General features: G+C 46.5%; 2 protein-coding genes and 1 long non-coding RNA gene across 16 annotated transcripts; 2 read left to right on the top strand and 1 right to left on the bottom strand.

Annotated features, from left to right (window-relative positions):
• The first annotated feature begins 13224 nt into the window (after positions 1-13224).
• On the top strand, positions 13225-14947 carry LOC120410937 (GTP-binding protein Rhes-like). Its single transcript, XM_039562008.1, has one exon. It carries the CDS (start codon positions 13747-13749, stop codon positions 14371-14373), a length of 627 nt encoding a protein of 208 aa, XP_039417942.1. The 5' UTR covers positions 13225-13746; the 3' UTR covers positions 14374-14947.
• Positions 14948-26900: 11953 nt separating this feature from the next.
• TNRC6C (trinucleotide repeat containing adaptor 6C) lies at positions 26901-104081 on the bottom strand. 13 transcript variants are annotated; one of them, XM_039562084.1, is made up of 23 exons: positions 104068-104081; positions 103198-103219; positions 80436-80777; positions 61228-63819; positions 53974-54183; positions 52608-52774; positions 51860-51964; positions 51337-51417; positions 50642-50711; positions 50301-50446; positions 44889-45062; positions 43501-43647; positions 42941-43063; positions 41607-41690; positions 41061-41292; positions 39216-39383; positions 37951-38142; positions 37667-37810; positions 34838-34954; positions 32365-32559; positions 30988-31058; positions 30105-30244; positions 26901-28895 (listed from the first exon to the last, which is right to left on the bottom strand). In XM_039562084.1, exons 4-23 carry the CDS (start codon positions 63599-63601, stop codon positions 28535-28537), a joined length of 5301 nt encoding a protein of 1766 aa, XP_039418018.1. In that variant the 5' UTR covers positions 63602-63819; positions 80436-80777; positions 103198-103219; positions 104068-104081; the 3' UTR covers positions 26901-28534. The 13 variants fall into 13 exon arrangements, with proteins under 13 accessions (XP_039418018.1, XP_039418019.1, XP_039418020.1 ...); XM_039562085.1 differs by lacking the exon at positions 51860-51964 and having other exon boundaries at positions 50654-50711; XM_039562086.1 differs by lacking the exons at positions 34838-34954; positions 51860-51964 and having other exon boundaries at positions 50654-50711.
• On the top strand, positions 66852-77411 carry LOC104694343. Of its 2 annotated transcripts, none has more exons than XR_752719.4 (3): positions 66852-67118; positions 68458-68615; positions 73185-77411. It is a non-coding gene; the product is annotated as an uncharacterized LOC104694343 (long non-coding RNA). The 2 variants fall into 2 exon arrangements; XR_005603299.1 differs by lacking the exon at positions 73185-77411 and adding an exon at positions 69509-69580.
• Positions 104082-144179: the final 40098 nt, after the last annotated feature.

The raw sequence follows: 144179 nt of genomic DNA, 5'->3' as shown, positions 1-144179 counted from the left end.
CGGCTGCTCTGGCCACATTCCTGCAGAGCCCTCACTGGGCTGTGCTTGCTCCAGCGGGTTTCCCTGGCGTCCCTCGCCCGGCACTGACGGATGTTCCGTAACAGCTCCCAGAGACTTCTCCCACCACGGTTTGTGCCACCAGAGCCTTGCCGGGCTCACCACACCCCAGCTGTGTGTGCAGCCCCTGCCTGGCTCCAAAGCTCGCTGTCCCCAAGGGTCAGGCCTGCCCAGGGACCTGCCAGGACAAGGTTGCCAGGACAAGGTTGCCAGGACAAGGTTGCCAGGCCAGGTGTGGCGATGTCACTCGCCCACTGGCATCAGCCCAATGCCATGTGCCCGCCCCGGGCTCAGCCCCACCCCCAGAGCTGGCACATCTAGGGGTGGGGGGCCCTGCAGGACCCCAGCACCCATTGTCACCCAGAGCGGCCTGAAGATTTTTCCTGCTGGGCTTCAGTCACTTGGGGGATGAAGGCTCCCAGGGCAGCTCTGACCCCACAGAGGAGCCAGCTGCAGATGGAGGCTGCCCTCCACATGGTTTCCCCTAAAAAACCCTATTTCCCGAGCAAGGGAAGGGTGCATCTCTCCATGACCCATCCCGGCAGCCCCTCTGCAGCAGCCCTGCCTGCATCTCTCCCCCAGGAGCAGCTGGCACACACTGGCATGGTGACACTGATGGCCTGAGCCAGCCTTGGGCAGCCACGGAGCCGGGTGTTTATTCATCCTTCACAAGAACTCAACAAGAAAGGAAGCAGGGAAGGATCATGTGAGCTCCCCGCGAGGAGGGCTGGTGCTGGCCAGCACTGGCAGGGACATCACCCAGGGCAAGGTCACTGGGCCCCTCCAGTCCACCCAGTAACTCTCCCCTGCTTACCCTGATGGAGCTGCAGCTCCTGGGGCCCCACAGGACTGGCAGCATCTGAGGGGTGCAGCTGCCTGAGCAATTCTCTTTGAAGATATTTGATGCTCTGCTGTGCCTCAGAGAGGAGGAGCCGGTTGTCCACCGGCTCTGCTGGGCCCTGGATGCTGCTGAGAGGAGCTGCAATGAACTGAGGAGGAGGAGGAATGGCAAATCCCTCTTCTGGGACAAAGAGACCTCTCCAGATGCAAGCAGCAGCTTTCCCCCCCTGGGATGAGGCCGGACCTTGGCAGGCATTGTCTGGTGCTGCTGCCCAGGACTCAGCAGGAGGTTGGAGCATCCTAACCTCCAGGCAGAGCCCCGGTGGTGGCCCTGTGGCAGGCACCACCAGAGCCATCCCTCACTGGGGCCAGCGGGGCACTGGTGTGAGGGCAGACGCTCCAGACTGGCCCAGCCACCCCTCCTGGCACCGTGGTGGTTGTCCTGCAGGACTTGGCAGTCACATTTCCGGGCCCTTCCCTTGGGGACACGGAGCAGTGACACTGAGCTGTGCGAGCAGATGCCCCAAACCCCACTGAACCCTGTGCCATCCCCCATGGGACACGGGGGAGAGCTGGGGAGGGATCCCAGAGTGTGCCATGGATCCCAGAGCGTGAGCATCACTGTGCTGGGGCTTTGCCTCCTAAAACAGAAGAACAAACCTGTTCAGGCTCAAGGGCTGTGCTGTTGTTCCAGGTTTGTTTTGCTTCGTCCTCTGTGGGGCAGAGAGGCGCCTGTGGGTGTGAATTAGAGCTGTGGATCCGGAATAGCATCCCTGGGAATGGTGCTGGGCCCCCCCTGGAGGAGCAGGGCTCTGCCCTGGGGGCCAGGGAAGGACTGCTGGGACTTGCACAGAGCCTGGCACAGGACCTGATGTGGAGCTGCTGGATAACGAGGAGGGGAGGGGTGTTAATTAGTGAGGGAGAGTGGGAAGGAGGGAAGTCAGGGGAAAACACACGGCACCTGGTTCTTGGAAAGCTGCTTTTGGAGGAGTTTGTGTCGTGTTGGGGGAGCTGGTGGTGCCTGCAGCCACCCCGGGGCTCTCAGTGGAGACACCATCACCCCCTCCTCCAGCCCTGCCCAATAGCAGCACTAACCCACCCCCAAGGATGAAGAGCCCGAATAAGAAACCAAGGAGCCACTGGGGATGAAGAGAAAGGCCGTGGGGACCTGGGGTGACATCTGGCACACCCAGACCAACCTCCCCCAGGAGGGCCAGGAGAGCGTGGGCATCCCAGGGCGGGCAGGGCCGCATGGGGACGGAGCAGGCAGGGCCTCGGGGCTCTGAGTCAGGCCAGGGCCGTCATGGGCTGCTGGATCCTGCAGTGCTGGCAGCACCAGAGAGCCCTCACGGCAGCCCGGAGGTGCTGCTGGGTCAGTGATCCCTGGGAGGGGCTGAGGGAAAGCTGCTGGCAAGGACCTGCAGAGCGCAGACCTAGCGAGTGAAGGCAGAGAGAAGGGGAAAGCTGCTGCCTTCATCCCACAGGGTTTGGTCTCCTGGTTCAGGGAGGGGGCAAAGTCATAAATTTCAGCTGTCTGTGGTGTGCAGCTCCGTGGGAAGTGCTTCCCAAAGAAAGTGTTTTCAGCTCGGAGATGAGGGCAGAGGGCAGTGCCAGGCTGCAGCAGGATTGATTGGGGTAAATTTAACCCCTCGGCAATGTGAGTGCTTTTCCTGCCCCTCTTTATAAGGGGGGGAAAGGAGTTTTGCAAGGACTTAATGCCTTCTAAAGTGCAGGCTCCCAGGGGCTCGGGCAGTGAGTTCCTGTCACCAGCACCCCTCCCTGGGCACAGCGTCCCCCCCAGCCCTGCAGCCTTCCCTGTGCTGGGTGGGGCAGGACAGCAGCCGTGTCTCAGACACGAGCTTTACACAGTTCCTGTATCTGCCCTGTGCATAAAAACACATTTATAGGGGAAAATGGGGAAGTGGCTTTAAACAAGGCAGCACGGAGCAGGCGGCAGTGAGAAGTGGCTGGAAGCTTGCTGGGGGACATCCCTGCAGCCCAGCCTCAGCAGGGTGCCCTGTCCTGCCCCGTGGCTTTGCCATCACGGTTTTATTTTGCAAACCCCGTGCACAAACACCCCCAGTGTGTGCAAACACCACCCCTCGCTCACAGGTGCGCACAGCCCCCAAACACCCCTTTATCCCAGTGCTGGAGGCAGAAGCAGGTGCCAGCCCTTGTCTGAGGCTTACCCCGCACCCGTGCCCCCCTCCCCGGCACCGGGGCACACATTCTGGGCCATCTGGAGCGTGACACGGCGGCAGCAAGTCCAATTTGTGAGCCGGAGGACTGCCAAGCACATCTGGCTGTGTCAGGTCACCCCGCACCGCTGGCGCTGTCACACGGATCCAGGACAAAGCCTCGCCTTTGTTTGCTCCTGTTCGGGCATCACGAGCGTCCTGGGCACCGGGGGGTGGCAGCTCGGGAGCATGAGCTCACCGTAGGCTTGGTTTGTCTTCATGCTAAACCCTTCCTGGAGATGTCAGCTGCCAGAACGTGTCATTTACGCTTCACGGCGCTGCCTCAGCGCCGCACGGATGTGACAGAGTGACAAACAGCAGCATCCTTGAAGGAACGGCTCAGTCTGGGTGATTCTTCTCTAACAAACAAGCGTGAGCTGAGCTGGGCTGGGCTGGGCTGAGCCAGTCACTCACGGTGACTCTGCAGGTGCCGGGCTGCCCGTGGAGGTGGCCGTGGTGGTGGGGACCTGCTGTGAGCTTTCCTGACACAGCCTCGGTCACTGGAAGGTGCTCCCGAATCCAAAAGCAAGGCTCGGGCTGTCACAGCTCGGCGTCAGACCCGGCAAGTGCGGCTGGATGCTGCCCTGCCCACCTCTACATCCCGGGATGCTGCCTGCCCACCTCGACATCCCGGGATGCTGCCTGCCCACATCCCGGGCTCCAGTGACTCACAGCACATCGCCCTGGGAAATAGGATGATACTGGAGGGAACTGGGTTGCTCCTCTCCGTGCAGTGGGCTGGCTGGAATGGCAGAGTCAGCCCTGGGAAATGAAATCCTGCGGGTTTCTGCCTGTTGTAGCTGTGTTTGTTGTGCTCATGGGGCTCCTTCTCCCCATCCGTACCAGGAAAGTGCTTCAGCAGTGTGAGCCCACCCCCAGAGCCGCCACCACAGCCCTTGTTTCTGGAATCACAGGCTGGTTTGGGTGGGAAGGAACCTCAAAGCTCACCTAGTTCCAACCCTCTGCCAAGGACGGGGACGCCTTCCACAGACCAGGTTACTCAGAGGTTACTCCTGGAATTTGCCTCTCTGATCCTCCCCAAGCTGGAGCAGGTTTCCCAGAGGTGCTGCTGCCGAGTGTGGATCGGACCAGGGGACCAGTACAGAGCTGGTCCAGCAGGTCACCCCCACTCCCCCCAGCAGGTCAAGGCACTGAGGAGGGTTGGGGGGCAGTGGGGAGCATTGAGGGGCAGTGGGGGCCATTGTTGGGGGGCAGTGAGGTCCAGCCCAAGCTGGCAGCCCCTGGGGACATCTGTGCACTGCAGCCCAGTGGACAGCTGGCATTTTGCAGCTTTGCACTTTGGTGTTCACCTTCAGACAAGCTGCTCCAGGAGGGGGGAGCACAGCAGTGCTTCACCCTCCTTGCCTCAGTTTACCTTGTGAAAACAAATCTCAGCTCTCCGCCCTTGCAGCAGGTCCCGCAGAGGTTTTTAGCAGCTCCCAGCCCAGCCTGCAGCGCTCCGACAGAGGGATGGAGGTGAGGAACTGGAGCTGGGGATTGGAGGCTGGGACTTTTCCCTTCCCACATCCCTGCTATGAGGCCAGAGGAACTTGGCCAGCACCAGCACAAGGAGCCACATCCATCAGCGCCGGGTAAATAGAGCTGATTGTTCCCAGCGCTGCAGGAGGGGAGAGGAGGGGAGCACAGCAGCACCCACACGGATCACTGCACAAGGAAAATGCAGGCAGGGGGCTTGAGAGGGCCTGGCTGACCCACGGCCCAGCTTGGGACATGGGAAGAGGTATCCAGGTCCCGGTGTTAGAGCAGCATCCCCTCCCCTCATGGTGCCACTGGAGCCACGCTGGCCTTGACAGAAATGAGACCCGAATTTGAGCATAAAGCAGCTGCACACGGGAGATCACCCCTGCCAGCTCCTCTCTGCTTTACACCAGTGCTGGAGAAAGCTGATGGAAGTGAACATCATTGCCCATCTTCAGAGCCAGGGAAGAGCCACAGAGCTGTGCTCAGGCCCTTGGGAACAGTTCTGATGCCAGGAGCCACCACAGCTCAGCCATTCCCTCCAGCCCTGAAGGGAGGGGGCACCGAGCCCCCCTTTCCTGTAATGTCCCCAGCTTGGCAATGTCCCCTGCCCTCCAATCCCTGCAAATGTGACTTTGGGTTCTTCATTTTGTAGTCCCAGAACATCACCTGAACACCCATATCTGGTGGGTGGCCAGGGCAGGAGGTTGAAACGAGATGATCTGTGAGGTTCTTACCAACCCAACCCGTTCTGTGACCCCATGGTTCTATGATTCCATGGTTCTGTGACTCTGGGGTCACTCCTCCTGGCTCAGCTGGCAGCCTGTCCTGCTGGGGACAACGTCTCTGCTCACAGAGGGACACCCTTGCTCAGTTACCCATCCCAGGAGGGGACTGGAGCAAGTTTAGAGGTGACTGGAGTGTCCTGCAAAGCTGAGACATGGCACAGCTCATCCTTTGGGGCAGGGAGAGCCCCACCACAGCAGACTCCAACCATAGGCAGCCAGGGCAAGGTGCCGCTCATGGCTCACCAACACCACTTGGATTCCTTCCAAGTAAAAACCTGGGGAAACCAAAAGCTCAAGAGCTGTGGGGACGCCAGAAGTCGTGAGCCAGCTTGGAGCCAGGCGTGTGGGGCTCAGCAGGGTGGTGCCCCTGGGCACGGCCAGGGCTGGCTGCTGCTGATGCTCCCTGACAGAAAATCTGTCACAAACATGCCATGTCCTGACAGGCGGCGGCTGCGCCGGAGCCCCCGCAGAGGCTGTGGAGCCGCCACGGCGCTGCCCGAGTGGGGCTGTCAGGAGCTCTTAGGGTGACAGTGGCATCGGGGAGTGGGGGTGGGCAGAGGTTTCCTCCTCCGAACCCAAGAGAGGAGAGGTTTTGGGGGCAGCCAGACCAAAATGCTGAGACTCCACAGCTGAAGGATCAGTCAAGGAGCTGCCGGCCCATCCCCTGGCTCGCAGGTCATGCAGCCCATGCTGTGGGGCCTGGGGCACTCTTAGGGAACACCAAACTCCCCTGTGAATGGATGCAAACCTCATTTTATTTGAACCTTGCTTTTGGCTGGATCCGTCCTTTGCTCCCGCCCTGAAAAGGAAGGAGCAGTTTGACCATAAAAGCGTCTAGGGCAATAATCAGCTCAGATCCAGGACAGCACTGAGGTCACTTCTGCCCCATCATGTGAAGTTTATTCAGATATTTAAGGACAAGAAGTCACTGGGGAAAGAGTTGGGAACTGTGGCATGAAAGCCCAGGGAGTCAAGGCCAAGCAGAGAGCGGGGAAGGGCCCCCGTGGGCAGCGACAGGCGGCGCCGGGCAGGCAGAGCACTGGGGGATGTTTACAAAATGACATTTTCATACACTCTGGAAAGGAAAAAATAAAGCAGTTTCTTTTCAGGGTGAGAGCATCTCGTCTGCCTGGCTTTGCATGGCATGGAGCACTGCTCCCAGCAGGACATGGGGCAGGGGAGGCTTGGCTGCCAGCGCTGCTCCGGGTGGGAGCACAGCCCGGCTGTGGGAGCTGAGCTGAGCTGTGGTGATGGGAGCAGTGTCCCTTGACAGCCTCGGTGAGAGCCTGGCAGGGAGGGATCCTGGCTCAGTCCAGGCTGCAGGAGCACCTTGGATGGGTGAAGACTCCCTTCTGTGCTCCTGTCTCCAAATCTGGGGTCTTGGGCATCTCCTGCCAGCACCAGACCCCGCTGCAGCCTGTGTTAATGCCATGGATCTGCTGAAGATCCCTTCTTCTCCCGACACTGCCATGAGAAGCCACATACCCGCTCCTGGCTCCCCAAATCCCTGCAGCCATCCCCCGAGGGTACCAGGCTTTCTCCAAGCTTTGGAGTAGCTCCTCTCTTCACATTTGAATTTCCTGGACAAGAGCAGGACCCTATGGTGTATTTCAGGGTTGTTCTTACCTAATTTGCCATTTTTCTCCCGGAAATCCCTTGCCTTTAGGACTAGTAACAGTCACCCAGAGATGCAGGGCCAAATGCACCCTGCAATCCTGCCCTGGTGAATGCTATTACACTTTGTACCCTTTTTTTGCATCCCTCTTTCACATTCAGCCCCACTGATCTGTCAGCATCCCTGTTCCGCTGTCTGCTCCTGGCTCCCCACTGAAGCCAGGACAGCTTGATTTGGGGTTTTCATGCCTGCAGTAGCATCAGCCAGACAGCCCAGAGCCTCCTGTCTCTGCCTGCACTGATTTAAACTCAGTGGCCAAGGGTGAATGGAGGGATGGGCACAGCATCCTGCTCATCCCCAGCCTGTGCACCACTGCTCTGGGCTGAAACCCCATGAGCAGGAGGCTCAGGGTTCAATCCCACATGGAGGAGATTCAATCCCACATGGAGAAGGCTCAGGGTTCAATCCCACATGGAGGAGATTTAGGGTTCGATCCCACGTGGAGGAGGCTCAGTCCCGCTCGGAGCAGCGTGCAGAAAATTGGCTAAAACTGTCTGCCCCTGTACCTGCTAACACCCCACCAGTCTTTACTGGCTTTACCAGCCCTCCAAGTGGATCAGCACTAATATTTAGCCTTATCTTGTGTCTGGAGAGGTTAAGGCACGTGCCAGCTCTGAGCTTCCCTCCCACTGCAGTGGGCAAAGCCAGGCACTGGGACCACTGCAGCCACACTGGGACCTGCCTGCTGCAGAATGGGGTGGGCTGGGACTCTGCTCCCCCTCGGCACCTCAGGGCTGCAGGAGACCTCGGCATCACACATTTCATCTCCTGGTGACCTGAGAGCTCTGCCGTGTCACCCCATCTCACCCAAGGAAAAGCCATGAAGAGTGGTGAGCTCTTTGCTCCAGCCAGTAATCCAGCCAGAGCAAGATAAGAGATGTTATAGAAACTCCTCTGAGCCCGAGAACAGCTACACTAAATCCCTTTAGTCCTCGGCGAGGTATTTGTTTACCGGGAGAGTGGATTTTGTTACCCGAGGTGGTTCAGTACAGGCTGTCCGTGGCTCCCTGCCCTCCCCGGGGGGAACAGGGGCTGTGACAGGACACGGGCCTGGGGTCAGGGCGGGGTTTCAAACCCCAGGTGGCCTCTTTGGCATGGAAGAGGTCATCTGCAGGAGGGGAGAGCACCCATGCCAGGGCCAGCTCCCAGTGCCCCTATGCCTAAAACTGGGTGCCACAGCCGTGACCCCGGGGCTGAGCTTCCTTGCTGGTGGCAGCACAGGTGACATCGGCTTCCACGAGCCTGGCTGTGAGCTGGATCAGCAGGACGTGCCACTTAAGCTCCCCTGAAGTGATGCCAGCAGGGATCTCCTCCCATACCTCCTTCAGTGGCACTGGAGGATCCCAAAGCCAGCCCCCCTCTCCTCCCTGCCCACCGGCACCCACCGGGGCTATGGGCAAACCCCAGCGCTCCCCTCTCGCAACCAGCTCCTGCCTCTGAGCCCAGCTGGCCCTGGGGGTCACCAGGCAGGAGTTTGTGTGACCCCCAGGCACCCCCCAAGCGGGGCTGTCGCCCCTCGGAGCGGCAGGGGCCCCGCGGTGGCCCCAGGGTGCCGGGAACAGGATCCGTGCGGCGCCAGGCTGTTCCAGACAGCAGCACCACGTATGGCTGATCCATCTATGCATCCTGCGGCCCCCTCCGGACTGCGGGTTGGAGATGTAGGGTTCGGATTTCTCCTCTCACCTGTCGCTACATCAAAGGCCATTTGGATTTAATCTCCGGGAGAGGCAGGTTTAACCCTCTCGGGTGCAGCTTGTCCCCACGCCGGGGGGAGGACCTGCCTCGCTGACCCTGTCGCTTCCTCTGTCTCACACAGCCCAGGCTGGCCCTTTGCTCTGCCCACAGCAGGCAGCAGCTTCTCCTCCCCTCTCCTGTTTTCACCTGCTGTCCCATCCAGGGCTCATTCCAGGTGGCAGAAGTGACGATGCACCCCACGAGGCTGTTGCCCGGCCACTGCCCGAGGTGAGGGCCAGCAGCTGGGGACACCCGGCAGTGCAGATGGAGTCACTGGGGTTCCTCATGGCTGCCCACTTCCTTCTCAGCACCTCGGCTGGGGACACCGGGAAACCCAGCTGGAAACGCAGCCAGCCTCGTGTCCCCCATGAATTCATCCATGGGCAGAAACAGAGGCAGGGGCACGAGCGAGTGGTGTGGGGCGGAATCACCCCCCAGGCTGTGCTCCCTGCCCCTGTGTGCTGTGGTGGGGTGCAAAGGCGCAGGGTGCTGAGGCACTGGGTGCCCATCGCAGGGCTCAGCGCTGCAGCAGCTCCCAGAAGCTGGCTCGGGCTCCCGGGAAGGCGTCACGGTGCTGCAGACTGCTCACCACCACCACATTCACAGCGATGCTTCACTGCCTGTGAGCAATGGGCCAGGCCCAGGGCTCTGTCACCCCACTCGTGACCAGCGGTGCTGATCTGGGACGCCGTGTCCGGGACTGGAGCAGTGCCCAGCACCAGCAGCTCCAGAGCTGAGAACATCGGAGCTGCCGTTCCCTCGGAGCCGTGGCAGCCGAGCACTGGGACAGGAGCTCCCCAAAGCACATCCAGGCACAGCACAGGCTGTTCCTGAAGGTGCAAATTGTCCTTCTCCCATCTGGGAGCAGCAGCAGAGCTGGAGAGCGCTTGGTCAGTGGGAAGGGGTCCTGTGTTCTTTTGGCTTCCCCCTCACTCAACCACTTTCAGGCAGCAAACATAAGCTTAAAAGCAAAATAAAAATGAATGTTTGTAAAAGACGTTGCAAACCTTGTCAGGACATCAGGATGTTTCTAAGGGGAGCTTCACGCACGCCCCTCCAGCAGTGGAGCTCTGTGGGCTGGTTCAGAGACAGAAGAGGCACCACAGGGTCCCACACACCCGGCTGCAAACAGCCCTGTGAGGGGAGCAGATCCCAGGGTTTCTCCTGTACTGAGGGCTGTTGGCTTTTCCCAGGAGCAGGGCTCCAGCCCCCTCCTCTGCCCTTGCCCCTGTGCTCCCTGTCCCTGCCCCAGCTCTCCCCCAGCAGCACATGGTGGAAGCAGCAGCCCACACATCATTTTCCAGCATTTTGACCCAAGCTGCCCTCTCTTGACTGCCAAAGGCTGCCCTGCCCGTGGGGGCTTCGCTCAGGCAGTGACCATGCAGCATTCCAGGCTTGGCTGATGGCTCTGCCTGAGCCCTACACTGACTGGGACCCTGGGGACCATCCCTCACCTCCCCAGGGTGCCCCACTGCTCCACGGCTGTTGGCTCTGCAGAGGGTTGGCTGTGGGGTAAGGATGACCACAAACATCTCCAAGCACCCCTGGCTCCAGACCAGCCTGTGAACGTTGGGTGTGTGACTCCACCTGCGCCAAACCCTCCCCACAACTCGCTCCTGTTCCATCCCAGCCCCAAACCCTCCCCACAACTCACTCCTGTTCCATCCCAGACCCAAACCCTCCCCACAACTCGCTCCTGTTCCATCCCAGCCCCAAACCCTCCCCACAACTCACTCCTGCTCCATCCCAGACCCAAACCCTCCCCACAACTCACTCCTGTTCCATCCCAGCCCCAAACCCTCCCCACAACTCGCTCCTGCTCCATCCCAGCCCCAAACCCTCCCCACAACTCACTCCTGTTCCATCCCAGCTGCTGCCCAACACTGCTGTTGTCCCTTCATCCTTCTCCCACTGCCTGCCCTCCTCCCTGCCCTGCTCAGGGCTCTTTTCCCTCCCTGCTCCCTTGCAGGCAGGTCGCTGCCTCCCTCCCTCATTCCCTCTGTCCCTGGGGCATCACGGTCCCCTCTCCTGTGGGGACAGCACAGGCCACACTCTGGTTCAGCACTGGCAGACGCTTTGCCCCTGTCATGCTCCAGTTCCTGTGGGTGCAGGATCCAAACTCCACCTGGATTATGAAATCCCACAGGATCCTGGTCACTCCCACGAGCCATCTCAGCTCTACTCACCACCCCAGTGGGTCCCTGCAGATGGATGCTCAGTTCATGGGATGCAGGGCTTTTCTGTAGGGCTCATCCACCACTGTCCCCATCTCCAAGTGCCCATAAAGGCCCTGTGAGTCTTTCCCTCAGGGAAACACAGACTGAAGTAATTTTTTTATAATACCTGACTCAAGCTGGCCAGCCTTGAAAAATTCAGTATTTAGGGATATTACTCTGAGCACAAAGGGCTGCAGTGGAAAACAAGTCACTGTGTTCATCCTCCCGTCTCTTCCCTTCCCTGCTCAGTCCCCCTGTGCTTTGCTTTGCCGCTGTCAGGGGCCATAAGCTCCTAGGGAACGAGCTATCCATGCAAAAGGCCTTTGGAAATATTCATTGCTCATCTCCTAACAAGATTACCCTGAAATCCTCCATTGCTCTGAGGGAGATTTAAAACCTTTCAGGCTCTCGGTAACCATAGCAGCACAGATGTGAGAACCGAGGGGAGACAAGTGATGTGAAAAATCATTGGGGATGCAGAGCCTGGCTGTGTGTGATGTGTGTGATGTGTGTGCCCACAGTGCCACAGCTCTTTGTCTCCCAGCCCAGGCTGCCCCTTCACCCTGCCCACACCAGGCAGGACACTTCCACCTCTGCAGAAACGACCCAGACCGAGGACAGCGGCCGTGATGTGACCCAGTCCTGGCTCCCACAGCACCAGGATCCCTTCCCAAGCACAGCTTTGGGATGGCATTGCTGCTTGGCATTTGCCAGCAGGTCCATGCTGGCTCCTTCCCTGGGTGCCAGCAATAAAGGGGATGGTTTAGATCCAGGATGGGGTGCTTGGAGCCTGGGGTTCCCATTCCCTCCTGCCATGGGCTCCTCCTTCACCCTGGGCATCACTTCTGCACCTGTGAGAGAGACGCTGGGTGTTGTGAGGTTGAACAGATCCATGTTTTGAGGCCCTTTGGAATGAAATGCTGGGAAAACGAGCAGCAGCAGGGGCATCACAGTCCCCCAGCACATCCTGAGAGCCTGCAGAGTTTTGCTGTAGCAGCTGGGAGGGACTGTGGGAAAACCTTTTCATCTCTTGAAAAACCAAACACAAAGAAGAATGAACCAAATTCTTTCCCACTAAAAAATAGGGGGCTGGCTTTAAACATCTTCCAAAGGCTGGCTGGAGGTTACTTGTCCTGCCCTGCTGCCTCGCTCTCTTCAGCTCCTCATCTCCACTGGTGCTGATGTCACACCAGGCACCAAAACCCCGTCACTGCTTCCTTCACGCGCCCTCTGCTCATCCCCCCCTTCTCCTGGTTTTCAGCCTGTCAAGGTCCTACAGCTCTGCCATCAAATCTTCTGCATCCCCAGCTCCTTCCAGCTCCCACAGCTCAGTCCTTGGCATTGCCTTTGGGATCTCCTCATGTCTCAGGAAGTGTCCCCAGAAAGAGCTTCATGCTGGTGAGTGAAGGTGCATCACCAGGTGATGCTGTGGGTCACTGGACACCAATCCCACTGTCAGTCCTGCTGTAGACCCAACCTTTCCCTTCTCCCAGGGCAGGCTGACACCAGGACAGGACTCTGCTCATCCTGATATAATCTCTTGGCTCTCCTGATAACGAGATTAGCTGGGAAAGCTCCTAACATGGCTAAAATGTAACAATAACTGGAGAATTAAAAGGCAGGAATAATTCCAGTGAAAAGGGTTTTGGAATCAACAGAACAAATTCATCCAGAACTAATGCTGGAAGTGGTACTTGGCTATGGAAAGAAAACCAACTGCATTAAAGCTCCAGAAAACCCAGATCCACAAATTTAGGATAGAAACTTATTTGAACTTCTGAGCAAGTTCCCTTTGTATTTGCACTTGGCATAAATCAGCTTCTCAGACAGCTCCAGCATGGCATGGAAGGTGAGTGCTGAGCAAACACACCTGGACAGGGCAGCCTGCACCTCTAGAGCAACCTCACTGCTGGGTCACAGCCGGTTCCTCCCCAAGGCTCCCGGCATCTGCTCCGGAGAGCGCCGTGCATCGTCTGCATGGAGATTTTATTTCCCCCTCTGGTTAAATATTTCACAAGAATCACCGGATAACTGACAGCTGAATGAGGAGATTATGACAGACAGGAGAGCTTATTCTCCCCCTCCAGCCAAATATTTCATCGCTTCACTGAAGACTTGGGCACATTCGCAGCAACCCCGTCTGCAAGCGAGTCCCCAGCCCCGGGTACGCGCAGGGAATGCCGCAGGTGCCGCTCTCCAGCCGCTGGCCACGAGCCACCCCATGGGTGGGGATCGTCACTGAGTGTCCCCGCTGCCAGCGAGCCCACGCCAAGCAGCTCCCGGTAATCCGTGAGGAGCTGGCGGTGCTGGGCAGCCCCGGTGCCGCCGGCTCCCCGCGCTACCGGCAGCGATGCAGCGCTGCTGCGCTCCAGGGCTGGAGTGGCTTTCCAGTGCTGAACTCTGCGGATTGGCCCGGAGCACCCCGCTCTCCTCCCTCCCTGCCCCCCCTCCTCCAGCACCCACAACCCACGGAGATTGGACAGCTTGGTGCCACATGGCAGACAGGGACCAGGATAAAAAAATGAGCTGGACTTGGGGATTGTAGAGTCCGCGGCAAAGCAGGAGGGAGAAGTTTGCGGAGCGGTGGCATCAACATTCCTGGGCTGCGCTGAGTCAGTGCGGGGAGGACGGACAGACGGACACACCGGGGCTGCAGCCACCCAGGGACACCTGTGGGGTGAGCACCAGCTGCGGAGCATCCTGTCCCCTCTGTGCCAGTCATGTCCCTGGTGGTGAAGGAGAAGAACCACGTCCGGTTGGTCTTCCTGGGAGCCGCCGGCGTGGGCAAGACATCGCTCATCCGCCGCTTCCTGATGGACACCTTCGAGCCCAAGCACCGGCGCACGGTGGAGGAGCTGCACAGCAAGGAGTACGAGGTGTGTGGGGCCACGGTCAAGGTGGAAATCCTGGACACCAGCGGCAGCTACTCCTTCCCGGCCATGAGGAAGCTCTCGATCCAGAACAGCGACGCCTTCGCCCTGGTCTACGCCGTGGATGACGCCGAGTCCTTCGAGAGCGTCAAGAGCCTGCGGGAGGAGATCCTGGAGGTGAAGGAGGACAAGTTCCCTCCCATCGTGGTGGTCGGCAACAAGGCGGAGAGCGGCGGCGAGCGGCAGGTGCCGGTGGAGGACGCGCTGTCGCTGGTGGAGCTGGACTGGAACAGCCGCTTCGTGGAGACGTCGGCCAAGGACAACGAGAACGTCCTGGAGGTGTTCAGGGAGCTGCTGCAGCAGCTGAACCTGCCCAGCAGGCTCAGCCCCGCGCTCTACAAGAGGAGGGAGACGCTGCCCAAGGAGCAGGCGCTCAGGCCGCCCATGAACAAGACCAACAGCTGCTCCATGTGCTGAGCCGGCCGCCCGGGCCCCAGGGAAGGCACCGGCTGGAAACTCAGGTGGGCTGGGTGGGGACAGGCGCTGCCTCAGCCAAAACTACCCCTGCTACCTCCCAGCCCTTCCCTCCTCTTCCCCACCCAGCCCACGGGCGCAGAGAGGGTTGGAGGTGACAAGGAGGAGGGAGCTGGAAGGGATGCTGGTTGCTGGAAGGGTGTGGGGAGAGGGGGAATTCCCAAAAAAGTAGGAGGCTTACCTGGGGAACAGCCGTGGGTCAGCCAGGGCGCTGTGTGGGGGCTGGCAGGCACGGGGGACAAATGCCAGGGCTCTGGCAGATGTGGGCACCCTGCCAGTGCCACTGTCCTGGGGCACATTCGGGTCCGGTGTCACCTCGTCCTCAGCACCCACAACTTCCCGGCACAGCTCCGGCACCCACGGCACTTCCAGTGTCCGAGCAGTCCTGAGTTTGACCTGGTGTAGAGCATGTGATAGGGTGGTCTGTACATCAGTCTGGTTTTCTCTATTCCCTTTTTGTTTGGTTTTTTTTTAAGCATTCCCAATAAATAAACTGTTGCAAAGCGGAGCTGGAAAATGTCTCGGTTTCTTTCTCCTGCGTTTCAGGTGCTGCAGTGCCCGATATCAGTGTTTTATGCTCTTATCACTGCATTTTGCTTTCCCTCTGCCATGCTCCAGCCTTATGTGGAATGTCCTGGCACTGAGGGAGCCTCCCCAGCTCTCCAGCCTCCCCTGGCAGTGTCAGGACATTCAGAGTTATGATTTTTCTAGTAATTTAACCGCACTGAAGTTTTTACCAAGCAGCAGAGACCAACAATAAAACACCCTCTTACCTCTGAGTGCAGGAAATAACAAGCAGCCATTAAAAGACAGCTGATCCACTGAAATAAAAACACAAACATGTTAAAAGGGGTAATAAACGGCACGGGGGGAGGCACAGAAGGGCTGTGTTTGCTGTGCTGAGCGTGCCCTGTACTGATTTACTCTCTCCTCACACAGCCCATCCTGGCTGTAATGAGCACTTAACCTTCTCAGCAGCCACACACACACACACACACAAAGAGATATTAAAGCCTGATGGATTAAAGAGTCACCCCCCAGATCCAGACCCAAAGGAGATGGGCAATTTGGGGTCTGCAGCTTTCAGAAGCCCAGCCCTACAGGATGGTGGGCCCCTGATCCGCTGGGGAGGCACCTGGGGGTTCCAGCCCCTTCCCAGAGGAGCAGGTGCCAGCAGGGAGAGCTCAGCCTTGCCATGGGCATCACTTGCTGGGGCACCCTGCTGCCACCTCTCCCGTGGGCACTGGAGCCACAACAGCGACCTCCAGGCAGGGAAAATCCTCCTCCTGGAGTCTGGTGTGGGATAAGGCTGGGGACAGGCAGTGGAGGGGGGGACAGGCAGCAGAGGGGACAGGCAGGTGCCACCAGGACCTGCTGTGGTGGCCCAGGTTGCCCTCACCTCTGTCTCACAGCCGTGTACCTCGTGCTGCCACCACGACGCTCTGCCAGGGTGTGTGGCTGTCCCTTGCCAGCGCCTCGGGGACACACAGAGCTGCTCAGGATGGAGCCCTGCCTGGGGAAAAAGGGAAGAAAACAGGTGAAATGGCTTTTCCTTCCCTCCTGCCTGCAGGGAATGGAATATGAACAGCTCACTTTGGGCAGCAGCGGGGCTGGGTGTGATGGGTGCAGCCACAGGGATGTGCCCACCAGGCTGGCTGTGCCTGCCAGCCCTGCCCACACTCAGCCCTGGCCAGGGTAGCCCCAGCCATGCAGTGCCTCCATGACCCCACCTCTCACTGACCAGCTGGCCCTGCAGAGCCCCACACCGTCCAGGGAGGGTTTGTGTTCGGTTTGGGTGATGCAGGATCAGGAGCACCAGGCCCTTTGGTTCACAGCCTTGTGCTGAAAGCAGAAGGAAATCCCTCTGCAGGGTAGAAGGAGGAAGCTGGGATGGGCAAGACTGGCTGCCAGCCCCCTCCTGTGAGACCCCTGGTAGGGCCTGGAAACAGCCCCTGCTGAGGGGTCCCAGCGGCCTCCCCAGGCTCAGGCTGGCAGAGCCCCACGAGCTTCCACGGGGAGAGGCTCCCCTGTGTCCCATCTCTGCCTTCCCTGGGCAGAGCAGGAACCCTCGGGGGCTCCAGGACCCCAACTCCCAGCCAGCCCCAGCCCAAGACCTGCGGGGTACAGCAGCCACTGCTCTGTGGATGAGATGCTGACCGAGATGCTGCAGATGCAGAGACCGAGATGCTGGAGGCGCAGGAGCTGCAGAGGGAGGTGCGGGAGCTGCGGGAGCTGCGGGAGCTTCGGACACAGGTCCTGGACCCTCTCCCCGGGCTCACCTCCTGCCCCGGCAGCGCCGGGCTCCAGCAAAGAACAGAGCCATTGGCGGAGCTCTCCAGCACCAATTGCCCCTCGCCCAATGCCTGCCAGCCTTGTACAGCCCCTCCCGCCTGCTCCCGGCCCCCCCGGGGCCGCCCCCAGCCCCGCTTCCCCCGGCCAGGCGGGGCAGGGGCTCGGGGCAGCGGACGGGGTGGTGTAAGGATGCAGGGCAGGGATGCTGTGGGAATGGGGTGCAGCGGACGGGGGTGGTGTAAGGATGCAGGGCAGGGATGCTGTGGGAAGGGGGTGCAGCGCTCCCCAGCCCTTCAGCCCCCACCTGCACAGCCCTCTCTGGGCATTGGGGATTTGGGGGGTTTGCGTCGCTCCCATGAAACGCTGTGGCAGGGGCGGCTCTGCTGGGGTTGCGGTCACCTCGCTCAGACCTTGGGGTCAGGCAGCTCTGGCCGTGCAGGGCCGTGGTGTGGGGCTGGGGTTGGCCGTGCAGGGGCTGTGGCAGGACAAGAGGTATGGGATGCCACCGTGCTGGGCTGCAGGGGGGTTGGAGAGCAGCTCCAATGTCTCAATGCACCCAAAGCAGTGCCCGGGGCCTGTCCCACAGGATCTGTGCCAGGCACAGCGAGTGTGAGCCCTGTCCCAGCCTCTGCCTGTGCCCATCGCCGTGCTGGGCCTCCAGCAGTGCTTCTCTTGGCCAGAGCTGGGAAAGATTCTGCTGAGTGGGGTTAAAAATAGGCAGGTCTGATGTCTCCTGGCCTGAGGGGTCTGTGTGGGACCTGTGCTCAGGCTCAGCTTTAGAAGGAAAGTGCAGATCAGGGAGGGTCAAGCCCCTCTGGGGTCTGGAGCCAGCTGTGCCTCTGTGTGCACCTGCAGCTCCTTTTCTTTCAACAAATGGCAACAGGTGAAGTGGCTTTTCCTGCCCAGCACAGAGCACAGGTACAGAACCCAGCACAGTGCAGCCCAGGCCAAGGCATGGAGGGGTAGCTGAGCCTGTGCTCACAGCTGCTACAGCGGTCCCTGCAGACATCACACAGCCACAGGCCTAGGAGAGGAGCAACATTTGCCCTTCTGCTTGCCCTGCCAGGAGGAGAGGGCAGCTGGGGTTTCAGGGGAAAGCCTGGGCAGAGCAGGATCCATTCAAACATCCCCCAGACTCCCCCTGGCTCAGCCCTGAAGCACTCGGTTGTGCAGAGGAATTATCTGTAACCCTGGGCACTTACAGCTCCTGTGGGTCGGGGGAGCAGTAGGTGGAGGAGCTCTGGCAGCCTCCAGAGCAGCTGCTTGAGGCCTCTGGCACACAGGAGATGCAGCGTGTGGAGGGGAGCACTCCATGGATATGGCCTGGGGCAGTCGGCTGCTGGGGGCTGCTGCAATGTCCAGGGGCACAGGATCCAGGGAAAACCTGTCTCCAGTGAGCCACGCACGGGCACTGCCTGGCTGTCCTGGCACGGCAGCCCAGGGAGCAGTGGCTGCTGTCCCGCTCCCACCTCTGGGGCTGGAGGGGTTTCTCTGCCTGGGCTCTCGGTGATCAGCTGAGGTTGGAGCTGCTTTTCCGTAGGTGGGCTGCTGTTATGTCCATGTGTGGAGAGAGGGGCCTGGTACCTGGGATGGGAAATGTTCTGCAGGGGGATAAAGGCACAGTGGGACAAAAGCTCTGCCTCTGCAGGGTGACCGTGGGTGTTGTTCTCCCTGCACAGGGATGCTCTGGAAATCCCAGCCCCACGGAAAGCAGTGAGGGCTGGGCCGGGACACACCCGGCTCCCAGTGCTGCTCTGGCTGGCGCTGAGGTCCCTGGTGCTGTTTTCTCTACAAAAAACATCGCAGCGAACTCTCAGAACCGAGGGCTGCTCCTCCCATTCTCAAAACACCAGAAAGATCTGGAACATCTTCCCATCGTAAATCTTCTTCCCCTTCCCCCAGCTGCACCGCTTCGCTCCAGACTCGCCTCCAGCGCCGACGCCAGCGCTGTCCCCACGCTCACCCCGGGAGAAGAGCTCCGTGTGATCCCCCCTGTTCTGTTCCACATCATGTAGCACATCCCATCAGACCGCCGCGAGATGCTCGCGCTTAATTTGTGTGCACAAACAATCGGGGGAACCGGGCTGGCGGCCGGGAGCCGCACCAGGGCCAGCGGCGGGCAGGGAGCAGCTGCCGCCCGGGCTGCCCCTAATTGGAGCTGCAGTTTGCTCAGGCCCTGATTGATGCGCGGCCGCGGCACGAACACCCACGCCAAGGACACTCGGCGGGAGAGCAAAAAAAAACGTTTTGAACCCAAAAGCGGCACTTACTCGTTGAGGGGGTAATTAAGGGTGTTTGTCTTTAGGAGCTTTGGCCGAGCGAGGCGCAGCGCCGGGGAAACGCTGAGTGCTCTGGAGAGAGCAAACCGCATCACATGAGCCCCATTAGGGCTCTCCCGGCGGGCTGGGATTCGGAGAATCGTGGAGCTGTTTAGGTTGGAAAAGACCAGGAAGGTCGCCGAGTTCCCCGCGCTGGGGAGGGCAGCGGGAGCATCCTCAGGGCTGCACCCTGGACATGCAGCTCCCACCCGGCTTCAGGCTGAGAAATGCCGCAGTGGAGGCTGGAGCCGGGGGGAATCGGCCTCTTCTCCCAGGTAACAAGTGACAGAACGAGAGGGAACAGCCTCAAGTTGCTCCAAGGGAAGTTTAGATGGGATATTGGGGAAAATTTCTTCTCCAAAAGGTTTGTCCAGCCCTGGCACAGCTGCCCAGGGCAGTGGTGGAGTCACCATCGCTGGGGGGATTTAAAAGACGCGTGGCTGTGGCACTTGGGGACATGGGTTAGTGGTGGGCTTGGCAGTGCTGGGTCAATGGTTGGACTCCATGGCCTTAGGGGTCTTTCCCTGCCTTGGTGATTCCATGACTGAGTCCACGCACAGGCCCTGGTCCCGGCTTGCCCCACTCTCCTGCAGCTCAGCCACGGAGCCAGCCCCGTGCAGCGCGGCCCCAGCACCCCCTGCTCTGCACCCCTGCGGCAGAGCCGCCGCCAGCACACGGAACTCCTCCGACACCAGCCCGGGACGCAAAATCCGCCTGGAATTGTGGCCAAGCAAAGAATTGGGCGCAGGAGCAGCCCGGGGCTCGGAGCGGCTCCCTGGCGCCACCCTGTGGGGACACCGCGAACTGCAGCGGGGACAGGGGCGGGGACGGGGCTGCGCGCGGGGCTCGGTGACCACTGACCGCCGTGACCACTGACCGCCGTGACCACTGACCCCCGTGACCACCGGCCCCTCTGACCACCGGCCCCTCTCACCAACGACCCCTGCCACCACTGACCATGGGACCATCAGTCCCTTGCCAACACCGACCCGTGTGACCACCGGCCCCTCTGACCACCGACCCCTGAGGCCACCGACCCCTGTGACCGCCGACCCCTGTGGCCACTGTTCCCTGTGACCACTGATCCCTGCAAACACCAGCCCCTCTGACTGACCCCTGTGACTGCCAGCCCCTCTGACCACCAACCCCTCTGGCCACCAGCCGCTGGTGACCGCTGACCCCTGTGACCGCCAGCCCACACTGCTGCAGGCACGGGGCCACCGCAGATTTCTTCCCCGGACAGAACAGATTGCAGGAGCTCAGGAAACCACCCACTGCAGGGCTCGAAGCGTTTGCAAAGAGGATTTACAGTCCTTTGCCTTTTAATTGACAGCTCAAAGCTCTGCGTGCTGAGCTTTGCTTGATAAAAAGGCTTTTCAAAATCCAGAGGCTCCAGTGAGGAGCCCCAGCTGCTCTGTAAACACCTGAGTTCGTGCCCTGCATCCTTCGGAGCTGAGGCTCCAGGCAGCCCTCAGGAAAGCTGTGACCCCGTAGGCTCATGGTCGTGCTTTCACAGAACAGGGGTGCTGCAGAGGAAGAGAGGAAAAGCGGGGTTTGTTCCCCTCACACAAAGCTGTGCCTCGAGCCGTGGAAGGGCAGTGCCTCCCCTGAGCCTCGCAGGGCAGACTGGGGCCAAAGGAGCCAGGCAACGCCTCCAAAACCGCAGGAATCTCCACTCTGAGCAGTGACTTCCCAGCTTTTCACTACAGAGCTGATCATCCCCATTCTGGCTCTGGCATTAATCCCAGGGCAGCAGAATCCAGCGTTGTTTGTGCTGTAGAAACCCCGATGTCCCTTATGCTGCAGTCTTGTAACCTACGGGGAGATGCCAAGGTGCTGGTAACCATTTCTTGTTTTGCAGACCATGAACTTTCAGAGGTTTCTGTGATAAATATGTAAAAGAAAAAAAAGGTAAAAGACTTGATAAATCCTCTGATTTGGTATTTCTGCTCTCAGGTCCCACAGCAGCTGGACACAAGACTGATCCCTCTGTGGTCCCACTGACAGTGAAACCAGCAGAGCACTTTTAAGAACGCATCGATTCTTGCTATGCCAAGGGAATTCTGCACTTTAAATGTCTTGTATTGACAAGAACTCTAAGAATAAACCCCTTTGAAAAATGTGATATTTAACCTCCTAACTTTGTTAAAGGTTCAAGTAGAAAAGGAGACTTCAACCAATTCCCTTTAAACTCACTTCAGAAAGTTTCCCTTTCTCATCTAAAGACGGTGCCCGCTGTGGGTTCCAATGTCCTAGAATACCTGGATTCTCTAAAAGAGATCAAAAAATCAGTGTTTGAGCTGTAAGGGCATAAAGATCACTGTCTCTACTGTGAGATGTCTGTACTAGATAACACAATCTCCCACCTTGTACTGGGTCCTGTTATTTTTTGATACTTTGCTTTTCCTTCTGTTCCCCCCAATTAAGGACAGAGGCAGAAATTACCGACATTGTCTCTTAAATTTCATATTATGAGGGTTTAGCGTTTTGTGCTTAACTTCCACTAAATAACAAACAAATAGTTTTGTGCTGCTGACAGAGTTTTAAAGCTTTATTCTCCATCAAGCCCAGTTGGAGTCTCTGAATGTCTGTGCTCAAAAGCAGCACCAAGGGGTGTCCAAAGACTTGTCCTAGGCTGGAGTCACGGGGTTCCTTTGCTGGTCCCAAGTGCCCAATTCATGTCTTGTGTTTCTGAAAAGCCCCCAGAAAAAGGATTTTTCCAAGAAAGGTGCTGAAGCACCCTGGGGAAATGAGTTTGAAACTACTTCCAGCTGTGCTCCCAGCCAGGCTGCTGTGGAACCTTTAGCTCCCAAACCAAGAGCAGAGAAAGCTGATGAGCAGGAAACAAAGGATATGAGTCCAACACTGAGTTGGACACAGCTCCAGAACCAGCTCACTGCATGCTCATATTTACACAGTGATGCTGTAGAGAAATGCATCACTGAGCCAGCAGGGAAACCAAGTTTTTGTTGTTGTGGGTTTTGTTTTGTTTTTTTTATTTGAGCCATTTTTAGCTCTTTCAGAAATGAGACTCCCCTACAAATCACACAGATCCCTGTGCAATTCCTTCCAGCCCTGTCCCTGGGCTCTCCACCCTCCTCCTTCCATGCTGCAGGCTCAGGCAGCTGGGGAAGTGTGCTGGGAAACACCATCCCAGCAGTTTTTGGGAAAACACTCAGCAATTAAGGCATCACAGGGTAATCAGAGCTATTTGCAGCCTTTTCCTTCGGGAATTTGTGGTTATCCCAGCAAAGAGGCAAGGGCTGCTTAGCTGTGGGGACTGATGTGCATCCCCTCCTATGTCTTTCAGGTGTTTTATGCTTCTGCTCAATGTCCCACTGGGATTACAGTTCTAATTAGGCAGTTTACAGACTTCACAAATGGAGAAGCTGCCATTCTTTACCTGCGGAAAAATCACCTCCTCTGCCTTAATCAGAAGTTCCCTGTCATCTGTAGGGAGGGAAGAGATGGGAAGGAGAGAGACAAGTGACAGGAAAAGGCAGAAAAAGTGGGTCCTGCTTGAAATCGTACAAAATGATGAAAAAATGCGAGTTTTTCCCAGTCCAGTGAGGTACTCCTGTGAGTAAAATGTAATTGTAAAGCCTGAATATTGCAACCCAAACAAGGAGGCCTACTGCAGAAATGGAAAGAGAATCTGGTGCTTTCCAACACTATCAGTCACACAAGTCTGCAGCCTGCAGTATAAACGAGGAAAAACTTCAGATAAATTAAGAAGTGGGTGAAGGATCCAGGAGGTGGAACAACAGAAAAATTATGGAGGAATCTGCCACAGTTGTGAATATTATCAAGACCATCCCTTGAACAGAATGAACATTTAAAATCATGAAATATTAACTCGGGACAGACAGATGGGGGACACACACACCTCTCCCAGCAGTCAGCAGCCCCACAGGCGGGTCAAGGCCAACCCCCTTTACCAACAACCACATTTATTGAAAGCAAAGCAATGTCCCAGCTCATCGTGTTTTACAACATTTTAATAACCCTGAAATCATGACTGCACCGGGACCACGTTTTCATCAGAGTAAAATTTACAAGCGACTCATTTGCAATGCATCGGACAGTAAAAAACAAACACGGGGGGCACACACAGGACAAAAAAGTGTCATCTCCATGTCAATGGAACGTCCTCCTGGGACAGCAGGGGCGGTGGGGACAGTGGTGACCGCGGGACTGTCCGTGCAGGGCCGGCCGGCGCTGCGGATGGAGCTGGCAGAGTAACCTGAGCGATCGGGTGCAGACGCCGGGAGCCCACTAGAACATGGGCGTGAGTCCGTCCTCCCTGGGAAAGCTACGGTGGGGTGAGTGCTGGGGGGCCTCTCCCGAGTTCCAGGGCACACGGAGGGTGCTCCTGGCAGAGGCGGCCCGGGAAGGAGGGGAGCTGAGGGCACAGCACGGCCGGCTGCCCCGCAGTTAAGGTTTCACGGGTGCGCTGCCGCCGCCGAGGCGACACAAGGACGTGGGTGAGACAGTCCCGGGACCCGCAGGGACCTCCCGATCCCGCTGGAGCCGAGGGCACTTCCAGCCCTGCCGGAGCCGCGATTCCCCCCGGGCAGGGCACGCCAGGCATCCGTGCGGGTGGCACCGAGAGTTCCTTGAGCTCCGTGTCCCGTTCTCCAGCGCTCCCCCGGCCGGGAGCGGCTCGGCGGGACGCGGGGTTGTACATTCAGAGCAGCAGTTCGGGTGCGACATCAGGGGATGCTCAGCTCACCTCGGGTCCGCTGGCACAGGAGAGCTCCACGCTGTAGCTGCCCACAACCCAAATCCTAAAGGGTTTTCCAATTCCATTTCCAGACTCTTCCAACTCCAGTAATTCTTAACACATACAGATAGCCATATACAATTTTTTTTGTTTTTAATTAAAAAGCTCCTTCACATACACAATCATATATTGAATTAGCAAGAACAATAATATATTTCTCGGAGAATAGCAAAACATCTGCTCTGCCAGTGCCACCCACAAACTAGACAAAGAACTAAGAAATTTGACAATTTCAGACCACTTGGGAAAGAGAAATTCTCTTGGCCTAAAGGCAGGGAGCCATGCAGTGAAGGTGCCATGGAGGGTACAGCAAACGCAATATACAGAAAAACACAAAGTGTTAAAAATGTTTTCTTGTAAAGATTCTGCAGCCAGAGGGTGAATCCTGATCATCAGGAGTTTTCTTTACAATTTAAGAAATACTGGATAGCATCGAAGCAGAAGAATGACACTGAAAAAAATAAAGAGCTACAAAAATGCTAAAAGATTGGTTTTGGCCAAAAGCTGAAATTTCCTTTAATATATTGGGGGGGGGGGGGGGGTGTGTTTCTAAATTTTAAGAGTGGATCTGATTTACAAAAAGTCATTGCTGCCAACCTCATGGAAGAATAAAACACCTGACCCCGTAAGGGGCCTCAATGTCTTGGCAACAAAACCCAGAGACACCAAAACTGAAAGCCCTCCTTGCCAAGGACAAAATGCCCAACAAAACACAAACCAAAGAAAGAATCACAGAAGGAAAAGGCAACTCTCTTTTAAGTTCCACGACAAACTCTTGGAAGAGAAAAATATACAGGAGGTGGGAGGGGAGGCAGCTTCCAGTAAAAACCAGCTGTGTGACTTTGGGGCCAGATCAATAAAATTGGCAGAACAGGCTTCAGATTGGGGATTTTTGCTGTTTCCATAACAGAAGTTATCCCAAAGCTGGATTTGAGTATTTTGAACTGTATCATATCTGCCAACACAACTCAGACCCCCCTGCCCCACTGGGTCTTTCTTCTGGAATTGTGGCTCATGGACAATCCCAGTGAGAGCGTGGGTGGTGGCTCAGGGCTGGGAACACTCTCGATAAACCAGCTGCTCATGGCAATGTTTTCCTTCCCAAAAGGATTGGGGGAATGAGCTCCACTGGACAAACTCAGACCCCTGAGACCTGGGGCCAGCCCTGCTGAGCATCACACCCAGCACCAGTGGCCCCAGTGCCAGTGAGGGGCCAGGGACTGGTTTGGGGGAGGCAGGAGAAGAACACCCAGTCGTGTTCAGCCAGGGAAGGGAGCAAGGCTGGGGTCTCGCCATGAACCCTCAGCCCTGCATCTCCTGTGCCTCAGGTTGGCATCTTTGGGTAAGAGAACCTTCAGGTGGTTAACATCTTCCTAAACTCAAACCCTGCAAGGCCAAACATGAAAATATTTTGCTGTTTCTCCCCCTTTTTAGGGGCTATTTGCTCACCTCCAAAACATCAGTGGAACTGGCACTTTATATATAGAGACATCCAGCCCAGAAACTGGGGTGGAGCCAGGGGAGCCCCCAGCCTGGCTGGAGGGGGCTACAAACTCACCTACTGTGGTACTAAAGACATGGATAAATGAGAAGAACAGAACTGGAACACAAAAATGGGTACTGCTGCTCTTGGATGAGACGTGCAAAGCGTTGATGGAAAAGCTCATGAGTGTCACCAGCAGAGAGCAGAGGGGTGAGCACACGCACAGGAGGGGTTTGTCTGGCTGTACACTGCATTCTCATTCAAAATTAAACTTCTTCCTTGAAATACCTTCACAGATTTAACAATATATATATATATATTTAGTATCCCCTGCATAAAAGAAAAATACACGTTATTTCAACAGCCAAGAAAAAACTGCAATTTATTAAGTTTCAAAGAATCTTCGTACTCTTGAAAGCAACTTTCGGTGCATGTTCTTTTAACAATCACATTCTATGAGGAGAATAAACATTAAAAGCCACAATTGTTGGTTTTCTTTTTAATCTCAGAGTTACAGACATCTTTAATTCAAAAGGAAAGGCAAAAAAAAAAAAAAAAAAAAAAAAGCCCCCCCAAGAAACAAAACCCACCCAGCTCCCCCCTCCCCAACCCCTCCAACAGAAATTTTCATTCCCAATTTGAAAATATCAGGAGTTTTTCTACAACTCAATGCTAAACTTCAGCATGGAAAAATTGTATGTAAACACGCACATACACACATACATATTTTATATAAGTGTGTGTGTGTATATATATATAAAATATATATGTAGGAGGCGTGTAATGGCAATGAGATGCAATTACTCTGAGGAAAGGTTATTCAGCTAAATACACTACTAAAACTTGAGGAACAAAAAAAAAAAAAAAACAAAACAAGTCTTGAACCCAGTTTGTGCATAGTTCATGATCCTCTATAAAACCAGCTTTTGTTAATTTGCAATCTTGCAGGACCCTTTAAATCTGATAAAACCATTAAAAAGCTAATCTTCCAAAAAAAAAAAAAAATGTAATGCACAAGTTTCCTGATCCAAGCAGGCAGGGAGCACAATGTTCATATAATTTTTAAAACATACTTGAAGTGTATGTTATTCCATTGTCTTTCTTCCTTTCAAAACAATCAAAAACATTGATCTTTTTTTAAACATAAAGCGATTTTTTAATATATAAAGCACTCTTCAAACATCTATTTCTTTTGAGTCCATTATTTGGTAAATATGTAACTGCTACACATTAGATTAGGTATTTTCTTCTTTCTTACTGTCTTTTTTTTTTATTTTATTTTGTTTTTTAATAATATCTTCAGTGCTAGGAGTTGGGTTTTAAAAATACATGAAATGGTGTGGAGTTGCTCCTCGGGAAACCCGGCTTTCCTGAGACATCTTCCACCATGTGCAAGATAGTGATCACAAAGTTTTCGCCACTTTGACGAAGAGGAGGAAAACAACAACAAAAATAGTACACAGCAATGGCCAAAGAAAAGGATAATACAACAACACTGTTCAATCCCAGAGCTCTGAAGTAGCATATCTTCATTCTGAAAATAGTTTTCTTTACGATGGAAGTCTTTTTTTTTGTTTTTGTTTTTTTTTCTCTCTTTTTTTTTTTTTTTTTAAATTCCTTTTTTTATTTTAAAGTTTGAAGGAGAAAAAAAGGTCTGTAAACAGGTGGGAGCCAAAACTCCTGGCTCCTCCAAAAGCAGTCAAAACTTATGTCCAAGTGCTTGTTTCTGTTCCTGCTTGCAAGGGAACTATCAACTCTTTACAATTATCTATGGCCACAGTTCAACAAGAGTATTTTTTCTTTTTTTTAAACTTTATATTCCGAATGGAAAAATGGTGCAATACTCCGGTAATAATTTTCTTGCATTAGTCCACAATAAAAAGCCGCTAAAGGTAGATATACATATTATTCTCCAGAGATACACACTGTAATTTTTAAAATGCAGTAAGAGTCCTTGAGTAAACATTTACACGTGAATTGTCGCCGGCCCCTTCTATCAGTTTCTTTCCTTTTTTTTTTTTTTTTTTCCTTTTTTTTTCTTTTTTTTTTGGTTTTTTTTTTTGTGTGTTTTTACCATTACAGGATTAGCTACAAGAAGGGCTGCGGACACTCAGTGCAAAGTTAGAAGCTAATAACAATTAAACATTTGACCAATGAGCAAATAAAAAGCATATACTGAACCAAAGGAGAAAACTTCACACGTTGAGTTAAACCACACGTGGGCACACGCACACACACACACACACACACACACTCACATCTGTCCCAACAAAAACATAGAGTCTGAACTTTAAACAAAAAAAAAAATTCTTAGAGCCTGTTTTTTGTGTACTGATGCTGACCTGGAAGTGTAATAATTCAACTCAGAAAGCGTTCACATTTTGTTATTGGCCTGCTGGATTCAAGTATTTGCATGTTGATATGGTTTGTTGCTTTTTTTTTTAAAATTTTTTTTTTTGTTTCTTTGTTGATTTTTTTTTATTCTTTTTTTACTTTTTATATTTTTTGGGATTTAAAAAAATGACATGAAAAAGTAATGAAACAAGGGTAATGTGCATAGGCAGATCCATGGGAGTAGTGGACACAGAGATACCCCAACCCTGCCCTCCCTCCCCCCCCTTCAACCTGTACAGTCCAGAGTTGCCACTCGGATTCATCACTTTTCTGTACCAATGGTAAATATCACACTTCACCCTTTCTGATTATTGGGTCCGCCTCTGTAATGTGCATAATAGTCACAGGCTCATTTAAATAGGCTTTCATTTCCCCCTTCCCAACCCCCCCCCAGCTGATAAAATAACCCTTTCCAGCCCAAATTCTGAAAAGTGCCCTTCATGATAGACCTATTCTAAGCAGCTTTTATACTTGGTTTTGAAAAATCACCATACAAACATAAAAAGACGACGTAAAACAAAAAAAAGCCATGAAAAAAAAATAAAACCTGTCATTAGCATGTGACACTGACCAAAGGAGCCCATACTGTTTCAGGAACAGTTCACAAGGACTTCTGCAGTTTCGGATTCGATATTGGACAGAGGTACTAAGGAGGGCTGCCAGTCTCATGGGTTAAAGCTGGATTCTTCATCAAGCCCGGGACTGGAAAGGGTTACCTTTCTCTCTTTTTTTTTTTTTTTTTTTAATCTTTTTTTTTATTTTTTTTTTTTTTAATTTTTTTTGTTTTCCTTTAGTGCTGATGATTGTTATTTCCATTTTGTTTTCTCTCCTCTCCTAGATGGATTCCCCGCTGAGCAGATCCCCCGGCAGGAGGGTGTTGAGGGGCGTGGGGCTCCCGATGACTCTGCCGTCGTCGGCGCTGGGGGGGCCCCAAAGGCTGCTGGAGTACTGGGGCACCCCTCCCCAGAGCAGGTCGCTGCTGCCCTTGCCCCCCAGGCACGGGGGGTTCCAGTGGCCGGCGTCGGGGCGCACCAGCCCGTGGGAGCTGCCCGAGGAGCCCAGGCGGCTCGGGGTGGATCCAGTGTTGGACTGCCAGCTGGAGGTGGGCGGCAGCGCCTGCCCCTGCGCCAGGAAACGGTTCACTTCTTCCTCACCAGCAAACTCCGCCAGGATGGTAGTGTTGCCCAGGACACACCTGAGGGCACGAGCAAGATGTGAGGTGTGGGGTGGCAAAGAGTGCTTTTGGTGGATATTCTGTCGGGAAAGGCTGTGAGAATTGGGATTGTTCAGCCTGACCTAACTGCTTGAAGGAGCTTACAGGGGAATGTGGAGAGAGGCTATGGACAAGGGGGAATGGCTTCAGACTGACAGAGAGTAGGGTTAGATGGGATATTGGGAAAATACTCTCCACTGTGAGGGTGGTAAAGCCCTGGCACCTGGAAGTGTCCCAAGGCCAGGTTGGATGGGGCTGGAGAAACCTCGGACAGTGGAAGGTGTCCCTGCCCGTGGCAAGGGGTGGGACTGGATAAACTTTAATGTCCCTCCCAACCCAAGCAATTCTGTGATTCTGTGATAGGGATCCATCTTCCCCCAAGCTGAAATCGAGGTGAAGATTTCCACCACATCCACTCACTTTGAGCAATCCCTGTGTCTTTGACAAAGCCTTCTCTGTCCTGTTTTCTATCCACCTTTCTACACCCATCGACACCCAAATCCACACATGTGGAGACCACCTCCTCTAACTGACACATCCTGGAGCCTCAATTCTCTTCAGGAGTAAGGACAGAAGCTCACCAGCCAAGTGATGCTCCCACTACCTCAGTGCTTTCATTATGCTCAAGCTATAACCTGCTGATAAAGGGAATTGCTTTCCAACCCTAAACACCCAAATATTCTTTTCAAACATCACTCTCTGTATTCTTTATCCTCCCAAATGGCACGGATTTTGTCACTCCAATTCTCCAGCCCTTATGCCAATTAGTCCCATGGATTTTAGAACTCCTAAAAAGCACATTTTGTTGTCATACCCTTCTCTCATAACTCCTTTTAAAAAAGGTGACCATCATGAACACATTCCTTATTTAGCATTTTTTTACCCTCTCTGTTTCTCTCTAAAGCTAAAACCGTGTTCCTGTGCTCTCCCTGAGCTTCCTTGGGAATCCTTATCACGTCTTACAAATTCTTTGTGGCCTTACAGGTGACAAGTCCTAACTGAGGATATTATAAATAAAGTTTCGTAATGTCCTCTTATTCAGCACCACATGAGTATCTACCCCCAGTTAACTTTTCTGTTTCTCTCATTAGGTAATCTTGAAAATCAAGATTAAAGTAACTAGTAACTAGGAAAATATTTTCTGAGCTAGAACTGACTTTGCAACAGAAGAAAGAGGGAGCAGAAACATACATGTGCAGAGACTTCTGGGCCTTGGCTGCTTCCTCCTTGGAACTGTATCGGACCACAGCATTCCCTTGGGTCAGGTTCAAGTGGAATGTGATGAGAGGGCCGTGCTGCAAACACAGTGTCCGCAGTGTGGAACCATCGATCTGGGAAGAGAGGCAAGGGCAGGAAAGGTTACCTGTGGTATTGTGATCTTACCTTAAATGCTTGTTAAACAAGTGTTTAAAAGCTAAAGAGTGAGTTCAAGTGAAAGGAAAAAAGAAGTACTTAATTACACACTTATTGCTCTCTGCATTGAGGGAGACATCCTGTCTTTTTAAATATTCCCTACAGTCCAGGGCACAAATTTTCCCACTTTAGGTTATACAAATTGTCTTTATCATTAGAAGTCCATAGAAATCCAGAAGTAAGTCGAAGGAAAAACACACTTCATAAATGTAATTAAATTTTCCCCAAGATTAATTTGGATGTCTGCATCCAAGGCTTTGTGGCTTATGTTCTTCCTTTGGAATGACACTGTGAAGGACAAGTAGAGGATTTGACAGACATATGAGAAAAACCCAAAAAACCCATAGGAAAAGCAGATTTTACATCTCTCTATGTGCTTTACATCATCATTCACCTCCAAACTTACACAGCAATGGTGCCCACTGAATGACTGAATTACAGGCTAGAAAGTTCATACTTGATTTGACAGCACTTTGAAAACTTAACAAATTCCCTGTACAAGACAGATACTTGTAATAAATGCAGAATAATTATTCTTCTTTCAAATAAATCAAATAGCCAAGGCTGCTAAATGTTGTTCTCATCATCTCTTAAATGTTGTTCTCATCATCTCTTAAACCCAAGTGTCTTTTCCTGCCCAGCCCTGTACAATTCCAGTTACCTGGGGGGTGAGGTTCCTAAGAACCAGCCAGCTGCTTGTTCTCCCTGAGCTGTCAGTACTCCATGCAGAACCTGCAACACAAATTCCACAACAAAACATTTGATCACGGTCTCTGGAGAGCATCTCACAGGCAAATTTATCTGGAATCACAACACACTAACAAGCCTCAGTGCTGCTGAAAATAAATCCTACAGCAGTTGCCTCACACCTTGATTTACTGTCTCCCTTGGAATGAAAGGTTGCTGAATGAAAAGCTGCTCTTGTTACATTTCAAAGATCTGTGGCATTTTTCATACTCCCACAGTAACTATTAGGGAGCTAACAGATGCAGGTATGGCAACAAACTGGATCCTCAGGATGCATTAGAATTAATCTGGAAGACACATTTTAAAAGCAATTCTGATGTCCAAGCTCAGATTGCTGCTGCTAATAAAGATTTTTATGGCACTGCAGCACTCTGCTCTCTTGCCAGTGACAGATTAATGTGTATGACTTATTCAAAACAGGTATTTCTGCACTGACAAAGTCCTGATTGAAGATACAAGGGCATAACCAACAGAACCTCTCTGCCAACCTCAGCCTGGTGCTTTACAGCTTAGCAGTTTACAGTAAGAAGCTGTACAAGCTTGATAGTTATGAGAGGGATTTGAGAATCACAGTGGATCCTGTGGGTGCCCCAGAGAGAATCCTGGCAACAGCTTTATCTGCCCTTCCAGGTGGGGTTTTGGTGAAGAAACATCCAAAAGAAATGGCAGGAAGATGGAAGAATATTTAATTCTCAATTTAGTGTAAGTAGATTATTAAAACAGTCAGCTTTATAAAAAAGGAGTAACACCTGCATATATATCTATTATTTATACAGATAGAGATATCTAAATATAGATATATATACAGCCAGATCCATGGTTTCTCATATTTGTATTAAAGCAAAACAATGGCATCTAAAAAAAAGGGCCTGTATGAAAAAATTCAGGTATTCCCTGAGGGCCCTGCAATGCCATCAGGTCCTAAATGCTTCACATCCATGTGTTCCATATTAAATTCCATGGGCTCCTCTTGAAGCCTTGTGGACAGTCTTACATCACACCACAAGACAGGACACATGTTTAAAAGACATTTTTAGAAATTAACGAACTGGGGGGAAAAAATCCTAGTTGGGAGCTAAATACATTGGGCAGTTCCTATGTAAAATTACCAATATGACCAGCTGAAAGATGCTTCATTTACAATTTATCCAAACTGAAATAAAGAGACAGGACATGCATCCCCAGAACAGACCCACTCTAGCTGTGCTGAAGCTCTGGTTTCTGGAGCCTCACACGCAGAGTGAAAAGCAAACAGTGCCAAAGAAGAGGCAGAAGAGAGAGCTGTGAGTACCAGAGGAGTAAGAGCTGGTCCAGCCCAGGGGACTGGCACCCCACGTGGAGGATGGCTTGGTGTTGGTTAAGCCTGGAGGAGGTCTTGTCGGAGCTGTAGTGTTTCTGGGTACCTTCCAGAGTTCGTGGGACAGAGAGGCTTGGGTGTGAGAGATCGGGCCAGAGGACCACGTGGACTTGATGTCTGACAGTTTACCTGCAATAGAAAACCAATGCATTTGTGTATTCTTCATTCATGGGTATCACGGGCTACATTCTTCCAGCTTCTCAGGAGGAAAAGAACAACTTCTTGTACCATCCAGTACTATAAATCCTGTATTCTTTGAACCTACTTACACCTGTGTTCACAATTTCAAGTACTTTTGTGTTTAGTGAACTTCACACTGTCTGCTACATACACAGCTCCCTTTGGAAAATCTATTGTTTTGCTTTCTATAAAAGATGATACATGGAAAAAAGTTCAGAAAATGGACATAGGTGTTTGAAATCTGATTTCACCAGAATTATAATGAAACACTTCAAGATTGTCTCTCTCAAAGGTTTAACAGGACTTAAACACTTTTTCTTGCACAACTCATTTTATCTAACATTAAGAATTCAGTATGGTCCATATGTTCTTCTGATGCATTATTAAAATTCTTAAGATCAAAGGCCAACAAAAACTTTATTTCTGAATATTTGAAGTGACCTATACTCTTTTTTCCAAGTATCTTTGAGAAAAACTAAGTCTCCAGAAGATCAGACCATATCACAACCTGTCAGTCTTTATAACTTTCTGCTGTTGCTTGTTCTTTCCCTGATCAGTTTTCAAACTCTTACTGCTGTTCCTGCCAAATCAAAGTTTTATAAAATAACACAAACCCAAGAACAGCAAACACAAAAGTATAGCACCCAGAGGGGCAGACAGAATTGGTTTAAATAATGATTAACAAAACAAGTCTTTATTCACCTTTAGACTTACACATCCCTGCCTTTCCTCCTCATACCAACACGTGCTGTGCAATTAGAGCCCAATTTCCTTGTCACAGCACAGTTACCAACACTGGCAGCACATGTAGGGCTGGAATGGACTGAAAGGGACACAGTCCTGCACCTTCTGCCCCAGCAAATGATGCTGTGACTGCGCTGCCCTAATGCTTTAATGCTGATTGCAGAGAATAAGAAAAAACTTGGTCTGACAAAGCCCAAGATGCAAAGATCTTGTGAATTTTTATAAAACTAGAACTGGCAGATATAAGTTTACACTGGATCAGTACTTTAAGGCATCAGGCAGCCACTGAGTAATTTTATGAGTCCTAAAGCCAAATTTACCAGTTGCAAAATCACAGACTCAGTTACATACACACACACTCCCCAAATTGCCTCAATTTATCTAAATCATTTAACTCAATTATTTCATATTGAATCATAACAATTTAAGTGAAAGGGCAACCACTCTCCCATCTTCTGACAAATTGTAGCAGCAAAAATAATTTGACAATGACAATGAGGACATCAATGAGTGTTAAATGGTGGGAGGAGAGGAGCAAGTCTGAGTTTGAGAGCTCAGAGCAGCCCAGCCTGTGATGGGGCACCCGATACAGGCACAGCACCACAGGTCAGATGTTGCTATGTCACTCTTTCTCATGGGGGTAACACAAACATTAGATGACACTGCAAAAACAAAAAGGCAGCAAATAAAGCAGAAATGCATGGCAGATAAAGAAAAGCGAGCCACTCCTTTCTTTTCCTTTCACTGGAGGAAAACATCCCAAACAGGCCCTTTTTGTTTTGCATTCTGCAGCATGACCCAGAGGCTGCACCTTCAGAGAAGTGGAGGGTTTTCAGTGGATCAGCATTTTCTTTTCTAATCCATCTATACAGCCCAACACATTTTTATAATGGGAAAAACTGGATTATTGAGGTAGCTAGCTTGCAAGCAAAATTTCCGTGTTTTGCAAAAAGAAGATCCAGAATTTAGAGCTCATTAAAGAAAATGGGGTAATTAGCTAGCTCACCTATGAGCTCAGCCATATAGGGGTGCATCAGGCTTTGGCTTGACTATTAAAAGACACTGAAGAGCCCCAAACCCAACCCCTCCAGAGCCATGCAAAAAGTACCTCCTGGAGGTACTTCTAAAGCTTTTCCTAAGCTGAAGATGTTTCACTTTTAACAGTGAGTTCAGTAACACAAATTCAACATCAGCTCTTCCTGGAAGGGTCTGTTCCTGCTGAGGCCCTGGGCAGTGTTCCTCCCCCCAAAGATCTCGATGCCGGCATTGAGTGGCACCAAGTGGAATAAATCCATTTCTCCTCAGCACAATTCCAGGCACACCATCCACCAGTCCCCACCTCAGAGCTGACAGGAGAGCTGCCACCTAGCACAGGGCTACAAACACACTTCTGCCTGGGGGAGCGCTCCTGGAAGCACTGGGAGAGCACTCTCTAGGGCCTTTTCCTGGGAATGCAGAAGCTGTGGAAGCAGAAAGGCCGTACCTGCAATGCTAGGTGCAGATGCAATGCTGCTGAAAGAGCTACTGTAGCCGGAGGCACTAAGCGGCCAGGCACTCGATGAAGGCAGCGTGGCATTCTGAGATGATGTTGGGGATGACCCTGCAGAACCAGCAGAGAAGCAACTAAGAAAGATGGGCATAATGATGTTTGGTGTGACATAAGCAAATCTCTTATGTGCAAATACAAACCATGCAAGGCATTCTCTTTCATCAGCCCGGTCTCTGAAGTCTAGGAATGAAATGTTACTGGAAGCGTGATAAAGTGGGGCAGAAGTCTTTAGAAGGAAAGAGAAGAAAGCTGGCACAGGAACAATTGTAGTGCAGAAGGTAAATTCTGCATTTTCTTTAAGATACTCAAAAAATGAGTGTTAAAGTGTTTAGTCTCAAAGGGACAGGCTTCATTTTTAAAGGTCCTCTGCCAGCTGACTTAGGCAATGGCAACTGTAGATGAGCAGAGATGTGTATGATAAACTAACCTCTTACCACGGGTGATCTGTCCTAAATTACTCAAGGTAAACGCTTCCCCTACATCCTAATGCCCACAAATATCTTTAAATTTTTGCAGACTTTCAGTAAAAGCAAGGATATATTTAAGCAATCTCATCTCAAACTGATAACATAATTGAAACAGCACGAAACCACCTCAGTCAATCACTTACAATCTGAGCAGCTATCTAAGCCTATGTACGATTTCCTTACTGGCAGCAAATGAAAAGAAACTGAACATAAAATAAAAAGTCTTCATTGCAAAGACCAGGAGAGCTGGAAGTATTCTCTCTAGCCACCAACAAAATCAAGTGTGTATCCTGGGTGACTTATCATTCCTGACACACAGAGATGGGCTGTGATACTGAAACATCTTTAACTGACTAATAAAAACAGGTGAGCTCTGTAGCAAAGAGCACTGTGTTGAGGTAGAAAGGAGGAATTAAAAGGACAATCTCATCCTTCACAGCTCAATAAAAAACACAGGCTTTGTTTTCAACTGGAACAGCAACCAACCAAACTTTACCTTAACCAGACTCCCTGTGCTCCAAGGGACACCAATACAGGCATCAGTTTCAAGCAACAGAACTCTGTATCAGGCCTTCTCTGGAAATAATCTATTCCCCAGGCAGGAACTATGGAATTTTAGCAGATTCAAAGGCCCACAGAGCTGAAACTGGTCCTGATTCCTCATGGCTACAACTCTCAGCTCATAGGAGCTGACCCTCCAAAGCTTCATTAGCAAACAGGGCAAAGAAAAATCAACGAAAACCCTTAAGTTTTGCCTGTTTTTAGGTGCACAGGGCAAGGACAGCACACCCCACAGCCTGACCCTCTACCTGGGGAGCAGCTCAGTCAGCACAAGCTCTGTTCTTCAGGCTGCACTTATACAAGCATAAAGAAACAGATTCTGCAACTAAAGCTTGTATTAAAATTCTATTATTACCAAGCTAAAAAGCTAATGAGGAAAGGCAGCACATGCTAACCCCCCCCACCCCAGGCACTGCTTTTCAGAAGGTCTGAGCTCTTGAGGGCCTGTTTACTTCTGTAAAGGCCATCTCTGCTGACCCTCTTTAAGAAGAGGAGTTATTTCTTTGTTCCACAGGCAGATTATGCACCAGCAGAGCTCATGTTCCTTCTCAGCAAGACCTGTAGTGGGTATCATCTGATTTACAGGTACAGCTCTGTAGGTTTAGGCTTCTGGCCTGAAGGGTATTTCTTGGGTGCACTGTATCTGAAGTGTCACTGAATTACATCTTTATGCTTTTCTTTTTATAACTTCAAACCTGCCTGCCCCCTTGAAGCACTTTGGAGTCATTAGAAGTTAATTCAACCTTACTCATTACTCAAATACTCCATGTTTCAGCTGAAAGAAAGGCTGCTTCCTGCTAAGAGGCAACTAAAAATCACTGCAGGCAATCAACACTCCGGATTCCCTGCCCTCATGTCTCACATCCCTTGCCTGAGGTAACAAGCCCAGAGCTGGACACCCACTTCAAGGATAGTCCTGATTTACAATCTGTGCTGGTACCACACATGTAACTGGTAGAACAAACCCCACATTTTTAATCCTGACAGGCTCTTCTGGACAGCCTGATGATGCTATTCCTGTGCCTACTGCAGTGCTCTGACAGAGTGCAGATAACCTGGCTATTTTGGCACTCAGATCACAACCAAGCCACCTTTCCCCTGATCAACTTCCAGCACATGTAGCTAACAAGTAGCACAGTCACAATGCTTTATCATTTTAGAGAATTCCCTTTTTATTCTGAACTAAGCACTGCCAGAACAAAAGGAATGGAAATAGCACTGGGAAATACTAGTTTACCACTCAATTCCCTTTTTTTCTTTTACGGCTTTGGAGATAAAACAGTTCTAATTTGTTTTGTTTATTGATCTTCTAACAAAGCTACAATTAATTAGTGTACCAGAAGCCTCCTGCCTCAGCAACAACTGTGGAACTTTTGTATTGTGTCTTCTGAGAATTTCACAAAGTGTATGCAGGAGGGTGGGCAGTGTGGAGAGCAAAATCTTGTTCAAAACCATGTGATACAGGTTAGAAAAACTTCCAGTGACCACAGAAGTTTAAATTACATCTGACAGCCTTTTCCAATATAAAAATATTTACATTCCCATGGAAAACACGAAACTTCTTAATCCCTCCTTTAAAACAATTATTTCTGGATATTCAGTGACAGTTCAGAGCAGAAGCATTATTAGGTTAGGAGCACATGCAAAAATACGCTGTATCTGCACCAAATGAGGTCAACTTTTTGGGAAGGGAAAAGAAAGTATGCACAGATGTGGAAGCAATTTGTGTGTTTACCTCCACTCTTGAGCAGATAGCGATTCACATCCTGTATCGTGGTGTTTATGGTAGGCCCAGTTGGAACACTGCCAGGAGTAACATCGGGGTCATTTTCAGGATCAATATTCTGCAGTCCTTTCCACGGCACTCCTGGGTGAAACTCTGTGTCAAACACAATAAAAAGAGAAGTGTGTGAAGTCGTAATTCTCCAAAGCTCCTGTGCGTCAGAAGGACTCAACAAACCCACCCAGCAACGCGTTTTAGGGACATCAGCTCAACACCAAGGCTTTGGGTTGTGTTACCTGGTGGCCAGTTTATGCTGGAGCCATTGGAAATCTTATCACTATCGGATTTGGCACGTGACCAGCTGTGAGGAACAGCTACAGGTGGGCTGGCAGGAGACTCACTGTTCTGGATCAGATCATAGCGGCCGTAGGAGTCATCGAGGGAGGACTTTCCCGGAGGACCAATACTCAAACCTCCAGGGATAGCACCTGCAAGGAGTGAAATGGGGATTTTGGGTATGGAATTGCATCAGGATACATTTTGTTATTATTTTCTTTCTTTTTTTTTTTTTTCTTTTCTGTATTACAAAGATAAAAAGAAAACTAAAATGCAAACACAGTAAGCCAAGCTTAACAGCATCTGAAGCCTTAGCAGGGATTACAGCTGAGAGACACACTGCTGGTACAATCTAGACACTCAAGTTAAAGAGTTCTGCATTAAATTCCTGCCAACAAGAGACTGAGTAATTCAAACCATCACACTGATGGTAAATAGGAACTTGCTGAGACAGCATACCAAGGAATATCCCTCATCTCATCCTTCCCTAGGCATTCAGCGCTGACAGGATGGATGATTTGAAATGGCTGTTCTCATGTTCCTACAAACTATCAAACAACAATTTGGCATCAGCAGTGCAGCTACTTGCAGAATAAAAAACTGCTGTAAAGAAATAATTTATGCTGCTCATAATAAAATCCAGGATATAATAAAGTTAACAGAGCCCCATGTTCTAACAGAATACATTTGGTACAGGAAATAAAGGAATAACTGGCTCAGGATACTGGAGGCGTTAGGGATAAAGGTGTTCAAACAGATTAGCAATCACTTCTGGAAAAATAAGAAGTTTGTGCCCCTAACTCTAGGCTGGGTAACTATGTAATCCATCATTCCCTTGTGCAGGGAAAGGTTGATGATACTGGAAAAACTGTGGGAGAAAGCCAATGTAAAGTTTTTTTGGATTGAAGGTATGCAGGTCTGGAATAAGGAGAAGACTGTAGGACTTGTTTTGCCAACACTAAAGGCTTGTTTGACTTGAACTCCATGTTCTCAGCAACAAAATGCAACAAATGAAAAAACCATTCCTACATTGTATGCAGGGAGTGACAGCTGCAAGCCCCTCACTGCAGAAACCATCTATAAAATCTCACGGGCTCAAAGGCGCTCGGTACCAACCATTTGTGAGCGCTTACACAAAAAAGGAACATGAGAGAAATAATTCCAACTGCACTGTGGGTGGAATCACCAAAAGCCAGGCTGGCAGGGGGTCCCCAGGGGACATTACCGTGCTTGCTGGAGTTCTGGTCAAGCGAAGAAGCAGCACTAGACAGATTATCCATTGAGTTGGGGTGTGTCCACTGAGGAAGGCGAGACTGGGACTGAGAAGTGTCCTTCACTGACAAACCACCAGTAATGTCCATGTTATTTACATTCATGTTCGGGTTCAGTCCAGCTGGGGGGGAAAGAGATCCTTAGATATCCATAATATAACCGAGGGATTGAAAAGCTGTGTTTGAAAAATCCAGCTGCAGGAATTACTGAACATTGATTTTCAGACAGCTGTATGCATGTGGAGCATTTACAATGCACATTTTCAAGAACTTTTGCTTTTATAGAACACCAATAGAAGTCCCATGAATTCAGAAAATGTTAAAACCTTGCTAAAAAGGGGAGAAAAAACCATGCAGGGATAATATTTTGAAGCTGTAACTGTTTCTACTTGCAGTCTCTTGTCTTGGAAGAATGCACTGGAATTTTGTGTTTAAACCAGTTTGCAGCATTCCATGGCTAAGCCAAAATATTCCTAATGTCTCCCCAAGCACCCCCCCATGATGTCTGCCACTTCATTTTGCTAATAATGTTTTAAAAATCCCCGAAAAAGCAACTAATTAAAGGTCAGACAAAGAGCTGCTGTTCATCAGAGCAGGTTCTGCACTAACCGGGCTTCTATTTTGTATACACAGAGCAAAATCACTCAGACTGTTATTTAGGGAATAATTTTGACATGCTTCTGTGACACGAATCGGGGTCTTTTCTGATATATAATCCTGAATGTTAGCAGATCACAGAAAGCTGAAATATCCTAAGAACCTCTTAGACTTAGGCCTTTAATTCACAAATTCTTTTGCCTTCTGATGCTCCCAGCCATAACAGCTCACCACAGCAGTCAGAATTACCTTCTTAACTGCTCCATGGCAGATAAAGCTTGGCAATACTATTGTACCCAGCATAAAGAGAATCACAAAGAGATTAAATTAATTCCTTTATGTCATAAAGGAAGTCTGTAGCATACATCAAACAATCACACAGCAAACAGGTCTGAAAGGTTGCTCTGTTCACTCTGTCTCCAGGCCCAACAATTTATTTTGACTTCAATCACATTTGACAGATCTATGTCTAACCTACCACAAAATGCTGGGGCAGATTTCAGGAACTTCCCAGATAATTTATACCAGTACTCTACTCTGCTTAAACCATGTGATCCTTACTGTCTAACTAGATCTCCTTCTATGCAACTCAAGTTTATTACCTCTTGCATTAGGAAATGAAAGAAAACTTCTTCCTAGCTCTCCTTCACATTTTTGAAGATTCTTGCACGTCTCTTAAATCTTCTCTTTAGACCAGTCAGCAGAGGATTTCATTTTTTCCTTAACAGTTGTGTTTTCGAATCATTTAATCACCTCCACTAGAATATTTCTGCATTCCTTCACACTGATCCACATACTTCTTGAAATACACTGACTAAAACTGATGCCTCACCAGTGCTGATTACAGCAGAAAGATGACTTTGCACAACTTTCCCAGACGATGCTCCTGTTTATCAATATGACATTTGTGTATTTTACAACATAACGCTGTTAATTTATATTTAGTTCATAAATAGCAACATATGTAAGCAGTTAATTAGGCAAATTTTCTGCTCTGATATTTTGTAGGCAGAACACAAGTGAGCAGATACAGCCCACCTGAACAGCTACCATATAGGTACGGTGTTGTTTCGGCATTTCAGTGCTATTTAATAAACATATATAATACTTATATCTGTATTTGTTACACTGTGGAGCAAACTACTGAGATGTGAATTAAGGAGATGGACCCCTGTGTGGAGCTGCTGCAGGAGGGCACTCACCAAGAGGGTAAGGAGCAAAGGTGTTCGGTGAAGACTGTTGCTCTTTGGTCTGCAGGTCAGGTAGGCCGGGAGCCTGGGGATGGGGTGAAAAGCTATCCATGGCTGATTTGCCTGCAGAGGGGTGCAAAGATAGATGTGGAGGGGGAGGCTGCTGCTTCATAAGCAGGGCCTGGGCCAGCTGGCGCTGGTGCTGCTGGATCTGCTGCTGCATGTTATTGATTGTACGTGCAACCTGCCGAGAGAGAGCCAACAAACAACTGTCAGTTGTCATCCACCAAAACGCAACACATTTCTATGCTTTTCTCTACAGTGAAATAACACACTGGACCTCCTTACAAATAAAAACTGCACTAAGGGGTGAAGAGCTTTCCTCCAGCAAGGCCTGGAGTAGCTTTATCACTCAGCACCTTCCCTGTCCAGCGCTCAAGCCATGCACTGCATTCCTGATTAAAGGATGCTTTAGCTGCTTTGGTAAATGTCACTCAGCCTCTCTAAGCTACTGAAACCAAACTCTAAAGCAGAGATTGAGCTGGCAGGGACACCTACTTGCTGCTCCTGTTGTCTCATGGGTCCGGAAACGTTACGCTGAGCCTGTAACATCTGCTGCTGGATTTGTAAACGTTGGTACGCCTGCGGGGACAGGGACAGGTCAGACACAGCACACACAGCAAGCTCAGCTCCCTTCAGCTGCTCTGCTGCACCACAACACAGAAAAGGCAAACTCTGCAATGTTCTGAAAACACTCCATGAAGCAACAGTAATAATCCTGTCACAAATGTATTTTATAATATGTTTATTTAAGTCCCATGTTCATTTTTTGTGGTTTTAAAAAAAAAAAATTTAGTAAGTCCACATGGCAAAAAGTGGTCATTAAAGATAGGAACCTACCTTTTTTCTGAAAAAACTGTAACACAAGGCAAAAATTAAACAGGATAAATACCAATCATTATTTTTGATTTGGTCATTTTAAGTTCTGACAGCACTTTGGAGTTAAATCACTTGTGCTGCTTTAGTCCTGAAAAAAATCCACAATTTTCAAGTGGTTGGTTTGGCAGCAAATTTTTTTACAAGGTAAGTTTTTCTGAAACACATGAATTCAAAATCCAAACGAATTCTATACAGGTATTTTTCAGGTAGCTGGGTAGTGTTCAATTATTATGAGAATAATGCTGTGCTCCTCAAAACTAGGGAAAATAATCAGAAATGAGTTTGAGTAGCACACTGAGACCAGCACCTGAACTAGTCTGTCATCTGTAATTTTATGTTTAACCCTGGTCAATACTGAGTTCACATTACCTCTTTATAAAATATTCTTAAAATTCAATTAAGTATTTTCATATGCATAAAAAATAGAGATGTAAAATTTGCAAACACACCAAAAGCACACAGAAGTAAGTCGTTCTTATCACATGATGTGTTTAATATACGCTCCATTAATTAAAGGAAATTTACCCTACACTTGCTTTTTTTAGTGAGGCAAGTGGAAAAGTTCTGTAGGTAACTCAGGTGACCAGCACTGCCAAGATTTCTCTCGTTATGTTGTGACACACGTGTCCAGTTTAAACAGTTCTTCCTACTGCCATGTAACACACAGACCAGTGCTGTTTGAGTACACTGTTATTATACCAGTAGGAACACAACTGACTTTTAGTTCCGCTGATCAGCTGTAAAGGATAATTATTCTGCAAATTACTATTTATAAAGCCCAAGGCAAAAAATACAAATTTCTGTCTTTAAAAAGAAACTTCACCGAAGAAATCAGCAGCTGATTGTTTTGAGGATCAGTCATGTCATTTAAAAACTTAGTTAGTCATTCTCCTATTTTATCTTCATGCCTTCAATTCTGATTTAGAGCTTATCTGCCACATCTTTTAACTTACCAGCTGCAGCTGATAGAGCTGGTTCAACATCGTCATATGCTGAGGATTATTAATTGGCGAGGTTAACTGTGCAGGGCTGAGACCAATGTTTTTTGCTGCAAACTGCAAAAGCTGTGCTTGAACCTAAAGAAGAGAAGAGTATTAAACATTGTACATTTACTTTTAACAGTGGCAACTGTGTGAGCCATTAATCAGAGTGACATCAGCTGGAAAATGTTACTATGACCAGAAGTAATACTGTGAACTATCCAAAAATTAACAAGAGGCTCTAATAGAACCTTAATAACCGTGCTCGAGTGCTCATTTATAAAAAAAGAGATGAGAACAAACTCCTCAGAAACACCACTGTGCAAAAAGGAGCATGGGAACGTGCTCTCAGAGGTAATTACAGGACATACATGTGAGAACATCTCAGCCATGCCACATCTCCCTGCCTAGGAAAGAAAGAAATAACACGGACACAGCCAGGCAGCAGTGGCTGCAAAGCCTCAGGAGCATGACAGAGCACCTGGGAAGAGTTCCAGGGATAGGGAAAACATATGAGTGAGGTGTTGTCTGACCTGAGGGGATAGAAACTGAGGCACTTGAGCACGAAGACTAGGCTGGGATGAATTAAGAGGTTGCACTGGCGGTTGCTGCGGCTGTTGCATGGTCCTGGCTTGTGCTGCTCCGCTATTGCCAAACATACCCAGATTGCCACTCGGTATCTGCAGCAGGACAACAGTGACACAGGCACTTAATGACATCACTCAGCACATCACCTGGATGTTACTTGTTTGTGCAGGCTTTATTCTTGGTGATTACGACAGGCACAAATCAAGAGACCAGCACATAAGAGACTGTACTGAAAAACACGTTTAGAATGAGGCAGGGCAAAGATTGCCATGTACTCAACATCCCAAACCTCCAGAACTTTGTACAGATGCCTGAACAAAAGGCAGCAGAAGTTGAAGATGGCTTTTATAAGGATGCAGAACCCTGGAGGGTCACAAGATGAACAACGAAAAGTACTTGCCAAAAATGCTTGTATTTGTATAGCAAGGGACAGGAGAATTGAGGCATTAAACTCACAGCAACCCCATCCTCCAGCTGGCTAAGCAGTTTTTTTACTTAGTCATTTTACAAAGCTACTGATAATGGACATGTTATTAGTGGAGACTGCTTGGAAAGATGTGCTTAATGGGCTGGAAGTGCTGGACAAGTATTGCCTTAAGAAAACTAACTTTGAAACAATATACATAATAAAGAGCCACAAGAGAATGATGAAGTTTTTCTGTGTTATTTTGTATCTTTGCTGGAACTTCAGTTTGGTGGCAAAAATAACCTGGTCACAATCAACAGTACTTTATGGCTTCTCACTCTCATGGTGGTTATCAGTTTCCCCCTGCTTCATCTCCTTTCCTTTTCTTTCCCTCTCAGCCTGTTCTACTCAGGGGCCAAAACACCCCCCTTAACTCGATGCTCTACCTGAGCCAGATGCTGGAAGCCCAGTTTCTTCTTGCCACCTTTTAAAACTATGAGCTGCCTTGACACTTGGAGCAGGAATAAAAAATCATTTCTCCCCCATCTCATCACAGAATAATTATATCAGGCAGGAAAGATGACTTAGAGCAATCTCACTGCCTTACAGTCCGTGACAATTAGCAACGCCTCAAAAAAAGAGATTTCCCAAAAATGAAGGCAGAGCCACACCAGTGTTCAGGGCTATAAATCCACAACACTACAGTCTCTTCTTGATGGATATGGGTCATCAGCAGGCTAATTACAACTAAGCAGTTGTTTTCTGTCTGTAAGGTGAAATGTTTACACAGCAGGTAGCTCCTCCTCAGATAATTCACGTGAACAAAGCTGTTGCACTTCCAGTTTAAACCCGTTTTCCCTGGGCAAGTGGCTGACGGGCACTAGTGGCTACTCCAATTCCCCTTGGGATCTCCCCCAACAGCCTTACCTGTCTAGAAGAATTCAAGTTTTGCATGCCCAGCCCTGAGGCAATCCCGCCCAGGGTCTGATTAGGGAGTGCACTGTTTGAAAGGGGGAGCTTCAGGCTTGGTGAAGGCAAAAATGGTGAAGTAGTGGGCTCTTCCACTAGGCCGCCATCCTGATTGGAGAAAGAAAGGGTGAGCTGTGTGCGGTGCCAGGAGCCCACAGCGCACAAAGCAGTGTCCCATGGAGACAGAAAATGGCGTGGATGAATAAAAAGAGATATATAAAAAAAGGTATGAACAACAGGGAATGAAAAGCATGGAGTGAAGGGAGAAGAAAGAGAGAAACAGGATTAAGGTACTGTTTTTTGTAACTTTGTTGTACTTCATCCCCAAATGCACAATCACCCTCGCCCACCTTTCCAGAGGAAAGGAGAGATTCTAGCAGCTGATTGCAGAGCTATCATGTGCCCATTGCCTCCTCCCCACTTAGGTTTTCTCCATTCTTCTCCACCACGCTGAGAGGCGGAAAGGGGAGAGGCCCAGCACTTTTCAGGGATACCCTCTGTCTGTCTGGAAAACTCCAGCAGCAGAGCACACAAATAAAACAGCGCTTTAGCAAACCCAAAACTTGGGAAAGGCCACATCAGCTTATTTGACACCAGTCTGGATTTGGTTCCACATCATAGCTCTGCTCTTAAAAAAGCATTTTTGCATTAACCCCCTTCCCTAGCTGAGACACATGAGCCTCTTTTAATACTCACATAGCGCTGAGTTATTAATACCCACTCTGAAACATTACACTGTGAGTGAGGCACCCAATGAACACAAACCAGCAAAGCCAGTAATGACAGCATTGGCTGGGCAGCCTTCCTGAACATCCCCAGGAGGAGGCAGATTTTAGCAAGGCAGGAGGAGCCCCCTCTGCTAACTGTGCTGTGAGGAACCACGGCTGAGCGTGGATCCGATCCACAGGGGGCAGACAGCAAGGCAGAAAATAAAATAAATTAGAGAAGCCCCAAACAAACAGGTAGATCTCTGCTCGTGTTTCAGAAGGGCACCGAGTTCTATCTCAAACTGTGCTTTGATGTCTGGGAAGCCTGCGGCAAGCATGATCAAATAACACTGTGTACAAAGTAGGGCTCCAAAAAAACAGGCAGAGAGAAAAAGCTTTAATTTGCAATGTGCTGGGCTGGTGTTTTTCAGGCAGTATGTTCATTGCAAGGAATGGCTTTTTAAAAGAGGTGAGGAGCTAGCTTATTTCAACCAATAAATTCAATGCCCCAGAAGATTGTGAGATACTGGTGAACCTCCTTTGTTCAAAAAGCAGCCCAGTCTGCTTACCACATACCCAAACAGATGACCTAATGCAGCAAGCATGCTCAGAGAACGATATGTTTTAAGTTAATCCTGAAAAATGCATTTTCTACAGCTCTCCTTTGATGCAAACGAAAAGTTTCTTTACTATCAGGCAAAGTGACACTTGACATGCTATCTGGCTATCCTGAGGGGGACACTGACATTTTCTAATGATATCCCCAAGGCCTTTCAGCTCGAGATATTTTACATTCTACTGGACATCAGTCACACTCCACAAACAACTGCAGCTTGCATGACAGTAACAGGTTCAAGGATTTCTCTTTAGATCACAGACATATGTTTACAATTCTACCCTTCCCCCTTCAAAGAGAAAATAATTTCAAGCTTGGTGCTCGCTCTCCCCTTCAGATGCCATTGTTTCCTATGTGAACAGACCTACTGACCATGAAAGACCCTCCCTGCCTCCCAAATTTATTCAAGTCTTGTCTTACTGACATTATTTTTTCTCAATTTAGAAACAGGCAGTGCCAAGGATGGTGGAGAAGCCACACTGGAGACTCAGGCATTTCATTTCCAGACTCCTTCACAAGTGTGTTCCTTGGCTGAACTGCAGCAAATGGCTTTTGTGTAAGTTGTTTATAACACTTGGTTCATATTCATTTGGTTCTATTTTATTTAATTTGAACTTGTTGCATTGCACTGCACAAATCTGTGCTCTATAACTGAACTAAAATCAATTCATTTAACATGAAGTATTTTAGCTGGTCAAATTAAAGCACCCTTTAGCCATTTTAAAGCCAGACTAGAGGACGCTTTTACTGCTCACAGTGGTTTCTGACCTGTTATTTCTCAGGATCCTTTATGTAATGATTATTTCCTGAAGAACAATCTTTTCTACCTCATCTTTCCTCTTCAGTGATTTTCTTACAGACTTTTGTTATACTTCTTCCTCAGGCTACTCAATTAAAAACTGAATCATCACATTAATGCTCAATCCAGCACTGCTCTTCAATTTTTTGAAGGGACTTGGCACACCCATAAAATCCTACTGGTAGCAGTGTTTCCTACTACAGTTATCTAACACAAAGCACCACAGTGGTGTTTTTTAGGACTTTGAGAAGTCTCTCACTATAGTCTCAAGTACCAAATGTGACAGAATGCAAGTGGAATTACTCAAAGATTTTTAGCCCTGTGAGATATGGACAATTTAGCAGAGGATGCCTGGACACTCTGGCAGTCACCTGCCAACAACTGCCACTTCATGAATCAAAATGTCTCAACAGACAGATGAGAGGCTGATGAATCTGTCAGAGGTCAGTTACAGAAGTAGCTGGCAGAAAATACACACTGACTTCTTAAAAAAAAGATTGAAAAAAAAAAATTCCTTCCTAAAAGTGGAAGTTAAAGTAATAAAATCTCATCTAGAAATAAGTTCTCTTCAAATCAAACAGGAATTAGGCAAAAGAAACCTGGAGGAAATGCAATACTCAAAGAAGTGCTCATCATACAAGGGATGATGAAAATTATTTCAGTCACTGGATCACAGGTAACATAGATGGAGGAAAGAAGAATTTAGAAGTTAACCTTAAAATCCTAGTGATCATTATCAAATTGTGACGGGTGCAGAAGAGTTTCTCCATGATAATACAATATCCTGCTTGTTGTTCCAAAGACAAAAACCAATCGCAGTCACCAGAGATTACCGGGCTCAGAGCATGAAGGATGAGGATGAGAAAACCCAACAAACACTATGTTCAAATCAGAAACAAAGAAAAGGTCTAGTCAGAAGATTTTTGGAAGAACAGGATTGCAGCTAAGAGGCATCAAGGCTTGTAGACCTGGATTTTGCAGTAGTAGAGAAGAGGAGCTGATCACTGACTGGGAGGGTAGGGAAAAGGAGACTTCATTTGCAAGGTGAGAATTTCAGAGACCCAAGCCAAACTCTATGCTCGGAAAAAAGATCCCTTCTCTAGGCTTATTTCTGGTATTTTAAGGATGCTTCCAGGAAAATCTCACCTGTTTTTCTTACAAATCTGATGGCTCCAGAAGACACCAGGTGACATCTTCAGGCAAATCTGACACCTAAGCACAGCATGTCTGCCACCAAGTGTAAGATAATGTGGTTGAGATCACGTATCAGGGCTGGATCTTTATTCCCTCAAGGCCACTGGATTTTCTCCCTTCACCTTTCATGGTGCTAGAGGTCAAGATAACACCCTGAGAAATAATAAATTAACAAAGCACCGAGTGCTGAAGATTGACTCGGTGTGACATGGAATAAAGAGCACCTGCAGCAAGCAGAGAAAGCAAACACTCAAAGGTGATGTTGAATCACAGACCACTCCTGATCCAGAGAGAACAGGGAGTTCAGTGGGTCCAGAAGCAAATGTCAGGGTTGGAAATTTTCCCTCCTCAAATGTATAAAGTTAAAAAAAATAGTAAGTGCTGGCTTTAGATGTTTAGAGAAAAATGATGGAGTCTCAATGCAGGTGAGCTGAGAGAGTGGTAACAACGAGCACACCAACCCAAAGTACAACTTCATGAAGAAGAACCTTGCAGAACTTATTGAAGACTCAGCAAAGCCAACAAAAGGATAACAACTTGATAAGGCAGTAAGTAAAACAAGGGATATTAGCTGGAGTGCTCTGTCCATCTGTGTGGAGAGCTTGTTCCTCACCAAGGATGACCTAAGCAGAAACACAGCAGCTCCAGACTCACGCTCTGGAACAGCACCTCAAAGGGCAAAAAGGTTTTGGAGGACTTGCTCTACTAGCATGAGCTGTAAATCTGGAAAGAACTTCTTTGGGGGGGAAAAAAATTCTGTTCTTAGAGTAGAAACTATATTTATTTAATTCACTTAGCAAGTTGCTCAACACTGTGATAGCTAACAAATACAGTGTGGGATTATTTCCTTTGTTAGAGCAAAGTCACTGTGACAGACTATGCCTAGACTGATAGATTTTACTTACGCTATGAATATTAATGATTTTAGTACTCCCTTCTCAATAGTTGTGTTTAACATATGTTTCCAGAATTATGCATCATGCTGCACATAATGCACCTCTCTCTCTGGCAAGGATTTTACTGCTGAAGATACTGTTATCCAAGAAAAGGAAAGGCTAACTGGCATGCATGCATCTTTTGTGGCCTTCAATTAACATACTCATTAAAGTCTGCCATGGCTAAGAATGAACTTTAGATGAGTGGATATTATTACTGCCTCACACCCTGCACAAAGCTCATGTGAAATGAATTGGTTTCAGCACAGTTTGTAAAAAGCACTGATTTCTGTGTTTAGAATCCTCCACCACCCATCTATATGAACCTTTAAACAACCTGTGAAATACAGAATGACATCTGAGATTCTTCTTTCCTTATCAATAATTTTCAGGGGGATTCTTAGGTGATTTGCTGAGTTTCTGCAGGACTTTCTGTCAAGCTGTAAATCTCATTTTCTACTGAAGACCTGGCTGCACTTTTCCATATATTCTTTTCTTTAGTCACTTTGAATCCTGGACACCACAAACTCCTGGAGCCTTTTCCTCAGTCATTAAATAGTGCTGGAAAATCTGTCATATATGATGACAGAAAGAGAAGCTCATTGGAGAAGCTATTTATGACTGTGTATGTCTGCTCTGAGACTTAACAAAAATACCTGAGCTCCTCATTCCTCTTTAGGTACTGAACTTGCACTGAAATCTCTAAGAAGCTCAAAACTAGAAGAAGAGAAATTAAGAGCCTAATTTTTGAAGATTTTGGCTTTGGTCCTGCCTGATTGTGAATTTGGGCAAGGGTCACTGACTGGACTCTCTCACAGAGTGACAAGACTTCTGTGCTTCATTTTTTTGCTCTTTTTTTTTCTATTTCTAGTTCCACTGTGTTACTGACTCCTTAGCAAGTTTTGAAGTGTAAAACTGGGGATGACCATTCTTTATTTCTATGTGAAAATCAAATCATTCATCTTTTCCACAAGAACTGAATTCCCCACAAGATTGAAAAAAACCAAGAAGTAAAGCCATATCTACCACATTTCTTTCTGTGCTTTCTAATCAGACAGTGGAAATCATCATTATTTCTACACTGTGCACATTCTGGCTCGTGCAGATTTCTGAACTTACCTTGTCAAGGAAGGTGGGGCGGTCCATGGAAGACTCTTTGGAGATTGGTGGTGGGCGGCAGCCAAGGGGTTTGGTGACCATTCCATTATAGTCGGTCACTCCCATTCCACGCTTGTCCATTTCCACCTTCTTTTCCAGCAGAGCACCTGCACAGAAAGGGGAAATATATTGGAAAAGGTGAGGCAGTGAGAGTCAAGCTGCCGACAGCAGTTCAGAGAAATACCTCTTGCTTACAAAAGCAAAGTAAGAAAATAAATATTATCCAATTGGTGTGGACATAATCAAATGCTCTGAATCATGCAGGGTTCCTGTGTTGCTTTAAAGACAAAAAAATTACTTACACAGATACTTACTCATGGCCTGATCGAGATTCATACTGTTACTCTTCAAGGCCTCTTCTGCTGGCTCTCTCTGTGAAAAACAGGAATTATGTTAAGAGGAAAAGTAATCACGTTCATATGATTTCAAAGTAACCTGAGAAAACAGACACATCTCTTAAATACTGGGTTTAATATTTACTCAGCAGCCTAAATAACGTCTTTGTGGGGTTTTTTCTGCTTTCAGCAATTCCCATAATTCAGGTATTTCAGTTTGTCAAGGAAGGACCAGCTCTACAAGGTGAAACACACTGTTGTGTTTAAACGTCCTCCTGTTCTCCATGAACTACTCAAATATCACAATGATACGACTTTCTCTAAGAAACAACCCAACTGTACTCTCATTTCACCTGTTTAATAAAAAAAAGAGGGAATGGGAGGGAATTATTACTGCAGTTCAAAGCAACACCTGTTGTTATAAAACTATGAACTTCAAAATATTATAAATGTCCTCATGGAAAGTATATCCCCAGCTTATCTCAGAGCATTCTAGAGACTTAGAGCAGATTTCTGAAACTCCACTATGTGTTTAAATGCAGGTCAGAGCTACTTCTTGGCCCAGAAACTGAAGATCTTGGTGTAGCTACAGTCTGAAACAGCCACAGTCAGAACTACAAGCTAAAAGCTAAGGCACAGTGTGCTGGCTGAGCACTACTCACAGGGAAGCCCATGTCTGTGAGCTGTTTTATCAGACGGTTCATGATCCAGGCCTCATCCTGCTTGCTAGATGTCTTCATGCCCTTAGTAAATAAATGGGAGATTCCATTAATGGGCTGGTTTCCATGTTCATTGTGGTGAGATGTACACAAAAGAAATGGTAAGTGGTTTTTATTAATAACACATGCTACTGAAAGATGTATTAGTACATTAATTCAGAAAGTATTGAAGAACCCTCCGAGCAACGCGACTACGGTTCTCTTCCCCCAGAAGTGTAAAATTTTATCTCAGCTGAATAGGTGTTCAGTGTACTATTTAGTATTTGATTTGCTGGCCACTGAATTAAAGCCACCTTTGAATTTACGTATTTCATTTTAATCCTTGGCAGAAAAATATAATGAAATAAAGCTGAAATAGTACAACACTTCCTGAAAAACATTCCCAAAAACAAGTTTGCAACCTTGAAGTTAAGAATGTTACTCAGTGTATTTTCTTAAAAACAAACAAGAGCGTCTAGATAAACACCTTTAAAAGATCTCTGTGCAGCTTTTCTATCACAAAATCCTTAAGAAGTCTCTTCCTTTCAGTTCTCCAGAAAGTACCAAGGGACAAGCGCGGATTTGTTTTGGGCTGCGGACAGTACAAGAAACAACCATACTTGATCAAATCACCGGCCTAACTGTTGGCTAATGGAATAACAAACAAAGTGGCTAAATGCATTCCCAATTCCTTTAAGTTACAGCCTGGCCTTGTCCTGAAATAAAGACTGTGCAATGGAAAATTTCCTCACACAATTGTCTATGTTGTTGGTTGAGCGCAGCATTAACACAAGTTCGCTTTGTTCTCACACACACACATACCGTCCTCACAAATAGAAAACAGCTCTTTTTGTTAAACAGCTCCATCACAAACTACTGTTTGCTTTTCCACCACCATGGCAAGTGTCTGAAAGCCCCCTTAACACCTTTTCCTCCTTCTGTTAATACATTATCATTTCTTTAGAATACATGGAAGCTTACAAAACTTAAAGAAAACAAAGGCAACAACAACAAAACTCCCGAAGCATCTGACATGCCTAAATTCAAAGATCTCCCATTTTCCCCTGCAAACAAGGTAGGCTGTACTTGAACCACTGTAGTGGCAAGCTGTGCTTGTGTTCAGGTGTCAGAGGTCTAATTTCAGGTGTAATGCACCAGCAAATTTGTGACAACTTATTCTACAAATGTTATACTAATTCCACTCTTGCCGGAGAGTGTCTTTATTTTTGTCTTACCTTTTGAAGTCCTTTCTTCGGGGCATTCCCCCAGGAATTACAGGAGGAGCTGCTCTCTTGTGAAGCAGTGTTATTCCACATATCTCCTTCTTCATCTTCCCACTGACTAGTACTGAGATTCACTTCATCCCCACCACTGCCCCAGCCTTCTTGCATAGATTTTGAAGCTGGAGGGAAAGAGGGAGAAGAAAAATGTTATTCTGTTTCTAGAAAATTTTACAGAAATATCTTTTCGTGTCATATCCAGTGTGCTATTTTCAAGAGAAAAAGAGGTGCATCAAATAGCTTAATTGGCATTAAAATTATAAGAATGCCTTCTTTGAAGCTAGCAAAAAAAAGGAAAATTCTCTAAATACTTTGAGAAGAAAAAATCCAGGAACTGCAAGTCCTGCTTTTCCCAGAACCAGTAAGATCTGTGGTCATGGCCATTCCACTCAACAAGGAAGCAAAGTATGAGCACACACTTGTTAAGTGTTATTTTGCTTTCAGTGAATCTCACCATTTTACCTGACACATTCTTCCAAGAACAAACCCAAATTTCGAAGTCATTAACTTTCAGAAAGTCATTCCCACCTCAAAGAACGGAATCTGAAAGGAGCTCGTGGGCTGCAGGGAACATTTTATATTCAGTGACAAGGTCGTGTCACCTTAGTCTGTTTTATTCTGTTTACTCTGTTTAAAGCTGGGATTACTCATCTTAAGAGCTCTCATTCCTCCTTTTATGTTTTTTGGGACTTCTAACTACGTCTCACTACGGTATTTTGCAGGAGTGAAACTCTAGGCAACCTCCACAGCCAAAACAGGAGTCTAAAGCAATTACTGTGGCCCTCTGGACATTCAGAGACGGAGGATATTGATCAAATACCATGAGTTAGGAATCACGAAGCAGGAAGTGGTTCAGGATGTTCCTGAACCTGGTAACAGTTTTAATGGCTGAAGAAAACACCCACTCACTCAGTTTAACCCAACATGAGGTTGTTTTGATTAGTTGTTCTCAGGTGTTGCTTTTCCTACCAAAATCAATTCTATCTTGACTGTTCTCCACTGCTTCTCATCCCAATACAGGTTTCTTTTAGACACCAAGGGTTTAAGTCCTAGTCACGTTCTTTTGCAGTTTCAGTTTCCTGCACCTTTATTATGCTGCTTTCCAAACACACAAAACTGCCCTCCTTTAAATGTACAGATTGATGCACTATGTTCGTATTTTTTAATTCACTGAGTATTTGGAATAACGTGGTCTTGTGACAGCTAACGCGGTTTTGAGAATGAAATCATGAAGGCAGCCTGTGACTGAAATGCACAGAAAAGCAGAAGTGGCAGAAGCAAACCCCCTGCCCTGCCAGGACAGTGGCACCCCCGTGTGTACCTGGTTTGCACAGTGCTGGGGCAGCAGCTGGAGCGTTTGTTCTTCCATAGGTCCCTGCCGGCTCAGCAGGATTCTCTCCCCACCCGGTCCCACTGCTGGGGGGCTTCCCCCACGCCGAAGTGCCATTATCAACTGCAGCAGAAGGGGAGGAGGGCTCTCCCCAGGAAGCTTCGCTCTTGGTGTGGACAGCAGGCATCTCTCCCCAGCCTGCTGGAGCAAGGCAAGCAGAACAGTGATGAGAGGAAAGGTTTCTTCAGCCAGTAATTCCAAAGAACTTTTAATTTTATTCAAGTGTTTCTCTGGAAAGAGCATGAACCAGTGAGTACACACAGTGATTCTAGTTAAGTGTGTTAAAAAAAAAAAATCCCTTAAATTTGGTCTCAAGAGTTTTTTCTTAATTCAATACTAATGCCAAGTTGTCACACAGAAAGAGGGTTTTTCTCCACAGCCAGAAGCAACCAGGCTGCCAAGTGAGCACCACACCTGGTCCTGAGGAGGAGCTGCTCACAAGTGCCCAGGGCCGGCATTCCGGAGACCAGGACCCCAGTGTGAGTTGGGCCTTGCTTCACGGAAAGATTTTAACCTATTTTAATTCATTTTCACTATTTACTAACTATAAAATCCCTTTTCTCATGCCCTGGCAGTAAGATGCTGTTTGACTGTTCCCACTTTCTATGAAGATTATTTTTGCTGAATGTATTCCTTAAAGCTCATGGTTACCTACCTATCCCTCATCACTGACCCTCTACATTATAATAAATATTATTTTAAGGGGAATTAATCAAGACTGCAATTAGGATCCATAATCAAACCATGGGGAACAGCAGGTAGAAGCCATTGTTTTCCTACAGAGTATTACATTAACTCACTGAAAGACGTAAGCTACTCCAAAGAAACAGCCTTAGTCTGCCTCGGCTTGAATGTAATGCGCTTAAATCCATCTGACACGATTTTAGCCCTGCAGCTGAACGTGGCAGGAGCAGCCACAGGGCTCCTGAGCCTCCAGAGCAACACTGACCAACGCAGCAAAAGGTAAATTGAATTTACAACCATTGTTACCAGAGATTTTCCAGAGAGAGGACTTGGATCACAGATGGAGTTCAAAGTACTTTTTAAACATGCACAAAAAACAGAGGCACGACAAGCAAGAAAACAAAGTTCTTACAGACCCCTGACACTAACCTATTTTTCTATAATTGTAAAAAAAATTACATCCCATGACATGACAGCTGAGATCTCAACAAATATTGTAGAATTCAGCTGGCTTAAAACTTCCACTGGTAATGAGGCTGTTAAACCAGGAACTTGTTCTCTTTTCATTGGAGATGAATGTTATTAAGATGAGTATTCTGTAAGTAAATGAGCAGATGCTGCTTTGCCACAGCAGTATTTCCTTCTTTTGCTCCACAATGGTATCTGTAAAAATACTCTGGAAAGGTTTCAAAAAGCAGGAACAACATTTTCTCCACAAACTGACACCCAGAATAGGTAGGCAATGGCAAGGGAGCTGTGTCTAACAGTACCTTGAAATACACTGCAATAACCAAGCAATAATTCTGCACTGAGCAACAAGTCCTTGCAGAACTCACTGATTTCCACAGAATTCCCGTTACCAGAAACTGCAGCAACATCCATTGCCAGTAATTACTCAAACATTGCCTGGCTGAGAAAAAAATTCAAATAGATGGGCCCAGAGCTGCCCATCGTTCCAGTGTTCCTGCATTACATATTTATTTTAGGTTCTATTCCTTACAGCCACTGCAGCTCTCTCAAGACACTGATCCAAGTGCAGATGGCACAAGCCAGGGCCAAACTCTCCACGGGCATATTGCAGCTTCATAAAACTCCTTCTCTACCAGCAAGAGGGACTGAGTTTAAAAGCAAGCTCCTGAAACCACCCAAAATGTCACTGTTTCATTCAAGTGATTTCCATTTGGAACAAAAATCCCATGGTTTAGGCTCGATCAACATACCTTACATTTCTGGTTATTTTAAGGTGTGTAAAGAAGATAAACTGGCAGATCCACAGATGTACCTAAATGAACCTGTATTTAACATGACAGCTTCCTTGGTGTTGCACCTGACATGCTTATTTCAAGGTTCCTGCTTGTATCTTCAAGCCAACTTTATTTAAAGGCGGCTTTATTTGAATTTCTGCCTCACTACTCAGGAGGCAACTGGCAGACAACTGCGTGTATTTAATCATATTGGCAGCTGAGAAAGATTAACTGCAGGCAAATGAAACAGAAAACAAAACATCTCCACAGCACCAACCAGAGTACAGAGACAGTGCAGAGCACTAACATCTCCCTGACTTCATGCAACCTCTGCTGGAAACTCTACCGAATTCAATTTATGAAATCATCCTTAAAACACAATTCATATATTAAAAAGCCAAAGTGTGCTGCGTTATAGAATAAAAACCTCAAAAAATCTGGTTCTTCTGTTGCTCTTCGCTATAAATTCAACAACTTTGACTAAAGGCCACAGATGTGGCATGTCCAAATTATTTTAAGTGCTTTCAAATGCACTGAGCAGGAAATAATATGGGATTACAAATAATGGGGGAATCAGCCTTTACTAATAGAAAATAATACAAGTACATAAAAGCCAACAAAATAAATCAACAAAAAGTTTTCCAAACTATCTTAACGGATAAAATTAAGCGCAGGAAATAAGTAAAAAAAACCTAAAGGTTTCTGGAGAAATGACCTGTGCACTGCAAAAACTAACCTGTCTGTAAATTCTGGAGCACTTCTCAATTGCAGACCTGTTTCCCTCTATGTAAATACTGCTGTCTCAATGCTACTGTCTCTGTGCTACCTTTCTATGATTCTGTTTTAGGAAGTTTAAAGGTGAATAAAGTTACATTTTTGAATGAATGATGCAAACTCTACACAGCTGTTGGGAAGGCAAACCAAAGCCTTTGAGCGGTCTCAAAACCTGAACCTGCCAAACGTTTACAAAAATTCTGCTTGGAGAAAACTTAAGTGTTTTCTGATGAAAATAATACAGATTTAGGCTCTCCTGGTAAAAAGATCCTTAAAACCTGCCCAGATCTGCATGGATCTTGTTTCGCAACAGAACATGCTCCACTTAAAGGCTCCTTTGGCAAGAAAGTGAGGTTTTAGTACTGAAGTTTTTAAACACTGTTAGAATTGCAAGAAATTAAAAGATCACAGTGAGTAATAAACACGGACACATTAGCAGAGCTTTGTTTTATAGAAATAAAAACATAATTAACATTGGGCCACGGCCAACAGGAAATCCTCAAGGGAAAGTGAAATGTTAACTAAGCCGTGGCAGGATGCAGTTGTTTTCCCTCAAAATAACCCTACAGCCATTTGGATGGCAGAAATTGTTTTCCTTCAAGTTGTTGGTCCGTGATAAATACCAGAGCACATGAATACAATACAGGGAAAGCAAAATATTAGAACCTTATATAGATAAAAAAAGAAATTAGGTAGAAAAGAAGTTGTTTACTAACTACACACTAGTTATTCTGGGTTTTATATATACATTCAAGAGCCACCTCCAACCCTTAACCTTTCAAATCCTGATTTTCTGAAAAGGATTCCAGTTCATCACTGAGCATTCATCTAATTTGGGTTTCAGCAGTGAGATTGCCCTTGTGTGAAAATCGAGGGCAGCTCTCTCAGCATCACTTGGCTGCCCCCCAAAACCTGGCTGTTCATGGGCTGAGCACCCACCACAGGGTTTTAGGTTTTCACATGAGCATCCTAAAGGAGCCCAAAGCTGAGCTGCTTTCAAATCCATTCTGACGGAAGTTCAAAGTAAGAAAAACACTGTCACGTGAGCTGCCACTCAGTGGCACAGGATTATAAAAGGAACAGAGATGTTTGCAGCTTTCAGAACTTAGACCCAGTTCAGGTTTTTAAAACTTAAACTCCTTGCTCCCTAGTAACCACAAAGATCTTAATTTGTGCCCTACAACCCCCACAGGGAAGCCTGTGTTATCTTCTGTTGTTTCTTTCCTCAGCTGGAGGATGGTGGCTGGAACCCTGCCAGGCTCTCCTGACCTAATGAGAACAGGAAAGCATCAAGCTCACTCCTCAGCACTTGGAGGGAGGATATGATGCTGTTTCGGGATCCAAAAATCTCTTTTAATCATTTTGGTTTGCAAAACCTCTTCTTGCTTCTTACTCCCCTTGTATCAAAGCTGCATGAGTTAGAAGTGTCAGGAAGAATCATGCCCAAGTAAGTTAGATTAAACCCCAATCTAACTCAAACCCACCAGCTTTCTGCTCATCTTTCTAAGTAACTCACCACTGCCTTGGTGCTTGGGAACAAGCTCCTATAACCAGAAAGGACCGTATCTATCACATTATCTATCCCTTTTCCCCTTCTTTTTTTCCCCCTCTTCTTTTCCAATAGAAAATGAAACTCCTTAGAGAGTTCTTCATTTTCATCATGTACCAACATCTGCTTCCCATCAATAGCTTTTAAGTTCTGCCTTCAAAGGATCTGGAGAACTTCTGGGGATGGGTGACAACTCGAATAACAAGACTGTAACTTGGCCTCAATTTCCAAACTAATAAAGCATAAACTTCAACCCCAAAAGGGACTGTTAATCCTTCGTGAACCCCTAACTAGGTGCTGTGCAGCAAAATTAAAATCCACTTCTTTGCTTCCAGTACGTGTGACTGTGACAACTTCCATCTGCACCAACACTTCCCTACTTACACAGAAACAGAATCCATGATTCCTTATTCATTATATTCCCTGAATGTGACAGGCAGAGCACGTCATGACCCATGCAGATGACAAAGTGCCCGTGGTAACCACGTAATTCAAGAGGTGTAGGATTTTAGATGAGCACTTAACTGTGCCCTATGGCACAAGCTCTAAGGACACCATCATGCTTTGCATGGAAATGCTGTACATGGAAAAGAACTGCTGCTGGCTGAACTTGTGGATTGCAGAAGTCTCCTGGTTACAGGATTCTTGTCTCCCTTACTGCAGAGGCTGGAAATGCACAGCCAAGTGGGAGAGAGAATTGGAGTAGGAAAAAGAGTTAAACAGCACAACTCCAAAGTGCAGGTCCTTGTCTGCGTGGGAGGGAAGACATTCACCACTTGCTTCCCATCTTCTGGCTGTCCCAGATGGGAGGTGATTTGTAGATGTTTCAGGACTGTGTATATTTCCACACAGACCACGAGGATGTTGCTCTGCAGCTGCCATGTGCTGCCCGCACTGGGAAAATGGGGCCTCCTGCACTCCGAAGGGAAGTCACTGGGATCACCTGGAATTGTGCTGCTGCTCTCTGTGTGTGAGATAAGCACAGGAAAGGTCCCTCTCTGGCACGGTCTCAAGTAAACATGAGCAGAGCTCAAGACACAAGGGACTGCTCTTTGCTTCCATTTAGACAAAAATCCTTCAAAGTATTTCCATGTTTGGCCTTTATACTCGTACCTCTGTATTAAGTTTATGGAGCAAAAATACTTAACATAAGGCTTAATTTATGCCTGCTACAACTCGATCTAAATTTTAGTATCAGAACCGTATTTTAAATTGTCTTCACAACTACTCATTTCGTATTTTCTTGCATGCTGACTTAAGTATATTCTGAGAGCTGGCTTTGCTTATCTTGGAAATGTTTTTTAAAAAGAGAAGATAACAGATTTGCTTATCTTAAAAGATCTTAGAATCTTTCTAACTCACATTTTTCAAGAAGCCCAGCACTCACCTTAACCTGGTCAAGGGGCAGCTTGAGCAGGTTGGTTACATGTTCATAGGCAGTTTCCTGAGCCTATGAACATACTGCTCCAAAGAAACCCTTCTTTTGCTACTGTCCATTCTCCAAAGGAATCATTGCAGATTAACACCAGCTTTTAAATTCCATTTTCAAAATCTGAAGGGCTCAGGACCATAAGTTTGCTTTAAATAAGGCGTTAATTATTAGAATAACACTACCAACACATTGCTGCATATGAGCAGTTTTACAAGCACCAATGTAATCCTCCAAAAATCACTTTCATGAAAAACAAAACCTCACCCAAACTCAACCAAAAATCCACTTTCATGAGACTTCCATTACAATTCAGGAATCTGAATTCTTGTTTCATGGGTAAAGTTTTAAATATGGATGAAGTAAGTTAGTCACATATGTTGGGCTGACCAAGTACTAAGCCATTTAAAGATTTCTCCTTCTGGAGCACGTGTTATTTTATTAAAATAGGTACCTTCTACTGTTAAAATATTTGACCAGAGTGGGGAACATAAGACTATATTTACACAGACATTACAGCAAATTTAAATCATTCTAAAATATCAAAGCGAAATATGATGGAAATGGGAAAACAAATCCCACTTGGACAAAAACGTGGTTAAAAAGTCAGTATTTAGCCATGACCACGACGAAACAAAAACTTGGAAACAAAACTCAGATGGAGAATTTGAAAGAGTTCTGCATGATTAGATTTATTTTGGAGAGGTCTGTGGTTATGATAGAGATATGGGCTGCTAGTGTAACTTTTATTTAAATACCTCTCTTTTAAGAGGTATTTAATTTTTCATGCAGTTTTATTTCTTGCTGCTTGTTTACAACAGCACCTTCCCTTTGACTAGAAAAATTCCTAAATGCCTAAAAACTTATCTTTGAAACACAGCTGAAGTTAGGAAAACCTAACTGCAGCCACCCTGAATATTAACATCTTGAACCAGTCCTGCTTTTTGAGAACCACAAAAAATCCAGGATGCCGCCCATGCCTGAGCCCTGAGGTACAGAAGAGAACCATTTCTTCATAGAAGACAACAAACTGGACAGAGAAACAGCAACAGCCTAAATTCATGCAACTGTTAACAAACATCTGTTGCCAAGAGATGTTTTGCAGAAAAGAAACAGATGCAGACTGTCTAAACACACCGAGCCTGCGCAGTGGGGACAGCAGACAAATAACCGAGAAAACGTTTGCCAAAACCCCTCAACCTCTCAAACGGTTGAATTAAAAGGTGTTAAGTAACTGTGGAAGAGATGTTAAAATAAATATGGATCCACAATCTAAGAACCTACCACGCTATTGACCAAATACTGTTTCAAGCCTTTCTTGCATTCCCTTGGGAATTTGTGTCAGCTTCCATGGATTCCGTCCTCAAGGTAAGACTGCTTCAGAGTAAAGGAATAATCCTATTCTGTGATATAAATACAGGATTTCTACCGTAACACAGTTGGTACTGGTATCAAGTATCTCATAAACCTATTTAATGAAATATTTCACAAAACTGTTGTCATACCTGGGCCAAGCAGTGGGGACCGGTTCGGCTGGGCACTTGACTGGTGCGATGGCTGAGGTTCAACCATGTTGGTGTTGATAATGGTGCTAGTGGTGGTGGTGTTGGTTGTGGTACTGCTCTGAATTACAGGATTATTTCTATCCCACATGTTTACAGTCTTGTTGTTGTTGTAATTTGGGTCGCCCCAAGCTGAGGTACCATCATCGATTTCCATCTTGCGGCGAATGGACGGTGGAGATGGCTCTTCCCAGCCAGTAGCCTCACAGTTCTCTTTTTGTTTGGCTGGAACTGGCCCACCAACCCACCCTGACCCCGTCTGTTTTACAGAAGCAGCTCCTCCCCAGTTACTCACATTGTTGTCCTGGGGTTTATTAGCCCAATTTTGTTGGGGGCCTGGCTTTAAAGATTCCCCCCAACTTGTACCTGTATTAGCCTTGCTGTTTGTGCCATTTCCCCACCCACTGGTCCCAGACCTTGTGGAATCATTCCAGCCAGACCCCGATCTATTGTCAGAATCCCATCCAGATCCATTCTTCTTCCCATCACCCAAGTGTCCAGGAACAGATGATGAATCTGTCCAGTCTCCACCTCCTGAAGTCCAGCTTGGATTTGATTTCTGTCCATCTCCCCAGTTTTGAGATTTGGGTTTCTGAGGTTCACCCCAGGTAGGTGATTTGTCCTCCTGATTTGCGGTCCCACTCCAAGCGTGGCCGCTTTTGGCAGCAGCAGCATTATTAACAGTAGTAGAGCTTGCTGACTCTCCCCACCCCCCCGGGCCATTTGGTGCTTTGTTGTTATTGTCTCCCCAGCCTGTATTTGTTGGAACAGCTGCCGGTGGAGAGTTGACCCACCCAGATACTGAAGAGGTATTTGTACTGTTCATGATGGACCCATCGTTCTTCCCCCCTGAGTTTGAAGATTGAGTAGCTGCACAACCCCAGGCCTCTGTTCCATTGTCATTCTTCCGTTCAGACCGTGGGGACTCTTCAAATTCCCAGGCAGTGTTTTGCTTTACAGGGGTCTGTCCCCACCCCGTATTGGACAGGACCCTGGGGTCAAGGTCATTTCTTGGCAACTGAACTTGCCCTTGGTCTATCATCCCTTTGTCTCTCCTCCTGCCCTCTCCAGCCCCCTCCCTCCCAGTACTGCCTTCATTTTGACTCCCACCGCTGTCGTTGCTTCCTTCACTAGCTGTGGTGCCAGATGCTGCAGCTTTGGCCCAAGAGTTCATTTGTTCATTGCCCTGCTGCATGGCAGGATTCGGACTGGTAACACTCGAGCTATCCCACCCTGTTGATCCTTTCCCATTGATGTCGCTATTGGAATGCTGGTTTGGGGGCTTGCCCCACTCCCCGTTGACACCGTTGCTGGTGCTGCGGTTGGGGTGGCCCCACGCTCCAGAATGCACACTGCCAACCCCGCCGCCGCCACCGCCCCTGCCCCACGCCAGGACCCCAGGGCCAGAGGGAGGCCCCGAGTCCCACGCGTTCGCTCCGTTTCCTTCCTTTTGCACAGCACTGCTGGATCCGTTTTGTTTAGCACTTAATGCTGAGTTCACAGTGTCTCCATTCCCCTGACTGAACCCAGAATTGCTGTTTCCTGTGGCAGGATTACCTGGGGACATCCCCCACACTGAACTGCCCATTCCTTCACCACTGCCCCCGCTGACTTGAGAAACCGCTGTTCCATTAGCACCAGGAAGGCCTTGCAGGTGGGGCGGGATGATGGCCCCCATGCCCACGGCCATCCCCCAGTTCGGCAGTCCGTTTGTCTGCATTGCATTGATAGGGTTTGGTGAAGAGTTCATGGGGTTAGTGTTATTTGGTCCATCAGTGTTAAGGTTCTGAGGTTGTACGCTGAAAGACACATTCTGAGAAGTGGACGTTTGTGGTTCTGTGCTCTCTTGCGGCAGCAAGTTTCCCCAGGCACCTAAAGTGCCTGTTGGGTTCCCATTCTGGTTGCCCATGTTCTGACCTATGGCACTGACTGGACTGCAAATACTGGAAGGGTTGCCTGCTCCCACAGTTCCTTCATGTCCAAGTACAGGCCAGGCAGCTGGATTGGCATTAGGGTTAAGGTTAAGATTAATGCCAGCATTCGAGTTGGAAGCACCCCAGCAGTTCTGACTTCTACCGTCTCCCATCATGTTGTCCATCTTTCCATCCCCACCACTGGCAGAGCAGTGAGCTAGGCCAGAGCTGGAGCCTGCAGCCACCCCCCACACCCTGGCCGAGCTGCCGTTGCCGTTTGCTCCACCAGCTCCAAGGGCACTCTGGTTAGAAGTGCTTTGGACGAGTGCTCCGTTGGCGCCATTATTGCCATTAGTTTTCTTTGTATGTCCAGTGAAGTTGCCTTGGGCACTCCCTGTAGCCATGCTACTGTTCTCTGAGCCACAGTTGGAGGCAGAGTCAGTGTCTGTAGTACATTCTGAGGCAGACTCAGTCTCAGCTCCGGTAATGGAAGGCCACGCTTCCTTGTCAGTCCTGTCTATTATCACTTTATCCCAGCTGCAGTTGCCTTCACTCCTGAAAGCGGGCTGCTGTCCCCAGTGGGAATTCTCATAATGGTCTCCCAATCCACTGTGGCTGAGATCTGAAAGGATCCAAGGTTAAAAATGAGTCCATGGTTCAAGCACTGCAAAAGCCCTCTATTAAGCACTGCTTTACATCACTAGTTGCAACACTACATTCTGCTAAAATTTAGAGTACATTCTCTAACATAATACAGCAGTTTACCTCACTACAATGGAGCAGGAGGCTCATATTAATTTGTTTGGGGTTTTTTTTTTTTTTAATCTGGCAAAACTCACAATTAAAATAACTAAACAACTTCATCTTAGAACAGAGCAAGTGTTTTGTAGCCCCCAGTGTACCAGTAAAAATAATAAGCAGGCAATAAATAAGACCAAACACACTAATCTATGTGAAAAGTCTGAAAAGCAAATTTGGAAAAAAACCAGAAAAGTATCTAGCAGACTCTTACCATTTCTTTTGACTCAATTCTCATTCTTCAGAGAAACACAAAGAAAGAGCATCCAATAAAAAATGTAAAATGTCTGCCTGCCCTGAGATATTACATACACACCCACGTACAACACACTAAATTCATACTTCATCAAGGTTTTCAACCCTTCCTGTAAATAAAGAAACAAATATAGACAACAACTTTTACTCTTAGGTGCCAATTATAAACACCACTAATGTATATTTTAGCAGAGAACTTGGGATTCTCGAAATAGCTGAATTTTGTCAAGAAACTTACCTCTCACAGGCTTTACTTGAGGTGTAAACATCATTTTGCATTTGTACACACAATCCCCTGTGTCCCCAGGCCAATGAAAAGTGATGCTGTGCCTTTTCAGCACTACTGCATCCTCCAACACAGACACTAACCCAAAAAATTAATCAAAAGCTCTTGAGCACCTGCTTGCTCGCCAGGGTATGGCGTTAAACTGGAAGGCACAACACGTCTCATGTAAAGAGCTCAAGCTCTGGTCAAGATCTTGCATTTACTTTCCATGCCAACTGCTCTGTACAAGATTACTTCTCTTAGTTTCTTTTGATAGGAATTTGATAACAAGTATTTCAGTGTGATCCAAGGCATCTGTACAGGAGACAACCTGCAGAAGAGCTCCTCTTAACTGCTTGCACATATCAAAGCAACAAATTTTGGATGTCAGTTATTTTTACTTGCTTTAAATCTGGCTTCTACTCTTTGTGATTTGTGAATAAAAGGAATATTTTTGTGGGGAAGATGGATGCAATAAATCTCCCAAACAAGTTGTTAACAACGAATGCCTAATATGAATTAATTTAAATCAAAAATCTGTTGGTGTGATTAGCTCCTTCAATTAGAGGTGTTCTGATACTGAAAAAATTACTCCCAAGATCAGAAAAGGCTCTCTCTCTTCAGCAAAGTCTTGTTCACACATTTCACCTATTGATTTTTAAGGTGATTACTTGATTTCCTTATGAAGATTTTGCAAGATGAAGAAGTAAAGTGATAAACCAACCCAGATTGCCTTTTGTTTTTTTTTTTTTAGTTTAAATTAATTGAAGCAGAAGAAAGAATTGTAGAGAAAGGAAGGGAAAACATTCTTAATTCATCACCTGTCTTCTCATGATACCAGGAAAAGGCCTAAATCACAGAAAGACCTAAATAATCAGAGAAAACTGAATGGTTTGGGTTTGAAGGGACCTTAAAAATCATCTCATTCCACTCCCTGCCATGGGCAGGGACACCTTCCACTATCCCAGGTTGCTCCAAGCCCTGCCCAACATGGCCTTAGACACTTCCAGGGATGGGGCAGCCACAGCTTCTCTGGGCACCCTGTGCCAGGGCCTGCCCACCCTCACAGGGAAGAATTCCTTCCATAGTAATTGACAAGTGCATGACAAATCTGAAAGAATGTGAACGGAGCCACTTGGAATTACCTGGATTCCTTCTTCTACATGCAATGGCTGGAAAGGAAGAAAGCATCCTGTTATTCCTCTATACAGCCAACTGCTCCAGCACAGAGCTAAGGAAGCATGTTGAACATTTACCTGGTGATCTAGATTTGCTACACAGGTGTTAAACAGAGACCAGAATCCCAGATAAGAGAGGGAAGGGGAAGGCAGGCTGTGAAATGACTTAAAAAGGGTCAGCAGGGTCAGAGAAATGAGCCGAGGCACATTCTTAGCAGAGTAGGAACAAACAAAGGGAAAAAAGCAGTGGCAGGCCAGGCCAGAAGATAAGAAGTTCAGGCAACCAAGGAATCAGATAAGAGGAGTTATACAAGATTTTTTTCAACCCTGTGGGTGGTGCGACTCAGAGCTGCGTTTGAGCCTTGACAGAAGGATTTGAAAGTGGCTGGAAATACATTGTTCCAATGAAAGGCCTTGTCAGAGCCCAAAGCTCAGCTCTGTGTGCGGGTGCTGGGAGAGAGACAGCGCTGCCCGAGCAGAGCTGTGCAGGGCAGGCTGGGGAAGGAGGATCGAGAGAGCGCCCAGGACGTCTCCGTACTCACAGAAACAGCACCGTGGCCGACGAGACGAAAAGGGAGCTGCTTGTTTAATCATTTCCTTTCTCCTCTCCCCCAAAGATGGTGGTTAAAGCAGTGCTCAAATTTAGGAGCGCTTAGGAGACAGAAAATAAAGGGAAGGGGTGGGATTGAAGATGACAACACGGCTTAGAATGACTGCTGAGAGGAGGGAGCAAAACAATTCGTTAGGTAAGAGACCAGATTTGGAGGAGCAGTAAGAGAAACAAGAAGAAAAGAAAATTATGAGGGAGAAGAACTATAAAACTCAAGAGATGGCCATATTAAGAGTAGAAAATGGCCAAGTGCCTGGGCTTGGCCAAACACAGCTACTCCAGGCAGGATCCCACCAGGAATGCGGGGCTGGGAAGTTCCACACGTGCAGCTCCAAAACCCCTGGGCTTCCCAAGGCTTTGCAAATCCAGGTGCTCCCTTTCCTGTACCACTGGCGCAGTCGCTCTTCCTGAGGTTCAGATGATTCCCTCAACAATAACTACGGACTAATCTGAAAGTGGTGACTTTGGTGGGGATTACAATAATTCCGTGTAGGGGACATGAAATCAGCAATCCCCCTCTGGAGTAGCGGGTCCCTGTGCTGCGCCTTCCCTGCTCCGGAGGCAGCGGGATCCCGCCGGTGCCTTCCACAAGTCATGGATTCAAAAACCAGAGAAAGAATCATGCAATAACCTCATTGTATCCAACACCCACTGGAACAATCGGTTCTAACACCAAAGGCTGCTGCCATAAAGCTCGTAAGCAACAGGACAGATGAAGAGAATGGAAAAAAAATTCACAAAATGAACAGAAACCTGCATAAACTGGGACTTTGCTGTCAGACAAACCAGGAGTTTGAGTACAGATCCTGAAGACAGTAAGTTTTATATTCTTGTCTCTAGAAGCAAATAACAAAAAGACATTTTTCCATTTTAACTAAAAGGGGTTTGCGCCTATGAAATAAATAATGAATAGCACAGTCTTACTTACTCTGTAAAGACCTTAAATATTTGGGAAAAATAATGAAAGCAAAATATTTTATATGATTACATCTAGAGAACTTTTCTGTTTGTTTGGGGATTTTTTTTTGAAAATGCCGACTTCCTCCGACTTTCTAGGAAACTAACTCTTCACAAAAATTCCTGGTATTTTCTTTTCAAAGTTGTTAAGATTGAAATGGAAAACCCAGTTTAAAAATTCTTAAGAATCGGTTCCTCCTTATTTGTGCAAAGAGGTGAAATTAAAGTACTGAGTCCACCAGAAGCATTTCTATCCCTCCTCTGTGAGCTGAGCAAAGACTGTAAACAAGGCACAAGGAACAGGAACCACAGGTATTCCGTGTTAGCAAATCCTGGTGCTGGGACACCACAGAGTGAAAATGATTTTTAAATTAATACTTTTGTGTTTCAAAATCTTAATTATGCATCTTTTATAAAATACAGTTCCCCTGATCAACAACATTTCTTCGGCCACCAGGAAGGAAATATTAATCGGACAACAATGGCTCAAATTTGTTTTTAACAAGCACAGAACTTCTGTCCAACTGCAACCATACACATGACCTGAAAAACGCACAGCTCTGATCAGTATAACCAATAGCATAAGGGGTTGTTTTGTTTTGTGTTGCTGTTTTTTTTTTTTAAATAATATCCTTAATGGGGTGGGAGGAGATTGCTGGTGTTATCACATACTGTAGCCAACATACTTGACCAGCTTCAATTCAGTACTTATTAAAAACAGAAAACATTTTTGGCTGTGTTGGGTAATGAATAATTAGTTACTAAATCAGTTTAGTGTTTACATAGATTACAAATGCAAAGTATGAGTAGAGTGAAATGGGAGAAGCTGTTGCATGCATTTCTTAGAAAAGCAAAATACTTTGCCTGCACAAGCAGCTGACCCCAAACTTCCATCCTCCTCTGAAAATGTCATTTACAATCATATTTAATTTTTTTTTTTTTATTCAACTGAGTTAAAAGTAACTGTATCTTCATAGCTTCCATTGCAGTGATTAGTTCAAATGCTACACAGTAAAACCCTGTTTCCCCAACTGTAACACAACATTCAGCTGGCTTTGGAACCAAAGGACGGACAGGGTACGAAACGGCAAAGTCTGGGATAAACTTTTTATGGAACATTATTAATAAATTGTGCTCACCCCATTTTAAATCAGATCTAACAGTGACTCCTCTCTTATTACTTGTTTTATTTTTCAGTCCATGTTCGTCACGTAACAACAACCAGACCCCCTGGCTCGCCCTGTGCTGCCCAAAGGACAGAAGACAGACGGTGCTCTCTGCTCTGACATGCAGAACACAGAAAAATCCCAAGGGCCACTGACAGTCCCACTGGGGATTTTCTTTGGCACACAAAGGTTAGTGATCCTGAGTAGGAAGATGAGAAAAAAAGGGCAAATTACTTTCTCCCCACTCCCCCCCCCCCCCAATATAATTTTCAATTCAACATGAGCAGATCTTTCCAATACTATAAATGAGTTTTTCCAAATCTAAATTAAATAGGAATTGCCAGGAACATTTTAAGTGCTAAATCAAATGTAGCCTAATTTCATAAAGAAAACATGACATAAGCATCTATTCTGAAGCACAAAATATCATAAAGCAGAAAATTTGGGCATTGTAGTGCTAATATTTCAGGTTACCTGCTGCATCCAGCTCTAGGCATAGAGACAAATTTGAAAACTGGCATCTATCTGAAGCCCCTACAAAGCTCACTCACAACAAGTCTCATGGATTGAGGAAGCTGAAATCTTGCACAGCACACATAATGTGGAAAGGCAGAAAAGAGATGGAAGCTTTGAATAAAGCAGCTTTATTTATTTTAAAACTAAACCATAGCTAAGCCCACACGGGGGAAAGCCTGTTATCCCCTTTTCATTTTCTGCACTACGACATTCAAACGTAGTTCCTTTCCTCTGATGCTGAAAGCTTTCAAATGCATTCAGAAAACAAGCAAAAATAAACATGATTTTTCATTATTAGTAGAGATTCCACTAAATGCTACCTCTCCAACACAAAAGCAGCAGTAGAAAACACCAGATCATTGCATTTTTCTGCTCAGTGCAACATATCTTTACAAGCAGCTCGCTGCGAAGACGCCATTTTATCAAACCTGAAACGCAGCCAAAAGCTCAGGACGCTGTGCTGCTGCTCTCTCGCTGAAATGTTATGTAATAAATTGATTTAACAGAAGCAGATGCTATTTTCTCAGGGTTAGGGTTACTTTCTCTCTTTCTTTGGCTCTAAAAAGGGCTGATGGGTAATAAAATACCTGAAGAAAGGAGCCGCCCAACCATCCTAGGAGACGCTACATTGTGTGCAGAGCTGTTTCTACTCCTGCCTCTACGTTCTCCAGGGCTCCCGGCTTCAATATGTCGGCTGTGTACAGTGTAAGCCTCATCCTGTAGAGCTGCCAAGAAAATCTCTCAGTGCGAGCGCGCGCCCAGACAACCTGCAAGCTCGGCCGGGCCTCGGCTGCACTGGCTATGGAAATGCCCTTTCCACGCACAGCCCTCCTCCCCCTTCCCCTCGCTCCGCTCCTCGGCTCTAGGTGAAGGTATCAACAGAGCAGGATTTTTAAGCTTTGATTATCTAATTGCAGCTGACACTAAACCGATCTTCCTTCCTCTTTAAATTCTTTCAACTGTCACAAAACATTTTCACTTCAGGACCCAGCTACAATTAGCGCCCGTAGCTGCTTTTCTGCCGCTTTTGAAAGTCAGCCAAGAGAAGACGCGGGCGCTGCCGAATGCCTGCCCCAGCTCCTGCCTCCTTCCCGGAGTCCTCCTTCCTCCTGCCCCAGCTCCTGCCCCGTGTCCTCCTCCCCTTCCCAGCCCCATCTCCTGCCTCCTGCCCGGTGCCCTCCTCCCTTCCCCAGCCCCATCTCCTGCCCATCGCCCTCCTCCCTGCTCCAATGCCAGCTCCTGCCTCGTCGTTCTCCTCCCTGCCCCAGCTCCTTCCTTTGCCAAGCGTCCTCTCCCCTGCCCCAGGCTCCTGCCTGCCGCCCTCCTCCTGCCCCAGTGGCAGCTCCCAAGTCCCAGATGTACTCTGGACTTCTGCCAAGCCCTTAATGACTTCCCTGCCTCTATCTAAACCAGCTCTAAGTGGCAAACGCGAGCGCATTAATCAGCGGCGCAGTTGTTTATAGAGGCAGGGAAGAGCTGCCCGAACAATGCGGCAGGAGCGGGCGCTGGCTACGCCTGCACAGCGGGACCAACCATCTTGGAACACCCTGGGCCGGGAGCCTCGGCTCCCTCCGAGGCCCAGGAACATTCAGAGTGAGCAGAACAGGGTCAGCTTTGCATTTTTAGGACCTAAAAGATCATCACCAATTCCAAGATCGCACGCAGAGGGCTTTTATCAGTGCACCATGCAAATCTTGAAGGCTAATTCACACAAACTTCCAGCATGTCCAACACACTCCTTTACAATTATTTCCCCTCCTACCTGCCCCAAATACATATTAATGACGTGGTAAATGGGGCACATTTCAAATTTGCTGTTTCAGTTCCTGTCAGTGGCTCATCAGGGCGGTTTGGCCCCTCTGTGCTGGATCTCACACCGATGGCTCTTTACAGCTTCGGCCACACTCTCAGGGTCGCTGCTACTCCACACCGAGGCACAATCGCTGCTGCTATTCTTGGCTCGAGAACTGCTCCTCTGAAGGACTCCTGAAAATAGTTGGTTTCCTCTTGACAACATTTATTCTCTGTTTCTCTGCAAGAGTCTCTGAATACTGGTCGGGTTCAACCTCATTTCAGAAACAACAGATAAATGAAAATCGAATCTGTTTGGTTTTGTTTCTATTCAGAAAATTATTTCAAATGCACCCAGGAACTAGGCTTGAGAGACAATTTTGTAGTAACAGCTTTAAGTGAAACTATTGTTGTGGTACATTAGATTCTTTTAAAACTAACCATACATGATTGAAATTTCCATTAGTTAAAATAGGTCAAAACTGGACTCCTTGTATTTTTCCTATAAATAACACAAACTTCTTATAATCAACTTCCATTTATGAAGGTAAGTACTTACACAGGGCACCTATCAAAGGGGACTGTTTTGACCAGTGGGGGTACACAGAAAGGCAAAGAAGAATCCCAAGAAATGAGTCAGAGCCCACTAAAGAGCTTGGGAGCAAAATGAAGTGCAGCTTCCAACCAACTGTGCTGGCAGAGCACATCTGTTCCCTTCCCATCTTGGGCCAACTTCGATGGGGAATGTGCCTCATAAACTTGAAATTCGTAATTATTAATACCTGAAGACTAAAAATGGCGATTTGAGAGGTGATGCAGCCCACTCACCTGGTCTAAGGAACTACTCCTGACACACACCAGGTGACATTATCCCATTGCCTCCAGCAACGGAGCTTGCACATTCCCAAGTGCTCTATCTCACACTTCTCAAGACAGCTTTCATATCGGCACAGTTTTCCTAATGTCCACCCTTAATCTTCCTTGTTGAAATTTAAGCCCATTATTTCTTATCTGATCCATCACAGGCACACAGAACATATCATTTCCTTCCCTGCAGCAGCCATTTAAGCATCTCAGCATTTATAATTCCAATCTTCCTTTGACTCAGGAGCTTCAATTCCTTCCTTCTTTGCAAGGCTTTTTTCCAAGACCTCTACCCATTCCTGTTGGATTCCTCTGCTTCTTCCAAGTGGTTCCTTCTGAAGGCACAGTACCTCCCACTGGAATGTTATCCCACATGTCCCATGGGAAGCAGTGCTGCCTCTATCCCTCAGTGACTGCTCTCTTTTCAACACATTAATTAAATTTACCCTGTGACCACATCCCTTTTTGCAGCATGAGACCCACACACCTGTACTTGGGTATAGAGCTGCTCTGGCCAAAATGAAGAAACTTTCCAATTTCTTTATTTCTTATCCAATTACACAGGTGTGTCACCACTATTCCATACTGTAATTCTGCCTTTCTGTTGCCTTGCACTCTTCTCCAGTTGGTCTCGATCAAAAATTTATTGAAGGCTGTTGTTTATAGTTGAAAGCTTGACTGAAATATCGGAGTACAGATCTGCACTCTCACTCAAAACGTTCTCATCACTGTGCCAGGAAGGACAGCTACTCCCTGTCTGCACCTTCCCGAGCAGCTGTGACACTTCTTACAAGAGCTCCATCTTGTACTTCCCACTTATTTACACCACCACACATCCAGCACGGGAAAGTCTTCTGAGCCACTAGGAAAGGCTGCACAGAGTTGATTTCTAGGACATTCCAGAGTGCCTGTCCCACTGCTGACAGGGAACCACCCCCTTTGGTATAACCTGCTCTCCACAAATCCTGGTGACTCCGCATTTCTCTCCTGAAAAATTCAACATGCACAGAAATGGCTGCTTTGGGTTTTTTCCCTAGGATCATTCTAACAGTTACTCTGTCTGATTTACACTTCCTCAGTTCCAACTTTCTCACCTCTTAACATTGGTTGGCTTTTTTCTCTTTTGCAGTTTTCATACTCTTAAAGTGACCACATTTCTCCAATCCATCCTCTACTTAGTCTCCTATGAACGTCATCATTTCCAGACAACTGGAAACTCTATTTCCTGGAGTATTTGCTGTAGCTTTTGTTCTAAGTTTACAGATGAAGGGGAAACGTATTTAAAGTATTCCTGATGCCATCCATCAGTAGTTCCCTGTGCCCCCCTGACCTTGCTTCTACTAGTGAGTGACTTATGAAAGAGTTAGCTTTTTGTTCTTTGGGGCTTTTTTTCCTCCAAACTACTACAAATGTCTTTATTTCTTTCTAGTAGCACTATATGTAATTCCTGTTGCTGTCGACCTTTTACTTCTCCACCACCAGGACAGGTCCTGCTACTTGGGTCTCTTCACATGCTTTGTCAGAAAACGGCCACCTGCACATTTGATGACCTTGTCAGACTGTTTCCTAACCTTTCCTTCCCCACAGACACCTGGGCAGCTCCTGTCCCTGGCAGCACAGCCATCCACAGTGAAGCTGGAGGAGATGCAGCTCTGCAGCTCCTGAAGCAAACGCAGCCACCTGTGAGCCATCAAGTTTTTGCACAGCCCTACTCTTTGAAAGCGAGGACAGCAAAACTACAAAAGCACCTCAGTTATTTATCCTTCCACAGATTTTTATTTTTCTTTCTCCCTGTGAAAAATTCTAATCACTGTCAAAGAGATTTGAAGCAGCAGATTTATTTTTCATGCTCTGCTGCCTGATGTCAGATAACGTACACAATACAGAAAAATTTGTTCCAAATATTAGTTTACTGATGCGTTTTTTTACCATAATTTTTCATTCCTAATGCCTGTATTTAGGCTACACCAAGCTTGCCACCTCCTTGTATTCAAAGCATTATATGGAATTCTTGAAAATTTAGATGGGAGACAAAACTCTCCATTAACTGAGACTCACTTCCCACAGCTTTTCTATCACTGCAGTTCAGAAAATGTTCATCATCCCGGAGACAGCACCATGGGTTAGATCCCTTCTTTGTGTTACCTGCTACATTTTTGTCCTTGTGTGATGTTTTAACTTCCTTTTGTCTAAATATACACCTGGCACCAGTGACCTTTGGCAACACTCCCTGATTTCCAGGGCCACACATCATACACCAAAGTGCTACCAGATAATAAACAGAGCCCTGAGAAACACTACAAGAAGACAGAAACACTTATCACCTCTTACACCTGAACATCCCCTTAGAGTGCTAATTCAGTGAGACTACTGGCAAAAAAAGTAATCGAGCCTAATTCTGGTAATTTTTCCATGGTTTGATCCCACTAGCAGGAAGACTTTTCCACAGCCACATTACAGAAGTGTGTGTACAGTGATGAGCTGTACAGTGAATTGCTCTGCAAATCGTGGCCAACACCAGTGTGTAAGGATTGGAGCTGTCAGGAGTTTTTGGCAGGATAGAATTGTGTGGTTGTCATATACAGTCACCTTCCACTGAAGTAGCATAAAGAGCCAATTCCTGTGTTTCTAAAGAAACATCACCATGCTGCTTTCTTCATTCGAGATCAACAGCCATGACATTATGAAGCACATCATCCAGGTATTATGCAGAATACTTTTTTTAAAAAGTGTATTTTCTATATAAAGTTTGAAATTATATACATAGAAAGTGTGCAAACAGAATGAACAAATATTACCTAATTTCTCCTTTATAGCTTTTAGTGTTTTAACTATTACATATGAAAAACTCTGCTCTGGGAGATCCAGAATGAATCCATTTCTAAAGTTTCTGGTTTTAATTGTGTAACTTTCCAACTAAAAGCAAAAACACAGTAATGTTTTGCCAGCAAAGATATGCTGCTAATGAAATTGCAGAATATGGGCCCAAAGAGGTGAAGTTCAGCAAATCATTTCCATAAAAGCACTTTTCACATGTGCTTTGTTTGTCAAAGCTCAGCCTGTTTGCAATGCCTCCAGGAGATCAAGCTAAATCTTTTTTCAGACTTTTGAAATTAAACTTTATTAATGTATTTCAGAACTGCTTTGGCATGTGCATGCCTCACCTACAGCCATCACAAATCACAATGAGCTGAACTGCTCAAGCTGAATTCCTCAAGCATGACTTTTGCAGAAAGGTCTCTATTACTTTGCTGGATCTCATGAAAAAACTGTGTGTCAAAGCTTATCAGTGTTTTCCAACTATATTGACTGGCTTTAGAAGGCATGATGTCTCTCCCTAAAACTTTTCTCCAAATTTGACTTTACAACCATATAAAATTGCCCAGTTAGAAGGAATTCTGAAGTAACAGCAGTTAAAGGGTTGGATGTTTGGAATGAATATTGTCAGACATGATTTTAACAGTAACCAGCATCTTTTAATCTTGCTTCCTAAAAAATTATCAAAACTAAGGTTAATGCAAAGAGATTATAAGAAGAGTTAACCTGTCACACAACAGCACTCAGCAACTTGCAGCTGCCCACTTCAAGGTGCACACCATACCATGCATGAATCCAGGAGCATGAATCTTGAAACTGCAGCTAAAGAAATCTTCAAACACAAAATAAACCTTCCAGCTCCAGGAAAAAGAAGAATAAAGTTCAGCACAAAATCTAGAATCAGCCCACACGAGGAAAATAAATCAGTGTCTGTAACTGCTGTCAAATTCTCACTCCACAGCAAACAACAGATAGAACAAATTAAGAATGTAACTCGAGTTTCCACAAGGCTGGTGTGTTTACTCATTCTGATTACTGCAGGAGTTACTTGCTCTCATTTCTTTCTGGACTTTGGAAACAGATGATAGGGATCTGTTCTGCAAAACACTCTACTTGCCAATAAAAAGATGGGTACAAGTTCCACCCTGACTCCTGAAGGACATGGTAGGTTGCTTTTGAGCTGACAGATGGTTTCACATTGCTGAATTTCAGGCAAGTCAAAGGCATCTTGGAGGAGAACTGATTACTTCTTTTGATCTCTGTTCTTATAATCATCAAACACACTGGTTGCCTGGAGACTCCTATATAAAATTCATCATTTGTAAAGAAACTAAGAAATCGACATTACTTGGTATTTTTAATCTCCCATGGTACCTTCCAGAAATTATCCTAATTCTTTTAGATCACGCGGCAAAGGACCATTCCATTAATTCAGTTAATGCCTCACACCTTAATGAGGGAAGTTAACTATTCACCTGTTTAGTGGAGTGAGTTGACAAAGAAGGGAGAGAGGGAAGAGATAAAAAGTCCCATCTTTAAGTAAAAATAACAAACTAGACTAGATAATAGAATACTGCTCATAAATCAGAGATACAGCTTTCCTTCAGTGTAATCCTGGAAAGGATTACAGAGGGGGCAGGTCAAGAACAAGCTCTGTAGCTCAAGACAGAAGTTCCAGACAAATAACTATTCCACTCTAAAGCACTTCAGAAATTTCATAACTTCAGAAGTTTCATAATAGTTAACAACGAATAAAAGACTGTTTTCAAGGGGTAAGATTTCTAAAATATTCTATGCAATTTGAAATGTTTAAATTCTGTTACAGTTTGTCTGGTTAATGTTTTAGAGATCACCTTAAGAAAGAAACAAAGAAGTCCCTACTCTCACCCACTTCACTGATATTTCCAGGTGATAAACCTGACAAAGAATATATTAGTGGCCATTAATTCCCACTTGCCTAACATTGGCAGAACATCCTTTTTAATTCACGACATTGCAGTTAAGTTCTGATAAGTGTTTTGGATAGGCCAAGGCAGTAGATAACAGGGGCTGCTGATAAGAGAATAAAGAGATAAAATAGTGGGATTTTTAGAGTGGAGAGACTGGCAGTGACTCTCTAACAGCATTCCTTGTATCCAGATATTATAAGTAAGGCCTGAAAGGAGTGTGGATGCATAATTACAAATTAACTCTGAAGGGATATGAAGGTATAAGAAGAAATGCTACAGACATGAACTCACATGAAGCTTCTTCTGGATACAAGATGCTCATGTAAGACACGACCTATTTTTTTCTCAATCTAACAGTCACTCAGATCCCAACAGCTGAGATGAAAAGGCTTTGGCCTTCCCTACGTACTCTTCCTACTTCTTTGCTCTTTATGTTCGACAAGATGCAAACAAAGCCTGGATCAGAGACTGAGTAACAGTGTGAACATGTACAATTCGTGGCTGCAAAGGTCCCTCAGGAGAGAGGTACTCCTCCCTTGGCCTCCCAGGGCAGCCAGGCACAGAGCTGCTGTCGTTACAAGCCGAGCTGGACTTTTTTTTTTCCCTCCTGCGTCTGCAGTCAGTAAATGAGCTGATGCTCCACCTGCTGGAAAGAATGATGTGAGAGCTCCAGAATTCAGCAAGTCCTTTCTGTGTGGAAAAGGCCATCACTGAAATCTCAAAACACCACCTCGTGTCAGCAGACAAAAAGGTAGCCAAGATGTTGCTTGTTTAAGACCCTGTCCCAAGGGGTCTGTTCAGTGTGCAGATCCTGTGGTGCCTTTGAAACCTTTTGTGTTGACTTTACAGAGTAAACAGCAACAGGACAATTGTGAATCTATGGACAAACTGCTACTGAGTAATTAAAATTGCAGGTTTAGAACTGAAGTGAGAACGAAATTATTTACTCAGAGTGTAGTAAGGCCAGAGGAGACCATGGAAATGCTCCAAGGGCTGGAGCTCCTCTGCTCTGGAGCCAGGCTGGGAGAGCTGGGAGTGTTCACCTGGAGAAGAGAAGGCTCCAGGGAGAGCTCAGAGCCCCTTGCAGGGCCTAAAGGGGCTCCAGGAGAGCTGGAGAGGGACTTTGGACAAGGGATGGAGGGACAGGACACAGGGAATGTCTGTAAGCTGAAGAAGGGCAGGTTTAAATGAAATACTAGGAAAGAATTCTCCACTGCAAAGGTGGTGAGACACTGGTGCCAGGCTGGACGGGGCTTGGAACAACCCAGTCTGGTGGGAAGGTGTCCCTGCCCATGGCAGAGGACTGGAATCAGAGGAGCTTTACGGTTACTTGAGCTCAAACCACTCCATGACTATGATGGCAAGAATTACTTTTGCTGAGAGTTTGATCTGGGTTTAACTTGTTTGGGGCAATATTAAGCTGAAAAGCTGCTGCACTGTTTCTTTTCCTCTCATTTCTACTAGCTTTTACTGTACTCTGAATTTTTCCAATGGTAACATGAAAGAAGGAAAAAAATAAAAAGCCCCAAACTAATTCCAACAGTGTAAAACATCTGCTGAGGGTCACCAGGCTGACAAACTACACATACAGCAAGTTAAAATAGGAATGGGGGAAAAAATAAAGCCTGAAGGTAAAAATGCATCTGGCAAGATCAAAGTCAGACAGCTCCTGCTAAACTCTTACAAGCAAAGTTCTTTTATGAGTTATGTTATGATTTACAGTGGACTTTGTTTCATTGAACTCAAACACAGATGCTTCAGAAACACCTATAACGATGCCTGGGAGAAACCTCATCCTCACCCTCAGGCAGCCTGAGCCACTTCAGTTGGCTGCTCTGTGTGTCCCACATAAATAATGATGAGAGGGGCAGCTCCGATCTCTGCTCCCCGGGACCTGAGGGAACTGCTGGAGCTGGGCCAGGAAGGTTTGGGCTGGATATTAGGGAAAGGTTCTTCCCCCAGAGGGTGCTGGGCACTGCCCAGGCTCCCCAGGGAATGGGCACGGCCCCGAGGCTGCCAGAGCTCCAGGAGCGTTGGGACAGCGCTGCCAGGGATGCCCAGGGTGGGGTTGTTGGGGTGTCTGGGCAGGGCCAGGGGTGGGACTGTGATGATCCTTGTGGGGTCCTTCCAGCTCAGGATATGCTACAATTCTATGATTCCAGAATTCTGAAAATAAAATAATAAACATATCTCCAACACAGAACATTAGTCTGACAGTTAACAAACATTTCCCAATCCAGAAGAAGCCAAGAATGTCAGAACCATCCCTGATGAATTGGGATTTGCAAGAAAGATGAGAATGCTGTTAGAAAAGTTAAAGAACTGCTGGGAAATGATTACTTTCCATCTCACTAAAGCCAAATACTTGAGAATACAGAAGCAGAACCTCTTCCCTCCCTAAAAGAACCATTTTAATAAATAATCAATTGCTTCATTTTGCCTATCCAGTTTTGGGTTTCCAGGGAGTAGCTGAATGATATTTTTAAATTTCGAGAACTACAGAAGCTGTCATTTCAGAGAGAGATTATTCTCTTATCTAAACTAAAACTTCTAAGGACATCACCAAAGAATTTTCTTTGTTGTAGTTCTGCTCAGCAGCAAAAATAGTGGAAGATTTGCTAATGCCCAAAGGGAAAAGCTGCAGACAATTCAGATCCAAATTTTGTGATGTTTGACAGTGCTAATGAGTGATAATGAGCAACTCTTGAGATCATACAGAAATGACTAATATTCAAGATATCAAACTCCTCCTTTATGATTTAGTCCAGATCACTTTTTTAAGCCATGGATAACTGTATGCCAGAACAGTCCCTGCTTTGCCTGGCACCCACACAGAACAGAGATGGAAAAGGAGATGTGCACCACCGAGCTCATCTCCACTGCAAAGCTCACACGATCTCTAGCACAGAAGGGTAAATAAGAAGAAAGCTGCTAATTTCCCATCAGCAGCTTCAGGAAAATAAAGTTAGGTAAGAGACTTATTCCTCAACATCCAATTTCAACCAAAGGAAGGCCTCTGTGTCTATCTGAGACCCCACTTCCAGTGCTGCGTCCAGCTCTGGGGCTCCCAGCATCAGAAGGATTGAGAGCAGGAGAGAGTCCTGAGGAGGCCACGGAGATGCTCCAAGGGCTGGAGCCCCCCTGCTCTGGAGCCAGGCTGGGAGAGCTGGAGGTGTTCACCTGGAGAGGAGAAGGCTCCAGGGAGAGCTCAGAGCCCCTTGCAGGGCCTAAAGGGGCTCCAGGAGAGCTGGAGAGGGACTTTGAACAAGGCCCTGGGGTCATAGGACACAGGGAATGGCTTCCCACTGGCACAGGGCAGGATTAAATGGGATATTGGGATTAAATTCTTCCCTGTGAGGGTGGTGGGGCCCTGGCACAGGGTGCCCAGAGAAGCTGTGGCTGCTCCTGGATCCCTGGAAGTGTCCAGGGCCAGGCTGGATGGAGCTTGGAGCAACCTGGGCTAGTGGAAGGTGTCCCTGCCCATGGCAGGGGGCTGGAAATAGATGTTTCCTAACGTTCCTTCCAACTCAAACCATTCTGTGACCTGCAAAGGACAGAATGAAGTGGTAGAAGTGCCTAAGACACTCTGCTACTTTTCCCAAAGCATTATTTTCCTAAGGTGAAAATAACACTGGAGACCATAAGCAAGCAAAGGCATAAAAATATCACAACAGAACATAGGCAAAGTTCCTATTCCTTACTTACAAACATGCAAAACACTCTTTAAGGAGCATTCAAATTACCAAAATGATAGGTCAAAACTTGTAAATACCCAAAATTACAATGCTTCTGTAAGAATCATCACTAAATATTTACATTTCCTGAAGATCCATTATAACTATCAAAGAAACATGGAGGAAAAAAACCAAACTGGAGGAAGACCCCACAGGCCTGAGCACGTGAACAAACAATAAGATCTCTTACAAGTGGATGCTAGAAACGGCACACTCTGTCAGAATGTGGGTAACAGCACAGGAGTGGAATTTTCTAACAATCTTAACATCCCGCTGTTGACAAGAGAGGATGCAGCTCCACGCCGAAGCAGCTGCTCCCCGCGGGGTCCCGCTCTTACCTGGCTGGGCCTTGCCGGGATGCTGCTGTCCCGCTGCTCCCTGCGGAGGAGGAGGAGGAGGAGGAGGAGGGCTGGCTCCCGCTGCTGCCGTGCCCGGGGCCGGGCCGGGGGCGCTCAGAGCCCCGGTGGGCAGTGGCTGCCCCCGCTTTAGGAGCTGCTTCTGTTCCTGCTGGCGGAAGCGGGGAGGCACCTCTCGGGGCAGGTATCGGGACGCCGCAGGCTGCTGCCCGTTAGCAGACGCGCGCTTGCCATTGCTGCTGTTGGTGAGAGTGCTGGTGGAAGTACTGGTACCGGTACCGGCAGGTTGGGGCTGGCTTAAACTGGTCTTAATAGGTTCTGGCACTAGGGCAAAAGAAAATAATAATCATTGGTTTAGGATCTGAAAAGCTGCGGGGTGGTTTTTGTTTTACTGTAACTGACCAAACCTAGAAGTTGGCAGTGTGTTACTTTTTGCGTAGGTTTACTTTCTGTGTTGGTATCAGAAGCTTTTATGCCCTACTGAAACAAATCATCTGCATGGTTTAAAACAGGAGGGAGGACAAGAGAGAACTGTAACAATTCAGTATTGGAGATCATGCTCATTTAAAGGGAGTGGCACACTGCTGCACCCACCTTGAGCCCCCACTGCCTTTTCAGTTCAGCAGTTTTCGGGGCAACCTTGCCAACATTAACATGAAATCCCACAGCCTACAGCCATGAAAACAAACGTTTTCAGGCTTCTAATAAGCTCCCAAAAAAACAAACTAAAAGACCTGAGACACCAGCTTCTTCAGCAGTCACATAAACTGGGTTTCTTGTGGTCTTTATCCAAACCTTTGCATCAAACACGTAGGACATCCCAGTCACCAACATCTGCACTCCAGGCGTACATCTGACACCCCCCACACTAACCCAGCCTGCAATGAGCCAGCCAGGACAGCAGTGCCAGGTCCCTTTGGGACAGGCAGGAGGGAGCGGGGCATGGCACTGGGGGATGGCAGCCCTGGCTCGGCTCACCTGGCAGCAGCTGCCAGAGCTGTTTGGCCACCCAGAGAAACTCTTTGGGCTTCTGGGATGAACAGAAGCACTGCTCCAGCTCATCACAAGCCACATCCAACAAGTGTAAAATTCCAGCTCATTCACAGAGTCACAGAATAGACTGAGTGGAAGGGACACACAAGGATCATCACCCAGGTGCTGGCCCCACACAGGACCATCCCCAAGAGTCACACCTCGTGCCCAAGAATGCTGTCCAAATATTGCTTGAACTCTGTCACGGACACTATAAACCCACACTCAGCCTCTCTCCAGGCTCTGACACACCTGGAAAACTGAACAACTTCCACAGCCGCAGCAGTGAACAGGCACCAAGGGAATGCTGAGGGCTGGTCCAAAGCAAGCAGGGACCTGACCAAGCAAAAATATCCCAAAAAGTCTGACAGAACCATCAGCATTTCACTTCTCCAAGATGTTTGCTCTGGAAGCCTACACAATTTCACCTGTGACTCTGTCTGTAACAAAAAAGGAACTCTGAGTATTTAAAAAAAAAAAAAATTGAAGTACCACTAATACCTGAAGAGCAGAGAACAAACCCTACTTAGCTTTTCAAAACACACAATCAGCTTTGGAAACAAACAGTCTATCCTCACTCTGACAATTTAAAAAGTAGATTTAAAGTGTCACGGAATGCAGAATAATTATTTTCAAATACCAAATCTGCATCTTCAACATGTATGTGAAAACTATATTGTTTCCACAATACAAATAGATCTGTCGTTCACATGATAGAAAGTAAGTCTGACTTAATTTTAATGGGTTTGTTTTAGCTCCTATTGCTTCTGCTGCTACTGTTACAGCAATGTGAGCATTTACCTCTACTACCACCACCATCACAGAGATGCAAACATTTACAAACGGTGAGATCTGAAGGACTCGGGATTTCTGCAAAGTCATTTACCACAAGGTTCATCCAGAGCACTGCAGACACAGGCTGATCAACCAAAAATAACCCACCATTCCAGCCAGGGAGCTTCTCCAGCTCAGCTGACAGACCAGGCACACACATCCTGGTGCCAGCAGATGAGAGGGAATGCCAGGGAAGAGGAGGAAAAGGACAAGAGAATGGAAACCACTCACTGGCACGATGCCAGCAGAGCTGGGATTTGTCTGGCCCCAAGATTTTCACGAGGAGTATTAATTAATTGGAAACATATTTTAGAGAACAAGACAGGCTGCTTTTAAAAAAGCATTATATTCTCAGTATTGTGTATGTATAAATCACATCTGATACTCTCAAAGTGCTGTGCATATAGATATATTTATTTTTAAAAAATCACTAATGCAAGTTATAGAATAGACAACACTTTTCACTTTAATGTGAACTAACAAAGGTGTTTCATCACAAAGGTGAAGCCAGAGAAACCCAATTTCAGTGTTAGAGACAATGCTTCCCTCTACATATCTGAATCACAGATGAGAGAAAAGAACAAAGAATATCAAAATATCATTGTACTTTAGAATTAAAATATTTCTGCATATTAATGCTACTGGTCTTTCTTTAACCAACACAGCAAAGTAATTTTTATTTTGTACATCAAAATGTCTTTAAAGAGTACTTAAATGGAAGCTCTTGCAAGAATACTATGTCTACAAATCATAGTAGCTGGAAAAGAACTGTTTAATTACACCAATGACAGGGAATAAAGCGAGAAGAGTGAACAATATCACACAAATGGGCTTGAGCCCTAAATTCCAGCTTCATACCAGGCTGGAATTTAGACTTCAAACACAGCAACAATATTTAGAGAATATATATTACAAAGACAATACCACTGTGTTCTAAAGTCATCCTCAGCAATGTTTAACCAGCAATTTTCACTTGATATGGCACTGTGAGAAATACCAAATGTTCCAAGTGTCTACCCTGCATCTCCTAATTATTAATTGCTGTGTAATACTGGCAATAACAGCATCTTTGTAAACCCTTTAGCCATTCCCCTTGCTGCAGGGCTGCACCCTGAGACGATGGGTACCCCTGGCAGAACACACAGGGTACAAACCACGGGGTTTTCCCCACTGCAGGGCACAAAGGCAGAGCAGCCGGGCCACCGGGAGCTCTGCCTTTAATCAGCCCCAAGGGCTGAGCTGCCAATCCGTGGAGAGCCCTGGCAGCCCCCAGGAGCAGCCTGTCCACCCTTTCACCTGCAAGGAATCCACTGTCACGGCTAATGGCATGTGGGCAGCTGCTGGAAAGCCGGGAATTAAAACACAGCTTTTATGGTTAAATTTGCCTGAATGCAAAAAAGGTTGTTTAAATCGTGTGGGGGAAAGGATTTAACACCCAGTGATTTTCATAACCAGCACGTGATTAAAGAGCTAAAGCAAGAACATTTAAGTGGAAAGCCTCTTGCAAAAATACAATTAAAGGCGTAAAATGAAAGCCTTGAGATTGCTTGCTCTTAAGATGTTTGTGATGGGTATCTGCTTACTCTCCATTCCGAGCTGTACATACACTAAACAATGAGCTTGCTTGTAATAATTATCAGTACTTAATGGTATCTAAACTTCTTAATCCAATTTTACCCAAACAAATCCAATAATTACTCCATATGCTTTTTGATGATTACAATCTCGGGAATCCCAACTGCATAAAAAAGTGTTACGAGCAATTGTAGGTGGATTTTATTAATATAATGAATAGGATCAGTCTAACAGATTTCAATTACAACAATAGCTTTTAAGTACATTTCTACGACATAAGGAAAGAACATGCATAAATGAAAGAAACTGGTTAAGCCACATAATACTGATTTATGGCAGCTTTTTCCTTTCTTTCACCTCATTAACATTTCTCTATATTTCAGAATCCCCCACTCCAGCTCTATAAAACTTGCATTTCTAAAGCCTTCGAGGACCAGACATTCCAGAAGAGAAACAGTTAAAACCCAGAAATGCATTCTTGGCTGCTACTGTGACAGGATTTATTTACAGCTTCTATTAAACACAGCAGCTCCATTACAAAGTGCTGGATGTGAGGAGAATTTTTGATTATACAATGCCAATGCCTCACTGCGTTAAACATATCATGCCAGTGTATTATTTTTTTCCTTCAGCAATTCGTTCAGGTCATTGTTTGATGGGTTTATGAATTCATTACAGGAAACAGATGGATCCCATAATTCAGAGCTATTCTCCCAGCCAATCATATGGGCAATTTTTTTCCTCATCTTGCTCCCCCCTCCAAATCAACCTTAATGAAGCCACTTCCTCCATGGCCAGTTCCCTGCGCACAGACACTGCAGCAGCTCCACTGCTGCTTGAAGCTCCCTCCAAACACTAAAGGCTTTCCAAATGAAGCTGAGCAGGAGCACAATCCCACAGACAGCCCCTCCGAGGTCACACAGAGCGCCAGCAACTTACCCAAGTCGGGTGAAGACAGCCACAAAACACAGCATTAGAGCGGGCAAAGCCACATGTCCTCATTAGTGGGAAACCCATTTTTATTTGCTCACAAAAGTCTGTTACGGGGAAAAATTCTTGCCCCCCGCCCCCCCCCCCAATCTACTTTCAAAGGCTGAATTTTCATTTAGCAAATTACCTCCTTTGTCTCCTAAGTGCTGGGATTTGTTATCCACAGTGACATCTGCTGGCAACAGCAAAGGTGCTCAGAACTATTGCATAAAACCCACTTCTAATGTTTTTACACAACAAAATGTCATTTTTTCTGCCTGGATCATCCCTTCCCCGAAAATCATAAACTTCTGGGGAAAAAAAAAACCTGTAGAAAAGTTACATTCTAAAGACAAGATAATCCCAAAACTTATTTTCCACAGTTCTTATAATGGCTTTAATAATGCAACCAGAAGCTGCTGTTTGACATCAAAGCCCACACTGAGTGTTATTGTGGCTTTAGAACTTTATCACTATTTATTTAAAGAAATGCCTTGACTTTGGGCCAATTCCTGATGGTATCATTTATCTAATATTCAGAACAAATAACGTCTTTTCCTGGTTTAACTTCATTTCCCCCCTCCATGTGACCTCCCAACTGACACGGTGCAGATTCTTCTGCTTCCTCTCCCAGACGTTTCCTCTCCACTTTCTTCTCTTGTCTTTTACAACATTTCCTTCCTCAGTCTTTCACCATCCCAGTTCTAAAATCTCTTCTGTAACACACTTCTCCTGACAGACTTCTCACTTCTACCAACTTGGGACATTCTACACAGAATTTTTTTTTATTTTTTTTTTTTTTTGCCAGGCAACTGGAAAATCAGAGCAGGAATTAACAGGAAGCTGCAAAGTTCATGGGAAACCTCTAAACCAGTTATTAGGATTTCTCAGCAATAGAAGGTCTTAGCTTCTTATCTGCTGGCTTAATGCAAAGGTACGAAATAGAGAAGCGCTGAGGACTTCATTCCCCACCCACCTCCACTCTGACTCTAAAGCAACATATCCACAAACCCAGCTGACCCCTGACTCCTATCCTGACACTCATTTGTTCCTCCCTCCCCTCAGACCCAGGTATTCACCTCAGTTCAAACAACTTCTGCCTGTTTGCTCACATTTCCCACCCGTGTCCCACCAGCCAAAGCTTTCTCTCTATATCTTAACCACGTAATGGCTGCTGAAATGACATTCTTACTTGATATTGTCATAAGCAAAGTGGGGAAATGTGAGCAAAATGTAAAATTGGTTGAAATGTTCTCTGGGAGAATCAATGGCTTGCTGTCAAAACAGAGTATGTTTCAGAAGAGATTCCACGGGGACTTGATCCAAGCCTACGCTGTTCAATATTTCGTTAACAGCTGGATGATGGACTAGAGAATATCCTTATTAAATCTGCAAATGACACCAAGATGGGAGAAGGAAGATGGGGGTGGTCAGATCGCTGTGTGACAGGATCAGAGCTCAGCAGTGATGAACTGGAGAAGTGATGTGACAAAACTACTACAATTCAATAAGGAAAGTCACATCACGTAATTAAATGCAGAACAGCAAACAACTCGCCCCACAGCAGTTCTGCAGAAAAAGAAGCAATTTTTTAGCAGCTCACAAACCAAAGAGGAGGAAAAGATAATCAAGATTGTAAAAAGCCAGGTGGTATAATGGGATAAACACCCAGCAACCCATCTACTCAAGCCTGGCATCACAAAACCTTCTCTGTCTGTACCCACAGCTGATCATCTCTCTTCCAGATGGAGCTGGACCACCTGGAAAGGGTACAAAGGAAATGGGAATCTGCGAACGGGAACTACCACAGCAGACCGAGGCAAGGGAGCAGTCAGTCTACAAGACACTGTGTACACAAATTTTTAAAAAGATACAAAGGAAGAGGATGAAATAATTTGCTCCACCCCACAGTGAATAAGACAAGACTTGCTGGGTTTAAATAGCAGTCAGGGAGATTCAGATTTACATTTCCAACAATAAGGATGATTAAGGATTATCTGCAGACATGATACAGGTTTGGTGATCTTGTCTCAGGGCAAGAGGATGGAATAAATGACCTCTCAAGAACCTTTAGAGCACATTTTCTACCACTCTACGTGTAAAACAGAGCTCCAAATCCATCTTACTCAGTTCTCCCACTTCCCTCAGCCATGACAAAGAAATCACTTTTCTCTCAGGCTGATAGTCACAGCACTCCTCCCAGCTTCTGCTGATTTTTAAATAAGTTTCAGACGTGGCCTTTCTTCACCAGCCCTACTTGCAGATCCTCTCCATTTTGTTCTTCGTTAATGCAATGTAAATTTGAAATTCTATCAATCCTGAGTGACATTTTATCCCTTCACCACCATGGTGAATCCTCTGTGTAAGCCCAGCACAGCCCACCCTGAGGCAGAACTTCTGTGCAGCCAAGGGTCAGAGCCCAACTCTATTCACAAATTGAACTTTTTTCCTAAAAACCGGAGAAGTTCCTAACAAAAACATAGATCCTTGAGTACTTCAGAGCTCAGACACAAGATTTTGTTTCCCTTTCTGGAACAGCATCTACATTTTTTTTTCTTGCAGATCTGTCAGCAGAGAGGGTGACAAATACTTTTGACAGAAAGACACAAAACCTGTTTTTGGTGACTCAACATGTATTTTTAAGTTTTTTTCAATCCTATTCTACATTATTCAGGTTGGTTTCACATGCAGCAGTCTTGTGAGGAATACTTATACTTTTAACAGTTTTAATATTTTCCTCACTGCTTTCCTCCATGTTAGCACTGATTATAATTTTAATTTTAAATTCACAATTAATTAGCTGTGCCATTAAAAATCGTACAGCTAATTAGGTTGATAGGTTGTCATCAACAATAGATTGATAATCCAAAGCAAATATGATGCTCTCCCACTGCAAGCCAAACTCTCTCATGTTTATTGAAGGCTCTGAGTGCACACACATGGGGTTTGCCATCAGCTAATTGATGAGCAGAAATTGGACTGTACACATCAGGCCTCAAACTCAGCAGTCCAAGCTAGGAATCAGGACAGTGGGCAATGGAACAGTTAAACTCACTGAGCTGCATTCCTGCAGGACGTGAACTGATAACAGATGGTAACTTTCAAGACTTAACAATTCATCTGTTTCCTTTCAAGCGAGAGCTCTCCAACGGGCAGGCGCTGGCAACTCAAATACCAGTATTAATCATGTACATCTCTCTACACACAGACCTGGCCAAATGCTACTCCTTGTAAAGCAACAGATGAATAAATGAATTCACCTAACTAGAAGCTGCTCTCTGTCCTGAAGCCGCTGATATCTCAGCACAGGTGTATTTCCTTTAACACGTCGGTCGTCGTACATTTAACTTGGAATTCAGACCCCTGCAAACCCAATTCCCACCTCCAGAGCAGGGCAATACACTGGCATTAGAAAGAGAACTTGGCTATTCTAAACGAAAATAATGAAGCTATTAGAACTTTTTAATCACTCATATTAATAATGTTAAGAAACAACAGCATTAACAACTGTCTGAAAAGGACAGGAGGGAGATAAGAGTCATTGCTGAGATGAAATAGCTGGTGCAGGAAATTACTACAGTAAAATTTAAGTGAGAGGGCAGCTCTGAATGAAGAGAGGGACTCTCAGCAAGTGTTTAGAAATGTCAGCAGAGTATTTTCAGGTTTCTGATGTAAGACTTTCCTTAGAGTGTTCAGAACTCTTCACAGACAGAGAATTCACATCTTGTATCCCTTCCCAGAGTATTTAGGAACTGAACTCCCCCACTAATTTTATAAAGACCCACTAGGGAAACATAGTAAGTTCTATGCCACCAACAGCTCACGCGAGCATCACAAACACAATCTCAGCAATTCAGGAACACAGCAAAGGATCACACCACTGACATGTCAGGAGCCAGCCATGGGCTCCCCCTTTCACCCCCATCTCACCCTGCAAACCCTCCTCAGTGTTGCTCCAGGCAATGTACCCCCAAGCAGGAACTACACAGTAAAAGAGTCAGAGAAGACAGGAAACAGCTTAAAGTTAAATTACACAAAACCAACACTATCATCACCACAAGTACCAGTGGGAAAATTCAAGCATGTAATAACAGATTAAATAACTTCATGCAGAGCCACGTAAGAAGTCTGGGCAGACCCAGGAAGTGAATCCTTCAATTTTAAGCTGACTGTGTACATTTAATCTCATTAGATAATGCTTTACACACAGTTTTCATACGCAAAAGAATTTTTTAAAAACAAATTTACAAATGGCACAGCCATCACACCAGACGTGGTGTTCTTCTTCCTTTCCACAGACCACTTCCAGGCACAGACTGAGGACTAAAATATTCTTTACAGCAGAAACCCAATCGTTAAACCACACACACACAAACATATAAATATGCAAATTCCCAGTAAATAGTACATTCATAGGAAACTGAAAATGAGGATAGCCTCAGTATCCACTGATTTACTGTATACAAAAGCCTGAAATTTCCTTCACCTTGAACAGTGATGGATCTACAGGTACAGCCCACTCTTCAGCTGGGGCTTGAAGAGTTAATCACAGTGTAAATGCTTCCAGTTTCACACGTAAGTGGTTGGGTACTGTAAAGATACCTCATATCCCCATCATTTCTATCTTGGGTTGCCTCTACAGAAATCCACTCAGCTCTGGTACACAGAGCACAGAGGGTATCACACTTGGAATGTGTGCTGTACCCACGGTCTGTCCATGCAAGGTGGATGTTCCTGGAGTTTCAGGGTGTCTCAGGGTACAGTCAGTCTGGCATCCCACCCAGGACAACTGGGAATACTACACACTCATGTTACAGCAGGTACAGGCTCTTTTTCCACTTTGATATTTGAGCTGGAAAGAAGGTAAGGACTCACTCTGGCTATTTTCTGGAATGCCTGGAAATTGCAAGTGTGCATTTACGGATCAATATCCCAACATGAGGATAGAGAGATCAGTGTGTGCAGGACACCTCTGAGCTGCTGGATGTGCAAGCAGCCTGCGTGATTTTGTGTGCCCAAAATCAGTGTCCAGGGAGCCCCAGGCCTGGAAAGTGTGGATACACCCTGGGCCCAACAGCCTGGACACATCACATCACTACACATAGGCACATTTTTCTCCTGGAAACCAGAAATACAGCTCCTCCAGATACTTCATTTTCGTTTTAGGGGAGCAGGCTGCACTGCTATTTAATTCCCTTCAGACCTGCCCATGGAAGCACGCTGTGACTGCCTGCAGATGACAGGGCTACTGCTCAGATATTTAGTGTAATGTTGCCTGACACTGCCTGTGCTGCTGGAATCATGGGACTGGGCACACATGTCACACTGACTAAAGGCCTGTGGAAACACAAAGCCTTGGCCCTCCTGTCATGGAATATTTCATGTGCAACACTAAAACAGCAAGAATTTTGTGAGCAACCAGTAACAGCCCTCTGTAATTTTGGCATAACCCTTCCAGTTCACATTCTATCTCAAAAGAAGACTTAATATGTCTATACTACAGCTCTGAAGATAGTGTAGACTTATCTGAGCTATCATTTTATATCAGTCTGCAGGAAAAACTGAAGCAGAGCCAACAGAGTGTCCAGCATGGACCAGCTTCCCCCACTCCTGGGCAGTGTGGATTTATTCCAAGTTTCAGGTAGCATCACCCTGAGAAACTGTGCATGGAGCCAACTCAATGAAAGGCAAACTTCACAAAATTATTTTGAAAATTGTTGCTTTGAGCAAGTAGGTTTTTAACATACAGAACCCACAGGGACACCGTTACCACTTCAGGAGACTATACTGATAAAATTTCACAGATTTTCTATCATAGAAACCTGTTTGGGGTTCTACATCCTACTCTGGATGCAGTTCCTAGCATTTGAAAGACATGAAAATGTCTTTCAGAAAGGAGCAGCTGAGAAGAACTTGCAAGTCCAAAATGAAGAGTGATCCCTTACTCAGCTAAACCCAGTTTAAGTCGTGCTCTAGAGATAAAACAAACAAACGAGTGTTTAAGTCTGCATACAGCTCTGCAGTGGGGGAGAGGAAGAAAATACACTGACCTGAAAAACTATATTTCAGTTTTTTAATACTTTCTTTTAAATCTAAACATAACATTTCATATGCAATAGTGGTTTTTCCAAATGAGCTTCTCAATGCTGGCCTCTTTCCTGGAAGGTTTTTGTTTGGAACTAGGAGTTCATCTACCTGACAGCCAAGCCTGGAGAGTCTGAAACAAACTTCATTTCTGATTCAACACTGAATCTGAAGCAAACTCGTCATTAATTCAGTTTAAGCTGAACAGATTTTTTACATCTCCAGTGCCATCGTGCATTAATGCCACATATGAAAAACAGGATTTAAATTACTCAGAAACATGAAGAAAGCAATTCCAGCAGTTTACAGACCTTCTCCTATTCAGGTCCTTCAGGAAAATTTCCTAAAGGAAAGCAGACTAAAACCTGATGGGGATTCAGCGATCATTTCCCTGCAGGTAAGGTGGAACCAAAGAAAACCCTAAGAACAAAGCGAGTTCATTTGCTGAGCACATTTTGCCAGGACACCCCTTCAGTGAGCAGTGCCCAGGGAAGCTCTTCCCGAGATTCCAGCACCACACTGAGCAGGAAGAGCAGGCCCAGAGGAAGCACTGTGGATCCATCCCGTGTTTCCAGCGGGGTTGTTGTCCCAGTGACAGCCCTGGGTGATCGGGCTGTCACCATAGCAACTTTCACCAAGAACTCACAATGCACCCAAACGAACTCCGAGCTAAATTAACTTATTGCATGTCACCAGTGAGAAATGACTGTTCAGAGGTAATTTTCTGTACTAATATGTAATAGAGTTAACTCTCTAAATTGAATTAAATTAATTAAATGCCACTCCCAGTAAATCAGATTCTATTACATGAATGTTAAAAGAAATTAAAGATGTTTTAATAAAGATTACTAATAATAACTTAATATTATTACTTCATTTTAATTCAAAAATTCTGCTCAGTTTATTTTAGACACATGTCTTCCCCTCACTAGGAAGGAATACCTAATTACTGCACATGCATTACACACAGTTACTTCATAGAAATGGGCTTAGACTTAGCTAAAAGAAGCAACACCAGAATTTTAAGAAGAAATACAGCTTGGTTTAATAAGTGGCATCCTAGGATTCTTTCTACCCTCACACTTTGGGTAAATGCCACACTTTCAATGAGTGTGTCCAGGTTCCAGAGTTTCATTTCTGCTTTTTGCAGAAAAAAAATAAAAATGTCTTGCAGTAAGGTCAATTGCAAAGGAAGAGGGAAACGCCATGTCTGGCTAGGGAGGGTACAAAAATAACAGCTCTTTAACGGCTTTGCAGATCTATCTAACAGTGCATTATTAAGCTTGTTTTTTAAAGCAGATTCTTGCACTTTGCAGTAGGACACACAGCTGGGAGGCAAATCTAAGATGTTCCCAGTTGCTCACGTAAATAAAAAGTTAAAATTGCCAGCTGATGGTGTTTGTGCTGTCCCCACGACCCTGACTTTAACTCGTAGCACACTCACCAAGACACTCTGGGCAAAAATGGGGGCTATTTAACAATAATCACTTCTCAGAATTCCAAACCACATTATTCAGTTTTATCCATTATTGAGTTTTCAGAAAGAAGCTGTGTTTGTGCTGAGAAGGCAGCTGGTGACAGCAGAGGGAGCACACGGAGCTGCCACATCTGCCACTGGCCACAGGATGACAATGACGTCAGCCCGAGCACCAGCTCAGTTCAACACTGGAGGAAAGGCAGCACTGCCACTAAAAGAATATGGTAAATAAGGATTAAAACATTCCCTGAATCTCCAGCAAATGTGGAAAGCAATGGTGAGTTAAGGCTGTGACAACCCCGTGCGGTGGAACAAGATGAGTTTTAACATCTCACCTACATCCCAGGTATCAGTAAAATGGGATTATGGATTTAAGTGTTCAGTGTTACAATGCATCTAGGTTATTATCCACAGATTTTAAGTTAGATTTTTTTTTTTGAAGTCTTGGTATCCATAATAAGGCACCAAATCACAAAGTCTTCCATGGATTTTTTTTCTGGGAAGAAGAGCTGAACAACTGAGGAGGCTGAATGTGACCTCTCATTTGATTTCCCACTGTGATCACCGGACAAGGTTAGAGATAACTATACAACAAAGACAAAAAGTTAAATTATTACTCCTGGAAACTGGCAGCAAGATATGAATTATGATGGAGCCTATGTCAGAAAGTTGGCACTGAATACATTATTTTCTTCTGTTTCCCCCTGAAGACTTTCTCCTGTTGAGAAAGGAGATGCCAGGTGCTCACATGTATGGCAGGAAAGAACGGCCAGTGCAGGACAGGACAGCCTGAAACCCCCAGCACCTGCAAGAAGGGTTCTCATGGTTTGTCAGTCAAGTCTAAACAAGTGCAGTGGGAACTGTGGGGAAATTAAAGCAAGGAATATATTTAAATCTATACTTCAGGGGACTACCTGCAGAGGGAAAATGGGTAGTGATTAAGCAGGAGAAATGGGGAGTGAAGAAGAAACTGCAGATAATCAAACTGAGGTCTTCACAGAATCAAAGAAGGCATCTGAAACTTGGGAGCTTCTCAAAGCAAGCTGAGTTTACAGACAGAAAAGTGAAAGAGAAGGATCAGCACTGCTGTGGAACAGCCTGGATTACAGAGGGAGCAAAGGGGGAGCCTGAAAGGCACAGAAAAGAAATCAGCCTTAGGTTTTACTTGTAAACAGCAGCAGGTTACTGTTCCACAGATTAACTCAAAGGCTACTTAATAATTCTCCAATCACACTGTGCTGGTTTTGGCTGGGACAGAGTTAATTTTTTTACAGTAGCTGGTGTGAGGCTGTGGTTTGGATTTGTGCTGATAACCCAGGGTGTTTTCATTACTGCTGAGCAGTGCTCACAGAGAGCCAAGGCCTGTTCTGCTCCTCACCCCACGCTGCCAGCGAGGGGGCTGGGGGGACACAAGGAGCTGGGAGGGGACACAGCCAGGACAGCTGACTCCAGGGAATATTCCACACCAGATGGTGTCACCATATAAAGCTGGGGGAGAAAGAGAAAGATGGGGATGTTTGGAGTGATGGTGTTTGTCTTCCCCACTCACTGTTCCCTGTGATGCAGCCCTGCTGTCAGGGATGGCTGAACACCTGCCTGCCATGGCAAGGGGGAATGGACTCCTTGTTTTGCTTTGCCTCTGTGTGTGTGACTTTTGCTTTACTTATTAAACTGTTTTTATCTCAACCCACGAGTTTTCTCACTTTTACTCCTCATACTCTCTCCGCATCCTGCCGGGGGGAGTGAGCAAGGCGCTGAGCTCCCGCCTGGGGTTAAACCACGACATACAGATACTGCATTTAAAAAATAATTCTGCACTAACTGGAAGGACTTCTGAAGAAGAAAAACAAATTATTGTGGTTTGAAAAACAGCCTGAAAACACTAGCACAAGGAAAAACTGGATGGGCTGTTAAGTAAAAAACAGGAGACACAAAGCCTCTGCAGTGGAGGGGAAGATCAGCTCTCCACAAACTGGGCAAAGCAGCCAACAAAGAAAGGGCTTAAGTTACAGGAAAGACTGTTCAGGCTGAATTTGAAGATGACTTTCCAACAATAATCAAAATATCTTTCAAGAACATCTGTTTGGCCTGTCTGAGAAAGGAGAGAGGGTTAGAATCATCCTTTTTTGCTCATCGAAAGGGATATATCTAGTCCTGTGACAGAGAGACCTCAATGTGGCATTTGAATTTATGGAGTTGAAGAATCACCAGTTCTCTAGCTTACTAACTGATGTGCTTCACAGCAAAAGCTCATGAGAGCCTGTCTGGCCTCCTAACAGTGAAAAGTCTGGCTGGCTCCATAAAAACTGATGAAAAAAAAAGACAGCCACAGCAGCCAAATCAGAAATTATGCCTGAAACATTAAGAGCATCCTGAAAACGGGAGGACAGATCTTCAGGAGACTATGATAAGACAGAGAACTATTTCTGCTAACATGGGAAGAGGCCACCAGGAGCCTGAGTCACACCAAGTTCAGCTGTTCCTATTGGGCAAACAATAATAACAGTGGCTGCCACACCCGGGGCAGCTGAGGAGCCTCTGAAGCATTCGGTTGTGCTGTTAAACACAGGCCCCACAAGACAGCTTAGCATGAGCCACTGCTGCCACCCCACACGGGCAGGATGCCTGCAGGGAAAATCACCTCCTCTCGGGATGCTAATGCACACTGCACTGCCTGAACCAGTTCAGGAATAACCTGAAGGATCAGGTGCACAATGCACACCTGAGCAGAAGCTTTGGAGCATTTACCAGAGTGTCAGCTGGTTAAACAGACATTTTAAGTAGTCCTGTAGGATTTGTAAAGTATGGGCTACCACCTTAACAACTCAGGAAAAACATTAAAATAATCTAGCAAAACACAGGGAAGCCAAGGGTTCTCAGAGTAACCTTACAGAGGAATGTCAACACCACATAGTCAACAGGAGAACACAAAGTCCCTCAGGCCAAATGCTTCACACACAGTGTAAAAGAATCAAAACCACGTTTTCATTCCCTTCCTCTTCCCAAGATAACCCTCTCCAGAATTTGTACGGTAACTATTCTAGGAGCATGTACTAGCGTTAGAGTTCAAAGTGGATTTCATCCTTCCCAAGGAAGGGATCAGGTAACCTTAGAAACCCGGCATGTATCTCAAAACAATCATTACCAAAGTGAGCTAATACATCTCCTGATGAACCTCTCTTCAGCTCACAGTTTGCAGATCTTATCAACATTATATTTATATGCCTTACAAGCCTCCTCCAGGTAGCAAGATGATAATCTAATAATGGAAAGTGGTCAGCACACTGCAGATAAATCAAAGCTGATAGGTCATTTTTTTCATGGGAAACTCTTAGCTGCCTTCTCCATGAAAACCTGCGTGAGCCAGCCCTCGAGGCAGAGAAGAAACTGCCTTTGTGGACATGTTTCTTTAAAAGAAGAATAAAAACAGACTTTAGTTCAGAAAGTAAAGGGAGGAGCAGCACACTGATGAACAGGTGAGTTGTGCTGTAAAATCACTTCCAAGGAAACAAATCTCAGACTCTGCTGGATGGGGAAGAGGTGTGGGATGGGTGTCTGCTGCTATCAGTCCATACAAAAGTGGCACCTTACAAAGGAAATACTGGGGCATTATATGCTCTGAGGGATGGCAAATATCAGACAACATTCTATTTATAATTGGAAATCAGTTATTTTACAAGCAGACTGACAGAAGAAGAGAGCATTTGCCAATGCCTGAGCTGCTGCAATGCCTAAAATGCAGCAGTTTGACCATTTCACAACCCACATGCTCCACACACTGCACTGGGGAACAGCAGCAGGAAGGAAAGCAGCCACTGTGGGCAGATAAATACCCATAACCCAGCGTGCAGTTTGATCATAACCAACATCATTATCAGTGTGCAGCTGTGTTACAATTTATCTTCTAGAATATCCAGTTGTCAACAACTTTATTGGCAGTTCTGTTGTTGAGAAAGCAAACTGGGATTTATCTGAGAGCACTTCCCACCAAGGGGCACCCTGACAATTAGGCCTAGAGTAAAAAAGCCAGGCTGCTGTTACCTAATCTGTGCTTACTCTCTCTTCAAAGGGTATTCTTGGAGAGATAATGTCCTAGGCCAGAAATGTATTTGACAATGTAAAGGGAAATCTGACGATGCATGTCGTCCTGCTGCCTTCAGGCAGGGTGTCAACCTTTGCAACACCTAGAGCATTTGAAAAGTGCTTTTAACCAACTGTGTCTAATATTGGAAAGCTCCCATTTTTATCTAGCTCTAAAACTATTTACAGGTCAGGCTGTTGCCATCCTCAATCTGATAAATCCCGATCATTCCTAACTGAGGAAACTGAGAAAAAGCAAAGCAAGAGGAAGACCAGAGCAATATTCTGCCTGTATTTATGTTATGAGCACATGCCTAAATTTGCATAACAACAAACAACAACAGACCATCTCTAAGGGGAATAAAAACTACCTGAGGAGCACTAGGAGTATCTACTTGAGCCCTTACCTACTTTTCTATTCCCAGATGAGGAATCTGCAAAGCTCACAAGGTAAGCACTGACCAGGACTGGAGGTGCTTTACTGGAGCAAAGCAGCAGCAACTCCAGGCAAAGACATTGAAGCACTTCTTAGGGGACAGCTGTCCTGTAAATCCACCTTAGGCTCAGAGTTTTATGTTTGTTTTTCTTTAAGAGATAAATGTTTTTTCCCAAAAACCTATACTAATTGCTTTGGTGTCTTGCTGTTTGAAAAGAGCATTTCTTTGAAAGCTAAGCAGTCTACAGCTTCCTAGGAGCTACAGAAGATTTAAACCTTCAGAACTGTCAGTCCTTGCTCGCAGGGCTCAGGGTGTCCAGCCCTGACAAACCCTCTTTCCTGCAGAAAGACACCAATTCTCAATGCAAAACCCTCCTTGGGCACCTTTGACTTGCAAAGCAGCAAGACCAACACAGAAAGAGCTACAAACCCAAATAAAGTTTACCATAGATTATTCATGCATTTACTGTTTACCTTAATTTTTTCTCCTTCACTTCACAATGGCAATGTTGAAGGTACTCATAATTCTTGCACTTGTGAGAGCAAAAAGCCTATTAGATACCACTGAACTACTGCCTGTCACAGTCATAAAGAAAAGTAGGTAGGAAATCAAAGTTTTTTTCTCTACTATTTAACTCCAACCCTCCCAGCTCATCCTTCTTGCTTTGTCTCCTTGACTACGCAAATTGTTCCTCCTGTCTGCTCCAATCTTTTTGCATTTTCTACTCCTCTTCACCCAGTACTGGACTCACAAATTACTTCCATCCTCTATTCTATGCAGGCTGTAAAATGGTAATTACTCCTCTATCAGAGAAGTGATATCTCAGTGGGTTTTATGAACAAATTCATGTTTGTTTAAAGATACTTATAATAGCAAAACACCCCCATGATAACGTTTATCAAAAAGAAAACATTTTTGTGTTACAAAGCCTTAACGTATGGCCACAGGTTATCATTAAGTTATCAAGTGACTGCATATTAAGATCTAATTGAAGAACTTATTGCAGTGCTCCCCCTCCTTCTGCAATGATGATTTATGGCACATTTTGTCACTACAATGTGCAGCAGTTCAGTACAAACACAGCACTTAACTAACAAGATGACAGAGGCAGATACTCAAGCATAAGCTATAAATACTCAAATGAGTCAGAGGCTGTAAATCTGTTGTAAATCATACCTGATTTGTAGGCTGGAACACATTTTCTAATCTTATGGAAAAAGGCTCTGCTGGTTCCTACAATAATATGACACGAACCATAAAAACTCAAGACTTTGCTTTTTAAAAAAGACTGATTGTGTTACATGCTGTTGTAATTCTACTTAAAATATTGATGGGATTCTCTAAAAAGTTTCATTTTCCCTTATTTCCTATGGAACCACCACTAAACACCAGTAACATCTACCACAGCCAAAAGGAGCACATTATCAATATACATAAACTGCATTCCTGTATGAGCAGAATGGAGGTTACAGGAAGGTGATTCACACACACAAGCACAAGCAGAGAACATTCTAACAGCCCATTTTGGGCAGAGTAAGTAAAAAAATCAATTTAAAAATACGTAACAATCTACATGGCTGATTTGGAAACGAAAATAACCTGGCTTTGAAAACAGGTATGCTGCTACTTCAGTCATCCCAAAAGAAATGCCAGAGCAGAGGATGGGATCTCAGATATTTTCATCCATTCTTTTTTTCCTTTTAACTCCCCTTTCTAATATAGTGCACCATGTTCCTCCAGGTAAAATACACAGCACTGCTTGTGGGATAACAGATAACCTGAAGGAAGTATGCCAACATTTGTGACACCACAACGGTTTACCGAGCAACCACACGCTGCTAAATGTTTTCTGTTCAGTCCCCCAAAATAAAATGTATCAAAGTGTAAACCTTGGCAGAATAATCTCCCAGGCTGCAGACAACCTCCCTGACTCTGCGAGTTGCATATTAAAATCATCACACACTGAGGAGTCCCAAGGCACACAGCCCAGACAGCCTGGGGGAGGGGAAAGCTCCGCAACAGACCACAGATGGAAGGGAATGATGCTCAGCTCAGCATCCACTGCACCACTGGAACAGAGGATGGGCAGTGCTGGACAGGCTGCTGAATCCCAGGATCGCTGCAGCCACTCTGGCTTCTGCAATCCTGCTTCATCATTCCCCAGCAGTGAGCTCAAGGTCCCACTTTCCCCTTGGAAAGCCCACCTCTCCCTTCCTGGTCCCACGCCATGAACATGCCAGACAGACCTACAAGGATCATGGAGGTCCAAGAGGCGGAGAGTCACCATCTCTGCTTTACAGTAGAGGAATAAAAATATTTTCCAGCTAACATTTCTAATCAAAATATTTACCAAAATACTTTCTACGCTGGACTATTTGTGGTATAGACAATTACTTCTCTGTTTGCAGATTTAACACTTACCTTTATTGCAGATAATGCTGGAGGGTTGGATGCATACTTTGCCCTTCAATTACCAGGGTGGATGTTTAAGTAATGAAACACTTAAGCTATTTTATATCAGCTTTAGGCAAACGCATTCAGCTGAAGTGGGAGTGAAACAGGCAAGACACTGATCACCTGTGCTGACTAAACCTGCGGGAGGATGGCTAGAAGAGAAGCAGGCAGCAAAACACACCCTGAGATAGTATTTATGACAAGCACAGCTCCCTTAAAGTCCCTGTAGTTATTAAATAACAGCCATTCCCATACTAGTGACCCTTTACCATACAGAACAGAACTTGTAGTTACAGCTGGATGTTTTCATTAGAAAAGCCTTTATACACAAAGTTTCTTGATCAAGTGCATATAAAGTGGCAAGAGTTTACACATGTAAAATAAACACTAATAGCCTGTGCTCAATAGTCCTGCTCTCAAAAAAATTACCATAAAAGAACAGCAACTTGAATGTGCAATAAAAACCTGCTCATTTCCCACCTCATCTAATTCTGCAGTGCTTCTCTCCAGCTGAACAGGAAGACTACTTTCATTTGTTTTCAAGTAATTGAGAAACATTTCAGGTCTTTATCAGCTCTCCAATCTTTCTTCCTTTCACACATTCCCTAGAATTGTTGCCAACAGCGTATTTATAAAAGATCCAGCCTCACAAAAATACTCAGGCAAACAATGTTGCAGGAAAAAAAACAGAAACTGAAGGAGCTGTTATGTAGGGAAGACTTAAAGGGTTGGATCATTATTTGAACAGAAAAAATAATTTGTTTCAGTGGACAGAAGAGCTGTGTGAGGGAGCACTTCCTAGGGCTGCACTCCAGCAGCAGCCACATACCTTTCCCCTAAGGGTGGAAATGCGTGTTTATTTTGGAAGGGGTTTGTGCTCCACATCACAAATGGAAACATTCAGCTGGGGCTGAGGCCTCAGAGCAAGACTGAACTGACAACACACCACAAACACACCCCCACAGGAAACCTCCTTCCTCTTACTTCGTTTCTCTTTCCTGAGGCCTCACCAGTGACTGAACCTGCAGCAGCCCAGATCAGCTCAGAGCTACACGTACGAAACACATGAGTTCATTATTGGCCAGAACAGCAACTTCACACCTCTGTGACAGACAAATCAAAACTTACTATTAATTAAAAAGAATTAGACCTTGATCACAGGCTTCTAGCACAGAAGAAGCCAACCCAAAGGGCAAACCCTCCCTCCCCCTCAAGCCCCACCACCTGGCCCTGCCCACCCACTTCAGCGAAGTGCCTTCTCCTGCACAAACACTGCTGAGAGCAAACAAGGAACTGCACAAACACCCTGCCCCAGGCAGCTGAAAAACAAACTGAAAAACCCTTCCAGATCCCATCTGCACTTGTATGATTTCTTTTTCTCCATTAGGGCCCAACTGGTGCAAGCACCTCGCACTGCCATGGCAACCCAGTTGCAGAACTCACACACACATAAAATGAAGCAATTTTTTTAAGCTACCACAAACAGCTCCGTTAAATCATATTTATAAAGATCTCACCTACCAAAACCTACATTTTGCAAAACACCCAGTTCCAGTCCAGTTTTAATCTCTGATTTAATACATCCTGCCATTACCTGCAGCAGTCCATTCACTCAGTTTTACTGTACCATCCTGCCTTCACAACTAATTTAATTGCTGTGTCCCACATAGGAAATAAATTAACTGAAGACAATGATTATCCCTGTGTTGCCTTTTAGTTCTAGTAGCATTTGTCACTCAACCTTTTGAAAATGTATCCAAATAAAGCACTTGGTGCAGCACTGCAATAAAGTTTACAGTCAACTCTGAATATTCTAAGAAAAAAGTTCAGTCAAATTTTTCCTCTTACTTAATTTTGTATTCATATTTTCTATATTTTAAGAAATTCCTGCTACCTCTCATAAGCTCATACACATCACTCCTTAAAGATAAGGAACTGGACTATAAAGTGGAAATAAAGCATTTCCACAGAGCAACCTGAAAAGCAACGAGTAGTTGCCAGACAAAGGAAATTCAAAGAAGGGTCACTTACAGGATTGTAAATAACCCCTGGCCCTTCCCCTGAGCATGACCAGGAGGTTTGGGTTCTCTGTAGGACAAGTCCCTCCCTTCTAACAATGCTGAACTACAAAAAGATGCATCACTGCTTCTAACAGGTGAAACAATAAATGCCAAAGCTGCTTCATTTCTAACATAACTATGCTTATTCACTGCTGTCTTCTTCCTGATTCATATTTTCTAGCAATAGAAGTTGCTGAAATACATGGATGGTGAACCAAAAAAATCCAACAGATGGAGAAATGCAGTCCCCAAATTTGAAAGAAACAAACTCACAAGCATACCTGAAAAACAGACGTTATTAACTAGAAACTTAAATGTGGCAGTTTCAAGCAATTAAAAGCAAAGCTGTCACAACAAAGACAGAAATAGTAACATCCCACAGAGGGAAAGCAGAAGGCTCTGTGTCTCACTAGTAACAGAAATGAAGAGCCACTGCATTAACACGTGAAAATGAATTTAGTTACTCTGACAGCAAAAACATCTGCTGCTGAATTGTGATATTAAAAAGTCATTATAATCCATTACAGAACAATGAAGCCTTTTCACACAGAAACAAGCTGATACAGAGAACAAAACAGGCAATGCTGTGAAAACAGAAATATTCCATTTAGATAGAAATTTCTCTCATGTATCTTAATTCCAAAGTTTTTTTATGTAACTAAGATTTGATGGGACTCATATACTTCTGCTCCCTTCTCCTGAAAGTAAAATCCACTGTTATGAACTACACGAGATCTCACAGGGCAGATGCAACCGAATTCAAACTAGAACTTTCTGACCTCTCACTTTCTACATAGGAAAAACTTGGAAAGAAAAGGACAGAGTTTCAATAAATTCCTGTTACAGTGTCTTCATCATGCAGTTATCACTTCATTTTTCTGAATTCATATTATTGAAGTAATACTTAATTTCTGCTGTATGAATCATAAGAAGTGTTTGAAACCTACGTTGTTTTGTCCACCCCTTATGTTAGGCTTGGCTCCTCTCTAATTCTCAGCCTTTGGGAATCTGGGAAGATCCACTTGCCTGTCACCTAATTACCCACCAATAAATTACAACGCATTTGAACTGGTTCAGAACTGTTCAAATCAAAGGACAGACAACACAAAAAGATCTGTAAGCCATCAGCTGCAGAAGAGAGACATTACCTTGCCTCTCTTCCTCGCCTTTCTGAAAGCCACAGCTTCATTAACTTTTCTCCTAGGGAACCTGGCAGTCCACTGCCCCCAAAGGGAAGGCATTCCTTACCTCTGCTGCTTCCTGACCATGCTGCAAACCAGCTCCACTCACTTCCCAAGCAGAAAACCCACACAGAAAGAAAAACAGGCAGTGATGGCAGCAGGGGAAGTAGTTTCTCCTAAGCTCCATGAACTGAGTTTACACATTAAATTGAGTTGAATTGTGCAAGGGGAGAGGGGCAATTACTTGTCTTTGAAACAGATAAGTAACTACTAACAACGAAATGGGAAACTACATCTGTCTTGACAAAAGAGATGACATATGCTGTGTTATGGTTCACAGAAAATTAATCCATATATTCTTGTCAAGAGGCTGGTGTAGAATACCCAGCAAGATAAGCCAAAGCTTATGCTGAGAATCCCAACAAACTTCAGGAACATAACAATCCTAGTAAGATACACTCCCCTCATTAAACAGATACAAAGAATAAAAAGTACAAGCACACTTCTAAAACAAGCTTATAAAAATATCAAACATTTCACAAAGAATAAACATGAACTTACCTTTGGTTTTTTGTTCAGCAGCCTGAAAGAAGAGAAGAACAAAACAAATCAACTACTTGTCAATACTGCAAATTATACCTAATAATTATAGGGCTGCAGGCCTAACTTTTTTGCAGAAACTGTACACATAAATCAGGCATTCATTTCATTTAAGGACTAGAGAATGTTAGTTTAACTCCATGTGCTAGGAATGTGAGAATGGCAACCTCTGTCTGACTGAAGCCAAAAGCAGATGCCCAAGAGGCAGTGTAACGCACAACAAGAGATGACAGCAGCCCCATCTACCCACGCAGCCTTCCCTCTCCTGAGGGTTGGAGGCTTTCTGGACCCACACTGTATCTGTGAACCCTTTAGCACTCAGCAGAACTAACTTCTGTGGTTTTGTCCAGCATCCCTTTGAATCCACCCACACTACCAGCTTGCACAGAAGACCTGTTTATTTTTTAATCTGTTTGGAATCTACCCATTTTTTTTAATGATGCCTGATTTTTATACCAGAAAAGATGGTGATCAATTCTTATTTAAAATTAAAACTAACTGTGCAATCCAGAAAATGAGGGAGGAGAATGCACAGCAGTTAAAATGAGCCTGGGATCCCAGAGTCCCTTCAGCACTGCTGGGACTGACCCAGGGACCTCTTGGCTGAGGAATGGCCACGGGAGCCAGGAGTGCGAGCAGCCCCTTCCCACCAGGGCACAGGGAGCCCTGGCACAACTGCTTGGGCAGGGATTCTGTGACCACAGCCTTTCCACAAGCCAGTGGCAATGATCACTTGTGCCAGGCTCACTCCCAGAAGTGAAGCTGCAGCATCAGTACCCACACTCCCATTTAAAAGTGAAGGGATCATTTACAACAGGAACATGAACAAACCTTTTTCTGAGCACCTTCCTTCTTTTTCTTTTCTTCCTGCTTTTTCTTTTTCTTTTCTTCCATCAAATGTTCCTCTTCTTGTGTTTCTTGTTCTTTCTCCCTGATAAAAACAAAGGTTAGGAAGAGCTTTTCAATAAGATGAAGTTTCTCTAGGAAGGTGAATAATCCATATTTGCATTGCTAACTTTCTACATCTCATGTCTAAAAAAGGCTGCTTCTAATGCTGCAATGAAAGCACTAAAAAAAAGCTGTTCCAAAATTGAAACTCACAACAAATAAAATAGCAGGCAGTGAGAATTAAGAAAGGGTAAATTTTATTTCGAACCTCTTTCCACAATCACTCATAAGTACTACTTAATATTAGCATATTCTAGGGAAAGGAAGTTTAAAACTGGGAAAAAAAGGAACAAACCCAAGTAATTAATTCAAGTTCTGCTGGCTTTCAGCAGCTGTGATTCACAATATACCTTGAAGATCATGAGCAAATACATTATTTTGCAGCTATTTTTCTCTTTTTGATCAAACACATGCTGCATTAATTTTCCATACGCATCAATTTTGTTCTCAAGAGTTGTAAACCAAGGCCCAGATGAATTCCAATAATCATATTTTGTGTTCGTCCTATAAATTCTAGCTGAAGAATTTGCATTAATGCAAAACAAGACTGTTCTGGTACCATCTTGATTAAAAATTAACCTGAATTGTTCCAAATCAAGAAGAAAATCTATTTGAAACCTTCCGATCTCTGCTTTCTATGTCCATCACTGTAATAAATGGTTATAGCAATGACCCTCCCCAACATCCTTTTCAATAAATACCAATGCAAATAATTCATTTACTTCTCTATAACTCCTTTATCTTCCTCGACAGCTCTTCAGGTCCTGATCATTTATCAACCTTACAGATCTTCTGAGAAGGCTGTTTCTGATGGGCTGAAGCCATTTACTATCACTATTATTAGATTCAATGTCTTCCAATTACTCCTCAAGACCACTTTTAGCCTAATTTACTTTTGCTTTACATTTAACTTGCCAAAGCCTGCAGCCCTCCCTCTCTTTTCTTCGTTTGGATTTTTGCTGTTGTTTAAAAAGAGTTTTTTAGTTACAAAACTCTTTATTTGGTCACAAGGTGTGAGACTGCTTTTTACCTAAGAAAAAACAACCACTCTTCAGATTTTGCACATTGTGTCCTCAACGTTCCCCATGAAACATTTTGCCTCTTAGCAAGTTTGCATTTTCCTACATAGTTTCCCTTTGTTATAAAAAAGGAACATTGTAGCCTTTTGATATTTTGATTGCTGAAGGATGTTCCCAGATTTGGCTTTTTCACTTGCCTGAAAATACTGATCCTGGCCACTGCAGATGCTTTAACGCTTACACAGATCCTGTATGGAGCTCCAGACCAAATCAAAAGCAGATTCCCTTTCCTTGTGTCACCCCAAACTATAAACACTGCAGCAAGCAATTTACAGGTCTAAACTTAGGTGTTAGTGCCTTTTAAAGACACTTTACAGCACTCAGACTATTTACAGAAGTGAGAGATATGGCAAGAGCCAGGGTCTGGAATAGCAGCCAGAGGTTGGGCACATCTGGAAGCTCCTGGTGCACCACTGGAGGTCCAGACAGCTAAAATGGCATTAGGTGTCTGTATTTTAGATACTGAACCTTCTGTCATGACCAAAAATCCACCACCTGCACGACTGCTCAGTTTATGCCAGTTCCAAAGGGCCACCTTTTAAACACTGTACTGTAAATTGAGGTTTGGGAAACACTCACCCTTAGGAAATGCAGGTGAGTATTTGCATTAGGAGTTAAACTGCACTTAAGACAAAGGTACTTGAAACTGTACTTTTAAATGGCTTCTTCTAGGACTTTGCAAAAAAAGCAATGACTTAGGTTGCCAAAAGAAACTGAGTTGAAACTCAGTCATAGATTTGCCTTTATTCCTGTTAGCTTGGAGGAGAACTGAAGTCCCCAGGATCTCAGTAACTACAAAGAAACAACATCCAGTCCCTTCATTTTCAGTGCTCCCTACCCAAGTCACAGCAGACTCTACAAAGGCCCTGTTCCAGTGAACTCTCCCAAGCTGTCAGACTATTGCCAGAGGAAGTTCAGCCTTTTCGGTTTTTGAAAGCAGGTGAATGAAACAAGCCCATGTAAAATGAGAAACTTGTTGGTTTCCTCTTGCTAGTACTTAAGAAACCCCACGACATTACAGCAATTCCAAACACCACAGTTACATTTAAATCCCCTTCAATACTCAGAGCAGTATTTAAAAACAAAAACAAAAAACCACACACAAAAAAACAACAAACCACCACCACCACCACTTTCCTTAACATGCAGAGTTTTCTTTACGCTATGAAAATACATATTATCCAAGTTTCTTGTTAGGCCTCTTTTTTTTAACATCTTTCCCTAAAATACCAGATTGAAAGGGATCTTAAGGATCATCTGGTCCAACCTTTCTTGGTCCAGCCAAGCCTTAGAAGTGTCCAGCCCTGGGGATCAACTTTCACCACTGCCAAAAATCACTCCTCACACTGGACTTCACCATGAACTTTTGTTTCCAGGCAATGCACCCTCTCAGTAGATTTTCCAAATCAAAGAAGAGCAAACATTTTGCTCCACTAAGAATACAACGTATTTTATTACAGTATTATCACAGCAATTACAACATCAGAGGTAGAAGTGCCACTCCTCACAAAAACCTGGAGTTTGGTTGTGGGGTTATTTTTTCATTTCTGAGATTAAAATAGCCTCAGATTAGCTCAGAAAATGATACTGTAATTTTTAATGGAGTTCAATTTTCAAAACTGATTTACATAATGACACTTCTGAATACATGTGCTTTAAATATGCTTAAAATAGAAATTAAGCTCCAAGCGGCCTCTTAGATGGCAACTCTTGCTGTCACTTTTAGGCAGAAATGAGTCATCGAAGAGCAAAACAAAAGGAAAACAATAAAAACATGGCTATATAAAGTTTGATTACATTGTCAAAGGCATGTGTTGCAGCTTTACTTCCTGAGCGACAATTTAATCTTTATTGCAGGAAACATGCTAAAACATTTATGAATACAAAGCTCATGTTCTAAAGCAGGAGTGTCTCAGAATATCCCTGTAGGAGTTTGCCTTGTTCTTACATATGGATCTGAATTGTGAAGGATTTTTATGAGCAAGGAGTTTTACTACAGAATGAAGTAGTGTTTTTACAGATTGCCTAACCCAAGGTTATCTTTAAAGTGCATGTGCTTGAAAGCTCTCGGAACAGGAAAGCAAGAGGAGCTGCAGGTCATGGCCAGAACAACTGGAGCACTGTGGCTCTGGCCTGTCAGTGCCTGTTGCAGAAATTTTTATTAATCCCTTTAAAAAATTAACAAATTTAGGCTGATTTATTTTTTTACACTAAGTAAGGACTTGAGTTTTCTAGTTGGTATCAGGCATTGGATGGCTTCCACAGCTGAAGGCACAGCTGGTGTTGTGGATCAGCACTGCTGGGACATTCTGACAGCACTCTGCAATTTTCCTTTTGGGAAAGGAAAATTTGTGTTCTTCAACAACCTTCAGGCAGAGTCTATTTGTATTATTGCCCAGTGTTTTAGAGTTCAGAAGTTCCTGCAGTAACTGAGGGCTAAACAGAGACCTGTCTCTCTTGTCATTCTATGTCGCACTGCTCCAAACCTCAACAACCTCATTAATTTTGTTGTACATGCAAGATGCTGAAGGTTTATTTAGTAACATAAGAAAACTGCCTTTTCAGCATAGCATTCCTAACCTTTGTCTACAAATGCCTTTGTCTGGTTTAGTGACCATAATTTAATTCCTCTTGTACCTTAAATCCTACTTCATGCTGGAAAAACCTCCCGTGACAGTTGTGGAAGTTGCTCTTATTGACAGAACTTGCACACAACTGCTCACGTACTGCTCTGGTTTTGACTTCCCTCACCGTACAAGAGGCCATTGTGCATTCCTGCACAGGCATTTTTCCTAACAGTGATGATGGGAGGGGAAAAAACTGGGAAAAAAGAAAATCTTTAAACTAGAATTGTAAGGAACAGGCAAACAATCATCCAAATGCAGGCTGGGGAGGCTTTTTGGTAGGAATTAATAGATCCATGCATTGTTATAGGTGATAACAGATAACAGAGGGTCTGGACAGCACAGAGACAAGCTCTCACAGACAAGTTCTCCGAATCTGGTATCATAGAGTTTCAAACAGAAAGGAAGAAAATTACTACTTAGGAAGTTCTTCAAGATCTGACTGTATGAAAAAAGTGACTGAAATCATGAAGGCAGAAAACAGCCTGAAGGGTAGCCAGGAAACGGGATGAAATATTAACATTAAAAGAAGAACATCTAACTCCAGAAAGGCAGGCTTTGATTCCTTCAGGACAACTAAAATACTGTCCCACAGGAAGCAGCAGGTGTTGTTTCTTAGAAATCACCAGGAATCTAAATAACAATGCAGATATCCACATGCATGGGACAAATCCTACATAAAGCAAGAGGTCACCAGAGCATCAGCAATCCTTGTTTTCACAAGTGCTGGAACAGATAAACTAAAATTCTGTATTTGTCTAATTTTGTTTCCTGCTTCATCTCTGCACAGCCCAGCTCTGTGACCTTTCCAGAGTAAATACGGGTGAAGGGAAGGAGCTGGTGTGACTGTTAAAGTGCCAGCTTTGTTCCCTTGATATCCAGGCTCAGTCATTAATCAAGAAGAGTCAAGCTGGTCCCTAATTACAAGCTCTCCAATCACCTCAAAAAAGAAAGCAGCACGCAAAACTAGGTCAAATAAATAAGAAGGAAATATTAAAAAACCAGCACAAACACACAGGGACAAATTGAGAAAGGCCAGAAAAAATATGAGCACTGTGCATGTAAAAAGCAACAACAAATCAACCTTTAAGTGCTTCATTAATATGCAAGAGGAAATATTAGTTTTGATTCTCGGTGGGAAAGGGGGAGCAGTGACAGATGACCCTGTGAGGGCTAAAGTGACAGTACTTTTCTTTCTGCTTGAGCCCTCCCTAAAGAGGTCAGCGGGGAACAGATGGCCAACAACCGCCTGCGCTGGTGCGGAGCCCGCAGATGACGACACTTCTCCCAGGGATTTCTCCCAGGGATTTTGTGGGGCTCTGTCCAAGCTGGTGCCAAGGGCAGCAAAGCACCGACAGCCAGGCTGCTCCTGCCCCAGGATCTCCACCTCCACCGCTGCAATGGTCCATTCTGGCTTCCTTCCCAAAAGGGCTGCTGAATACAGCTCCAAGCAAGAAGCTCGAGATGTGTTTTAAAGTCCCTTCTCCCAAAATTTGGGAAGAAAGGAATGATCTGGCTTCTCAGAAAAACTCACATGACCTGGCAGGGAAGAAAACGAGATGGAGCTAAACATTTTACTACTACTCCAAAGAGGAAATCAGGCCAACAAAGGCAAGAACAACTTTAAAATTCCCAAGAGTAATGGGATGTTTCTCCACTGGCTGGGCCTGCTGTCATTTACCACGGGAACAACTGCATCTAAGTCATTGCAGGTAACCTTAAAGCATGAGCAGGTGGATGGATGGCACTCTGGAAGAGCAGCAGATGGCAAAGACTGTGCATAAAACTTACAAGGGAAGAGAGAAAAACATCAGCAAGACCTAACAAGGATTTGTGGAGCTGAAAAAAAGCCTGATTTTTTTTCCTACAGCATAGTACCAGGCATTTTTAGAAAAGGACGAAAGAGAGCAAACCAAACTACATAACTGACTTTTCAATCCACGTGGATTAGTAAGAATATGATTGCTTTATTATTTAATAGTTTTAAGGTACGTAACAAAATTACAATAAAAACCCACAAAACCCCTCCCACAAGGCAGAGACCTGATGAATTTTTGTTGCAGTATGCCACATGTCCAGCAGCAAAATTTTTATTAACCACTTTGCTGCCGGAAAAATGGGTACACTTATTTAGTTTCCAGAATATGTCACGTCATGGGGCTGCAAAACAATTAAGGAGGGACAATATTCAGAACACCCTGATGAACTCAAAATGCAGAAAAAAGGGAGAGCGTTATTCAGTGATAAAAAGTGCAGGGTACCATGTTTGGCAGGAAAAATCCTATATAAATATAGCATAGGGAACAAGTGGCCGAACACCAGCTTTGGGGAGGAGAAAAAGCAGGTGCTACAGCGGATTTCACTCCAAAGGCAAAGCAACAATGTCACAGACGGTCAGAAATTCATCAGCTGCTGCGCTGTGTCCAGTTTGGGACTATCTACAGCAACAGAGACACAGGTCAGCTGGAGAGAGCCCAGAAAACAGCACCACGTAAATCAAAAAAGCACAGGCCCTTGGAAAAAACTTCAGACTTGGATTCACTTAATCTAAAGAGATGGAAACCCCATTATTCAAAAAGGTGTTAAAGACAGAGGTAGAGAAGCATGGAGTAAAATCTTTCTCCTTTAGCTGCGGTAAGTAGCACTGAATTTAAATTGCAACAAAGAAGATTTGGATTAGGCATAAAGAAAAATCCTCCACACTGAAGTATTTTTAAAACCCCAACATTAAAATGTATACCAAGTCTTTATAAATATACATTTGAAGAAGAAGAAAAACACGAAAAGAAAATAAGATTTTTTTTTTTATGAGGCAACACTGATACAAGACCACACTGACTCCTAGACACAAAAAACAATTAGACAGAGAACTGGAGGCCTCTACCCATCCACAAAGTGAAATCCTACAATCTCCTTTCCAGGGAATTAGTGGGGGAAAAGCGCTCAGTCACACCACTGTGGACAAGATAAGTCTATGGAGGAGTTCCGTGCACAGGTGTGATCACACAGCTTGAAACGACACCCTGCAACTTGAAAGTCTGGGTGCAACATTCGTTCCTGTCATAAATGAATTTCAATGAGAGTTTTTGTTTGATCTCAATTTATGATTTCTTAATCCCATGTTTTCAGGTTTCTCGCTGTCCAGTTATGTCCCTGTCCTGCACTTAACCCTCCTTAACAGATTATTTGCCTTGACAGGGGATTCCTGCCTCTGAAACATCAAGCTATCATCCACTGCTAACAGATGTGGGCTGGGACTTTGATACCTCCAGTTTCTCGTGAACTTATCTTGAAGTGCGTAACAGAAAACTTATCTCCTGAACAGGGACAGCAGCCTGATTCCTGCACTCACTTAGAAATTCCACCAAATTTGAAGTCTCTGCAGGACCACAGTGTAGCTGCCATTCAATTCACCCAAGAACATCACAGCATTAGTTGAGAATATGGTGTGAAAAGCAACACATTCAATTAAAATTGGTGAAACCAGAGGCAGGTTTTAGGTTGTCCAAAAGACTAAATTAATAATCCTGTTCCTACAACCTGTAAAACAGAAATTCCGGGATCAGAAAGAGCTTCTGTGTTCCATACTCTGTCTCAAGGCTGCATTTCCAGCAGTAGCACAGTGTTTCCAAAAGGCCATTTTGGACTATTGGTTGAAGAGCAATAAAATCCTGGCAGGACCCCAAGGCAAGAAAAGGAGAATGCCAGCTGGTGTGTGCTGCAGGACCTGGACTCCCACTGGAAGTTTCCAGTTCACCCAGTGTTAACTTATTGTGACCCTCCTTTATGTACACGTAAGGAAAATAACCACTCAAGCAGATTAGATTAGAGGAAAAATATAGCAGAATAGGTAGTTACTACCATTCAATTCAAGGTATTTTTCAAAAGCGCACCGACCTGGCCTTGTTTCAGCTTCTACTGGTTATTACCAATGACTAGAAGAGGGGGGAAATTCCAGAGAAGAAAATGTTTTACAAACTAAGGATGCAGATGAACTATGACTGGTGAGCCAGAACTTTGAAGAGCCCGTATTTGAGCACTGCCAAGTCGCAGAGAATGTTTGCAGGACTTGGGAGTTTTTGTGTTTCATCTAGAGATTTCCTTTTGGGTTTGTTTACACTCCAGTTTCTCCTGGTGTGTTTAGCTGAGAGGGATGGGTACTGATTAGAGTACTGGAGTACAAATGGGAATGTTTCAGATGTTTGTTACCCCTTCATTACTAGGTAGTGCACACCAGAGTGCATCTGCAGAGCAAAACTGTCGCTGCAGAGGATTTCCTACTCACACCATCCCTGTTTCAGGTGGAGCCTGGCTCCAGCCTGCTCCCATGCAGAAAGCATTAACTGCACCCTTGGAACTCATCATCCAGCGAGGTTTTATTTAAAAGGAATCTGATAACTGCACTCCAAGACACATGACGCCAATCAAAGCACAGCAAGTGAGGACAATCACTTGATCAGTCATGGAAGTTCCAATTCAAATGAAGAGATTCATGTAGATAATCCCATAGGGATGCCACCACGCAGGCACATCCCCTCTCCTGTGGAGGTGTTGCTCTCCACAGTGCAGGGCTATTAGTGTACACACAAGCTCCAACATGCTTAAGGAGTCAGTGGGTAAATCTGGGCATGGGCTAGAATACTGTACACCAAACTTCACCCATTTATGCATTTCAGGCACAAACCATACCAGAATTTGCTCCCTCAATCTGCTGACAACACCCCAGCAGACCTTAAGTACCCCATCATGGGCACCACTCAGGCTGTGCAAAGACCAAGAGAAAAAAAGCCCCACATCCCCAAAAAAAAGCTTGCATTAAATTCACCACTCAAAGCAGGCTACAAACAGCAAGAAACATGCTACGAAAAACAACCCTCCTCCCCCAGCAAACACGGACTGATGGAAAAATTAAGCTACACACTGTGAAGAGTGCAGATAACCAGATTTACTCTCCCAGCACTGCCTCCCTCCCAGGCCTGATGATAGCTACCAGCAGTTGATCTGGCATCTGCTCCACAGCTCGTCCCCAGTCTTCCTGGGACATAATGCACAAAGGAAAACAGCTTTGGAATCCAGCAGCTCAGCAAGGGCACAGCATGTTTGTTTCTCCAGATACTGTTGGCTATTTTGGTTTCTGCAAATACTTCAGAAGATGAGAGCTCTGTGCCAGCAGAGGAGAAGCCCCCCTCACTGACCAAGTGTCACTCTTTAGCTGACCCGGGAGCAGAAGCAATCCACGGACAAGCTGCTGGCTCTGTTTAGCTGAACTCCAAGAACTCTTTAGAGGAGCACTGCTTCCTGGGGCAGCTGCACAGGGATACTGCAATGTAGGCGGCCAGGAAACTGGAAGAGAAGCAGCAGCTCCACGGGATGTTTTGCCACGCAGGCTCAGAGCTGACCACTCCCAGGGACGGAGCCTGATGGAGTCAGTCAGTCAGTCAGTCACCTGTCTGGCAGTACCAGGGTCAGGAGGGACAGGCCACAGCTGGGAGCACTGTACAGCAAACCTTCAGAGCCCTCCAGCAAGCACAGCTAAGCCTTTATGCTCCTCTGTTGAAAAGACTGAAAAGCAAGTTTGCGTAACTATAATGATGCACCGTTTTGCCTGTAGGGATTTCCAGCACACCTAATCCTCCTTTCCCCGTTCCATCACAGTTAGGTGCCAGTACTCAATTATTTCTGAGCCAAATCACTTTGTCAGCAGCAGGTGAAAGCACACTGAACTTATTTATTGCCAGAGCTGAAGATCAGATTGGTGCTCTCACATAGGTGGAGCTGGACAACACAACCTACAGCATCAAAAAGTAGGAAACAGAATTTACCCTGAAGACAGATGTGTTTATGGTGCTGGTCTTGTGCTTACTCTGGGAAGAAGGTGATGCTGACATCTTCAGCAAAAAACACCCAGCTTAGAGCAGGCAGAGGCACACAGGTCCACCACTGGGTGTCCATGTTCATGAGTGGTTCCAGTGCAATTAAAACAGGCCCAGGAAGGTGAGCAATACCTACCCTTAGGCAGACTTCTGGCCACAGGCACAGTGGAAAAATGCACACACACTTCCTTCATTCCTACCCACAGGCAGGGAAACTGTACCAGGCATGTCTAAGAAGAACACCACACACCAGCAAGACAGTGAGGAGCAGCAGTGACCAGACACACATGTGTCACTCAACCTAAACACTCATCTGCCCATCTGAGATGACCTACGGTCCCCTCCAGGCCAGGATTTCCTGTGATATTAAAATCATACCCCAAATGTGTGGCAGAAGCTGTAGAAGCCAATCTCCAGGAAGCCAGGGGCTGAGCCTCTGCTACCACACCACTGAGATCTCCAGGTGTCACCTCAGAAGGCACAAATGGTGGGAGATACAGGACACTGCTGCAGCCCTGACTCCAGGAAGCTCATGGGGAGACCTGGATGGGGGAGTCAAAGGACAGCAGCCTCACAGGGAAGGGGTGTCTCAAGATCTATGATCAGAAAGAATAAGGACACTGTTCCTCATGCTGTAGAGGCCGGCATGGGAAGGATGAGGTGCTCTCTCTCCACACCACAACACACACACCGCCTTGGGAAGCTGAAGTCCCTCTGTACTGTGTCACCTCACCATAGCTGTCCCACATGAACAGGTGAGGTGAACGCACAGCTCCTGACACAACAAGGCAAAACAAGATGCAAAAGGGAAAAGAGATGTCAAAAGAACTGCTTGTCTCAGAAACCAAAAGGGAAATACACTTAAAGCAAATACGATGATGGAGATTTAAGTTTCTGTAAAATGTTTATTCTTTTAAAAGATTTCAGAATACACAAACCCGTAATTTCCTCCTTCTGCATTTTTAAATTTGCTGAGTGAGCTCATTGAACATTCAAGCTGTTGTCTTCAAGTTTTCCAAATACCATTCTATTTAAAGGCACTGTGAATAGGGAATTCAATTTATCAAATGAGTGAAAGAAGAATTCTTAGCAGGAACCCTGGTGAGCTAATCAAGAGTCACAATAAAATGTCAGGGGTCCTGGAATTCTCGGCAGGAGGTTAACACCAAATTTGATCCAAGTCAAGGAAGACAAAACATACTATAGACTAATAGAACTGTACTAAAAGTTGTGCACTGCAAATACATGAAAATTTAAACGCAAATGAAGAAAATCTACTTGGTTTGTGCACTTTATACACTCCTAGTATTTAACTACAAAAATCAAAACATGTTGTTCACCATGATCATGTCATTTAACTTAAGGACAACACTTTTTGAAGATTTTAATACATTTTGAAGCTAGTAAGTTTTTGTTCAACTGTATCTTCAGCTGCAATGCTGTTTTAAATTTGAAAATTAAGACAGTAACATAATTTGAATAAGATAAGAAACAGTTACTCTGTACCTATCTTTAGGCTGGAAACTGGATTCAGTAAAAGATTTATCCTATCATCCAAAATTAAGGAAACAGCATAATCCACGCTAGCACCTTTCCTTCCACAAACCTACCAGAGTTTAAAAGATCAGCTCTGCAGTGCTGAAAGGGTAATCCTTAAAACTTGATGAACTTAATGGAAATAAACTTCTCTGTTCCTCTACTTCACTTTCCACAGTAAAAGCATAAATTAGAGTATCAGACCCAGCATCAGAATGGGCCATCATCCATTTTTCAACTTAGCAAATGAATAGCAGCTCCGTGGGGGAGGAGAGACAGGGTGGGAGAGAGATCGGGAAAGGAAATAGCCATAAATGATCTTCCAGGACAGGAAAACTAGTTGCAGTAAATACCACTTTGGAAATCAATTTATGGTCAATTATGATCTTAGTAACAACTATTTCATGCCTTCATTTACTGCATGGAACACCCAGGGGAGCAAATATTCTCAGAAATATATCCAATATGTCTCCAAGTACGTTATCTGACCAGTAGATGCAGACAGAATTCTAGAAAGAGCAGCTCTTGCTTGTCTGGATGCTGACTGAGGGATTGGGATGGGGGAGGATGGAAGCACAATTTCAGAGCAGTTGGACTATCAGTGTTGCAGTATCACCCCGATAAAACAGATTACATCTATCAGTCTGGGTTGTTGGCTTCGAAAGCAATGAGTTTTGTCATCACTGCAGTATTTCACCTAAAAATTTATGAAGCAAGTTTCATTCTCACAAATATAAGAAAAAATTAACGTTGAGGGTCTTTTTTTAAGCAAATCATTATGTAAACATCCATCCACTAAGCCAACCATTGCTTTATTCAATTATTACATGTAAATGCGGTAGCAGAGTATAAAGACTGACATCTCTAATGTACTGTTGGTGTAGTGAGACTTACTCGGACCATTCTTTTCCAGAGTGAAGGAGTTGAGTTCTATGACACTGATTAGAAAAATAGAAATAGTAAAAATTACACATTCACCAAGCTCCACCAAGTCCCAGATAATAAATCTTTCACCCAAAACAGTGCTATTTATACAGAGACTCTGCTCCTTAACAGCAGCAGTTCTATTACTGTGAGAGACCAAATTTAGCTCCACACCTGGGTCAGACAGATGTATTTTATTATGATCATACTCAAAAACATTAAATAGCATTTAGTTTGCTACCATGAGGCTCTCCTCCTTCCCTATCAGAGGATGCTACATCTTCCATATTAATTTATTTTTGAAAGACTTAAGGTAAACATATACTTCATTATAGTTTACATCAGCAAAGAGAAACCAACAGGCAGAAAGATGTGAACAGCACACGTATGCCAACAGGTTATTTTTAACTAAAAGCAATTTTTTCTGCATCATGAAACAGGAATGAGGTATAGTACTGGGCACTTCCAGCATTCCAGCCACGACAACATAAGGAGATAAGGATGATTAGATTTGCAGAGATGGGGCATCTTTTGTAAAAGAAAAAATTTCAAGTGCAGCACCCATTTCAAAGCTGACACTGTGGTAAAAATTCAGACAACACAAACACTGGAAGCAATTCTCTCTCCTCTGTTAAGTAAGCTTGTGCACTTGGTAAGTGCAAGTAAAAACACTGAGAGAAGAGGAAAGTTGAGACCTGCAGATCGACAGAATGATGTTAGCAGAGGGATAATGAGGAATCCTGCTCCAGACTGCCTTTGGTAAAACACTTGTGTAAAGAGACTTACTTGATTTACACAAATCCCCCCCCCATTAGGTTATGCCTGCAGTGCCATTAAAGTTTTTAACTTCATATTTCATGTGCAGTATCATCCTCAAGGCTACTGTGAACATACACTGAGTTCAAGCAAAAACATTACAAACACCACCCAAGACCACCTTCTATGGCCCATTAATGACCTTGTAGGAACACAGGAAAATGGCAGTCAGCACATTATGCATCTGTACAGCTGATTTTTTTTCCCCTTGGCATTCTCCCTGAACTGCTCCTTTTTTCTAGAATGGTTTGTGTTAAAGCACTGGGCTGATGCTCTTTTGTTTACCAGTAACCAGCTACTGTTTAAAAACAAGGATCTCCATTGTCAGCACCAATGAATGACGGGAGCATCAGCCATGAAAACACTTTGGAATTCTGAAGAACTAAAAGACCTGAGAGTCGGAGGCTAGAGCAGGACTGAAATCAGACTGACACAACACAGATCTCTGGCTGAGCTTAAAATAGACTTGGCAGAAGTCAGCCTGAACTAATAATCGATCTGTGGACGTACTGACCACCCAGAATGTATCCAAGCCACGGCAAGTGCTCCCTATCCCTCCATCAAAACAAAAAGCTCTCCCACTTCCCATCAGGAAGCTTTGGAAACGCAGGATGAGAGAGAGAAAACTGCAAACTTTGAGCATACAGAACACAGGAAGGGAGGAAAGGGACAGGAAGGAAAGCAGCACATCTCAGAAAAATCAGGTAATGCCATTCTAAGAGACTCCTCTTGGGCAAGACCATAACAAAGGGAGCACCACCAACCCTTCAGAAAGTCAGCATGGGAAAACATGCACAGACCCCATGAACAAGAAGCTGGGGGGAGAGAAGTGGAGGGAAGAACAGATCTGCCTCCAGAAAACACCCATGGGCAGCCACTAAACATAGCCCAGGGTGGCTGTTTTCCTTGAGGTGGAAGGGAGACGGGTGTTATCTTTTCCTAAATGAGCCTATAGCTGGTAGCTGCATGAAAACTATTTTGAGATATATAAACATATTTTTCTCTGGGGCTTAATTACCACAAAGGATGCCGACCGATTTGACAAGTCAATTTTTCTCTCAAATAAAAAAAAAAAAAAACCAACCAAAAAAACAAACCAACCTGAAAAACCTCATTGTCTAGCAATGCAGAGCTTAAAAAGCAGCCCAAACATCCAAGGGATAAATATTAGGTATTTTCAATACAAAGCAATAAGCAATTGTTACCATTTCTCCTAATCGAGCTCCTAAAACATAGAAGTTCTGGACTGAAATCTAAGTGAACGTACATCTAGCTTACAATTTTTTAAATGGCTGTACATTTCAAACCCCAGAAAAAGCAGGCTGCAGATAGCTGTTTATTACAAATGACTTCCACCTCCTCCACAGCCCTCAAAGGCAAACTATAAAGCTGTGTGCAAAGCCAGACAATCTGGGCACCCAGCCATAAAGCATCACTGCTGCAGCACAGATAACTGTTCTCGCTCTCAGCCATCCTTGGCTGCAAACCCATGGGGAAGAGCTCCAGAAACCAGACCTCAGGACTGTCAGGGCTCCTAATATTTTATGAACTTGAATTACAACTACGTTCAAGACCTCAGTGCTGAAAAATTACAGTGCTGATTCACACCCAGGGTTGAGACCAAAACTCACTCAGATTTGCCTGGTACCCTGAACCTTGAGATGCACGAACAGCCAGTCATTTTACAGCTGCCTCCAGCGACAGAAGCCTTTTTATTGGGAGGAAGAGAGAGACATGCCACACTTCAAAAAAAAGACAAAAGAATCAGATGCATATTTTAAGGTAGTGCTGCATTTTCCACCATCTTTGACATGACCTCAAAGAGCACGGTAACTATTTGTGCAGGAACAGGCAGTTTGTTTAGGATGAAATCCAGAATTTTTTATCTTGGGTGGGAGATTTTCGTGAGGTATTCCTACAAGGTAGGAAGGTGCACAAATGAAGTTTCAGAAAACACAGTTGTAACTGTGTTTGGGAATCCACAGTGAAGTTAACCATGATTAAGTAATGATAAAATAAGCATAAGTACATCTCCTTCTGACACTTAAGATGTACAACTTAGCCATGCTTTCAGTTGACAATTTTCCTAAATAGCACAGATTCCTAAAGGGAGATCAAATAATACTTTGATTCCTCTGCTTTCATACATTAAGAATAACCATCTTTCATTTTACCAATAGCATTTGCCAGTGAAGAGATGGTGCAGAGCACATAGATCATTTAGTAATGCAATTTAATGTCACTTCTAGATCATCTCTCCATTCAATAAAGTATACTTCTCTTCTAAACACTATTTGCCCTGGCTGATATCTTCATAATACAGCTGAAAACCTCAAGCCATTATCACTAGAAGGCATCAGCTGATCCTAAATTGGCTAGACTGCAGCGTCACAGGCATTTAAGAGGTTTCCTTATCATTCATCTTTAATACTGAGGGATCGACACACTCCTACCTGCAGCTCCTAGGCCAAGGGGAAACCTTCTAATGGTATTACCATTATCTTGTAATCTGAATTTTAAACAATTAAAACAATAGCACTTCTGTGTTGCAGGTCTCTACTGCAACCAAAGATGATACATTTTTCATCCGTTCTCGTGTTCAAAGTCTTACATAAAGCACTGATTTTTTTAAAAAGCAGCAATATGCAATCTGCATTGAAGCTGCTGAACCTTCAAAGAGAAGCAGCACTGTAACAAGACACTTAAATTTAAGTAATCAAGAGAGACCATTTGGTTTACTCAGGAAAGGTTTGGTCATTTTATTTTAAATCTGCAGTTCTTGTAGTCAATAAGATCTGGCAATTCTTTCCAAATGAAAGCCTCTTTTTACTGAAGCAGGGGATGGCTCCACCCCTGACCTCCTCCTTCAGCTTGTTTTGGAAAGGGGCCAGATGACAGCATTTGGAAAAGCGCATGTTTATCTCGGCGAGGCCAGCTGCTAAGTTAACATATTACCCGTTCCCACATCCCCCGCTCTTGGTTAAGTCTTCACAGCTAAAACTGAAAGTAAACGCTGCCATTGGGCTTTTAATAAATGTAACACGAAAGAGAAAAGGAGTCTCCATCGCATGGAGCATCTGAACTGTCTGGAGAAGTGCAGGTCAATTTGAGTGAACAGCAGGCAGCAACTGTGTCAATAAAATTCTCTGCCTTTCTGAATGAAGTGAATGAAAAACGGAAAAACAAGTGGTTTTATTTCTAGACTAATTTAAAGCTATGCTTTCTACAAGGCTGCCACTCAGCAACAGTTGGCTCCAATACACAAGGAGATTATAAGCCCCTGCCTGACAAAACCTTAAACTTTATCTTGTTTTATTGTTAGTCCATACTTGGCAAGGTATGGAACATGGGAGCTTTGAGAACTTCAACATAGAATCTTTAGATTAAAAGTAGTCTTATGCCCAATTATGTTTTTCTCATTTTAAGGAACTTTCATCCCATTATTTTCAAAGTCTTAAAAACCTCTTTCAAGCAAAAAGAGTACAGAATTACCTTACTTCCCTCAAACATCAGTGAAAGGTCTCAACTAATCAAAAGCACAGTGTGTTATCTTATTAGAAAAGACAAATCCTGGAAAAGAAACCAGAAATTAGGCTGGAGAGGTGGGGTTTTCATTGATCCCAGCCAGGTCCAGCAGGCTTTGCAGTGGGCAAACCCATCCACTCAGAGATGATCAGAGACAGATTTTGGAAGAAGCCAAGATGCCATGGCTGAGGGTGAACCTCCAAGTCCCCAAAATGGTTTTTAGCCCAAGGGCAGTGTCCCAGAGCAAACTCCACTCTGCAGTGGCCAGCGGGGAAATGGCACAGCCCAAGGCTGCTCACAAGGACATTCCCAGGCACTGGGACTGACACCCTGCACCAAAATAATCCATGTGCTGTAAAGCTGATGTACAGCACACACAAACCACCCGTGTGTAACACAACAGCTCTTAGTCTGATGGATACCCAGACTTAAATCTATCAATATGGGAATCCACACATAGAACAGGAACATGAATACACCCTAAATCTATCCTGCTGCAATCCAGAGGAGCTCTCAATAAAAAGGTTTGTCTGCCCTGTTTCTTTCATTGCTACAAACAAAACCTTTAAACAAAAGTATAAAATATTGCCTAAAATACAGCCCCTACTAATACCCATCCCTCTTGCCCTGGAGCGAGTCCTGGCTCCAGCAGCTTCCCCTATGGCAGCACCTGTTCTCCGGGGGCTGGACTGAAATGAACCTTCCTCATTTCAGGAAGCCAGGCAGATCACTTCCAGTCAGAAATGATCCGTTCCCCTTTGAAGATAAGGACAAAGCCACACAAGGCTTTATTGCTCTACTGCTGGTGCCCTTAAGCACTCATTTTCCCTAAAAAAAAAAGTTCAAATTAATCTGATTTACTACAGCCTTTTTCACAGGCTGAGTCCTGGGCTCGGAAGCAGCCAGGTTAGGTTACCCACCAGCCGGCATTCTGCAATCTCACCCAAAAAGCACCACCAGGGCTACCCAGGGCAGACCGAGCCTCCACAGGCTGCAGCAGTTTCCTCACTGGGGTATCCACGGCTAACACTGATGCTTTCACGTTCTGGAAAGAATTCCAGAAGCCAGAGCAGGGACGCCAGCGCATCCGGGGGCTGTTCCTCAGCACACCATTTTGAGCTCACAAATAACACACAGGAGCAGCCAGCCAGACATCCCAGGGATTCCTGAACCCGAGGAACCGCGGTTGTGGAAAACTCTGTGATGTGCTAAGCACAGGTTGCACCCACTGCCAAGTCGCCTCCTATTTCCTTGGAAAACACCAGGGGAAGCAGTGAGAATCTGTGCGTACCTTCCCACTACTTTCTCTAAATTATTATTTTAAAAAATGTAATATCCGAGAGGAAACTGCATTTAAATTCTCAGTCGTCGGGGAATCCAAAAAAACCCACCCACCGCACGGAATGAGGGCAGGATTTGGAAGCCATGCCTCGCTCTCCCAGTGCATCCAGCAGCAGTGCAGATGTTCTCCTGCTCCTCCGCTCTGGCATTGTCCTCAGGTCCACAGCACCACCGACACCCACCTGATTTAAAGCTCTGCACCACCGACCAGCCCACTAACAGCGGGATTTATTGGAATTTTAATTACCTTAACCGGCCTAATGTCCACAGCAAATTTCTGTATATAAATTAGCATAATTCACCAGATACATACATATGCAAACGAGAGGGAAAAATATGCAACAGACACGGGTATGACGTCCCAAAGATTATTTCTAAATTTAAACTGGCTGTTAGAATAATTGAATAAATCTCTTCTCGCAGATACACTCGAGTTGTAGCAGAAAATAAACTAGCCACAAAGACCTGCAGTATTATTTTTAATGGGAAAACAGGGAGGAAAACCCAATTGAGTTCAATAAATCCCATAATTGAACCTCCAACTAATTACATATTAAGAAGATTAACCTTTGACACAAACTTGTGATACAAACAAAGAAGCCTAGAACAATTAATAAACTTCCAGTGTTTCAAGATTTCTCAGGTTAACAACTGAGCCCTCCCCATTTTCCTCCCCTTCTGTGTCGCAGTTAAAAGGATAAACTCTGTTTAATATTCTTTCTCCCCCTGGACATTCCAGGTTTAGACGAAGATCTCTCTGTGAATACTCAGGAGAAAATTACTGCAGATCCCCACAACCCCATTACGTGGCGGGAAAGAGGAAAAATAACCCAAATCTAGATATTGAACTTTTAAGAGAAAGCAGCCATGAAGGACAAAGCTGGAGCTCATGTGCTCGCCCACAGGACAGCACCGCTGGCCATGCCAATTTTCCAGCCCTGGGATCATCTCCAACCCGCTCTGCGATAATTTTCACACGTGTAAGTTCTAAAGCAAGAGCACACGCTCATGCCTTGCAGCAGAAGCTGCCTTCATGTCGTGTCTGAGTAGCACAACATGTTCACAAATGGCACTTTCTGCTCGCTGTTCAGGGAGAAACAGCGATTCCGGACAGAGAAAAATTACGGAATTAATTCTAGCAATAAAAAAAAAAAAAAAAAAAAAAAAAAATCCGGAGGTTGATCACATTTTAAAGAATTGTATAAAAATAAAATGGATTTTGAAATGTTTTGGGGGTAGTTCTTGCTTCGCTGACTAATAAGCAGTCTAAAAATAATAATAATCTAGTTTAGACTTGTGAAAAAGGAGGAATGCACCGGCTTTGCAGGTCTCTTCCCCCGCTAACTTCCACCGTGCCCGGATTAAGAGAGGCTCTTACCCCTTCTTACCTTTTAGTCTTTTCTTTATGGGGCTCTTTGGCAGCTTTCGATTCAGTCTTGCTGTAAGGAAACAAGTGAGTATTTTGTCTACCGTGTAGGGGTCTTTCTGACGTGTTCCTTTCTTATTTTTAACGGTTTTTTTTTTTTTAATTTTTTTGTAAGTGTACCCGTAATTTCACGAATATGAATACGAAAAAAAATCTCACACGGCCAAAAAAATTAAGTTTTTTGTTGTTGTCGTCGTCGTTTGTTTACCCCCCTCAGGGAAAAAAAAAGTCTGCCACACAGGAGATGAAAAAAAACCCAACAGATCAACAGGAAAACACTATCCAAGTAGAAAAGCAAAGAGCTTCAGTGTTATCCAGCCCAGAAGAGAAGTGCAGCAAAAGCAGGTCCAATTCCAAAACAAGCTTTCGATTTCCAGTGAAGCAAAAAAAAAAAAAAAAAAAAAAAAAGAAAAAGAAAAAAAAGACAACAAAAAAATAACCAAGACCAAGAAACCAAGACAAATTACACGTTCAAGTCCCCAGCTAAATTTTTGCACGAGTGTGTCTTAAATACAAGTTTGCTTTTATGTGTTGCAGCAAAACCCACGAAAAGCCAGGATTTGGAGTTGATCGGGATGAGTTCTCGTGTGTGTGTCTTGATGGGTTCTCAGTCCACATGGAGGAGCATCTGAGGGCTTTTCAAAAAGTGCAAATCAAAAAGAGAAACTGGGATCCAGAAAAGAGTTTTAAGATGGATCCCCCCTTCAAAATAAAAGGAGGAGGGGAAAAAAAAAATAAAACACCACCTCGGAGGCACGGGGGGGATGCGGAGTCTCACATGGGGCTGCGGGCAGGAGGAGGATCCCGCCGGGAGGTCCGGGGGGGGCGGAGGATCCAGCGGTGTCTCTGCGAGGGGAGGAGGGTCCGCGGCTCCGCAGGGACCCCGCGGGCGATCCGGGGCGGGAGGAGGATCCTGCAGCCGCTCCCGCAGGAAGGAGCGAGCGCGGGGAGGGGATCCGGGGAGGAGGATCCAGCAAAGTCTTTCACGGAGGGAGGAGGGAGCGGGGAAACCCGACAGTCTGTGTGCCTGGCTCGCAGCGGGATCCGCGGGCAGGCGGGGGTGGGGAGGGGGGGGAGATCCCGCGGCTCTCTCCGTGTCCTCCGCAGAGATCCGGCAGGGACCCGGGTGGGCGGCGGGGGGAGCTGGGACCCGGGGGTCGGCGGGGAGCGGGGCAGCCGAGGCGGCGGCGTGTCCCCGGGGAGCCGCAGCAGCGCCTCGGGCAGGGTCGGTCGGTCCGCCGGGCTGCTGAGGGGGAGGGGGGGGGGACGACGCAGCGCCTCTCGCCGTCTCTCCCGCTCGCTCTCGCCTCGTCCGCTCGCAGGGCAGGCGGTGCCGGGCTCAGTGCTGCCGGGCCGGTCCCCCGCTCCTCCGCGCCGCCGCCGCCGCTGCCGCCGGTGCCGCCCTGGGGAGCAGAGGAGCCGCTGCCGCCGCTGCCGCCGCCGCGGCCATTTTGTCGCTGACTGACAGAGCCCCGCCAGGCAGCGCGAGACCGCGGGGCGGCTCCGCGCGCGCCCCCTCCCGCGCTGGCCGCGAACAGGAAGTGCCGCGCTCCCCCCTCCCCCCCCCCCGACCCGGCCCTCCGAGCACGTGACGCAGGCGGGGAGGGGGGGAGCACCCGCCGATATGCAAATGAGCGCGGCCGCCGCAGCCAAACAGCGACGAGGCCGCGCGCGCGCGCCGCGGGCCACGCCCCCTACTCCGCCCCCCCGCGCCCCCCCCCCCCCCGCGAAGGCGCGCGCCCTCCCGCCACCGCAGCGCGCGCAGCCCGCGCCTCGGGGCGGGGGGGAGGGAGGGGGAGAGGAGAGCTGTGCCCACCCCACCCCCACCCCTAAAGGGGTGCAGGGGGGTCACCCCCCCCCCCCCCCAGCCGGGCAGATGGGTGTCGGTGCATTCGCACACACACACACAACCTCCCCGTGCAAACGGCAGGTGCGAACGGCAATTCACTAATTCACTAATTCACTAATTCACTAATTCACCCCTCCCCCGCACAAACCCCCGCCGTGGGGGGGTGAGAGAAGGCGAGAGAGATGTGTCCCTCCAAAGGGGTGTAGAGAGGCTGTGCCCCCCCCCCCGAAAGGGGTGCAGGAGGGCTTCATGCGCACACACCCCCATACAGATGGGCGTCGGAGCACCCACCCCTCCGTCGCGCACCCCCGCGGGAGGTTGGGGGGAAGGGACGGGGGAGCTGTGCCCGACCCCCCCCAAGCGGTACAGAGGGGCTTCATCCCCACTGCCGTGCAAATGGGTGTCGGTGCGTTCACACACACGCACACCCCGGGCGAGCAGCATTAGGCGCATTCACCCTTGGGGACGGGGGTGGCAGGAGAGCTGTACCCCCCCAAAGGGGTATAAAGGGGCTGCCTCCCCAAAAGGGTGCCTTCCCCCCCACCCCTTGCAAATGAGTGTCGGTGCCTTCACCCCTCCTCACACGCCCCCGCAGGTTGGGGCTCTGTTGGGGTGGAAGGGGGGATTAAACACCGTCCTGCTGCACCCCGAGTTTCCAGCAGCCCCCTCTCTGACAGCATCCCTTGCCTTAAACATCCATCTCTCTGGATATATCCGTGCCCTGGCATGAGCAGTGTGCACGGTGTGTCCGAGCGCATCCACCCAGCTGTAGGTGTGCACAGAGCTGTGAGCACAGCGTGCAGGGACACCCCTGGGTGACACTCTCGGGGTATCCCTGGACACCGCCCAGCCCTCCAGGACACCCTCCTGCACAGCCCTGCTGGGCTCTTGGCCATCGGAGGGGATCCCCGTCCTACCCAGGTGCCTCCAAAAAGAATTCTGGTGTTTAAAATGCGCTCGTGGCTGAGAGCAAGCCGGCAGAGCCGCCGGGAATTGTGCACCTCGGGGAGGGGAGATGGAAATGTCACATTTCAGAGTGGTAGCGTTGACTTGTCCCCCACAATAACCACATTAACTGCTTCTGTCAGGAGAAAGTCAGGATCTGGTCTCAAAATACCACGGGAAGAGTGGAATGCAAAAAAAATGAGTCATTTTAGCTAAAAATTGTTGTGTCTGGGTCTTTCAGCAGATCTTCGCCGGTTCTCTCTCCTCTCCTGCCTCCTCTCCCCCTTCTGCAGCGAACGTCTTGGGAACTGCAAGGAAATCCAGAGCCCGAATCTTTATTTGCTCAGGCCGTTCCACTTAAATCTGAATGGAGCACGGGTTACAGAGCAGGGCTGTTACTGCGGCCGGTGGGACGGCACCCACAGCAGAGGATTTGGGGTGAAAGAAGCACACCCCCAGCATGATTCCTGTTGGCATTTGTGATGCCAGCCCCTGGGCAAACGACACCAGGAGCCCGGATCCCCTTGACCACTGGAGGGAGCCCATATTGTGCCAGAATGCAACAGAAACGCTATGGGGAAGACGAAAAAAACCACTAAAATATGAAATACCAGATCATTGTAGTCAGAACAAAGTGTCTTCTCCAGGTCAGACCGTGATCTATAGCGATGCAAAATGTTATAAAAATCAGATTTAAATGTCCCATTGTACTTCATCAGCACAAAGAAAGAATTATTAAGAACAAGGCTCTTTTTTTTGCCCCCCACGTTTTGAATGTCAGTCTGGCACCTTTCACCGGGAGTGAATTCATCCGCCAGGATGGTGGCAGACCTGGCTTGGAGGGAAAATGCCTTTGTGTCATCCCAAGGACCAGCTCAGCTTCCCCTCACTCTCCTTGCTTAAATGTAGGTCAGCACCTATAGACTCCTTCCCAACCCGCCCCGGAGCAGCAGCAGCTCATCACTGCTGCTCTCCAAGGAGCTTTTGCTCTCCTGATAAGCCATCCACTCCAGAGAGGCAGAACAGAAGAGGCCACATGCCCTGCTTATGGCACAGCATCCTCATCGTGCACCTACAGAAGGCTGCCCCGCACCAAAAACTCTGCTTGGCAATTGCGCCGAGGAATGTTCCTGGTTCCCTAAATTATGTGTTGTGAACGTTGAAATATTTGTAATTCAAAACACACTTTTAACACACAAATATTTCTGGCTTTGCAGAGTGGTGCCAAGTTGCTGGAGACCCTGAAATGTCAAAATGGAATAAAACTGAAAGTGATTTGTGTACTAATCTTTTTTTCTTGGCCCTGGCAAAATTACCATCAAAAGCATGATGTAACCACAGCCCCACAGACACAGAGAGCCCGTTGTGTTTGACACCCGTGTTCTAAAATACAGGTAAAAACACATTCTAGTAAACCTTTCCTATCTTACCTGAGCTCTTTTACCATTGATATGAATACAGGGCTTTATCCAATGTAATTTTGATTTTTTTCCCCCTACTTTGCTCTCCTGCTGGTGTTTTGCCCTCCCACTCCCCCGGTTGTTCTCCTTGGGAGCTCACATAGATCTGGGCACATTTGCCCCCCCAGCACCATGAGCTGAGGCTCTGTACCAGCTGGTGGCTGCTGTCACCACGGATGGTACATCTGTCCCCTAATTGCCCCTCAGCCTGAGCTGACAGGACCCTGGTAGGGCACAGGCTTCTCCTTGAGCTGTGCTTTTCCAGAGCTGCTCCAGCACAGGAGCCGCTGCTGCCTTTGAAGTCTCTCCTTCCCCCCAGCGCTCAGGTAGTGGCTTTTTGTCGCACGTGAGTAAGAACAGATGTGAGCTGGTGCGAAGGGGAGGAAAAGGGACAGATGATGCCAGCGGTTCAGTGCTCGCAGAGCAGGAGGAATTCCACTGCTGCCTTGTAAACCTCCACTTCCCCAGTCTGCTTGTGTCTCGGGGAAAGGGCTGTGAGCAAAGTGTCCCCACGTTGGGTGGGTGGCTCTGAGCACAAAGAGCCAGGCACTCACACAGATGCAGTGTTTTCTCTGCTGAGAGTGACAAAGCCGAGCTAAGCAAAGGTCTTCACACATTCAGGGCTGTGTTGGGGTGGCTCAATCACACCGAGGCAAAATATTCCTCCACTGCAGGCTTTACACCTCTTGCTTGGTTTTGTATCATCCAACCGAGCACAAAATCGTCACCAAGCACTTCTTGCACTTCTTACCCAGCAATAATGCGCGCACACAAAATTAGTGTCAAAGCCTGACTCGAGCACTGGCCATGCTCCAATGGCATAACCTCATTCCTTAAGGACAATCCTGTCTCTGATGCTGAACAGCATTTCCCAGAGCCCACACAAAGTGAAGCTACACCTCCAAGGCTCTCCCTTGTCTGAGCTGATGCTCAGAGGCTGAGTGGGCAAGATTGCACTGGGCAGCCAGGATCCAGGATACCATGGGCTCTTGCCGAGTTTTCCAAGGAGAGTAAGAAAGTCCAAGACATTTGTACAGAGTCCCTCTGAAGGATGCGAGCACATCCCTCCTGGCCACCCTACCACGAATTGTGTCTTTGGGGTGAACACTTAAACAGAATCATAGAATCACGGAATCATAGAATTGTTAAATTGGAAAAGACCTCAAAGATCTTTGATTCAACCATTAATGAACTGTACTGAACTTATACATCATTTTTTATTGGAAAAACTCACTTTCATAACTTATGTTTCTTTCCCCACACTTTCCTCCCGCTTGCTGGGACCATGCCCTGCTGTGAAACCTCCACATCAGCGTGGTTGTACCTAGCTGTGAAATATCCTCTCCATGGCACTGGCCCGAAGCAAAAAGGGCTCCTGAAACCCTGGTACCCGGGTTCCTCCTGTTGTCTGGCCCACACATTTCACATCAGCAAACCCACTGTGGCGAGCATCATCACAGGAGTCTGACAGTTCACCTCTTACCCCTGCCTTGGATGAGCCAGGTTCCCCTTTTTTTGTGTAACAATGAAATGCTTGAAACATTTTCCCAGAAAACACAACATCTGGATTCAATCCCTCCCCAAGCTGAGAGTCTCTAACCTGTATTTCCCATGAGAGAGATGTAGCACGATGCTAAACAGCAATCTGGCAGGGGGGAAAACAAGGTATTTTTTATTCTTGCTCTCCAAGCAGAGCTATTGTACAAACAGGAACACAAGTGTCCTGAGGCCAAAAAGCGAGCGAGAAGCACATGACTCCCTACCCCGCCTGCCACAGCAGCAGTGATAACACGTTCTGCTTATTATCAATAGCTGTTTTACAATAAATACATAATCCTGAGGGCTCAGAGCCCAGGGTTTGCTTACCCTATAGCTCACCCCATAATTTACCCTATAGGTTGTTTTGGGGGAGAGGAAGCAATGGTTTAGAGGTTGGAAGCTGTGAATGTGGCACCTCGAGTTAAGTCTATAGGCTGGAGGAATGTGCAGGGATGCAAATTTCCCGCTGTGCTTCTGAGAATAAAAGTACTGCCATTAATCAGCCTCTCTTCCTCTGTTTTTTAGGTCATCACTTATTGGTACAAGGGGGCTGGAACAAGCAGAGGGAAGACACAGAGTGTTCCAGTGGCACAGACAGTGCTCATCATCCAGGCACGGCTGCGGATGTTACAGAAAACCCTGGTTTTGTACAGAAAACCCTTGCTGAGCATGCAAACCCCCAGTGAAACACTGGAGTTGTCACCTCTGGTGCTGACAGGGGCACCAAGCCAAGTGTCTGTAATAAAAATCCTGCAGCAGAAAGGGAAAAAGCCCTGATTACCCAGCATTTCAATGAACTGGGAGGAAGCTGCCAATGCTTCTTTGCTGAAAAGAAGCCATTCCAAAAAGGTTTTTCCAAGCTAAAATTCAGCTTGTAGATTTTTATCTTCACCCCACACAGAGCCTCCTGCACATGTGGGAAGCACTGGAGCTGTTTTCATGATGTGCTCAAATGTCAAGGTGCTTTTGGTTTTCCTACCTGTTTGCAAGTCTCTCATCCTAATGGAAATAAAGCAGAGTTAGGGGCAGGCCACAAAAAGGTTCATTTGCTGCGTATACCAGTCTGATCTTCTTTGGCAGCTCAAACAGCTGCACCCAAGAAACACCTAAGGGATGAAAATTCTTCTGAAACCAGTGGTCAGGAGAATTCCTTCTAGCACCCCACCAGCTATCAAAGCAGTGGTGAAACAATTTGGAAATACTTAATTTAAAAAATAAGCCCCAGTCGTCAGGCCAGGCATTGCTCCCACACTGGTTCTGCAGTGCCTGTGGCAGCCCAACACCATTTCCTTAAGACAAACCAGCCTTTGGTGGGGTTTTGCAGCAGGACTTTTATGACATATGTCAGTCATCTAATGCTGGCAGTGGAACAAGGCAACAGAACAGATTTCAGCCTCCAACATTTCTGCTGGAGGATTTCTTTGTATCACAGGCGCTAAGTGTGGGCATCACCCTCACTCCCTCACCTCCTAATCCTGGGAGCTTTGCAAAGTAAAGGATGGCAGAATGGCAAATGCTTACAGCTGCAGCTCCTTTCCAAGCAGCTGCTGGGCCAGCAACTTCAATGTTCAAGGTAAAAATGAGTTATGATAGCCCATATAGATGAGACAAAAATGAGATTCTTGGGCAGTTTTTGTGAGATCAGGTGATGGATCCAGTGGTAAAAGAGCTTTTCCCAATGTCCTGACTGATACGCATGGGAATAATTTGACCTCTCTAAAACCTTCCCATATTTTCAGAGGGCTGTAACATCCACTTCTTTCTTTCTTTGATTAAGCTGGGCATCCTGGCTGCTGCCTTCCTTCTCTGTCAGGGGCAGAGAACATTTTGAAAGGGATTGATGCCAGTATAATGTACATTTATTGCCTGCCTTGGGAACTTTGGGTGAATGTCTCTGATGTCATGACTGTTACTCTGCACAGACTCACCAGGTATCAACACTTCGGGTTGGATTGTACCTAGGGCAGCTTCTGTATTCCTGACAGAGCTGATATGACTTATCCCTGGGGTGAGGAGGTGGGAGAGAAAGAATTACTTGTGACAGATACTAGTCATGCTGCTTAATGAAGTTTTGCAAGGTGTTCAGAAACAGCAGGACGGGGTCAAATCAGGGAAGGTCACGCCGCTGGAAGCTGCAATCCTGAGTCAAGACCTGGCTTCTCCCCAGAGCCTGTCACTCTGCTCCCTACCCGGCTGGCGGAGCTGCTCAGATTGCAAAGAATTTATTGACACCCACCCACCATCCCTAAAGTTTTATGGCAATATAGATCCATTAGAAATCCATTTTACAGAGGTATTAAAATAATGAAGGTGAGAATTAAGAGAACAGCACACTCCTTGGAAAACCCGCTGATCATAATATACTGCTTTAAAGAAAGTTATCGTGCAGTCCCCTTAAAGAAAGTTATCAATTAGTCACTGTATTAGACATGGGAGAATTGTTCCCTGAAGAGGATTTTAGGAGGAAAGCCAGTGAGTAAGTGATGAATTTATCACCGGGGGTTGCATGGCTCCATGGATTAAGATGACGTGGCACAGAGGGCTCGGAGAGCAGACCGAGATCCTGGTGGCCCTGGGGAGGTTCAGGCAGGAGCACCGGTGTGGGGTGAGACGTGACACGGCTCCCAGACAGGGTGACAGCAAGTTGAGGAGGAGATGTGACACCAGGGGGGTGGATCAGAGCTCCCACATGTCCAGTGAGCTCAGGCCACTGGGCAAAAACTCCCACAGCTGCCTGTACCTGCTGCAGTGCTGGCTTGGGGATTCTGCCCCATGCTCTTCTTCCCCACAACCTTCCAGACCACCACAATGTGCTGGGTAGAATCAAAACACAATGGGTTTTCTGGTACAGATGCCCCACTGAAACCAGGGACATCAGGGCTGATATGAAACAGGCCCTGGTCAGGGGCTGGGTAGGGGAGATTTGTCTGTCCCTGCAGCTGAGCTGTGAAATGCCCTGGGGTGAGCCAGGACAGCAAAAGCTGAAGTCAAAGTACAAAGGACAAAACCTACTTGGCTTCTGCAGCTCAGATAACTGAACATGGAGAGAGGAAGGAGCCACAGGGACATGGCTTTTCTCTGTGGACAAACATCACCTGGTAACATCTAGACAGGATGAGCACACGTGAGCCTGTTCCATCCCAGCAGTCTGGGGGAGACAACACAAAAGAGAGAGGCTTGTCGAATGACAAGGTTGTGAATGTTGCCTAGAATTGGGAGAAATCACAGTATTTCCATGGAATTGGAATAAACTTGCAAAATATTTTGTTTTGATCCAAACCATCCCTGGAAGTATTTAAAAGATGTGTAGCTGTGGTGCTGAGGGACATGGTTTGGTGGTAGTTTTGGCAGTGCTGGGTTAATGCTTGGACTTGATCTTAAAGGTTCTTTCCAACCTAAACAATTCTGTGATTCCATAAATCTACATTTCTCAATGCAAAGGCGTTTTGTGAGCCCAAAGCTGCCCTCCTCTATTGCTGCATGGCTGAAAGGGCTCCTGCAGTGACCACGGCAGTCGCCCGCTGCCCACACCTCGCCCGGCTCATCCGAGAAGCTCAGCAAAGCCCTGACAAATTGCCAAGCTCTCCTGAGATAAATAATCACAAACAAAAATATTTGTGTTTACTGTGGGGATTTGTCTGTGCATAATTATGCATTAGTCATTACGAGGACTACAGGAGAGTTTTACACATGTAAATATGTTCAGTTAATTAGACAGGACTGCTTTTGGTTTGTTTCTTCTCTGCAGTCTGATCCTGAAGTCATCAAACACTCCTGGATCACGAGGCGGGTTGAACGATGTACATGAGGAAAACAGCTCTCTCCCTGCTCGTAACGCAGCTCTGGGTATCAATATATACTCCTTTAAAATACTTCTTGTAGCTTCTCTGTTACAGCCTCAAGGTACTGCACACGATGCAGCACAACCTTCACACTGTTCTCTCATGTTCGTGTTTCAAGGGGAGATCAGATGGATTTCTCAGGTGATACAATATAAGACATTATTTTCTTCTGAAACATTTTTAAGTGCAGCAGCTTTTAGTAATCTTCTAGCATCTTCTCCTATGTATGACAGAGTCTATTAATGTCATTTGCATGAGAAGTACACAATAAATCATTCATGCACAGTTTAGTACAGGTTAAGTGTAACAGCCTAACTGTGATTTTCTGTAAGAAAATCAGAGCAGCTCATCAGCTGGTGTAAATCAGCAGTGCTCCATCAAAGCCACTGAGTCACACCAACTAATTGCTTGGCCCAGGGGAAAGATTTAGGCAAAAAAGCAGCAGGGAAGAGCACGATTCAGGACCTTCTCCTGAGAGCTTCTCTCCTAAAATCCTTTCCAAAGAAAATCCGTAGGCTGTGGGGCTGGCACAACCTGGTTGGTCCAAGGTCATCGCTGTCCTGCTGACAGCCCTGGGCTCTGCTGTGGCCTCACTCCTGGAGGGTGAGGAGTGTTCAGGGGACCCAGCCTGGAGCAAGGCCAGGAGCTCAGTGGGAAGCCTTGGGCTTGTCCTGGCCCTGAGGGTGGGAGGAAGATCAAATTCCCCAAGAACCTGCAGCTGTCATTTAGGCAAGAGCCTGGAACAACAGCAAAAGTAGTTCCAACGCCTCCAGGTGCGGGGTTGAACTAGATGACCTTTAAGGTCCCTTCCAACCCAAACCATTCTGTGACTCCGTGGTTTAGGACAGTGTGGTGTCCATGTATCGATCTCCATTTCACTGCTGGATATCCTCCATGTTTGGAGCACTGACTCCATTTGCTCATGGGAGGAGGAGGAGGAGGAGGAGGAGGAGGAGAAGGAGGAGGAGGAGGAGGAGGAGGAGGAGGAGAAGGATGCATTCCCTGCCCCCGGGGCAGCACAGCAAACCCCCCTCGGGAGATGCCGATAGGGAAGGGGCCACCCTGCTGCACCCAGCCTGGTCCAATATCTCTGGAAGTGAAAGCAAATTCCTTTGCAGTGATGTGGAATTTGTCACCCCTCTGGAAAGGGGCCATGTGGGCATGAGAGGAGCAAGGGGTCCCTGGAGGGAGGTGGTTAAGGCAAAAATCCATATTGTCCCTCAGCAGCACTGAGAACTGATTGCGTGGCTCAGCTTCGCCCAGGCAGGAGGCGAACACGGGCACAGCTTCACTCAGAAATGAAGATCTTTCTCCTCCCCTCCTCCTGTTTTTTCTCTCTGTTTTTCGGCCTGGTTCTTGTTCTCACTGTGGCAGCGTGTGGGACAGAGGCTCATTGTTCCTGCTGCTCAGGGAACGCGCCGCAGGACTGATCTTATTAGAGCTGGGGCCATGCCCGGGCCAGCCTGGGAGGAGCCAGCAGCCAGCAGCACATCCTGGGGGGCACACCCTCGGGGGACATGCTGGGGGTACATCCTCAGGGGCTCATCTTGGGGACACATCCTTGGGGGTACATCCTGGGATAAGTTCCTCAGGGCGCATCTTGGGGTACCCATCCTCAGGGATACCTCCTGGGATAACATCCTCAGGGCACATCCTGTGGACACATCCCTGGGGGCACATCCTCGGGGACACATCATCAAGGGCACATCCTGGGAGTACATCCTGGGGAGCACATCCTCAGAGGGACATCCTGGGGGCTCATCGTGGGGTGCAGAGGCAGCCCGTGTCCCCCACCACCTTGGGTCAGTGCGGCCACTCGGCATCACTCACCCAGGGCTTGATTTTGGCTGAGGTTTCAGGGCTTCACTTGTGCTTGGTGCCTTTGAATCAAGCACTGGGTAGCTCCAGTCTAACAGTGAAAATGAAGGTGAAAGTGGAGCGTGCTGCATCCAGGACCTCGGGGGCTCTACCAGGTTGCCATGGCAAGGGCATCAACAATGAGGTTGTTTTTAACCTCCTTGGCCAAGTACATCACACCGGTGCAGTCGTGCTCACGCCTGTTTCTCCCCGCTGCTCCCTGCTCATTTGGGAACACAACGCTCTACAGAGAAGCCAGGAAAAAGTTTAAATCCTACAAATACAGAGGAGAAAAACTAAAGGAGGGTCTCCATGAAGTGCACAGCAACTCACTGGCTGTGCTCCTGGTGCAACTGAGAGCCAGCCAGGCTGATCAAGATGCATCTTCTAAATGCTCAAACACCAGAAGGAAGTTGCACAATCTCAGGCTATTTATTTGTTACTTATAAAGAGCATCATTTTGAATGCCGGCTAAATAAGGATTAATTGTGTTAAAAATTCAGGTTAACAAACGCTGTAAGGAGTTGTCTTAGGGGAAATAAAAGGGAACAACAAAAAAATCTCGGGCACTAATGATTAGAACAAAACCCTGATGTTAAGAGGACTTTGTCTCAGTGGAAGCAAGTTATTCATCTTTTCCAGAAGATACATGCATGCATTGCAAAATGTTTATTTTGTACTCTCTGAAGTGGTTAATCTACATGCAAAGCAATGAAAAGGTGCCTTATTAGGCTAATTGCTAATAAAAAAAAAGAGAGAGAGAGAAAAAAACCCCAGAACTACTGTGAGCAAATATTTAAAAACAGATGCAGAAGGCTGTGAAAACAAACACAATCTCGTTTTTCCATGAAGTTTTCCCACCAGAAATCAGACAGTTCAAAGAGACGTCCGGTTAATGCGGTACCTCCAGGCTCCTGGCGCTGGAGCTGTTCATTAGCCGCTGCGTAATTCTGTGATGCAGAACTGGATTAATGGAAAGGTGACTGGGAGCCACCGAGGGACCTGCTAATGATACTGCTTCGTCCTTAGAGAAGTCCTCTCTAGCCTTGCCCACGTGCGGCAAAACACACACACCATCAGGATACAATGCCACATTATCACAAGAAAACACTTTGGAGAGGGGAAGAAGATGTCATCACCGAGTGGTGCTGGGAACTGGTGAAACCCAAGATGGAAAAATAATTGCATGCATGTTTTTTAATACAACAGGATTCCCCCAAGCTCATTAAAGCAGATGGAAGTTTTAAAACCTGTATTACTTTAAAAATTAATTTACAGCTGTGGGGCTTGGTGGCCCAGAGAACATTAAAATGATAAATCCGGAAAGGTGATGTGAGCAGAAAGGAGGATTGCTTTGGTCACAACATGGCCTCATGCAGCTGGGAAGGGGAGATGGCACCGTTTTGTTGCTGTCTGACATTTACCTCTGCTGTGCCATTCCTGGGTTTAACCCAGATTTTAAAATACTGTAACAAACCATTACAATTCCCTCCCAAGCGATGTGTCATCCAGAAACGATCTTGGTGCCTCTCTGCTTCATTAGATACTGGCTGGCCTGGCGAGGGAGCTGATAATGGACATCTGCACTTTGGACCACAGGAGAGCCCTGTCAGGGCTGGATGTTTGCATTGGGTTGTGGCACTGGGTCGTGGCACTGGGTCACAGCCTGGACATGCACACCAGTCCCTGGCACTGGCTCACAGCCTGGACATCCACACCAGTGCCTGGCACCGGGTCACAACCTGGACATCCACACCACACCAGTCCCTGGCACCGGGTCACAGCCTGGACATCCACACCAGTCCCTGGCACTGGGTCACAGCCCAGACATTCACACCAGTCCCTGGCACTGGCTCACAGCCTGGACATCCACACCAGTCCCTGGCACCGGGTCACAGCCTGGACATCCACACCAGTCCCTGGCACTGGCTCTTGGCCCCAGCTTTTCCACCTCGGAGGGCTGAGCGGTGCCGCTGCCGCGCTCCCCCACTGCAGCCCCGGCCTCCAGCCGGACAGCCCCGGCAATGCCCTAATTCCCCGTCTCAGCAGCCGCCTCCCAAGACAAGCCGTGCCTGTCTGAAAGCACAGCAGCGTGGCGGCGTGCCCGGGGCCAGGACGGGGGGGCAGGAGCTTGGGGGCACGGCTGCCGGCACACCAAGCCAGTGCCAGGCGGGGAGTCCTTCACCTTGCACAGCCACCACGCTCAGCTGGGACGTCCCTGGCTCTGGGAAGGGCCAGGGATGAAGTGGTGGGACAAAGCCAGGCAGCTTCTCCGAGCTCCGTGGGGAATGGACCATCTCTCTCCTGCTGTATATTTGTCCGATGCCTAGCACCAAGTGCTGGGATGGGCGAGGTAGCACGGAACAAAGGCTGGAGGAAGGTTGTATTCAGCTCACACCAGCTACCTCTGGCTGCTGGGAAGAAAGGAGCCCTTTGTTTGGAAACAGCAGCTACTCCCACCAAACCACGCTCAGGGCTCTGCACTGCAGAACCCCATGTTACGGACAGCAGGGGTTTGGCACAAAATGGTCCCTGTTCCGCCCTCCCCGTGCTATCTTCACCCTCACGGACCTGTGCAGGGAGCGCTTCCCGGTTCTCCAAAGGTTTGAGTGTGTGGCCAGGCATGGGGGACGAAATCACAGCCTGGGAATGCACCCCTCTGCGCAGCCCCCCAGAGCCCACCCCGTGGGCAAACCACAGCTGCTGTGACCGAAGGTGCTGCCCGCCCCTGCCTGCGCTGCAGCCACCGAAACACGCGCCGGGCTCGCAGCCAGCTCGGGCTGACACGGATCTGGGGCTCCGGTGCCAGCCTCAGGGGTGTCCCCAGGAAGCGCAGCCGTGGATGTGGCTGGGCTCATGCACATCCCTTCACTGGCATCACGCCGCTGCTGTACCAGGGAGCTCCTGTGTTAAGGTGGTTTCTCCCTGCAGAGTGTTCCTGGGATCCCTGGGCTGTGCCCTGGAGCAGCGTGAGACCCAAAGCCACAAGGGACCCCGTTATCCGGGCACAAGGGACAGCCCTCGCTCAGACGCTCTTCCCGCAGCCTCTCCGCTGCTGCATTTATTATAACGTGCTTCTCGTTTCCTTTCTCTCACCCAACAAATTAGCTTTAACAGTAAATTAACTTTATTCTGTCGCTGGTCAGCCTGTCGGATGGGAGCGAGGTGGATTTTCCCCCTGGCCGCTCGGGAGGCCCCACGCCCGGGCAGCAGCGCCGTGACTCACCGGCTTTCAGGCTGCCTATTGAAGGGACCAGAGCCCGAACAAAGCCCCCATTCACTCCCAGGGCTCGTCTAGTTTTCCTTTGAGCCCTCACTGCTTTATTTTTATTCTTTCCCAAACATTGTTGGCTAATTTCATTGACAAAATTCATAACTCGGGGTTGGAGAGCTCGCTCCTATTCAGCTGCGAGCGCTGGGGGGTTTTGTTTTTCTTTTCCATGCTGCCCATCTTGCCTCATTCTCCTCATCGTCCTGAAGCCAGTTTCCAGCCTGTGCCATGCTGGAAGGAGGGACAGGGCTGAGGGACACAGCCCTGCACAGAGAGTTTAGGTGCTCCTCAGTGTTTGGGCAAAGAAGAAAAAGCACCATGGCAAGATCTGAACCTGGAGCACAAGGATGGTTCTGGGGGCAGCATGGACAGGACTGAAATTGTGCACTACAGAACTGAGTGAACCCTGGAAGTACACAGCAAGCATTTAAAATCAAAAGCCTGTTAAACTTTTATATTTGCAGTACTCTGCATCCAGTCCAGTTAATTACAGCCCTTTAAAAACATCTGCATTTCATAAAGGACTAAGTTTCCTTCCCCTCATGCTGCCCCTCCTGAGACATCCCTCTCCAGGCTGCTGGGTTACACAGTAATTACAATCCACAAGTACCTGACATCACCACCAAGTGCAGTGCATTATGGTTTCGAAAACAAGAGAAACAATATTGCTCAAGATGGGTCTGAGCCAAAACCCCAGCTCCAAACACCATCATTTTTTTCTGGCAGAGTTGAGAGCCAGAGCCCTGCGTGGCAGCCAGGGCCCCCCTGGAAATGTCACAGGCAGAGAATGGAGGAGTCACTTGGAGCTTTGGTAAGGCAGAGGACATTTCTCCTGCCTGCTGACTGCAGGGGGTTAAATACATGCAGGGCATCACTGGGAGACATGCAGTCCCTCTGCCACCCCTGCCCTGGAGCCAGAGCCCCCTCGTCCCATCCAGCCCAGTGTACACAAGGGTGCTGGAATTTGCTGGACCATCATTTTGGGAAGGGATATGGGCTGGACCCAAAGCAGCTCCCGGATGGGAGCAGGCAGCACCACCTGCCTAAGCTGTCAGCACCAGCCCCACACCAGCACAGGCAAACAGCCCAGCGAGGCTGGGGAAGGCACTAATGCCAGTGCAAGATGCTGTGGGTTTGTTCCCTCCCTTCCAGCTGGGAGGAGGCAGAGTCTGCCTTGAGAGAACCTGCAACAAGCTTATCTCTGTTCTGTACATACATACAAACACACACACAAAACAGATGCACATCATCTGGCTTATGGTCACCAAAGCGCACTCAGCTGGGACAGAAAGCAAAGTCCTTAGTGGTGTTTTATGTGGTAAATCCCTTCTCTCCTCCTCTCCAGAGACAGAGGCAGGTTCTAGGGTGAGAGCAGGGCAGGAGCATCAGCCCCACTAACCTGCAGGAACAGCCCCCATGACCTGCCACCTTCTAGCTTTGCTGAGCTCTCAAGGCCAGGTCTCTTTCCTTGTTCATTTATCGGCTTGTTTCCCTGCAGAGTGGAGCTGGTTAGAGGAGAAAGAGTGTGATTTTCAGTCCACAGAGCAATCAATTTACTTTTTAAGGTTGTTTGCCAAAACCACATTCCTGCTTCAGCTCCCAGTCCAAACAGAGGGGAGGCTGAGATCAGAAACGAGAGTCGGGGACTGGTTTTGCTCAGTTGCTTGTGCTCTCTATGCCTTGTGTGAGAGCTGAGCTCACTCAAGGGTTGAGGCGTCCTCTGTACCTTCACATCTGAACAACAAGCAGGGAAAGCAAAAACCACAGGATTTCCTCTGCTGTCAGCAATACCCAATAAATTCACAGCAAGAGCAAGCCTTTAAAAGAAAAAAATAAAACTAAAAATCCCCCAAACCAAACATTTTATCATTTCCTGGTCTAATTGGGGAATAAACTTAATATCTAATTTTAAGGATGAAGTGAAAAGGAAAGGGATGAAAGCAAGTCAAGGCAAGCACTGCACCCAGCCGTGATCACAGGCAGCAGGCTGGGGCTGCATCTCCAGAGGAAGCAGCAGCTCTGCCTTGATGTGCTGCGAGTCAGTGGGGCTGTGGCAGGAGCCAGGCCCTTCTTTGCCCCACACAGCCGGTGGGAGCCAGTGCCTGCCACCACCAGAACCTGGGGAACCATGGAAAAGGATGAGCAGCCTCAGCTGGGAACTGCTGGGTGCTGGGAGGAGCTGGAGCACGGTGGGTGTTGGGTGCAGGGGACTGAGCTCAGTCTCCCTTACCTTGGGTGCAGCCCCACTCAGCTTAGTGGGGCCATGCTGGGTGATAATTCATACGCTGTCCCTCGGTCCCAAAGTAGCCTTAAAAGCACCTTGGATGGGCATGAGATGATTTTACACCAGTTAAAGGATGCTCTGGTGATGCAGGGACATCGTAAGTGCTGCTGCCTTGCACCTGTAGGGAGCCAGGCTGGGGGTGGGAAGCCTGGCTTGGGATGTAGGGCCTGACCCCTCTTCTCTCACTCCACACTCTGGCTGCCCCCTCGGCTGCCTCTGCTCTCCTGCTGGCTCAGGACCATCTCTCCACCTGGATGTGCCCAGCTGGTGATCCAGGAGTGCCCCTCCCCATGGCTGCTTGGCACAGCCATAAAGCCTGGAAGCTGGGTTACTGCACACTCGGCTTTCCCTCAGCGCCCTCACTGCTTCCCAAAGCCCCACCAGGTCTCTGAGTGTCACAGAGCTCTCTCAGCCAAAGCAGGCTGGGAAATACCTGGTGCCCATGACAGACTGTGTGGTCAAGGGGGTGCTCCTGGGAAGCCCTGGAGAGGTCACCCGAGGTGCTCCCAGGGCTGTGCAGGTGTCCTGTTGTGTTCCCCAGGTTCCATGGGTTTGGTGCCACTGGAGCAGGCCCCAGGGAGAAGTGGCACAGCCACAGAACGTGGGGACCTTGCTGACAGCCCCTTGCAGCTCTCCCTCTGCTTCGAAGTCCTCCCAAAGACATCTGCAGTTCCCCAAATGGGAGCGATTCCTTGAGGAAAGAGAAGTCTGTGCTTGCTTGTCTTTAAAGAGCAGTTTACCGAAATAACACCTGCTTTTGAGACGTGTGCCTTCTTTCCTCGCTTTCTCTTCCACAAACCAGCCCCCCACCTCTGCTGCCTCCAGAGCTGCCAGACCACGTGCCAGAGAAGTGCTCCCATCCCGGGGTGCTGGCTCTTGTTTTTGGGTGTCACATCACATCAAGGACAATTAAAGGTACATTGGATGCTGCTCCTTGAAGGGTTTTCCATGTGCATGAAGCTCTGGGTCCTGTAGGGAGGTGCTGTGAAGACTCGTGGGTGGGATGAACAGAGTCCTGGCACCCTGGTCCATGCTCTGAAAGAGCTGGTGGCCCCTTCCACCTCTTTGCTAATTATTTTCTCTCCCCATTGCCTTTCCCTTCTCCTGTCTCTAACCCTTCCATCCTGTGTGTTCGGTTTGGTGCTCCAGCCTCTCCCCCTGCACAGGGTGCAGAAACACCGATGGGTTGCACCAGCTTTTGTCCAACCAGGAGCATCCCAGAGAAGCCTGGAGATGCAGGGGGAAAGCCATGGTGCTGCTCAGTCCCTCTCAGAAAGCCAAAATGCCACCCAAGGGCACTAAAGCACCACTGGGCTCGTGCTTCCCCCTTAACACAGCTTCTTAATACTCAAAGAGAAGGTTCCCCCTCCATTTCCACAGTGACACAGGGACAGGGGCCAGAGCCCAGCTTGGCAGGTTGGCGTATCTTTAGGGCAAATACATCCTTCAGTGGGAAGAAAAAGGATTTGTCGGTAAAGGATTTGTCTTTCTACATGCAGAGAAGGGATATTTATATTTTAAAAAAAGGCTTGTAATATACCAGAATACCTTCCTCCCTCACCAAAGGTCAAACTTAGATCCAATTTCAGTCAGGAGGGAGACGTCTGTCAGACAAGCACTAATCACTATTTAGTATTCATATTCACCTATTAGAAGCTCCATGCTGTAAACATGTCTATGAATTAACAAGGCATCTGGCCTCTCTTATACAATATGAGCAGCTTGGATCATAAAGTGTCTGCAGAAAATAAAAAGTGCCTTCCATCTGTCTCTCCCAAATATCATTGCTATCACCAAAGCAAACAGACTGGCTCTTCCAAAGCAGCGCCGGCCCCCTCCCCCAGAACGTGTTAGTCAAACAAAAACAAGCGTTTCACCGAGAGCACTTGACAGATCTGAAACGGCTCCGAGGAGCCAGGCGCAAATTAAGAACTGGGGAAAAATTAGCTGAAAGATAATCGGGGGGGAAAAAAAGCTTCCTAATAACGAGGTCTTTTCTTAGCCCTCTGAGTAATTATCCACAGTGCTGGCGCTGCTGAAGCCGTGGGAAGGTCAGCGATGCCCGGCAGAAGATGCACGGGCACGCCAGGACCTGTGCCAGGGCAGTGCCACCACGGGAATTGCTGTGCCCAGCTTTGGCACCTTTTCAGTGGAGAAGGATGCTGTGGGATCGTGGTGACCTTTGGAAGGGCCAGAGACCTGTCTCAGCCCTGCAGCATGGAAAAGGCAAACCCCAGGGAGCCCTGAGCCACCGGGGAAAGGCCTCGTGCCTGGCTGCCCAGGGCATGGCTCAGCTCCAGCAATGCCACCACAGCAGCCTGGCTGCAAGTCCCATCCCAGCTCCATGGGCTGTGTTTTCCCTCTAATCCAGAGCTCTTCAGCTCCTCGCTCTGTTCCCCAGGTGTCTGCGTGAAATACATGAGAGCTAAGGGTGGGTAATTTGTGCCAGAGGGAGATGGGGCAATTCCAGAGGAGCTGTGCCAGTGCAGGATATCAAAGTGAGCTGCTGGCACCAGCGAGGAGTTGGAGCTGCCCTGCTGGCTGTGTCAGTGAAGGGCTGGGGCAGCCCCTGTGGTGGTCCCTGCTGGGTTAGCGAGGTCAGGGGGGTAGCCAGAGGCTGGTGGGACAGCAGGAGCAGCCTCAGAGGTGGGGCAGGAGACCTCCCATCCCCACAATATCCAGCCACTCCCCTTGTCTCCGTATTCCCTGCCTCACTGCCTTTCCTTGTCTGCTTTCCCAGCCCACTCCAGATTCCAGCTCTGGTGCTTCCCAGGGAAACCCACTGCTGGCAAACGGGGTGGCTTTCTGCTGTCTGAGCTCCTGCCAAGGACTGGATGGGCCTCAGGGTGAAGGCAGGACCTGGAGCAGGGAGATCATCACTTGTGGGGGCAGCTGCTCACCCAAGAGGCTCCAGGTCCCCAGGACACCACTCATACCCTGGTTAAAGCTGGTGGCCTTAAACCAACTCGGGCTCCTCCGTCTCGAGGGAAGGGAGGGTCTGCTCTAAACCCCGGCTTTGTTTTCCGAAGATAAATTTAAACCAAGGGGAAGGAAGAATGAGGTTCATAAATCAGGCAGGCCTGAAAATGAGGCATGAAAAATGAATGAGCAGAGTGCATGTGCGAGCGCTGCCGCCCCGACCTGCCCTGCTGGCACAGCCCACCCCGGCTGGCAGCCCCCAGCCCAGCCCTCCCATGGCCCCCAGCCCTCCACCACTGCCCCAGGCAGGCCTGGCAGCTCCCTGTCATTGCTGCCTCTTCCCCAGCTCATATCCACACAGAAAACACCTCACTGGCCTTTAAACTCGAGCTGCCCGGGCTGTGATGGGCTGGGTGAGCTCCAACCCATGTGCTCAGGCTCTGCCTCACTCCTCTTCCCTTTCCAGGTTTAAACAATGTTTTTAAGCTCTTTGGATTGCATGAGATGTTTAAACTTCAAACCGAGGGAGCAGAGGGAAGACATGGCTTTCTGGAAGTGGTTCTCACATCCCCCACACGCGTGGATGACAGAAAGAAGAAAACCAGGAGGCTTCCAGACCTCCCAGCTGCAGACATCTGAGGCGCTGGCTGTATCAGAGGAGCCTCTCTCAGCTCCCTGCCTGGCCAACAAGTTCTTCCTACAATAGCAATGCAGAGTCTGTCTCCTCCAAATCATCTCCCAGGACAGCATCTCCCTGGGAATGGGGCTGGAGCAGCCTGGCTCTCAGACAGTGGGAGGGGGATCTGCACCTCTGCCCTAAAGCTTTGGTGTGTGAGGTCCTCAACATGCACACCTGGCTCGGATCGCTGAGAAACTCTCACAGTT

The sequence above is a fragment of the Corvus cornix genome, chromosome 18 (genome assembly GCF_000738735.6).
Source record: "Corvus cornix cornix isolate S_Up_H32 chromosome 18, ASM73873v5, whole genome shotgun sequence".
Taxonomy (NCBI): domain Eukaryota; kingdom Metazoa; phylum Chordata; class Aves; order Passeriformes; family Corvidae; genus Corvus; species Corvus cornix.
This window is presented reverse-complemented; position numbering and strand designations above follow the sequence as displayed.

Coding starts and splice junctions, on each gene's coding strand:
- TNRC6C (XM_019290694.3), bottom strand. CDS start 69,554: ATGGTTGGGCGGCTCCTTTCTTCAG. Junction 45,063..50,300: donor GCCCCACCTTCCTTGACAAG/GTAAGTTCAGAA, acceptor CACCGCACACAG/CTCACCCTTTCTTTCTCCAA. Junction 34,955..37,666: donor CTATCTGCTCAAGAGTGGAG/GTAAACACACAA, acceptor CTGGTTCTGCAG/GGTCATCCCCAACATCATCT.
- LOC120410937 (XM_039562008.1), top strand. CDS start 13,747: ATGTCCCTGGTGGTGAAGGAGAAGAACCACGTCCGGTTGGTCTTCCTG.